Here is a 142,176-nt window from a genome sequence, read left to right as displayed (position 1 = left end):
CGACACTGCCCACGTGGAGAAGGAGGCCACGTGACTCATCTACTCGCCTAAGCTGTTCCACTTGGAATGTTCTGGCCATCACCAACTAGGCACCAGAGCGTAAAGGCCCTGGAAATGCCTCATCTACCTTATTATTTTAACCTACTTTTAATCAGTCAAAGACCACACCCAAAGACACAGTTCCTAGCATGAGAAGCTATAATGAGGCCAGCAGATGGAGCCTTGACAACTCGCACACAGCACAAGCGCTGAGTGATATATTGAGCCCGGAGGGGCTTGGCCAAGGGAGAAGGGAGTACGCAGACATACAAGTGGATTCTTTCTTAGATACGTTATGGCACAGACAGACAGGAATAGACTCCTCTTCCCAAAGTCATTGCCATGTACTGACTTCCCCAAAGTTGCCTAGAGAAGCAGCCCCATCCTGGGCAAGCCTGTGAGTGCTAGAGGCCGGGACTGAGGCTGTGCCCTCTGACTTCTAGCTCCTTGCACAGAATTAGCCCAAAGTGGCAACAAGGAATATTTTCTGGACAAAATTTTCGGGGTAAGGGATGACAAGCAACTTATCGGGCTAGCCTGTGCCCTCTACAACTAGAGCGGCAAGAGCACCATTAATACTGGCAATATTGGATGTGTCCTCCCAGCCTCAGTTTCCCCAGCAGCCCATCCTGCCTCCAGCTGTTCTGGACCCTCATGGGTGATAAGTGGCAAGAGTACCTGCAGACCTGGGCACAGCACAAGAGAAACCCCGTCTGTGCTTGGTGAAGAAGAAGAAAGGAGAGCAGTAAGTGGCTTGATTACAGCAAACCCCCAAAGGCACCCCACCAGAATCTAGTGGGAAGGGGGGCACCGCTAGTAGCCATCAGGTCTAGTAATCCAATCAGTCAGAAAGCCCAGGAAGGATGTGCACAGACATATAATCAGATAATGTTCCCCAAAATGAGAAGCAAGCATGACCGTCCATGTGGAAGCTCCTGGCCATCCCTGTGCAAGAAGGATCCTTCCCAAGTTCACAGTCCCTTTGCAACCATGGTTCTACGGGTGAAATTAATAGTAATGGTTACTGCAACTCCACCATATCTTCTCCCTCTCCCTGACCCAGGCCCCATCTGCAGCCAGCTTTCCCCTGAGGGCACAGCTTCCCCCTGGCCTGCTTGCAATGGAGGCTACTCCTTCTGCCCTGGCAAGTGACTCCAAGCTATCTTCACTCCCCAGAGCTGCTTCCAGCCTACCCTCCTCTGCCCGCACCCGAAGCTCCTGTCCATCTGAGGCTTTGCGGGCTGGTCCTCCTCTCCTTAAAGCGGTCACCTGCCATCCACGCCCTTCACCCCCCCTCACTCACGGCGAACCTGTGCGCGGGCCTGCTGTCCTCCTCCCAGGCCATCTGGGCTCACCTCAGCCTCTAGGGGTGCCATCAGTCCTGACTTCCTTCTCACTGGTGGCCCTCGCCCGTACCCCAGTCCAGGTACCCACACCCATACCCTGCACCCTGTCATTCCCCAGACTCGCTCCATCTTCCAGATCATCAACTCAGACACCCCACCTATTGACCACAGGCTCCAGGCCTCCAGCCCTCAGGGCACTTCACCTTCCTGGAAAGCCCTGACTCTGGAGCCGCCCCTGACCTAGACTCGGCCACAGAGCCCCACTGGTAAGCGGTCTCACATGAGGTGCCTGTGATCCCCCCACAGTCCTCTGCGCCAAAACTCCCCACGGCAGCTCTTCTCACTCTCTTCTCTCAGACCTCCTCACACCACCGCCCCCTTCCTTCCAGCTGCAGATTCATCCCCGCATCATGGAGAAGGTATCCTATTTTCCATTCAGCAGTTTCTGATTTAATACCCCAAATATGTGTGACTGACTGTCCTAGGCACTGGCGAGATAGCAGTGAACACAACAGATAAAAGTCCCTATCCTTGCAGCCGGCAGCCAACTGGGTGGAATCAAACAGTTAAAAAGACGAATAAAGCAAATAGTATGTGACAAGTGCTAAGGGAAAATGCTAAGAGTGAGGACAGAAACTCCTAGACAAGCACGCCCTTCATGCCTGCCACCAGGGAAGGCACCGCATGGTACCTTGGCCTCCTCAGGGCCTGCTGCCCCCAAATCTCTGTGGCTTTTCCCAGCCCAAGGCTAGTTCCACCCCTGGGCTCTGGGTCCCTCTCTCCTCACTGCTGGGGGCACGGGTCTCCATCCCACCTCTTGCCAGTCTCCCACTTCTCCCCCTTCCCTCTGCCTCCCTCCCCCAAACATGCTTGGGTCCTGCTCACTCATCCAGAAACCAAAGAAGACACAACTCTCCTTCCACCCATTTCTCCACCTTCCCCCAACCTGGTGCCCTCTCTCCTCCTACCAAAGTGAGGTTACCTCAGAGAGCTGCTTACAACCCTCGCTGCCATCTTGTGCTACCAACGCTGCAGTTTGGTCCTATCCCTGCAACTGCCCCGGAAGGGCTCTTGCCAAGGTCACTGTCAGCTCCCTGTGGCCACGTCAGCCTTCACCTTCTGACCTCCCAGCAGCATTTGCCCCTGACCATCCGGGTCCACGGCAGGAGCACCATCATAAGAAAGCGGTGTGTGCAGCACTAAGGAGTGCACACTCCAGAGCCAAGGCGTCCTGAGATGGCAGTCCTGCTTCTGTCACTCACTCACTAGCTGTCGCTTTGACATCTCCACGGCAGAAGCGGACGAACACCAGCACTGCCTCGCCGGGTTGCTGTTAGATAAAAGCCGGTATGGGGCATCCAGTGTTTCCTGGCACCGTAGTGACAGTGGCCATCGCTGTATCACAAGACCACCAAACTTTGCACACACACTAGGTACACAGACAATGAAGTCACTGAGAACAAAACTGGAAGGAAGACTTACTTGTCTGTGAGGTCTGCATGTCAGAGGAGCAGTTCCTTCATGAATAACAGGGAAACCAGGGGCACCTGGGTCACTCGGTCGGTTAAGCGGCCAACTCTTGATTTTGGCTCAGGCCATGATCTCAGCGTCGTGAGATTGAGCCCCGCATCGGGCTCTGCGCTGGGTGTGGAACCTGCTTGGGATTCTCTCTCTCCCTGTCCCTCTACCCCTCCCCCTGCTTGCACTCTCTCTCTCTCTCAAATAAATAAATCTTAAAAAAAAAAAAAAAAGAAAAAGTAATTCAGAGAAACTGGAACACTGCTGACGAGTCAGCCATTGAGAAAATGCCAGACCGGGAGGTAGAAGTGTTTGGAAGGGTGGGGCCACACTTGGTGCAGGCCACTGGCCAGCAGGAAGAACAGAGTGGGAGTCCCCCACCGAGAAGGACCAGCTCTGTGAAGGCCCTGCAAAGCCCCCTCCTCCACGTGTCTTCCCCACTCATCCACCTACAGTGGGCCTGTGGCACCTTGCCTTTGGGACTGACATTGCCCCTTTCCCTCTTATTGTCACTTGGACTTGTCCCCCCCCACTCCTGGGCTGCACATCCCCAGAGGACAGACTTTGACTTGACCTAGAGGTATACCACTGGCAGCCCTACCCGAGCCTGGCACCCAGAAGAATGGTGCCTGAGGCCATTGCTGAACTGCTCAAGGGACAACTAGAGAAGCCACCCAGATGGAGCAAAGGTCAAGGAAGAGGTTTCTTAACTGACAGACTGGCTGAGTCAGCAAGAGACTGGGGGAGTGGAGGACGGAGGATGAAGATGAGAAAGTTCTGGTTTCGCAACTAACGAACCCTCTTTCATGGTGGCAGAGCCAACATATTTGATGTTAAAGGGGCAGAGGAGCTCTGCAGAGGGGTAGGAATGGGGATGCACAGGAGATCAGGGATGATGTCACCAGGAGGCAACCTTGAGAGAGTCCTGAGGGGTGACCCAGAGATCCCAGGGGCAGAGGCAGGAAAGGCATTCCAGGCAGGGGGAACAAAGAGTACAGAAGCTTGTACAAGGGAGTACATGGTATGTTTGGGCAGCCAGGGGGGTGCTGGAAGGCTGAGCCAAGTGTGGCAGGGGCAGAGGAGGCCAGGAGGCCCTAAGATTAGATGCCCTGGGTCCAGGCCCTGAGCATGGCCCCCTGGAGGCCAAGGAGCCACTCAGGAGCTCAAAGCAGGCAAGAAGATGGAAAGATTTGTGTTTGAGAAAGCTGTGCAGGCTGTCAGGCAGACAATGGCCTGGGAGGCAAGCTTTAGAATACAGGAGGCCAGAGAGAAGGCAGTCAGCCACACTGTCCAGCTCAGAGACTGCAACGAAGATTTAACAAAGGACTGTGGCAATGGGTAAAAAGACAGATATGACATGTAGGTGCCTTATAAGGCTTGGTGGCTGGTTGGGGAGAGCAGGTTGGCAGTGAGAGAGAAGAGTTAAGTCAGAGTGGTCCAAGTTCCTGGCACAGACAATACGGTGGAGGACAACATGATGACACCATTAAATGAGATGCTGCATCGCAGAAAAACACTCTGCAAGGGAGGCCCCCAAAGAGGAAGGTGAATCTTAACACTGTTCATTAGGGGCCAAGCCAGGATACCTGAGAAGGCCGGAAAAATCATGATAATAATATCAAATATTTTGAGCACTTGCATTACTACTACTGAGCACTTTGTGCTGGATTCTGTGGATTCGTTGTCTCAACCCCCATTCCATTCTCTTTCTAACTGGAAGGTTGGAAAGCTAAACACATTTCCCAGACTCCTGCAGCTAGGGTCCAGGATGTAACCTAGGTTCCACCAGTCAGATACACTCACACCAGACTTGGAAAGCAGAAGTCCCATGTCCTTCAGCTGTTTCTAGCAGCAAGCGCGATCCTGGAGATGTGGGGTTTCTTGGAGGCACATTCCAGGGTTCCTCCCATAGCTTCCCAGTTATTAAGAGGTAAGTGTGTGGCACCAGCAGCAGTGATTTCTTCATTCCGGCTTCCTGGCACCTGGAGCCCAGCTGTAAGCCTGAGTCCTGAGCTCTGAATTCTGGTGTCAGAGGCAGCGCAGAGGTAAACAGCCCCACCCTGGAGGGTCCATTCTGAACTGCCCTGGGAATCCTTCTGGGGACTTGTCAGTGAGCTGCTCCTCCAGCCCTCCCAACAGAGTTGTAGGACCTCATTCCCTACCTTACATCTGCCCTTGCTCCAAGTCAGCCCCGACGTGTTGCACAGGGCACTGTGCTGGGCTTTTATATGCACTATCCCCTCAGGACAGACCTACTATTAGCTTTTTTTTTTTTTTTTCCAAAGAGGACTGAGTCATAGAGATGCTAAGCAATTCACAAGAGGTTACACAGTAAGTGACAGAGACAGATTTCAGCCCACTGCCAAGTGCACCCCCAACCCCTACAGTACACTGCACTGATAGGGAGCACACTGTTACGCTGTCTCCCAGAAGCTGCCCCGTGAGCACGTCTTTCCCAGCTTTCATTAGGCTGGGGGAGGGGCAGAACAGAAGGAGAGGGACGGGGAGCCCACTGGAGAGGCACTCTTTCAAAATCATGGTGGGTTATGGGAGGACCTTGTGGTGGGTCATTCTAATTAAAAGTGGGGCATAAAGCTCTGCTTGCTTAGCAGTTGACACCAATGAGGAAATTCCCTGTCCTTCTTAGAAAATGGGGCAGGTTGGCACATGGAGGTTATCAGCAAGAGGGCGCTGACAACCACTCCTCAGCAACTTCACAACTGAGCTTGTTGGGTCATTTCATTCCCCACATCTGTAAAGTCTGGCCTAATAGGGCCAAAAAAGACACCACTTGGATGGCGAAGTGAGAGAAAAAGAATCAAGATATTTGATTTTGAGAGCTATAGACGCTGACCCTTTAGACTGAAACTAAGTTTCCTCATATGCCCTCCCTCTAGATGGGGACAGAGGGACACAGCTTTGCAAAGGAACACTTGGTAATCCTTTTCCTCCCCCCAGAGATTTTTCCTTGGCTGCTTAACCCATAAGTGAAGTCATGTGTGTCTGTGCATAAGTTCAACAACTATAATTTGCAGGGAGTTAATTACCTTCATACTTTGATCTGGTGGAGTTTCATCTCTATGGTTACCAGCTGAGTATAAACAGTTATCACTTGTCTCTTTTACATAAAATATTCTTGGAAAATACCCCAGGGCTCCAATCATGGAAATCAAATATGCAGAATGTTCAGAGAATCTTTTAAGATTTTTTTACATAAAATGTCTCTACAAACAAAAATAGATAAAATTGGGTAACCATATGGCTATAAATAATAATTCGAGGATTGATGCAGTTTGCTTTTTCAGCTCTAATTTGTAAGGAGCACATAAGATCTCCTCAGTGAGGCTGGTCTGGTGAGGGTAAGGGCTTGGCTGAGTGACAGGTGGGGGTGCTCAGGAAACAGTGTCCAGCACTGATGATGTTCACTCTGGGAGTATCAGAGTTGGGGGTGACTGATGCTCAGAGGGATCACTCAGGTAAGTGATCATTTAGTCCTGGTGCTTATTGATTATGCCTGCCTAGGGCCTTATGCTGAAGCCTTACATGTAAATAGATGCAACGGTGTTGAATGAATGAATGAATGATGATGAAAGATAACATTTATGCAGAGTCTACTGTGTGCCAGTCATTGTCATGCACTTTACCAGTATTTCATGTAATCCTCACCATAGCACTAGGAGCTAGATATAACTGTCATTGTGCCAAATTTACAGAGGAGAAAACAGAGGCTCAGAGAGGTCACATAGCTAAAGAGGTAGAGCCAAGATTTATGCCCAAGTCCGGCTCAGTGTGAAGCTGCTCTCTCTACCCCCTTCTCTGATGCCATCATATGACAGGCCCACAAATATGGATGTCATGACTGCTGGACAAAACTGAAATTTTCCAGGTGAGGGGCTTGACAGCTTTCCTAATTTCCCAGGAAGGAGCTCCCTAGATGGGTGATCCTGATGGGAAGATGCTCCTGACCCACCAGAAGCATTCAACCATTGGAATCTCTGGTCAACAGTGTCTATCTATTAGTATCTCTATGTCCCTGATCAGTGGTATCTGCCCATTGGTAGCTCTATGTCCCTGGTCAATAGTGTCCATTCACTGGTAGCTCTATATCCCTGCTCTGTAGTGAAAATCCACTGGTAGCTCTATGTTTCTGGTCAACAGTGTCCATCCAGTGGGAGCTTTCCCATTCAGTGTAGAACTGCCAGCAGTTCTGATCTCCAGGAGTCCATGAGGTTGAGCAGGGTTACCATGTCATGGCATACAATGGGAATAATGTCCAGGAGATTTAGGCAACACCCAATCCTGCCCATCCAATCTTGTCTCCAAATGGAAAAGGTGACAGGGACTATACAGGGTGGACCTGGGTGAGACAATGAGAGGACCCACCAGAATGGCACTGCCTAAAGATGGAGGACTCCACTTGCCTTACCCGGGACTCTTTGGAAGTGAGGCCTGAGTCACTGTAGCTATGATTAGACTTCAAAGGCATGTGGATCACATCTCTAAGACTCAAAATCTGGGTACAGGGTCTGACCAATATATAAAACAGGGACAGAATATATGGAGTGTGGACTACCTATCAAAACCCTGGGTGTCATACTCCCACAGAACTGGGCCATTATGATGGCTTTAGCTCATCAGTCAGTCTCTTAAGATGCCGTCTTCCATCTGCCTCTTGGAAGAAACTCTTGGAATTTTGTCTATGGTGCCAGAAATTGCAGATGCTGCTTAATCAAGTGCAAATGCTTCCCTAGATCCATCAAAGCCCCTTTTCATTTTCTGTTGTGGATGAGATCTGGCAGAGATTGGAAATAATACATACGTACCTGTTGAGTGTTGACCTGAGGTTAGCACACATAGGTTGTGATGGAGGTTGACACTCAGTCACAGCAGAGAGCCGGCTGATGTTCCACTGCAGGAACAAAACAATCGGGCCCACTGTGTGCTTGACCCTGTGAATTCCAAGACAGAGAAGCCCTGGCTTCTGCCCCCAGAATGGAGGACACTGAGGACTACATCAGCCGTGACCAGAAAAGGAGGGAACTGGTAGATGAGAAAAGAGGAGGAGGAAGGAGAGACCAGCAGAGCTGGATGAAGTGGCTTTTCGTATACAGCAACCTTGAGAGCCTAGTCAGCGGCATTCTGAGCCCTGGAGTCTTGCTGGAGTCATCTGGAATCTTCCTGAGTTCAGGGTGGGGGGGTGTTCCCTTGGCCACTACTGGAGCTCCAGGACTTTGGGCAATGGACCAGGCGATGGGCATTCCTGTCAGCAGTAGGATGTTTACACCAGGTGTCTCCCTCCCACCTCGACCCCCCACTGTGCTCTCTCAGAGAGTTCTGCTACATGTACTGGTGAGAGTTTCTAGAAGCCCCAAACATCTGCCATCCACTCTCCCACTACTTGTGTGGGAACCAACTCCTCCCCCAAACTCCTAATGCCCTCATTCTACCTTCCTGCTTCCCAGGGCCATGGCTAGACCATTTTGGGGAATATGTGTGTTCTCTCTCTCACACTCACACACTCACAACACACCCAGACACCCACACATAGACCCTCACATTCATACACACTCACAACAACCGACGTACACTTGTCCACTCACTCTCACACTCACACACAAAGACCCTCACACTTGGACACACAACCCACATGCTCACACTAGTACATGCTCACACTCAAAGCACACCCATAAACACTCGCACATGCTCGCTCACATATGCTCACCCTCACACAAGCTCACTGACTCCGTCATTCCCAGCTGGCCTTCCTTTTCTTCTCACAGCACACCACACCCTGCAGCTTTCCTCTCCATGGCCCAGCCCTTTCCCATTTCTGTTTCCCATGTTCATGTCCATGTCCGTTTCCTCCCATGTCCCATTCCCTCTGGCCCTTCCGGCTGAGCCCCTAACACACCCTTGTCTAGGATGGTCTGCATTTAGCAGTGGACACCCATGACAGATCCATTCTGGAGCTGCCACGCCTCAGCATTTGATGAGCACTTAACTACATACCAAAGGTGCGAACAATGAACAGTGGGCTTCAGGGACAGTACACAAAGGTATTTCGGAGTGAAAGAGCATTGCTGGAGCCACAGACAATGTCTGTTCCTGGTCGCCTGGGCTTAGTTACATAGCCCTTCATGAGACCACACCACAGGTCTGAAGGGCTGAGCCTCAGTTTCCGCTGTAACACAAGCAGACCTGGGTGGTTTCCAGGCACTCTACATATTGTAATTCCCTGGTCCCAGAAGATTCCCATGGCCCTGAAAAGTGGGGCAGGGTTGGCAGTGGGGGTACTTAGTTTAGGTTTAACCCTCACAGAGCCTGACATGGGGACATAGGTGTGAGTGGCTTATTTAGAAGTAGTCCCAGGAAGCAAGAGTAAAGGAGCAGGAGTGAGTCTAGAGGAGAAAGGTCACTGTAAGGTGTGTTATCAAGATCACAGATCCAGGCGATGGGGGGCTCCGTTCTGCCAGGGTCTCTGAAAATGTGGACAGTGCCCCCCAGAACCATCCCCTTGAAAGGCAGAGCCGAGTATTGGTCCACCAGCTCCCACTCCCCATTGGCTGGGCTTTGCCTCCAGATGCATTAAATGGCCACTCACTCTTCCATGTTTCCAAGATGTCCTGGTATAAAGGCAACAGGAGCTCCTATAGGCTTGAGAAGGCTCTGGGGGAGAAAGCAACAGGAGGCGTGGAACACTTGAGGCAGGTTGAGGCACAGTGGGGGCAGATGAGTTGGAACTGCCCAACACAGCTGCCACTGAAATCAGAAGCAGGCTGAGGGAGGCAGCTACAACAGGCAAGTATGGGCCTTAGCCAGCCTCCATGCCGCAGAAGGACCATCCCAAGAATACTGACATGCCAGGTAGTGGGCTAGGCATCAGGTAAACATCTGAGAACAACCCTGCTCCTGAGCAGAAGCAGTTCTTTCTCTGCTCTGGGACTCAGTTCCTCTATCCCCCAAAGGGGGATCAAAATGCTTTCTCTACAGATGGTACAAAAATGGATGCAGGGCAGTGTACGACTCTCCAGTGCTTTGCGCTCACATCATTGCCAGACGATGCCATGTCTTTGCCCAGAAAGGTACAGTCTAACAGCAAAATCACAGGTACCTTATAGGCAGGGGACAACTTTGGAGACAAGGCAGTCCTCGTCCCCTGACAGCATGGAGGCTCCTGCTTGAGCATCAGGTGGTGGGGTGGGGGGAGGGGGCAGTATGAAGCTTGTGGCAGTACATGGGCCTTGGAATTGAGATGTGAGCTCATAGCCCAGGTCTGCCCAAAAGCTGGGTGACTTTAGAAAGGTCACTTATTATCTCTGCCAAGGGAGGAGAGAGGGCTGCACATTGGGCTTGGCTGATAGTTTGAAGAGGGTATCTGTGAAGAACCAGTACACAAGACCTAGCACAGAGCAGGCCTGCAGCAAATGCCCTCTGCTGGCCGTCCCCACCTGAGGGCCAGAGAATGTCTGCGGAGCTCCCCCAAAGCCAGGCTATCGTCTCTTCTGCAAAGCCTCCCACCCTCCTTCACTGGATGGAACAGTGTGGCAGAGGGTTAAGCGCAGGTGTTGGGGTGGGCGTGGGGTGGGCCGGCAGCAGCCCTGGAAGCGCTCAGGCTTTACAGTCCCCCAGCAGGGGCTGCGATCCCCTCCACTAGCTCAGACCCTGGGCCCTCTGAGAAGCCTTGAGCTTAAGGGAACAAGGTGCCTTCAGTAAAAAAAAAAAAAAAAAAAAAATCTACAAATAAAGGGTGAGTTTGCAAGGGGAGTGTGGTGCAATCTTGGGGGCTCCAAGCGGTTTTACAGACCCAGACACAGAGCAAAGGCATTCAGGAACCACAGAACAGTTCCTATACCCAATAGGCTGGTGGGGCCCAGGCCATAGGCAGGGATGGGGTGGGTAAGGCCCCTCCTCCAGCTCTTCACTGGTCTCCAAAGGCAGACTTCCAGGCTGGCCCTACTGCAGGTGGGTGGAAGGAAGGAGGGGGGAGAGGTCCAGCTCAATGAAAGTCAGTTCTTGCAGCTCTTCTTGTTAGGGGCCTTACATCCCAGGGATAGGCTTTCCTTAAAAGCAGATTTTCTTATTGTGGATATGGAATGGGTACATGCAAGCCCTGGGTGAGAACACCCCCTAATCCCTCCTCTCCACACACTCCCAGAAATGCAGTCCCTCTCAGGTCTCACTAAACAAATTTGGGCATATATAGAGTCAGGAAAATCAAGAGACTGGACTGAAAATCCATCTATAAAATCTTTTTACAACACACAAGACATCCAAAATTCAAAATACATGAAAGCGTGTCAAACCACCAAATACCAAAACACAACCACCAAATGAGCAGCTGTGGCAAGAACCAAATGCCCACGGGGTGCCTGGGTGGCTCAGTCGGTTAAGTGTCAGCCTTCAGCTCAGGTCATGATCTTGGGGTCCTGGGATGGAGCCCCATGTCGGGCTCTCTGTTCAGTAGGGAGTCTCCTTCTCCCTCTCTGCTCTCACTCTCTCTCAAATAAATAAATAAAATCTTAAAACACACACACACACACATCAAATGCCCATAAACATCACTAGTAGTGAACAGAAACCAAATTTTGATAAACTGTAATTTCAGTACCTTGGTCCTTCAGCATATTGAGTTTTATTCAGAGGATTGACCTGGGGCCCCTAAAAGACCAAGCCCAGTGCCTGGCAGATGCAAGAGGTCATCCCAGAGCACTGCCATAAATCCCTGTCCTGCTCCATGGCCTTTGTCACCCCAGTGGCCATCCAGGAACCTGGGCACCGTGATACAAGCTCTCCCTGGTATATAGGAGCACGTGGTTGAGTGAAATGGGGGAGCCAGCCCAAAGGGCTCTCAACCTTTGGCAAGTATGAACTAGAGAAACTTTTGGAGAACCCAAACTCAAACCACTAAGCTGGAAATTGTTCATATTTCAGAAATGCTGTATTGTACACCAGGGTCCTTTTATACCTCCCTAGGCTATTTAAAGTGGGCATCAAATGGAGCAAACAGGGGACTGATAAAATAATGTGTACCAAAGGAAGACAAGTGCAGATGGATCATACAGTGTGACTCTAATTCTGTGAAAGTCTGCACGGGACAGCAGGACTGGCTCTTGGCAGGGTGGAGGGTTCCATGTTACCCTTTCTTCTCTTCAGTACTCCTGTACTATTTTCAGGACAGGATAGCTGTATTGTTTGGTGGTGGGGAAGGGAGGCGGTTGCTTAAATTTTTTTTAAAGAAATGAGTGTTGCAGCGGCATCAAACAGACTAAGCACCAAATTCAATTTTCCAAAAAGTTGATTACAAGTTCCTGACACCAGCCTTCAAGGCTCTCCACAATGCCCCTGTTGCCCACAGCCCCCATCTACCTTTTCATGGAACCAGCTACTCCCTGACTCACCACACTCTGCCTCCAGGCTGTTCTGCTGTTCAGTCCCTACGGCTCTGCCTTCCCTTCCCCTTCTCTACCTGGGTATCTCTCTCATTCTGCAAGATCCACTTCAAGCCTACCTGCTCCATGAAAGCTCCCTTGGCTCCCTAGCTGAATGGGGCTGCCCCTAGCCACCCTCTGAAATCCCAGAACTCATGTCTGGAACCCATTTAAAGGAATCTTCCCAGACTGCTGGGCTTTGGTCCCCTCCACCACAGACACACCACGGAGCTGCCCGCATCTTGGCAGCCCCCGCTCCCTGGCAAAGATGCGGTGCTCAGCAAGGGTTCACCTTGATGTTTTCAAAGCACTGTGCACATCAGAATAAATCCTCCATCTCAAGCCAAGGAGGGCCACTTGGGCAAACATACTTTTCACCCCAATCCAAAGGGATTTCCACATGTGTTACTCTTTTCCTCTACAGGATAAACAAAGTTAGTCTTTCTGTGATATTTCAAGTATACTGTTAAAGAACTACTTCAAATGTTGTCTTCAAAGACAAAAATTCAGGAAAAGCTTATAAAATACTTTTGTTAGTCCAGCTGAAGAAGCAGCAACAAGAATGGTAAGCCTTCAGTCTCCGCCTCTTCCCTTTGAAGCTGGACCTCCCAGCCACCTCAAACAGGGGCAAACCTGCCCTCTTTCCATGGCCTGAACCTGGACTCCATCTCTGCCAGTGCTGCAGGAGGTACCTCCCCTCACATGGAGCCCTTTCCTACACTTCAGCCCACAGGGCATGCCCCCCTCCCTCTAACCCGCCCATCCATCCCCTCCCCCTGCCTGCCCCCCACTCCTGCCTGCCCCCACACCAGCACACCCTCCCTCTTGCCTGTCCCCTCCTGCCTGCACCCCCATCTGCACATCCTCCCTCCTGCCTACGCCCGCCTTCCCCCTGCTACCTGCCCCCCCACATGTAACCCTCCCCACCTGCCCCCTCCACCCGCACACACCCCCTCCTGCCTGCTCCCTCCCGCCTGCCCCTCTCCAGCATCCACATCTGGTTTCCCTTCCCTACAAGTTTCACAATGGACAGATTCTGCACTTCAAGGATTTATGGGTCCTGCTGCCCCTCCTTGCTTTTGATATGATTCCATTATGTGCTTAAAATCTGGGCTGTGCTCTTGGCTCCTGGGAGCTGTTTATGACAATTCTTTTACAGCTCTAAATCATTCACCGTTAGGAACCTGATTGTGTTCAGAAGCAATGACTAGTTGCTAAGACAGAAATTTGCAATGTATCTCGGACAGTTGGTTGAAAAGTTTTCTTCACACAAGATTAGTTAAGGCTAATGTTCACCTGGAAGGTAAATCCTCTGAGCAATGCCTTTGACACTGTCCCCTTACACATGGCTGAGACACTGATTTAGAGGCAAATTAGAAACATCCCCACCCCAAACCCAATCACTTCCTCCTTCTGTTGTGCTCCTTTCTCTGGATGCTAGAGACCCACGGATAGAAGGCTTGGTAGAAATAAAAGCATCAGCACTGCACACCTCCTTCTCCTTAACAGAGTGGACTGAACCATCTTTCATTTTCCAGCTCTGACTTATATTTTTCAGGAGAAGACAAAGAATTCTGGGAATAAGAAGACAAAGTGTTTGTTCCCTGTTCTTTGGTCTAGGACTTCCCTTGGCCAAGGTTTCTCTTGCCTCCCAACTCCCTCTCTGTCACGCCTCCTTCACTGACAGCCAGAGAGATCTTCCTAACAGGTAAAACCTAATCACCGGACTCTCCTGCTTATAGGGCTCGGGGGCTCCTTATCATCTAGGTGGTGAAGCCCAAGGCCCTGTGCAGTATGGCCCTCATTCACATATCCAGCTCTCCCCACTCCTGCACCAGATCCCTGCCCTACCCTCATAGCAGTCTACTGACTAGCTGCCTGTGACCTCCCGCTTCCCTGAGAACTTACTTAAGCTGCTGTTTCCACCTGGAATGTCCTTCTTGATGCCTGCCTTTTCAGACTGTCTCCTCCTCCCCCCCCCCCACTAGAGCCTGAATGCCCACTCTGCCCCACAAGAGTTCACAAGTGTGCCTACCCTCCCCCTCCCTAGCCCTGCCCAAGGCAGATCCGAGGGGGGCGCCACATCTGGGTGTCTGAGACCACCACTTGAAGGAGGCTGGCCCAAAACCACATTGCTGCCCCTGATGCTGAATGTAGGGTGGCCATTTAAAATACAGGAACTTTAGTTAACTTTGGGGGTTTGGTATTATTTGTTTTTTAACTTTATTCTTTTATTTAAATTCAGTTAATTAACATATAGTGTATTATTAGTTTCAGAGGTAGAGGTCAGTGATTCATCAGTCTTTTAACACCCAGTGCTCATTACATCATGTGCCCTCCTTAATGCCCATCACTCAGTTACCCCATCCCCCCACCCCCTGCCCCTCCAGCAACCCTCAGTTTGTTTCCTATTGTTAAGAGCCTCTTATGGTTTGTCTCCCTCTCTGATTTCATCTTGTTTTATTTTTCCCTCCCTTCCCCTATGCTCCTTTGATTCCTAAATTCCACATACCAATTTCACACAAGTAATGAGTAACTTTTTAGGATAAGTGTGTCCCCACATGTCGCATGGGCATCGTGTATTTGTGTTTGCCCAATCTAGCAACCCTAGCTAGATGGGAACTCTGGGACACCCTGCAGGGACAGGAGCTGAAGATCACATGCCTGCAGCACAGGGCAAGGGAAGCAGTGGGGAGGCCACGTTCCGCTGTTCTCTCCTCCCCAGAGGGCAGCATATGGCTGTTCTGAGCACAATCCTGTAGCCAGCCACACTGCTTGGAGGTGAAGATCAGCTCTGCCACCCGCCAGTTATGTTGGGCAAGTTACTTACCTTCTCTGTGTCTCTGTGCCATTTTACAGATGGGGGTCACCCACCCTAGGCATTTATGATGATTAAATAAATAGTTGTATAGCCCTCAGAACAATTCTCGATACAAAGTAAGGGTTATATAAGCCTTTCACAAATATAAAACAAAAGCAATTAGCCAAGCAAACCCACAGATAAGGGGGCAAGACGAGGAGATTTAATAATAATAGTAAAATAAAATAAGAACGGAGATCTGTGGAGCGCTGGCTATATGACAAGACACTGTGCCACATGCTTATCCTGTATTAGCTTATTTAATCCCCACCACAGTCCTACTGCTATTTTTCCTATCCTATTTTTACAGATGAGGAAGCAGAGGCACAGAGAGGCACACCGTGGTAGACTACGATTTTAAACCAAGAAATCTGACTCCAACTCACTAGACTGGGGTAAACTGTGATCCACATTAGTTCGTTCATCATTCATTCATTCATTCATTCACTCATTCACACATTGCTGTGTGCCAGGCCCTGGGTTCCTGCCAGAACACTGGAGTCAATAAGAAAGTTCTCTGAAGCTCCTGGACTGATCGGGAAGATCTTGAGGAGGCTTTGCGGGTATGAGGAGCAGTACTAAAGAGAAAATGGGTCACAGACCACGCAAGCCGACAGCAGTGACCTCTCCCAGACTGGGACAGGGGCAGGGAAGGGATGGGGCAGATGTGCATGGTCATGGAAGGCTTCCCTGTAAAATGACCTCTTTGCAGATTAAGAAGGTAAAGCAGCAACCAGCCTGGCCAAGGGGCAGGGGAGAAGGCTTCAGAGGAACAGGAAGCTGTCCAAGGAGCTTGAGTTGGAGTTCCCAGGGAACTGGAGAGCAGAGGGTGTGGCTGGAGGGGGTGGGGACACCCCTGCAGTACAGGCCAGTGAGGGACAGCTCCCGGGACCCATGTCAGGAGACAGGGCTCAGTGGACCTTCACAGAGGCCTGGGGGAGAGGCCAGGACCCTGCTGTGAGCATGAAGCAGGACTGGCAGTAGCAGGGGGAGGCAAAGCAGGACGAAGCAGGTGGGGCCTGCAGGGACAGGCCCGTGAGCTATGCTGCGGAAGGTGGGGACAGCTGTGACGACAGGGCCCAAGCCCTCATGGGGCTCACCTGCACCCCAAGAACTCTATGTGCTGCTACTGCAGCACCAGCTGCAGGAAGGGAGTGCCTACCACCCCGCACAGTGGTTAAGGTGGCCCAGAACACTGTCTCAACTGAATGCATGCTCTTGAGTTCTCAACTGTCTCAACTGAATGCTCATGAGTTCCTTTCAGAATAAGAACATTCAAATAAACTGGAAAGCAAGGGGAAAACCTTTTAAGAATGCCCGAAGTCCTGCCACTCAAAGAGCATGCTGTTTGTATCTCTCACTTTGCCATGCTGTATACAGTGGTTTCTGTCTTACATACTTGCAATCATGGTGTTTACACGACCTTGTGTTGTCTGTCCTCGCTGCATAAGCCTTTACTCCATGAAATTCCACAGATTCTGTAATCAGGAGTCTTCATACCAGTATAATATTTCATTCAGAACTCTCACTGTTTACTTAACCAACATCCCACTGCTGGGCATTCAGGTTAACTCCTTATTTGCATGTGACATTTCCCCCTTATCAACTGTTTAAATAGATCTGAGGTGTGTTAATGGGGTGAAATAGTTTATTTCAAACTGTCTGGGTACATACTATAAATATAACGTCCCAAAATCTTGTACCAATTTATAGTTCCACCAGTGATGCTTCCGCCCTTTACCATTGTCCGCTTTGGATGTTACTCTTTAAAATAAATATTCATTATCAGGTAGGACCCAAACCAAAATGGCACGATACTGCAGCATTAATGTGGTTTTCCTTGATTGCTAATGAGGATGCACATTCTTTCATGAGTTGGTTAATAATTGCCTTTCTTTCTGTGTTCCCCCTGAATTGCCCTTTGATGTCCTTTGCTCATTTATTTGTTAGGGTCCCCTTTGAAAATATCTTCGCTTGTGTTCTTGATATAGTAAAGATGCTTGTCTGCAGTGAGGTGGTGTTGAATAAACAAATGGCAAGATAAATGCTAACGGTGGGTGTGTCACATTTGCTGCAAGCATCCTGTCGCATGTTTGGTGCAACACACAGCATTCTCGTGAGTGGCACCTGAGTGGCAGAGCCCCTCTGCTCTACAAGGCTGCCTGAAGCCTAATTCAACACTGCCTACCTACCCCCTGCACCATTTCCTCTACGCTTAGTTTCTCAGGCTCTCTAAACATTCCAAGTATAAAGAACAAAACCAAGAGTTGTCCTCAGGAAACCTCAATCTGCATCCCTCTCTCCCTCAGAGCAAGGCCGTGGGGAGGGGGTCAGTATGCAGAGCTGTGCGAAAGGAAAGCCAGCAAAGAGGAGGCAACTGGCTGCCCAGGGCCCCACAGGTTGTGGGTGACACTGGGCGAAAGGTACACGGACCTCCACCATGGGGAAGTGTTGTCTCTCGGCTCCCTGGGCTCCCTGGGCAGGAAACCAGCCTTGATCAGTCAACATCCACCTGCTCGGGAGACCTATGGGGTGGCGCCCAGATACCTGCAGGGTTTCCTGGAAAAACCACACTCCTGCTCATTCACCTTCTCCTCCTCCTCCCAGCAAACACTTTTCTGAAGCAAATGTGCTGAGAAGAACTGGCGTTTCTGGGAACATGGTCTTGCCAATGGCCACCCTTATCCACCCCCTACGTGCACGCATGTACCCACACACACACTCTCTCCCCTCTCCCCTACCCGCTCCCTCTCTCACCTGACCATGTAGTCTACATAGCCTGGATTCAGCAATTCTCTATCACACCTCTGGGCTTTTGCCTGAAACACACTTTTATTTATTCAAAGATGTGGCCAAACACTGCAGTAGGTTGAGAATGAGTAAGGAAGACACAGACTCTAGCTTCACAGAACCAACAGACCAGAGGATGACCCACAATACACTCCCAAATAAACATGAACATGGTACCATGTGAGGTTGCTGCACATACAATGTAAGAAGTAAAATAGGTCAACAGCACAGAGAGTGACTGCAGGCACAGGGAGGAGGAGAGTGACAGTGTGACTGGGTCTCAAGAGTGACTATTTGGGAGAAGAGGGCCACCTGCCAACACCTGGAGAGCAGTGGTGTGGGCAGAGGGTCCCGCAAGGACAAAGATCCAGAGAGAGGGACAGGCTCAGCATGTCTGAAGGAGAGGACAAGGCACTCTGGTGGAGCATGGCCACAGGCAGAAAGGTGGATGCTGGTCACGAGGCGACTGGCTTTGACTCTGAGTGAGATCAGGAGCCAGCAAGGCATTGAGCAGGGGGTTAACCCCAGGAGATCACTGTGTGAGGAGCAGAGACTATAAGGGGGCAGGAGTGGTCTCCTCCCCATTGTCACCCGGTTAACACCTTCTCATCCTTCAGACTGCAGTCCAGTGGGCATTTCCTCTGGGAAGCCACCCCCACCCCCTAACCTGCTCAGATCCCCTGATGAGCCCCATAGTATTAGCTTCCCTTCATCACATCTAGCTCTGCAGTAATTTCATGTGCATTTCTGGTTGTCTGATTAATGTCTGTCTTCCCCACTAGACTCTGAACTCCTTGGGAACAGGTACACCCCTCCTCTGCTCACCTTATATCCCCAGCACCTTGCACGAGACTGGCACACTGTGGGTACTCAATCACTGTGAACAGAATAAATATGCAAATTCCTAGGATCTCAGCCAATTTTTCCACTCCCTCGAGGAATGATTTTCTGCTTATATTTCCTCCCACCTCTGTGCCCCCCATACCTTGCATGTACCCCTTCCACAGAGGCCAGCATAATCACCTACAAACACACACACACACACACACACACACACACACACACACACACCCGACTGTGCTCCAAAGGGCAGGATATATGTGTGGTCCTTCACTGCACTCCAGGGATCCCCTTCAATCAGGCAGTGTTGCTGTGCATAGAACTGCCTCCCCATATCCACCTCACCCTGCCTCATTCACCTGCTCAAAGACCCCCCATATGAGCTCAGTAGAGAGTCTGCACCCTAAAGGCAAGTCAAAGGTCAAAGTTGAGGCTCAGGTGAGCGGCATCACCCACAGACAGGTTGGCAGCAGAAGGCCCCCATCCTCTCCTGTACCAGTGACCTTGAAAGAACTCACACAAACGGGAGTGAGCTCTGCTTGCAGAAACACATGGCTGTATTTTGGGGCACCTGGGTGGCACAGTCGGTTAAGCATCCGACTCTTGGTTTTGGCTCAGGTCATGATCTCAGGGTCTTAAGAGCCAGCCCTACATTGGGGTCCACGCTCAGTGGAGAGTCTGCTTAAGACTCTCTCTCCCTCTCCCCGCCCCCGCGTGTGCTGTCTCTCTCTCTCTCTCTCTCTCGAATAAATAAATAAATAAATCGTAAAAAAAAAAAAGACACATGGCTGTATTTTGCAAACCAAAGATAAGCATATATAGACTAAGGAATACAACTAAGGACAAAACACTGGATTGTCTGACCTCTGGTCTCACCCTGGAAGTTGGGAAACTGGCCCGTATTTTTAGGGCCAACCACTTTCTCCTATAAAAGCTCAGTGCCCGTGATCCCGGATGCTGTTAGATCCTACTTAACTAATCAGCACTGTTAATAAAAAAAAATCTATTTCACATGTTCTGAGAAAGCTTAGTAGGTAAGAAATCCTTTTTGCAGAATAAAATGCATTATATTTTTTAAAGGGCAATTTGTATTAAAAGCCTTAAAATGGACATAACCCATGGCCCAGTGACTCTGAGATATGATCAATTTTTAAAGGGCCCCAAAATTGAGCTACAAGAATATCTGTCACACAGCACTGCTTCTGAGATAATATGGTGGAAAACAATCCACATGTCTAGCAGAGAGTAATTACTTAAAGTAATTATGACACATCTGTACAGTGGAATATGCTGCATCCAAAATACTAAAACAATACACAGCAGTTATTGAGCACTTACTCTGTGACAGGGACTGCATTAAAAGCTTTACAGACACCATCTCATTTAATTCTCCCTAAGCTGTAAGTACCATTATCATTACAACCTCGCAGATTAGAAAATCAATAATGAAGAGAGTTAAATCATTTGCCCCAGGTCACACAGCTAGTAGCAGGATTCACACCCAGGCAGTGTGACATGGAGACACCAAGTTCTCACGCACGATGCTCTATGACTTCATACGACGCTATTAAAAAGAGACTGGAGAAGCAAAACCAGTCACATGGGAGGATGTTGATGATAGAGTGATAGGTAAAACAAGCGGGTTATTGAATAGGACACACGCACTGATCACATTTGTGCAAATGAATGCAAGCAAAGACAAAGGGTTTGAAAAGATAACACTGTTGGCATCTTGGTGTAGACCTCTGAGTGGGTGGAAGTGTGTGTGTGTGTGTGTGTGTGTGTGTGTGTGTGTGTGTTTTATGTTTTCTTCTGCTTGTGTTTTCTGATTTTTCTGTAACAAATGTTTTGGTTTTGTACTAAGAAAAATTTTCAAGAGATTAGAAATTTTAAAAATTAATGCTAATGCCAAAAAAATCACTCCCTTGCACTCATATTCTGCATAAACCTAAATGTCCAGCTGTTGGCCTTGCTTTAAGTATAGATACAACTGCATGCATAGGACTTAGGAAATGGCCTGAAGCCAGCTCACGAGCTCTGGCAGGCTCTTCATGGCCAAGCATCCTCTCAAGGCAGCCAAGGTTTCAAACTGGGAAGAGACAGCACACATTTTCCTACTCTGCCCCCAGCCTCCTGCCCTCCCCATCCCCCCAGACCCCTCTCTGGGTATTTGTACCCCCAGAGAGTTAGTGAGCTGACAGCACAGAGCTGTGTGAGCTGGAAGAAACTGGCAGCTTCTGCCCTGGCTTCAGCTCTGGCCTGGGAGCCAAGCCCAGGGACCCTTGGAGCCTGAGACACTCCATCCCCTGTCGCTGAGTCTAAGAAGGAAGCACTTCCCCAAGTGCCTGAGGGAGGCAGGACAACCCAGAGACTAGAGCCCCAGAGCTGCAGCCACATATACCAGGGCCCCTCCTGGCCTAGCCACCTGCCTCCTGGCCACATGATCTTACCCAAGTTATTTCTTCTTCTGAGTCTGTTTCCATGCCCATCAAATAAGGAATTAAAATACCAACTTAGAAAAGGACTTATAAGAATCAAAAGAATACATATTAAAATACATCCTATAATGATACCAATGAGTAATATTTCCTGGGCACCAGCTATGGGACAGGTACTCTGTTGAACACTTTATAAGTCCGATCTTACACAGCTCTCACAGCCACCCGATGACAGGCAAAATGAAGACTTAAAGTAGTAAAGTCACTTGCACTTCTAAGTAATGGAGCAGGAATTCCTGTTGCCATGCCTTGGCCCACACCACTCCACCAGAGAGCTTGGCATATGTGGGGAACATGGACTTTGTGCAGATGGTTACCACTGCCATGTCTCCCTACTGGACAGAGGCTTTAGAGAATGGTATGACAATGAGGAATCCTGGCTTCTGGCCGCCCCCCCCCCCCCCCCCCCCGCCAGCCTGCACAGGCAGCTCACACAGCCACACACCACTTTAGGAAGCCTTCCTGTCAGAGTGACCAAATCTCCCTCACACACACCCTTGGAGGCAGCCCCAGCGGCCACAGGCAATGGCTTTGCTGCTGTACAACCTATGGCAACCTCCCTCCAGACCTGGCCTCGTGCTCTGGCCACCAAGGCTGCTGGCCCAGCAAAGACAACTCACGCCCTAGGAGTCAGGCCTGCTGGCACCCACACCTGGCACCTGCTCCAAAACCCTTTCAGTCTCAGAAGATCTGGGCCGCGGGCCTGGGGCTCTCAGCCGCCCGTCTGGCCAGAGGGAACCACACGAATCGGAAAAGCAGTACCCTTAAGCAGCCTCTCAAGCGTCCGGTACAGCCCGGGCACCGGCGGTGTGCGCGGGCTGGAGTCCGGGTGTGCAAGCGTTCGCGTAGAAGTGAGAGGGCAGCCGGTGTGAGTGTGCCTGTGCGCGCGTGGCTCCGAGTGAGCGCCGCTGTGATCACGGTCCCGGGGCGGGGAAGGTCTCCTCCCCCCACCTCGTTGAGAAATCTCAGTGAGTCACCGACTGGTTCTGCATATTAATGAGCTCGCTGCGGCGAGGGCAGGAGCGGATTTAAAAAGAGGCCCGGGCGGGAGGAGGGAGGCTGCGGAGAGAGCGCTGAGCGGAGCGCAGAAGCGCAGCGCGGCAGCCGAGGCACCCACCGACGGGCGCAGCGGGAGCGAGCGGAGCCGGGAGGCGCGCTCCGGGCAGAGAGAGCCGAGCCGGCCGGGCGCCCTCCCCAGTCCCTGCTCCCGCGCCCCGCGCCCCTCCGGCCAGCATGAGGCTCCTGTCGGCCGCGCTGCTCCTGCTGCTGCTGGCGCTGTGCGCCGCACGCGTGGACGGTGAGTGCCCGGGAGGTCCCTCGTCGCCGCCCGGTCCCGTCCTGGGGCACCCAGGCGCCAACTGCGGGGCTTCCTGGGACCCTGGAGGTTCTGGGTGGGCACCGAGGGAGGTCGGGGGCAGGAGACCCCGCACGCGGCTGAACGGCACCCCGCGCTCTCCCTTGCAGGGTCCAAATGCAAGTGCTCGCGAAAGGGGCCCAAGATTCGCTACAGCGACGTGAAGAAGCTGGAAATGAAGCCAAAGTACCCGCACTGCGAGGAGAAGATGGTTATGTGAGTTCTGGCTCCTCACCGTGAGCGTGTGCGCGCTGCTCTTAACCCGGTGCTGGGGCACAGCTTGGGGCTGGATCGGGCGGGCTAACAAACATTCCTCTGTGCCTCTGGCAAGGCCTTGGACCAGCCTTTGTAATTGCCCAGCGAGTCCTTGGGACGCTGGCGCGACAGTGTGAAAGAGAGTTTGGAAAGAGGGTCACTGTCCGGTGCTCTGGAAACAGCCCCTCTGGGAGTTCACCCTTGCTAAGATTCAAATGGGCAGCCTAGGTGCCTGCACTGCCCACCTTTCTGGGATGATCAAGGGTTAAGTGGCTCCCGTTGTGCCAACTTTAGAAAATCCGGATTGAAAGCACTCAAAACACACCCAGAACTATTGTACTTGCCCCCAAACTGGGAGGCATGCTGCCTTCCTGTTACTGGAGAGAGAATAAAAACAAATGTCTTTAAGTCCTCAGACCCTCCTTTCAGAGCCTTTTTCCGATCAGGGGACCACAGACGGTCAGTTTTTGGCTTCTAGCGATTTCATTTTGGGACTGATCCTTGATCTTCCCCCACCGGCTGGACTCTTGTGGGTCCCTGAGCCTGAGCAGTGCTGTGCAAAGTGTTCTGTTGGGGTTAACGTGCCATGCGGCTGGAGCCCTGCTTGGTGGGGATGCGAGGAATATTTTAAAAACTGGGGCAGAGTGAGAGAACACTGAGTTTCCTTGCTCCTCTGCCTTCCCAATTAACCACTTGAGTCCAGTACCACTGTTTCCCCATCAATACACACTTGGCCAGGAAGGAAGCCCTTGGCAAAGCAGCTACCAAATATCTGCCACGGACCATGGGCCCCTCTTCCCCTCCCCCAGCAACAGGACACAATTTATTCTCAGTCTGGGCAAGTGCCTTCTGTCTGCTGGACCTGCTGGCCCAAAGGCCTCCACCCCCCATTGCCACCTGGCTGCACAGTCAGGCTCAAGTTAGGGGAATTTGCAAAGCCATCAGGCTTGAGCTGAACCCCACTGCCTTTCCGCCCAGGCACTTAAATTAACCTCTTGTCCCTTGCCCCCTTGCCTTGCAAACCCAAGTCCCGAAAAACTGCCAGAAAATCCTTTTTGGTGAGGGCCAGGGTTCCCACAAGCTGAGAGAGGAGCTACAAGCCCCCCACCCCATGGTTCCCAGCTCGGGGGCTGGAGATGACAGGGACACTGAAAATTAAGTCTGCACTCCTCTAAGTGCTGAAAACCACCCCATGCCCCAAGGCAAGGTGTCAAGACCTTTCAGGGAAGGAGAAGCAGGGTATGGGGTGCAGAGCCATCTCAAAAAGACAGAACCCTCAATAAACAGGCTTACTCCTTTTCCTGGCAAAACTTCAGAATAGAGAAGAAACTGACAGCAGCGGGCAGATGCGGGAAGGCCTTACGCAGCCTTGTGAAAACTTGCAGTGGCCTCCAGAGGTCCGAACACAGTCAGCGTCTCCAAAACCTTCACTCACACCCAGGTGCCCCCCCATCCCTGAAGGGCTAAACATCCTCTCCCGTCTCAAGCTCCTAAGAGTCTCTAGATCAGACAAGGGGCCAGCACTTTTTGCCAAAGCAGGTTTTCAGGCACAAAAGCTGAACAAAAGCAAGTTTTGCAGCTCACCCTGAGTCACCCAGAAATCTCTGATGAGGCTGGGGGTGGGGTGGGGAGGGCAGTCAGCTTTGCAAGTGGGAGTTCTTGCACCAGGAGACTCCAGATTTTATATAGGGCAATTTGTGTCATATGTCCACTGAACTCTTGCCAAAACCCTCGGCACCCAGAACCACTGAGGAGAGAGGACGCAGGACCCGGAATTTCTGAGTAACTGCTGGGAACAGAAATCCTCGTGTCTCCACCCCACAACCAATTTTCACAGGCCCAGTATTGTGACAAGCATTTGAGGACTGTGCTGGGAGGGTCGAGTGTCCTCCCCTGCTGCCCCTCCCTTCAGGACTGGGCATCCTCAGCCTGGGTACAGTGACCTAACTGAGGAAGGGCTTTTCATCAGGTTTGGGCACATCCTTTCTTTCCGAGGGCAAAAGCAGTATTGTACACAGAGAGCAGTGGGCTAAATTCCCGCAGAGCAACCAGGTACCGCAAGGAGGAGAAGGAGCACACTCCCCCTGAAGCCTGGCCCTGTGCTGGCCACCTAGAAGGAGGAACAGGACCAGGGAAATGACTGGTCTCAGGGAAGGCCAGCGAAGGCAGAGCCCAGTCCACAGGCACTAGCAGAAGATCCACACCTACTCGAGGAAGCTGAGGCTGTGGTGGGGGCCTTGGAAACTCAGAGCACAGAGAAGGGAAGAGAACAAGTTGCCCAGAAATATTCTGCCCCCATACTGGTGGCAAGATTCGATTCTTTTCTCCCTGTCAACTGGGACAGTCGGTTCATGGTGGCCCTGGTCCCATCTAGAACTTGGCATGTGCCCTGACACTTTTATCTTTGGGAACCTGCGGGGCCCTAGCTGACCTCTCTCCTTCCCTTTTTGCTCTTCCCATTCCAGCCCCCAACTGCCCCTCTTTGGCCCCGCAGCTCATTCCCCAGCACCCAGTCCAGGAGCATCCCTTGCCTGTGCTGTGACCTCTCAGGGAACGGCCCCTCTCCCCTTCCACTTTTTCAGGTCCCCTACATGGTCCCTCATTCTGGAACACCATCCTTCCTCCCCCACCCAGAAGATTCCTCCTAAATCCTGCCGCCCTAGCTCAGCCCTGGCTGAGAGGGGCATAGAGGTACTGGGCAGTAGTCCTGCCTCCCCATCCAGGCTGGAGCTCACACACTAAGGCTTCTCCTTGCCCCTGGCCATCCCATCTTCCATGACAAATACTAATGACGGTAACTCTTCACCGTGCATCTACCAAGTGCTAGGCATTCTCCATAGATTATATCATCTCATCACCCAATAATCCTAAGAGGTATGTCCTATAATTAGACCCATTTTACAGATGGGCAAACTCATTCAGGGTTTACCCAAGGTCCACAGACAGACCTGGGATTCATACTCTGTACAATTCCGCCTGCTTCCCTCCCACATGGCTAGGGCCTCCACTGGCTTGGAACACTGGCTGATGGAGGCCTGAAGGGAGGTCTTACTTTCTTGCCAGAGGCTGAGACAACAGGGACTTCATGCTCGGGAATCAAAATGGGCTTCAAGGCCAGCAAGACTTAACTTCAAGATCTGTAATGCCTAGCCCGGGGACAATCTTCAGAGGATCAAGTGGAACTGGGGTTTGAAGGGTCAGAGAGAGACCACCACATGCACAGAGCATGGCTGAGTCCCACCGCGAGCTCCTCATTTCTAAGAAAGAGGTCTTAGCATGTGCACCTTGCTGGCCTTAGCTCTCTCCACCTCTCCATCCCAGGTTCAGAGCAGCTGGAAGAGTCCCCTGAGCTTTGTTCTCTAAGGGAGGCATAAGCCCTGTAAACAACAGCCTCATGGGGGTAGGGACGGGGTAAGGGGACTATCCCAGACTCTAAGGGCTCCAGGGGAAAAGTGAGAGCCTAAGGGGACACCTAGAAACTCCCAAAGAGCCAGCCAGGCAGTGAGCACATGGGCACGCTCCCATGAAAGGAGGGAGGAGGCCACAGTCTCTCAGTGTCCTGACTGGGACAGACCAGGGCCACCCACAGGCCACAATAAGGGGCTTCATTCAGGCTCCTCAATCCTCCACCCCATGCTGCTCCATTTCAGCATCACCACTAAGAGCGTGTCCAGGTACCGGGGTCAGGAGCACTGCCTGCACCCCAAGCTGCAGAGCACCAAGCGGTTCATCAAGTGGTACAACGCCTGGAACGAGAAGCGCAGGTATGGCCCACCTCCTCGCCCCTTCCTTCCCCCCCGCCCCAGCTCCAGATCCTAGACTCCAGCTAGCTCATCAAGCCCTATCTAATGGGGGAACACCCACCACCGTCGCCACGGCAAGCAGATAGCCAGCCCTGCTTATAGAACCCCACGCGGTAAGGAATTCACCACTTCCCAAAGCAGGCAATTCCTCTCCTGGACAACTGTAAGCATCGAAAATGTAACCTTTTGTGAACTAAAGTTTGCACCATGCTAACTTTTTAAGTTGCAGTCTTAATTCCTCTTCTTTTTAAAGTAACTTAAGGTCTCCGATCCTCAGTTTCCCTCTGTCAAATGAATGAGCAAGCACCTGGCGTGGCTCTCTGTGATTCTTGTGTGGTAAAACATGACCATTCAAGTAACTGGGGTTTATTAACTGTAACACTGGGTACAACACAAGATGATGAGGACAGTGCCTCGCCAGCAACATTCCCTCCCCTCAAGGTGCTGCATGCCCCCTCCCATACTCCTAATCTCAGAGGGTAGCAGTAGCCAGATGACCATAACCATGAACCAGACCCCTGTCCTCTCTGGGCTCTGTTTCTCCATAATCAGAAAATGACTTTCCATCTCTAATCTGGGGTCCTATGTTTGGCAAGTTCCTGGTTTCCTCATACCACATAGAAGAGAGCCTGTCCCAGAGCACACCTACTCCTCACACACTCAGGGCCTGTCTACACCTGTACCTACCCAGCATGTTCCGAGAAGCGCTTGCACGCACACACACAGAAGGGACTTCCTCAGGAGCTGGTGCCAGCACCTCATCCTGCAGAGCGGGAAACCGAGGCCAAGTGGAGGTGGGGAGTAACTTCCCTAGGAGCACAGGGCAGGAAGCCAGGCCTCCCAGGGTCACCTTCACCCTGCCTAGAGTGGGTGCCTGAGCCACCCCTCCCATTGTCCCACCCAGCCCTTCCACTGTAAGCTCAGCCCATGACCAGCTCTCCACCGGCTGACACTTGGGCCCAACCCCAATACCTGAGCCTTCTGTGCTGCCTCCAAAACTGCCTCGTCTGCAGCTGCTTGAAATAGAAACTGATGAGAGCGAGAGATTATTTTCTATAAATCTGATGGGAATGAAGCAGGTGGCTCACATGGCAGAAGCAGGACCTGCCCCTGTCCACTGTCACTCTCCAGGCCCTGCATCACCAAAGTGGAACGAGGCTCACCTCGGGGCCAGTCCATGGAAGGGGCTGAGAACATCTCCACCAGACTGCTGGCAGACACTGAGGCGGTTTGCACACTTTGTCCCTCAGCCCTCCACCTGGGCCCTAGCTCTGACGAAGAGGAGGCAGGCATGGGACAATGCAGCCCTGCTCTTTTGTCTCGGCAAATTCCAATGATGAGGGCATCTCCGTTACCAGGCCTCCCGTCACTTTATTACAAAATGAGCTCGTCCTCTTTCTGGGGAAGCTGAGGCATCCTGGGAGAGGAAGGGGGCAATTCCTTACCCTCCCTCTGTAAAAGGTTGAAAATGTCTCCATGAATGTACAATGGAGAGAAAGGAACTATCTCGAAGTCCTCTTTGCAGAGACAGTGAGAGAATGCTAAATGTAGGGCAGAGGAAGGAGAAGCCAGCCCGGCAGCCCAGGCCCATGGAGCCAGACTAGCAGATCTGCATCTCAGAGCTCCCAGCTTCCGGCTGCCAAGGGAAGCAGCGCATCAGGCAGAGCACAATTAGGGTGATCCTACTCAGGAATCAGGAAGAAGGCAGAAGAATCTGAGTATGAGGCATAGCCCTGGAACAGCCATGGGGCAGAAGAGAAGGGATTTAAGTACCTAAAGAGAGACAGTCTGGAAGGTGAGGGGAAAAGGCCAGCTTGGGAATGCACACAGGCCCACAACCACTAGAGGAAGTGATCTTGAGCCACAGGCCTCCCCGACAGCCCTAGCCCCAGCCCTACTACCACCCTTCAGTCTTCAGGCAGCAGCTTCTAGAACTAGCATTTTTCTGGAAGGCATGCATTCTCTGGGCAAAATACAAAGAAAGATGCAATCCTAAATTGAAGGAGGGGCTGCCTGTCCTCCCATGTTGCATCCCTGCTCATGCTGCAAACAGACCTCATTCCCACCACTGACATTCAGTGTTCACAGGGCAAATCTGAAGTCCCCTGTGCCTCAGTTTCCTCACATACAGAGACGGTTTGCTCCATAGGGCTTTGAGGATTGCAGAGGTAGAGGCTGTTGAGAATGCACAAAGCCAGATTTGGGTAAACTTTTGTGGTCCATGTGATGACTTCTTAAGGGTTCCCCACTCCCACCCCCACTTCTCCCAAGCTCCAGAATTCCTGGGAGGGGCGCTCCTAAAGACAAGGATGAAGCAGCTTAGCCACCAGCCTGTGGATCGCCTGTGTCATATTCTGAGCCACTGACATGGGTGTTTTCTCTTCCTAGGGTCTACGAAGAGTAGGGTGAAAAATCCCACATGGGAAAACTTCATACCAGCTGGGAGAGGAGCAAAGGATTCTGCAGATAAAAAACAAAAAAACAAAAAAACAAACCTTTTCTTTCTCACAGGCATAAGACACAAATTATATATTGTTACAAAGCACTTTTTACCAAGGGTCAGTTTTTACATTTTATAGCTGTGTGCGGAAGGCTTCCAGATGTGAGACCCTTCTCTCGTGCTCCAGACTTTATCACACACTGCTTTTTATCGAAGAGGGGGAAACTTATGCCTTTCCTTTGTAAAAAAAAAAAAAAAAAAAAAAAACTGCTTTTTTGTATTTGTCCAGACATCACTACATCTGAGCTTTATAAGCGCCTGGGAGGAACCCAGAGCTTGGTTTAAACATTTCATAGCAGCATTGCTCCGTTGCTAATGCAGGAAGCTTCCGCTCAGAGGTCCTCGCGCCTCCACACAGCTGCCATGGGCTCTCCTGGGCTCATGGTTGGTCACAGCCTCAGGGGGACTCCACGGTGGCCCCTGTCACCAGGCAAGAAGAAGCCGATCTCTCTGCATCTGTTCTTTAAGGAACTTAAGTTTGGCTGCCAGAGAAATGTGCTTCATCCCCCACCCCACCCCACCCCCACTTTATTTTTACATACTCTAGGAAACATTTCCAAGATTCTGGGATGGCAAAGCATAGGGTCCTTAAGGAAGGGGTTGGGTCTTCTCTCCTTCCTGTGAAAGGTTCACTGCTTCAGTACTGAATACTTGGGAAGCACGTGAAGTTCCCAACACTGTTAGCAAAACCTGACAAGAAAACTTAAAAATCTACCCGGACACGCACAATGCCCAGCTACAGACACACGTTCTATCAATGATGGAGAACCTTCAGAGCATGTTTCTTTCCCTCGTTGCAACTGAACAGGCAGGACAGAAGCATTCTGTGACTCCCCGTGTAATTCTTCAGTGTTAAACAGTGCAGTCCTCTTTTGAAAGCCGAAACAACCACATGCCCTTTTCTTTGTAAATATACTCTTTAAGAACGCCCCCTCCATACACTGCCCCTTCAGTATATGCCTCATTGTACTGCTGTGTCGTCATATGCTATGCACGTGTCAGAAACCATTAGCGTTGCATGCAGGTTTCATATTCTAAGACAAAAAGAAAAGTAATAAAATATATTTGAAATGTACCAAAATTCTAGACTACTGACTTTTTTTCTATTCAGTGAGGCCAGGATGACAATCAAATGTTTACTACATTGTGAATAAACAGGGACAAATGCATTGGGAAGGAAGGAAAACTGGCATTTCCCAAATACCTGTAAATACTGTCACCTTTGTGGAACGCCATTATGGTGCTAAAGCAGGAGGCAATTAACATAGCACTCAGGACACCAGGGCATGATGAACACTTGGTAAATGTCGCACCCTTGATAGTCACAAGAGCAGGCCACTCTGTACTTTGCACAAACCACCCACAGCCCCACATCCCTCTGTATCCAAATCAGCCAGGCCCTAAAATAGGCCTCTCTGTGCCCACCTGTGTCCCCCACGTGCCACAGGACTGCCTAAAGGGGCAGCCTCCACCTGTCTGCACTTTTTGTGCACTACCCTAGGAACCAGAAGCCAGACACCGATGTGCATGTCACTTCTGAGGATGGTTTCCTGACGTGCACAGCTGCCTCTGCCAACACTTACAGGGACACACGGCAAATACCCTGCCTTAGCAGAATGCTCAGGTAGAATGAGGCATTCTGCCTCAGCAGAATGCTATGGTAGACCCTTTCCATCATGGCCTCACCTCCTGGCAGTGCCACATGTATTCCTAAGGACCAGAGAGGTTAAGAAAGTTGCCCAAGGTCACTCATCACACTGTTCCAATAGCTGAGCCTGACAGTCTTTCTGCTGAAGAGAGCAGGAGAGAGGGGCCCAGGGCCACGTGAACGCGGGACTTGGTTCAACCTTTCCCTTCATTATGGAGAAAGAAGGCAGACTGGATAGGGAAGCCCAGACACCAACAGACAGAACAGAGCAGGAGGGCCCCCGGGGGAGGGCGCATACCAGGGCAGGGGAGAGCAGAGGCCAGGCCTCTCTCCCTGGGAGCCCTGAACCCTGCTTGGCCCCAGAGCAGCACGCCATGGGGGCTCATGAGGGAGGGCCACTGTAAGGAAGTTAGCTGAAGGAGCCCCCCACCTCCAGCCTGACAACATAAAGGCATGACAGGAGGGGGCCGTGAGGTGCAGGGTTCGCTGTGCCGCTCCCCGAGTCTCAGGCTTCACCTTCCCCTTGCTCTCTCTGTGCCGTCTGTGGTCCCAGGACCAGCACCTCTTCTCCAGCCCCGCGGGCCCCGGTGTCCTCTTGGTTCTCTGACCTCCCAAGGCACAGGATAGATTCTTAGCAACAGTAGCAATGTGCCCTTACAGTGTCAGGCACCGAGCTGGGGACTTGCCCTGCCAAGCCCCCGATCCCTTCCCTGCCCCACTCTTCCCAAAGGCCTGTCCTGAGCGGCCCGCAGCACTGCGCCAGGCTTGATGCCAGGATGGCCACATCCTCAGGGAGCTCTGGCCCAGCTCTGCTGCTCATCTACTCTGCCCAGCCAAACCCTCTATCACAGAGCTTTTCCTGGTCAGCTTGGATCCTGGGTCAGGACCAGCGACATAACTGCAAGGCCTGGGGCAAAATAAAGATGCAGGACCCTCTATTCAAAAACTAAGAACATCAAGATGGCCAGAGCAGAGCATCAGACCTTAGTAGAGGGGTCCGTGCAACTTAACTTGCAGCAAGCCCCATGGAGCCAGCCCTCTACCTGGGGTAGCAACCCTAACACCCATCTGGACGGCTCATCTTGGCCCTGAGTTATTATATGACTTGTACTACAATTTAATAGTTTTATTTTAACTTGAACATCTAACAAGATGTGCTCCTAGAAGCCAGGGACGATGTCTTACACTTGTTTGTAAAAACCTCTCAGAACCTATGACAGCACTGGTGAGGTACTCAAATGCTGTGAATTGATCTTAGTCTCAAGGAGCGCCCTGAGAACACACTCTCTGTACCCACTTACTGAGCCACCACTACGTGCAAAGACCTGCACCAGGCACCATGGGGGAAGCACAGGCGTGGTCACGTGCTGTCCCGTCCTCAAGGGCAAAGTCCACCATTCATCCACCCAGCCGCTGTCTCATGATGAAGCATTTGCTATGCAGAGCACACTGTGCTGGTTGCTGGGAATGACCTCTCCAGAAACTCCCAGTCTACAAGGGAGTCACAGACTCAGCTGAAATTGCCCACTGATCTAAGCACACCATGCTAGAGGGCTGCACAGCAGGCTCTGAGGCCACTCCAAAGGGGTACCTCACCCAGCCTTGGAGGAAGCAACCCCTGACCAACACCTCTATCAACCTGGAGAGGGCTCATGGCACACTGCAAGCTGTTCTCAGGCAACAATAGGAAGTGCTGATTCCATCCTGGCTCTGACGTGGCCTGTGGTTCCTGTGTCCACTGGTGATGAGACAGGCCAGCAAAGACAGGGAGCACCACAGCTGGAAAAGTCGGGAAGGCTTAGGGAATTCAGAGGGGCATCAGGAACGCCAGCCACGCCCCAGCTGAACGTCCGGGGAAACCAGCCACAGCTCCAAACTCTACCCGCCCTTTCATGCATGTCTCTTCCTCTCCCTTGTCTTTGCCGGGCCATCTGGCCTGCCAGTGAGCCGTGGCTGGGGCCAGCCTCCCCAACCTCATGGGCAAGGAAGCCGGCCACAGCTTTCCTGAGCAACCTCCCATACGTTGGAAGACATCATCCTGCTCTTAGGAACCTTAGGGTATTTTTCTGTCCTCGTCTTTTTGAAAAGTTGGAAAGATATTCTCAAAGGTCACCAAGAAAGCAATAAAACCCACATTTTCTTACTTGTACGGTAACCTCTCCAGGCTTCCTCTTCACCGGCCCGCTCTGATATGTGCCACCAGAGGGCAGCAGGGAGCGGGTGCACGGCCACCCAGGGCTCTCAAGATCCCTGAGGCCCTGTGAAAACAGTGACAGCAGTAAACCAGTGGTCAGTGTGGCCTATGAGCCAGACCCTGTGCTGAGGACCTTACCCATCTTACCCCAGTGAATCCTACTGACAAGCACAGCAGGGGATTCTGTCATTCGCTCCACTTTATGGATAAGAAAACTGAGGTCCGGTGAGGTGGATACACTGCCCACGTTCACAAAGCTACCAGGCGGTACACACACGGGATTTGAACCAGGCTTTTGCTCCCTGAAGTACACACTGTCTCACCGTTCCTGTTGACCACAGGCCAGCAGGACACTCTGCTGTGCCCTCACCCGGGGCTTACCTCCTGTTCACTGAAGAGAGATTAATCATCCAGTCAACATGGGCCACACAGAGAGCCAGCCTTAGCCAGCGTTGTCTCGAGTGTGCCTCACTCATCTTTTGGAGGCAGAAGACCGCACCCCCCCATGTGCTCCTCCCTTCTCCAGACGGACCCCACAGAGCAGGCCCGACCACGGTGCCATCGCTGCTCGGGCCCACATCTGGTAGATGCAAATTCTGCTTGAGAAGCAGCGGCCAGGAGACTTTACCTGCAACGACCAAATCACTTCAACAAGAAAGATGACTGTGCCAGCATCCAATTAGACTCAACATTTTAGCTAGAAACAAGGTGAAACCATTTTTGGTTTCAAAAATTAACTCAAAGCTGGATTTGAAAAGAATCAGCCCCGCTTCATAATGAGAGCTGACATTGTGGGATGAGTAGTAGGAACGTCTAATTGGATGCAAATGAGACTCTCATCTCATAGTCAGTTATTCCCCAGAGCAAAAGGGAAGGTGAAGCAACAGGCTCTTTCTTTCAACCCATTGTTTCATTAAAGGCAGCCCTCGAACAAGAATCATTTCTAAATTACAAAGGCTTTTGTCCCTTTGAAATAATGGTCTGCAAAGGCAGATTGGAGTTAAGTACATGCATTAGTACAGTCAAAAAATATTATAAACTGAGAAAATGACGAGAGAAAGAATAACCTTCAATTCCTTGATCGCTGCTAAGATACCAACCCTTCTGATTCCCTGCACTTTGAGGGGCAACAAAGTTTAATAAAAAGCTGTAACCACCGGGGCGCCTGGGTGGCTCAGTCGTTAAGCGACTGCCTTCAGCTCAGGTCATGATCCCGGGGTCCTGGGATGGAGCCCCGCATCGGGCTCCCTGCTCCACGGGAAGCCTGCTTCTCCCTCTCCCACTCCCCTTGCTGGTGTTCCCTCTCTCGCTGTGTCTCTGTCAAATAAATTAAAAAAAAAAAAAAAAAGCTGTAACCACCACCACAAACAGTATTTACTGAGTGCTTTCTCAACAAACACTTTTAGTAGTCCCATTTTACAGATGGGGAACTTAAGGCTTAGAAAAGCTGAGTAACTTGTCCAAGTGGTCTTCGGCAGTGTTAAATCTTTGGACACTTCCAGGTAGGGTGACCGTACGTCCTGGTTTGCCTGAGACAAGCCTGGTCTTTGATTGTCGTCCCAGTGTAATTGTGAAGTGTTTCCTTTTGCTCTCTTAAAAGAGTTCTAGTGTGATTGATAAAAATTGTGATTGCTCCACTTACAGGGCCTGGAAGGAATGTACAGAGGGTTTGGGATTATGTGGTATCTGAGAAATGTTTAGTCAGTTTCCTGCCTTGAACAACCTATTCCTAAGCTAGCCCAGAATCTTCCTGGGCAATCTCCTGGTTTCTCCTGTTCTGTCCTGGTCTGCCTCCTCCCCGCTAAGTAAAAATTGGAGCTGGCGCCCGTGGACTGATCTCTGGGGAGCAGGCACATGGTACTCTGGAGACCCATCTGCTCAATGAAGACCCAAATCAAAATCCCTATCCCCCTCTCTGTGTCTGTTCACATGAGATTCCCCAGACAATTGGGAGTATTAGATTCTGGTTTCAGGAGAACAAAATCAGCCGAGCAGCTGTACCTCCCAGAGGACTGAGGAAAATCATTCCTTGACGATGTGGTTGGCATGCACTGCGAGTGGGGGATTAGCTACTTCAGAGGAGTGGTGATGGGATATGGGCCTCTGACATCTTATTCTGATGCAGGGATCCTGGGGAGGGCTGAAGCATCTCAGGAAGATTGGGGAAACCCTGTAGACCTAAAGGTGCACTCCCTCTCTCCACATCAGTTCTGAGCACATCTCCCCTCCAACTGCCCGCTGCCGTTTTGGTTAAGTCCGGAGCCCTTTCCTACCACAAGGCTGCTGACTTGCTTCTTTCTCTGAGCCTGGAAGGAGCTGCGGTGAGAGAGAGGGCAGAGCCCCAAGACTCAGAGTATGCTGGAGCCTCACTTCGCTAAGCCACCTGGAGCTGTGGCAGTTCGGGGGTGCGGGGGGGGGTACACGTGAGTCCTTCAGGCTCACTGACTCAGCTCAGCTGTCCCCTCCATGTTTAGCCCTTGGGCTGGCATCCTGCTCCTGAGGCTGCAGGGTATGTCCAGCTGATGCTCTGCCTGACCTGCTCTGCCCCAGATCCGTAAGGGGTTCTCTGTACCTCTCCCCTCCCCCATCTATTCAAACAGCCCCTCATGGGATAGATCACAGAAGGGGCCTGGGCCCCAGCTCCATGTTCCAGCCCCAAGTGTCTGCAGAGCTGGGAATGCAGGCTTCGAGCCAGATGGGCCCATTCAAATCCTGGCTCCTCTCCTTAAAAGCTGAGTGACTATGGGCAAGTGACTTAATTTCTCCCAAGCCCAACTTTAGAGTTGAGCATTAAATGTCTCAACACAGAAAGTAAAAATTCAATACACAGTTACTTATTATTATTACCATCCTATCTTTAAAATTTCCAACATAACATGACATTTACCAGGCATAAAAAGGTCAGATGTGGGAGCACATATCTACCAAGAAAATAAATTGGAACCTCATGTGAACTTCCATACCTCAGTTCATCACTTATAAAATAGGAATAATAATAATGCTTAGTCTCAAAGAATTTTTTGAAAAACACTAAATGAGAAAATTAAGTAGAATATGTAAAACTTTGTGCAGCACATAATAGGCACACAGTAAATTGGCAGCTAATAACAATAAATTCACCTTAGTCACAAGAATATAATTAACAATTTAGCGAAGACTTACATCTGGGTGAAAAAAACACCTTAAAATCTAGTCTCACCTTGTACCCAGTAGCTAAATTTCTTTAAAGTTATATATTTTTAAACTGCTTTTGGATGCTGGGCACCCCCCCCCCCCCCACCGAAAAGCTGGTGAATGCAATGCTTCCCTCTCCCTGAAAAAAAAAAAATGCACAGACTATTTTACAAACAATTTCAGGAGATTCTGGGATCCCCCCAATGTCATCCTTATGAGTCCTTAGATTCTGTGTGAGTAATTCCTGCCTTAGACCATTCCAGATGGGGCATCCAGAGGCTGCTTGAATGCTTCCACTACCAGGAGTCCCCCAATTCATAAAGTAGCTCACTCTGTGGTTGGAAAAACTGCTAAAAAGTTGTACAATTCTTCCTTGAACCAGGATACTAAAAGATGCTTCCTGAGGTCTATCTTCGGAGCAACACAGAGGTAGCAGGATACCTTTTCCAGATGCCAACCCTTGGCATTTGTGGAAGGCAGGACCCAGGTCATGACACATCTGATCCTCTCCAGGCTAACCCTGTGCATCCTCTCAGCCATTCTAGGGGACGACTTCCAGGCCCTTTGCCATCCAGGTCACCCTGCCCAAACCACCCCCTGCATGCCTGTGGTTCCTTTCCTCTATTTAGGATATTGTGCTGTTATGAACGCCTCCTAAGTCCCAGCTCCTGTTCTTAGCCACCTTATCACATCCATTAGGGCAGGCATCTACCTGATCCCCAAGGCCTCATCATATAAGAGCAGAGTTTCATGCCACACACACTCCCCTCTCCAACCCTGTTTTGGGCCAACTGATCTTAGGAACCTAAGTGCACCACTGTACATCTGTCCCAATTAAATTTAGTCTCGCTGATTTCTTCCCTGACACTCTAAACCTTTCAGGAGTGTCTAGAATTCACATTCTATCACCCAGTGTATTAATTCTGTCTCTCAGCTTTGAGACGTTTGCAAATCGCATCCAAGATAAGGCAATCAGTAAGACTTACACATCTCCCTGCATTAAGCTTGGGGCAGAGTGCCTTACACATGTTATCCTTAAATTTTCACATCAACTCTGTGAATTAGGCATTGACATCTATACTATCATTCCTGTTTCATTAAACACAACCGAGTCTGATGGAGAGTCTATCACTCGTGTAAGGCCACCCAGGTACCCAAGAGCCAAGCCAGGATTTTGACCCAGGCCCGTCCAAGCCACACTATTTTCCACACCGAATGGCATTTTTTCCTAGATATGTCCGTCTCTCCACCAAGGCTGTGGGATCTCTGACAATAGCGAATAGGTTTTGTGTCCGAATTCCCAGCCCCTGGCGAGTGCCTGGCACAGAATAGTTGTTTTATGACTAAGAGGAAAGCAAGGAAAGGGGTCACGGGGCTGAGCCCTGAAGTTCAGGTTCTTCTTTTAAAGCATTTAGTCTACCCTGTGGAACATTAGGATACGTTGATGTCCACGCATGACCAGAAGGTTCCGTGTCCCCAGCCCCCAGGATCGCGCTGGACTGTGACAACCATTCACCCACGTCATTGGAAAGCTGACCCAGAACAGTGGCCTCGCATCCCTCCCACAGCCCCCTGCACCCGAGCCCAGCCGGGGGCTCTCCCAGCGCGCCCCCCACTCCTCCCGCCCCACAGCCGGCCTCCTCAGCACGGGGGGCTCCGTGGTGGCAGAGAGAAGGTTCAGGAAGCCTCCGGCTCGAGATTTCTCAAATGTTCCTGACGAACTCAAACACTCCTTTTCATGAAATGGACCCTGGAACGAACTCCCAAAACTTTCATTCCGAGGAATCAGGCCGAGGGAAAGAGGCTTAGGACAATGACCGAACAGCGCCCCACTGATGTCAAACCACGGTCTGTATGCCGAACCGGTTCCGTCCACACGGCACCACATTTCCACGCACATTCCTCTCATGGCATACAACCCCCACCATGGCCTGTTCCTTCTACTACGGGCTGCAAGGTCGTAATTCTTCTGAGAACCATCAAGCAGGAATCCCACTGAAGATACCCACATGGGTTAACAGACGGAAAGACAGACCCAGGGAAGACCCGGCGCTCACGTGAAGGAGAAAGAGCGGGGGCGCCATCTTGTGGTGACTTCACAACTTGCGAGCCTAACTTACCCCTTCCGCGGTAACACCATCCCGGCCTCTCCCTCTTCACTTGGGAAGCCCCTTCCCCAGCTTGCGAAGCCTGAGGGGGGCTGTGAACTACGATGTCCACGCCCAGCGGCAGAGACCACCCCTGACCCAGGATGGCCAGAGCCCAGGAGCGACCCCCCCCCCAGCACGCTGATTGGCTGAGACGAGGACACATGACCCAAGGAAGCCAATCAGGGACTTCACAAGATTTACTAAGAGAAGCTGGAGCAAGAGGCTTCTCTTCTCCATGATCACAAGCTATAAGGATATGGACTCAGGGCATCGCGCGTCGTGTTTGGGATCGTTTAAAGAAAACCTGCCCGAGCACTAAGCCACAACACTGAAGGAATCGGGGCAGAGGAATGGAGTGCCGGGACTACAACCACATGGGTTAGCCCCTAGATCAAACTCTGCCTGAACTCGTACCCACTCTCCTCAGGTATAGGAGCCAACTCGTTCTGGTTTTTCTTAAGCAAGAATCAAGTCTCTCTCACTTGTAATCAAGAGACATTACACATCTATAAAAGTAAAAGAAAAAAATTAAGCCCAGTTGCAGAAAATAAATAATGCATACATTAACTTTATAAGGCTTTTAAAAACAAATAACTATTAATATCAGCTCTACTAAATTCAAATGAAATAATTACATGAAACAATAAATCTTAAAGCCATGGATCTCGATCTAATAGATTAAAATATAAAGTTAGTAGGGAAGAAAGATCTCCACCAACAGGTCAATAAGAAGTGATTGCTGAGTGTAACAGAACCTTTTCTGAGTATTTTGTATTGTCAAATCTCTCTTTGTAGCATGTGTGGCAATATGGAAATATCCTCAGGAACTGTTGGATAAACTCTTTTCAGCCAATAAAACCGTTTTTAGGAGTCCATCCTGAGAACAGAATCCCAATCAAGGAAAATGATACTTGCATGGAGATGTTCACTGCAGCATTATTTACAACAGGTATAAATAAATAAATCGGCAAACTCAAAAGGTTAGGATACATGAATGTTATGTAACATCAATTTCATTACATATACATAACCAGGCAACCTATTCATACGCCAACTACAGAAATATTTATTCAGGGGCACCTGGGTAGTTCAGTCGGTTAGGCATTGGACTCTTGATTTTGGCTCACGTCATGATTTCAGGACCTTGAGATCGAGCCCTGCATCTGAGCGTGGAGCCAGCTTAGGATTCTCTCTCTCCCTCTCCCTCTGCCCCTCTCCCCAGTCACCTCGCTCTCTCTCTCTAAAAAAAAGAAAAGAAAAGAAGAAAAGAAAAAATATTTACTCAAACACTTGCTGAATACCAGCAATAATTTACTGAGTTCTTATTGTGGGCAATGTATTTTCCATCCTTCACGTCATTTCACCCTGCAACAATTTAAAAGTTATGGACTTCTTTATAAACCCTTCTATAAGTGCGTAATCTAAGGCTTGGAGAAGTTTATACCTTTCTGGTGACAGTGACAAAGGATTTGAATCCAGGAGTCCTAATACAGACTCCACACACATGCTACTTGCCATGAAGCAGGTGAGGCAATGAGGTCACCTGAGTTACATGTATAGGCAGCACATGACCTCTGTGGGAGGTACTCTGTATTTTTAGGCTTTCCAGCTCACGGTCCAGGTGGAGGCAAAGGAAAGAGCCTTTATCAGCATCTGCCAGGGCTCAGGCACTGAGCCAGGTTCTTTGTTTCCACTGTCTACATTAACCCTTGTAATGATCCCCGGGGCGAGGTGGGGTGGAGGGAGACCTCACAAAACTTTCATTTCTACAGAAGCCAAGAGAGATCCAGAGGTTTGTTCCTGGTCAGGGGCACGGCCTCTTATCCACATGCGTAACAAAAAGATGAATGGGAGAAATCATGGAGACCTGCTCAGTTACAGCAGAGGATAAGGAGCAGGGAAAGGTCTGGAGGGCTCTGAAAGCCAGGCAGAAGGATATCTGTGCCATAATGCCTGGAATGGGGAGAACAATACTGTATAAATGACTACCATTATAGGGCTCTTACTCCAAGCCAACACTATCCATGATTCCTCACCACACCATAAGAGCAGGCCTTCAAGCCAGGCATTATTATCCCATTTTACAGATTAGGACTTGCAGCAAGTAGTACAACCAGACTACAGATAAAGACCCAGTCTCTCGACACCACAGCACGTGGCCTTTCTGGAGCCCAGCAATCTCTACACCCGGAAGGTTGAGCCTGTGGCACATTTCCAAACACGAGACACAGAAAGGGGCTGGGTGGCATACCTCACATGGCTCCGGGAGGGGTTCCGAATGGCAGCAGCATAGCCGGTGGGAGACAGCAGCCCAGCTCCCCACTAATTGTCCCTCTTTGTGGTGTTCAGTGAAGGACTCAGAAGAAACCAATCTTTGTGTCTTTTCATGGTTAAAATTCTACATAGAACAGAAACCTCAAAGCAGCCACCAAGCCAGTCTTTGTTGGGTTTCTAGGCAGTAAGGACGCTGCATCTCAACACTTAGCGCTCAGAGAGAAAGGGGCTCGGTTATTCAAAGGGGAACTCAACAAGAGCCTTTTTCTCCCAAGTCCTTGCAATCTTGGACTCACTTTTAATCCCCGGAAGAAATGTTGGATCCCTTTTCTCCGCCACATCCCAACGTTGTTCTTGCAAGTTCACAAACTGTCAGTGGAAGATTTTCAGAAGTTGGGCAGTTCCCACTTTGTTCCGCATTCTGATAGAACCAGTTTGGTTTTCAGAACCTTGAAACCTTCCTTTTTGAAAAACATCAGTACATTCAGATATATATCTCAAGTTTCTAAATACAAAGAAATATATGCATTGTAGTTTCACAAACAAGCCTCAACTGCATTCCTTCAAAATAAGGTGCCAGGCAGGGGAAGCTGGCTGAATGTGCTTGTCCTAAAAAAGCATACATATCCTTTAAAAAAAAAAGCCAAAGGCAGGTTTAGGTGCCTGGGTTCTGCAAACACACCCTCCCCAGGTAGGAGAGGGGCTGTTTCCAGCTCCTTGAGGAATAAACAGCTTCTAAAGGCCAAGAAAGACCTCTTGCCTTCTCTGGGCCCCAAACTCCTCTATGAGCCAATTATCATCATCATCATCATCATCATCACCAAAACTATCACTTGCAAAGCAGCTAAAACGTGCAGGGCCCTCCCTGAGACACATGACAGACTTTATTCTATCGAATCCTCAAACTTTCTGGAGAAGAGGAATGCTTACCCCCATTTGTCAGACGTGGAACCCGAAACTCAAGGACTCTAAAGAACGACAGAGCCAGCAAGTGTCAAAGCTAGAGGGAAGCCAAAGCTGAAGGACTCCAGTCCAAGTTCTTCCTGCCTCAACCTCCCATGCCTCTGCCCCTCTCCAAACCCAGTACCCCGCTGATAAGAAGATGGACAGACCTGTAGCTTAGCCAGTGATGCCGAGGTGGGAGAATTTTCTCCTCCTCTTCGAGAGGCTTCCTCTTGACGCACCCACACAGGCTGTTCCCAAACAAATGCTCTCTGACCTCTCTCCCCAGACAAAGCAGTACTCTGGACTCTCTCTTCTTTATAACTCCAGTCAGCCAACCAACTGTATGCAAAAACCCTGCTCAAGGATCCTGGGATGGCAGGATCCAAGATGGCAATTGTTCAGCCATTCTGGAGAGTAGTTTGACAGAATATTATTATCAAAAATGTCCATTTCTGACACTCTACAAAATATCTGACCGGTACCCCTTAAATGGTTGCCACACTCAAACAGGGCAACTCAAGATGATTTAATAAAGGAAGGTCAGTGATGTGCTGGGGCCAGCGCTACCAGCCCATGAGAGCCAATTGGCGACATTTTCAGAATGTTTATGAGCCAGTTCCTACATTGTTGGTAAGCCTGGAACCAGCCATGGTGGGAGAGTTTACACTACAGAAAGCAGGAAATGTTACAAATCAGGGTCTGGTTTGGTTTGGTTTGGTTTTTCCGAGAGAGAGAGAGTCATTAAACATTTACCAGCACACCCTTGGAAGAACCTGTAAAAATGTGGGCAAAGTTAAGGGAACTCAAGTCGGATAACGCAGTCCTCTGAGGTTAGCAACAGTGGGGAGCTGTGAGCAGCCAAGCCCTGAAGGGGCAAGGAATGGTACCAAACCCAGACTGTAGCTGAAGGGGAGGGCAAGGGGACAGAACCTTTGGAGAGAGGCAATCCTGTAGGGCAGGCAATAAGGGAAAAAATACTCCAATCTCAGCCCCTTCCCACCAACCACCTCTGGCCTGCTGTTGATGGAGCCCACCTGAAAGAAGAGTGTGTGGGAGCCTCCCCCTCCCCGATGAAGCTCAGAATGATTAGCTTCCAGAGCACCATGCAGAGGAATGAAACGTAGAACGTGGATCTGGGGCACCCTGTATCCAGAACAAGATGCCACCAATTATTAAACACACACACACACACTCTCTTTCTCTCTCTGCACAAGGACATATGTGTATTTCCAGAAGAGCCCCCAAGTAACTGGTAACAGGGGAGGATGCTGGCAACTGGATCAGCAGAGGGAGACTTTCTTTTCATTAGACTCTCTTCCATACTGTTGAACTTTTATTTCTGTGCCTATAGTACCTTTTCAAAAAGCGAGGTTTTTCTTTTTAACAGCAGTGCTTTTCTTTCTCTCTTTACACATTTGGGGTGCCTAGCAAGTGCAGAGCTCATTTGGTGGGACAGTAACTAGCCGCCACAGGGCATGATTGCAGGGAGCACCATTTGCTGAGGAGAGACGGACACCTCCTGGAAAAAGGCCATACAGCAACCTATGGGGAAAGCACGGACGGCCCTGTGATACAAGGTAGGAGGATCCGCGCCTGGGAAAACGTGGACTTGGGAGCTGGGCTCTGCCCCAGATCGGCTCTGGGAACTGGGCAACCCCTCTGAGCTTCCGTTCCCTGGCCCGTGGTGGAAGGAAACGGCCCCTAAGGTGGCGGGGCAGGAGGGGCTGGTGTGGGTGCCAAGGAGAGGGGATTTCCTTCAAGGCAGAGATTTTGTGATCCCCGTCAAGGGACTGGAGTGGGGGTGGGGGCTGCTTCTGAATACTTTTTCTCTTTCCAAGTCCTTTGTACACACCTCGAAGGCCTGGAGTCTGGAAAAGGCTTCCCGGAGCGAGCAGATGCCTCTAGGAGGCGGGAGCCGGGCTCCCCCTTGTGGCTGCTCACGCAGCTCCCTGGAAGTGGCGCAGGGGTCCCCGGGGGAGCGCAATGGCTGGGAAACGCTCCAAAGAAAGACTTCGCCCGCAAGTTCACGGACACCTTTGCCTCCTCCTCCCTCTCACCCTTTCAAAACGGTGCCTTCGGAGGAAAAGTCGCCCCTGTGGAGGCTAGCCCAGGTCCCACCCGGAACGAGGGCTGCGTGTCAGCTCCTAAAAGCCCCTCCGACGGGCTTCTCGCACTCTCCACCGAGACCTTCGACAGGACAAAGTGCCAAAACAGAATGCTGTGGCATCTCTCTTCTACATTTAATAAGTGAATGCTTTGAACCTCTGGTAAACACGACATGAAATTCTGTCACAGGACCCCTAAGATTGTGGCACACTTTTAAAACTATGAATGTGGAGGCACCTGGGTGGCTCAGTCCTGAAGCGTCTGCCTTCAGCTCAGGTCCCGGAATCGAGGCCCACATCAGGCTCCCTGCTCAGCTGGGAGCCTGTTTCTCCCTCTCCCCATACCCATCCACCCTGCTCGTGCAATACTGCAGTGAGTACCTTCTGCAAAAAAAGCACCCCAAATGTGTAAAGAGAGAAAGAAAAGCATTGCTGTTAAAACAAACAAACAAAAAAAACCTCGCTTTTTGAAAAGGTACTATATGCACAGAAATAAAAGTCCAACAGTATGGAAGAGAGTCTAATGAAAAGAGCTGTGAATTCGTAGTATAATATGGTATGATCTGGAAACAGAGGCAAATTCAAAGTTGTAGGCTACCTATTTTCTCTCCAGCCTGTCATTTTTAATTATAAACTCACTGGAGATAATGTTCAAAGTGAAACGGCAGCCCCTCCCTGTGTGACAGGAGGGGCCAAATGACTCTCCTGCCCCTGCCCCCTCAGGCCCCTTGCCCCTGCAGGTGCCCCCTAGGTCCCCTTTAGGGAGCACTTGCTAAGTAAGAGCTTGCACACATACAGAGCTCCCATTCGTTCCCCTGAGATGTTCAGAAAGCACATCCGGGTAGCCAAGGGGAGGGCTGGCCTAAAGGACCCGGGCTCCACACCTGCCACTGAGGGACCAGGGATGCTTCTGGTAAAGTTGGAGCTGGAAAGGGCCTCATCCATCGGCTTCTTGGTGACCCAGGACAAGGGACTGAGGCCTGAAAGGGAAAAGGCCTCAACCTAGACCCAGATCTGTCCCCAACTTCCTCTCAAATGTTCTTTCAAGGAGCTCCACTGTCCCTGATTGAGGCTCAGAGAAAGATCATCATTACTGTGACAGAAAGGTGGAGGGAGGCCATGCCCACCTAAATACACTGGACCCCATTCCCTGGGAAATGTCATGAGCTTCCCCATGTGTTTAGCATCATGGTGCTAGGGGGTGAGTTCTAGAAGGCCTCGGCAGGTCCCCTTGTCCAACCCTCATATTTCACAAACAGGTAAACTGAGGTCACAAAGGGAACACAGCCTAGTTATGAGGCCTTGGCAGGGGAACAATACCCTAGTATCCTAGGAGGCTCCCCCACCCAACACTGCATAACAATAGGAGGCCGAGTCCCCAGTGACCAAGGCCCTGGCACTAGCCACAGGGCCGTGTGTCTTAGCTGCTGTGGTGAACAGAGCCAGGCCCAGGATGCAAGCAGGGGGCCACAGGGCAGGCCAGGAAGATCAGAGGCTTTGCCAGAGGCATTGTGACCTGTAAACTGGAAGCAACAACCACCTCTTTATGACCAGGGTAGAGAGAAAGTAGTTCTTACAATCATTTTAATGGAAACTAAGAAAAAGAAGCAGAAATCATGTGTTTCTATGTCAGAGGAACATTTGCTTACCACGCAAGCTTTGAGTCTCCATGTAAGCACTCCCTCCTCCCTGAAGCCTTCCCAGTTCTGTCAGGCAGGCTTGAGTGACTCCCTAACTGGGGGTCACCAAGAGCTCCCTGCTCTCCTCCTAGATGATGAGCCCCCCAAGGGTGGAACCGAAGGCCAAGGCTTCTCTGGGACACTCCCAGGAATAAGCGCAGTATTGAAACCTAGTAGGTGCTCAGTAAATATCTGACACCAACTAAACGAATAGCTACCTGGACTCATCCCTAATCACAATAAAGTACAAAAAGCTTATGAATGCAACTTGGTAAATCTTGATATCAAAGAATCAGAAAATATGGAAGAACAAAGCATAACAAGAATCCTTTGAGAAACAAGTTATCTTACACATACAAGGTTTACAGTGTTTCTAGTTCAGTGGGTAATCCTCCCATAAAAGTTCTCAGATTCTAGAACTCTGGAGCAGGCATGACTGACCAAGGTTTATCAGCTCTAGACCCAAGGCAGCAAAGGCCCAGGGAGGAGAAGCAGGGTCAGGCTGCAGTGAGATCAGAATTCCACTTGATTTTTTTGCTTATTTATAACTTTCCTTTTTCAAAACCACTAACTTGAATATGGAATAATATACTTAATTTGAAAACTAAAAAATAATCTAAAGATACATTGTAAGATAGAGGATCTCCCTGCCATTCTTGTCTCCACACACTCGCTCAAGCAATCACTGTGTTAACAGTTTTCCATGCATGCTTCAGAGGTTTCTTAGGCTTAGCCAAGCAAGATGAATATTTATTTTATATTCCCTCTTTATACACACACACACACTGGCAGAGTACATACACTGTTAGTCTCTGCTCTTGTTTTGTTCTCTTTTTTTAAAGATTTTATTTATTTGTTTGCACAAGCAGTGGGAGTGGCAGGCAGAGGGAGAAGCAGATTCCCCGCTGAGCAAGGAGCCCGATGCGGGACTTGATCCCAGGACCTTGGCATCATGACCTGAGCTAAAATCAAGAGTCAGAGGCTTAACCGACGGAGCCACTCAGGTGTCCCTATTTTTCTCTCTTAATAAACCTTGGATACTTTTCTACATGGGTAGAGGTCTTTTATTATTTTCTTACAGCTACACAGTATTCTTCTATATGGATGCAACATACTTTATTTACCACTCCTCCTCTCTCAGGGATCGCTTTCACCTTTTGTATTTCAAACAATACTGCAGTGAGTAGCTTCTGCAAAAATACGTGCTTGCTCAGGTTTGCCGCTTTGCCAGAGCCTCTCCATGTTCCTCAAGCCAACCCAGATCCTTCACTTTTGGCACATCCCAGGCCCGTTTATTTTCTGAGATCCACTGGTGCCCAGGAGGAGGGACCGAAGTAGGCAGCCTCAACCTCCCAACCTGGCCCTCTCCATGCCGGAGGCAGAGCTGGGCCTCCAGGTTCTCCTGCACACCCTTACCCACCCCACCCCGTCCAGGGCAGGCCTGCACCCAAGGGATGACTAACACTTCATGGGTGATGATGGAGCCATGGGTCCTCTCTAGTCGTACATCCGTCACCCTCTTCCACCAACAGGTGGCGCTGCTTTCCGCCTTTAGACAGTTAATCTGCTCCACAGGAAGCACGACTCCTGCAAGAGTAATAAACTCTTTGCTCTGGGAATAAATGATGGCTTTTCAGCCGTATGATTATCCATACACCTCTCTACATGATCCTCCAACAGCCTAAGGCCATGACTACAATTTTCTCTGGTTTCTCCCTTCTTGGTCCCTTTCCGTGTTGCAGGTACAGGCAGTTTGCCTCATTTCCCTGGACGCTGGGAGACAGAAGCACCCAGTAGTTATGAACTTGGGCTCCTGAATCAGACTTTTGTTCAAAATCCGATTCCACCACGTGCCTTGTTGTGTGGCCTCTGGCAACTGGCTTCACCTGTCCGAGCTTCCACCACCTCCTCTACAGGACTGGAGAACAGCACTACACACCTCACTGAGCGGGCAGGAGGATTAAATCAGGTGTCACGCCAGCAGCGTGCTAGGCATACGGCAGGTCTTACACTGATCTGCTCTGCCTGCCCAAATTTCGCACCTCACTTGGGAAGTCTTTCTCAACATACACTGGTCTTCCATCAGGTCGTCACACACTACAAGCTTGTTCCTGCCCCAAAGTCCGCACTTGCTAGGGCCTCTGCCTGCAGTGCTCTCCCCCTTGATCCCCCCATGGCTGGGTCCTTCTCATCCTTTAAGTCTCAGCTTCTGAGTCAGCTCAGGGATCGTCCTCGTCACCTCAGCTAGAGTGGGGATCTCCTGTTTTGCCTCCCCCAGTGGCACCCTGTTTATTTAGCACCTGTTACCACCTGCTATCTTAGGTGTATACTCAATTTTGTGACTGCACTCTCTTCTCCTGTTGGAATGCATTCCAGGAGGGCAGCTTCATTTTCCTCGGGTTTCCCAGCACTGCACACAGTGACCCCTGCACCTGGGAGGTATCCCATAACTGACTGGTGGATGACTGACTGAGTGGATGAAAGCACGTAGGCAGAGCTGTGTTTGAACTCTGTCCACTGGCTGCTTTGCACACCCGTGTTCTGATTTGCGGGCACACGACCAGCTCTTTGAGGGTAGGAATGGTGTCTCCTACCTGGTGCAGCCTTCAGTGGGCAGAGCCAGGACGTGGGGAGAGGGCAGCAACTGAGAGAGCTGCTGAGGGCTTGTTGGTGGGAGGGGCCCCATGGATTCAAGCAAGACAGAAAATCATCCTAGGGGAGGCAAGCCCAAGTAAGAAATGTGCTATGTCCAGCCAAGTCAGAAAATGTCCCCATGCCTACAGAGACACCCATCTTGGACATACTCCCCTCAGAAGCACCCAGCTGCACTCTCTGTAAAACTGAAATCACACATGTGATGCACTCTCTCTTCTGCCCAGATTTTCCTGGAGCTGGGGAGATGGAGACACAGTAGCAAAGCCCACATACTTCACCATTTAAAATAGATCCAAATCCAGGTCCACATTCAACCACACAACATACTGGGCACCTCTTAAGCAGCAAACACTGTTCTGGTCATGGGAGAGACAGCAGTTGCTGCCCCACATGGAACTTTCAGTTTAGTCAGAGGCACAGACAAGGCACAGCAAGCAAATAAGCATGCAGACTATCCACACACTTATGGGCTGGTGAGTCAATGCTGTGATGCAGAGTGACCGCTGGGGTTTGTGGAGGGTGGCTTTGGCCAGGCTCATCAGGAGGTCCTCCTCTGAAAAGGAGCCAGCATGCGGAGAGCGCTCCAGGAGAACAAGCTCAAAGCCCTGAAGAGCATTTAAAGGCACTAAATGGAGACCAGTGTTGCTGGAACCCGGAAGGCAGAGGGCAGAGGCACTGGCCCTCTCCATGAGGTTGAGATAACCCACAAGACACCCCCAAGTTGGCAGGTGGCAGAGAGCATCGAGCCTTGTTAACTAGACTTAAAAGATGGGGGTATTCTATACTGAGGGCCATGGGAAACCTCTGAAGGGTTTTAGGCAAGGAAGTTAAATGATCTTCTCTACTCAGGAGAAGTTGACAACATCCTGGCCATGAATGAATGAATTGAATGAACAACTACAGAATCAATGAACGTGAGTCATTTAGAGTCCTCTCAGTGCTCAGATCATGCTGAGTTCTTCAGGGACATGGGCACAAGAAGCCTAGGACAGCCCACAAACTCTAGAACCATGAACTCCACACCAAACACAGGCACAGACAGTATCCCTTGGTCACTCAAGAGGCTGCTGGCTTCAGCTCATCAGCACGGTTCAGCTCTCTGGCCCCTCTGAAGCTCTGCCCATCAAGCAGACAGGGAGGCCAGACAGGAGAGGGAAACATTTAATGTCACACAGCCAGGTGACTCCACAAGACCTCAGATGAGGGCAGCACTGGAGCCTGGAGGTTTCCCCCTGAACTGCAAGCCCCTGGGGACACCTAACACCCCTCCGTCTCCTACCACGTCATTCTTTTTTGAGATTCAGAGAGTGAGAGAAGAAGGGTTTTCTGGTAGCAGAGGGAACCTGGACCTCTCAATTCCCACCAAGAAAACAAGGACAGAAGCTGACTTCAAAGCCAATAATGCCTCCTGTATGCCATGGTCACAGCCCTTCTCCACAAGAGAAACCAACCAACAGACAAGAACAGACCTTCTCCCTCACCCGCGCCTGCAACAGCTGTCCTCTGCCACAAAGTAGGGCTGTGGTTTCCATCCCATGTCCCAGCCCCTGGGTGGAGCTGGCCCCGGAGTGAGTGTTCACATAAAGTGAGAAAGGGAGATGACGAGTGGCCAATGTCATGGGCACTGAAGCCAGATAGCCCTGGGCTCCAACTCTGGTTCTATGGCCTGCCAGCCATGACCTTGGTCATGTATCAAAACCTCCTTGGGCCTCAGTCTCCACATATTTGAAAGGCAGATTAAAATGCACAGGCTTGCAACTTTAATAAAATTATGCATATTGAGGGTGAAGCTCAATGTCCCTCTGAAAAAAATTGTTCAGAAACCGTATTTATATCAATGCGAAGTTGATGATGGTGGTGGAGTCAAGCAGTACAGAGGACTTTTACTGAGCATCTGGACCCTGGGCGTTCCTAGGTTTCATGCTAACCAGGGGTATCTGGAACATATTTGTTAAATCAGGAAAGAAGAGAGGGATGCTTTAGAAAGATTTCTGCAGACCCTGCCAGTGAGCAAAAAGTCTAATCCGGCTGGCTTCCCAGCACCCCACCCCCACCGCACCCCAGACTCCAGGAGAGCCACCTCCCAGCCCCCACTCTGGGATACACCCCTCGGTGGTAACAGGTGTCCAGGTGTTGCGGCGAGCAGCTTGTGGCCAGGGCCTTGAGAGCTGGTGGCGTCACCACAGTAGCTCCCCTCTCCTCTCTCCTTCAGTGTCCAGAGAGGAGGCTGGGGGCATCTGTGGGAGCAGAAAGAGTATCATGTGGCCTGGGCTTTGGCAGAGCTTGGCTACGACTTACCTGTGGCCACGGGTATGACTGGCGGTAAAGGCGTGACCAGGGTTTCGATTTGCCCTTGCCTGACCCCCACAGCCAGCAGGGGTAATTAGGGACCGCTCCTCAGATTATGGTCCTCCGTTTCCCACCCCATCCCATTCTAACTCCTAAAGTTACACCACCACGGAATGAGTGAACAGATTCCCACCCAGCAAGCCCTCTGGCAGCCAGGCACCGAGCACCCAGCAGAGCCTGGGGCTACGGTGCCAACTTGTGAGCCAACTCTCAGGTTACAGAGGTGGGGTGATCTCAGAGAAGAGATGCAACCCAACTAACTCCCTGCTCTACAGGTGAGGAAGGGCCAGGTATGGGCACACATGTGTACATGCATGTCAACCACACACAGGCAGACACACATGTATGAACACCCAGTGCCCACACACAAAACCCTTGTCTCCACAAATACCCTTTGAGCACAAGGTATGCAAGGCTGGGCACTTTGCCTGAGGGCACAAAGAGGGTATGGCAAAAAAGAAAGGCCTCACCTATGGGCAGATGTGACTACGTCATTTTTACTTCTCCTGCTCCCTTTCTAGGGCAGACTGCACCCCACAGACCCTTCTCTCCCCCCACCCCCACATTGTTATTGCTATTACTAGGGTCATATTGGGCCTAGTGGTGCTTCCCTATTGCATCCAGTAAATAAGGGCCATTAGATCAATGCATTCCATGGCAGTCTGCTTTACTTAGATTGATAATGAGTAATATATTTCTGTGCCCAGACTTTGTGGGCACCCACAGGGCCTGAGCTGCAGGTGCAAAGTGAAGCTGCCTCCCTTTCTGCGAAGAGCAATCACTACCTTCTCCTTCAGCATACACACACACACACAGTGGGAACTGATTTTCACACTTTTCCTGCTTACCTTTCTCACTCTGGTTTGTGTCTTCCCCACCTGCCCCAGGCTCGTGATGCCTATCGCCTGGTGCCTCCTTCTCTTAACTATTTCTGCTTCAGAAATACTGAAGCGTCCACCCTGGCTGCAATTAACATCAGCTGGGGCACTCAGCACAGCAAAATCTAGGCATTATTACGTGAGCATTTCATCCAGAATGGCCCCTTCCCTGTCCTCATCACACAGCACAGAAAAAAGGAATGAGAGACACAGTGACCGCCCTACTCGGAATACCCAGGTCCTCTGCATCTTTTTTCCAACACACACTGCCGATCTGTCATTAGACACTAGGGCACTGCACCCAATCATAAGCCCCCTGGGGTCAGGAGGCACTGGGCTCTTGGGGACCGAGTCCTCCTGGCTGTCAGAAGGCAGTCCTTCTGAGAAGTCGGAGTGGGCTGTGTCCTCCCTCCCACCGCCCCCACCCCCACTTCAGATGCAAAGTGCACATATGGCTCATCTCCATCTTTGGGGGAGGTTCCGTCTAAAGTCCTCCCAAAGATTCAGATTGTATGACAAATCACGTTCTAGACTATCGTGGCGAGAAAGGGACGGGGCATTTGCATCATTACCCCCAGACAACAGCTTCATTAGGCTGAAAGAGAGGTTTGCAGCCGCGTGAGCTCTGCCACTGACCTGGGCCTCTCACTTCCCCCATTGTCTGTGGGCTCCAAGGCTCTCACTCCAAACCATATGGTCCGTTTGGGCATCTCACACTGCCTTCCAGGAAAAGCAGGCATGTTGGGAAGCACTTGGAGCAAGCCAGAAGCCTGCCCGAAAGATCACAGGTGCAATCCTGCCCCAAAGTGAGATCAGTCTGTGCCAGGACAGAGAAACTGCTAGAGATCAGAGGGGGCTAAACTCTGAAAAGCAGGGTGTGGGCCTGAGAGGGAAGGAGAAAAGCACCTTAGCAAGAAGGCAAAGGAGAGAAGAACCACTTGACATTTGTCCCTCACATAGAAGGCAGCCTGCTGTCCCAGACCTATGAGAGCATGTCTGGCAGAATCTTGGTGTGGGAAGCAACGGGGTAGCAGTGCTCATGCTGGGTCTACCCTTTCTTCACCACGGCCCCTACTCAGTCCCCCAAGTATATGGAGACCCCACAAGGGTCCCAGACTCCAGGCATTTCTCCCACAAATATGATAAGCAGACCCACAATCTGGCAGGCCACTCCCCTTCTCCAGTCCCCAGGAACCTAAAAACCTGAAAACCAGCCATCCATTTGAAGAAGACACCCTGGGTTCTGGCTTAAAGAAGGCTGGGAGACAGGGCTGGGTGGATGAGCTGTCCCATCCCTATTTCTTCAAAATCCCATCTTTTTGAAAATCCTCTTTGCTCCAAGCCTTTGCAAGATTCCAAACAGATGGAATGAACCCCGGGAGCCAGCACAGCCACATGGGCCTGGTTCCCAGAGGGAAGGGGAAGCCCAGCACCCCTGCCCAGAGAAGGGGGGCGCTGTCACCTTGGACAAAACGGCGTGCCCTCCCTGTCATCAAGAAATGGGCCAGCATGGGCCTCACCTGATGATCCTTTAAGAGTAGAGAAAGAAAACAAACTCTGTGGCACAGCACTCCACTCCGCCAACAGGGCGGATTAGGGTCAGGATTAACATTTTAAACTCAAGCCGACTTTCTGACTCAAAGATCTTCCATCGCTAATCGTATTACTATCTCTGGGATTATTGCTTTACTGGCTGCAGAAGAGATTCTAAAAATCAAATTGCTTAAAGTTGCCTCCTGTTTTCTCTTGGCTCTTTGGGAGGTAGGGGGGCGGTGTGGGCTGTAGCTTGTTAAGGAGACCACTTCTCAAGTCGAATCTCACTTAATATTTCTCTCCTGCCCCGCGCCAGGCGGCGGTAAAGAAGACGGGCGACACGGTTCCTTTATTCCCGCCCACGCCTGCTCCTAATTCCTGGTAATTTATCCCATATTAAAACTTCTTTAAGTAAGAATGGACAAGCATCAGCACCTGCTATGCAAATGCGGCCAAATCCAGCCCGGGCCGCGGGGCGTGCGCGCCCGCCCGACCGCGAGCGGCCATTCAGCGCTCCCAAGGCGCCCGGCGCGCCCTTCATATGGAAACGGGCGGAGGGCCTGACAGATTGCGCCGGCCGCTCGCCCGGGCGGCGGGGGCGGGAGCCGGCGAGGCGGGGGCCGCGGGGCAGGGCGCGCGCCGGCCTCGGACACGCCCCCCAGGGGGTGGGGGGGGCAGCGGGCCAGCTCCCGTGGGTGTTCCGCCCCCGAACTTCTTCTTCTCTGGGAAGCGCCCCCACGCGCGCGGCCACCCGGTGCCCGAGCTCCCCCGACGGCGCCCTGGCCTGCGGGGCTCCGGGGTCCGGGTCCCGCCATCCCGCAGGCTGGCCCCGGGCTGCCCCACCGGGCGCGGGCGGGGGAGCCAGCCCCGCGAGCAGCAGGCCCGGGCTCCGGCGCGGCGGGCCCGCCGGATAACAAGGATTAGCTGGGGGGGGGGCACCTTTGAAGCCCCGTCCCTCCTCACGTGGCTGGAGGCCGCGGCGCAGTCTCCTCTCGTGCGGCCCTAATCCCCGCACGCGGCCCGCCCCGCCGCGCCCTGGCCCTGGCCCTCTCGCTCTCCTCGGCCGCGCGGCTCGGGCAAGACCCCCTTTCCCCGGCCCAGGAGCCTGTATTGGTGGCTCGGTGAAAGGAGCGGCGGCGGCGAGGGAGGGGGCGCGCGGGCGCGGCCGGCGGCCCAAAGACGTGCAAAGTGATAAATACATTGTTTCGCGGCCGCCCGCTCGCTCGGTCCCGGGGGAGGGAGGGGGGTATAGAAAATGAGGCATTTTCTTCCCCCTTTAACGCAAGGGGAGTACCAATAATTCATGTATGTTATAATTCTTCATTGCCCCTAGGTAGTCTGGGAAAACTGGAAGAAAAGAAAATGCCAGAAAGTTACGGTAAAACTTAAGATGCGGCCGAAGTCGCTTTCTTTGCCCCTGCTGCGAGTGTTTGAATAAGAAGAATGCTCCCGGACTGTAACAAGCAAAAAGAATGAAGAAGACAAAAGATTTCCAGAAAAAGGTTTAGCTAGAAGACAAGGCAAGTGAAACTGAAAGGAGAAAAAAAAAAAAAAAGCTTTTACAATGGAACAATAAGTGTACTAATCGCTTTGATATATTATACAAGCCCAAAGACCCAAAACATTGTGTAATTATTTATAAATGACTTCTCCACTCCTGTGTATAATGCAGAGGAAAGAATAAAACTGCAGGCTACTCTCTCTAAACTATTTCTAAATAGACCTGGTTCAAAAGAAGGCAGAAGTGTTTGAAATAAAATAATTAATGGTGGATTTTATGGTTGTCTCATTAAAACATTTTAATTACTACAAACAAAATGCATTTGTGTTCCAACCCAACATGAATTTATGTAGCTGCAGCGTTAAGGAAGAGAAAAGCAAAAGAAAAGCACTTCAGCTATTTCTCTTTTCTTTCAGAATTCTCTCCATAAAACGATAGTTAAATTCCATTAGGATAAATTTCACTGCGACTTCTTTTGTACACACAGGAGAAAACACCCTCGCACAGTTTTCCCACACTTGACCCACAAGCATCTTGGAGGGAAGGGGGCTGTTTTTAATCTCCACTGATGATGTTCTTAAAGACTCAAACACATGAAACAGACAAAAATGAACTCTGGCTTTAGCAATATCCCATGGCAGGTGCGGCCTGGATTTGGGGAGATGAATCTAGTGACAGCAACAGCAGGGGCCTCTGTTTTGTTTTGTTTCTAAATCTGAGCCCAGAAGATTTGAAGAAATCTACGAAGCCAAAACTCAGAGGCTTTGAAGGAGGTTCTGGATTGATTCTAGCCTCAAGCAGCTGATGTGAATATGATTCCAGGCCTCACTGCTGAGGGGGGTGAGGGGTGAGCACCTTCTGCCTGTTCCCTCTTCATTTCAGGGTCTGCACCCCGTGAGCCCTCCCTGCACAAGTGTGCACACCCCCACTGTACTTTGGGCACAAAAAGGACATTGTTTCACCCAAGACTGGCCCAGACCACAAACGCACTTCAAACCTTGGGTGAGCCCAAGCACACATTGTCCCCGCCACTAGGCTGGAGAACTCAAATCAAATCTGAAATTTTCTTATGGAAAGAATTTATTTGGCTGCAGAATTGACCAATGTGTTTTTGGAAGACATTTCTTACACAGCGCTAGAATAAAGTTGATTTGCACCAGGACTTCCCCTGGAGGCCAACATTCATCCCACAAGTAGGCAGATTGTACACAAACAAACACATCAGTATACAATGCCACAGAATATTCAAGCAGACCTCTCTGAGGTGGGAAGTGCATACAGCCGGCACTGTACTTAGCAGGGCAGGGGCCGAGGGGGCCTCCGCGGATTTCTGGAAACCATGGATAATTTGCCATTTTCCTTGCTCTGTCACTGAAAGACCCCTCTGTTTCCCCTCTCCTGCCTGGTCTCCCCCCTCCCTTTTACCCCCCCTTCCACAACTGTCATGGGTCATCAGTAAAGAAAACAGGGAATTGTTTCTCCTTTCCACTCCCCAACCCTACCCTGCTTCTCTTAGATGGAAACGCATATCTGCGGGTGTATTTAACAGACTGAAAGGAATACTGTGTGCCTCTTGGTCCAACATCCTCCTCCACCACTTCCTTTGGAGTAACTGCACCTTTTTCTTCCTTTTTTTCTAAAAAAAAAAAAAAAAAAAAAAAAGATTACAATGTTTTCTTTCTAAAATGCCACCCACCTAAACCAATGCCATCCCTCCCCACAGGTAGCTCCAGAAAGAAGGCGATGATGGTAGACAGAACAGTGTGGAAAGGGTGGCCCTCGTACAGCTTTGCTTTGTGCACAAAAACCTGCCTTAAAAACTTGGTGCACTGCACTGCCCTGTGCCCAAGACCTGGATGGATGAGTGGCTGGGTAAGGCGCCAAAACCCTTCACCTCCCTTAACCTAAATGGCATCTGAGAGTTCATGTATACTGTAAAAACAAAAGAACATTGCCTGTAGCAGAATCCAGATCTACATGTAGATGTCACAGCACTCTTGAAATTAATATTCTGTGTAAAAATTGGTGTGGATGGGGAATGTTAAATCTCAGCTAAAACAGTTTGGGAGAAAAGTATGAAATGTGATGATGTCCTTCCTCCCCACCCGCCCCGCCCCGGCCCACCCAACACATCCAGATTATCATGCCAGCACGTGGAATTGCAGGACCCTAACCCCCTCAGCCTCATTCCCACAGCAACATCTCTAAAAGCCAGTTTGTTCAACCTCAGGCTTATATGTTTCTGATCATCAAAAGGGAGGATGGCGAGGAAGCCATCTGGCTCAGCTTCATGTCCCCAAAAGGGCTCAAAGGCTATGGGTACTAACTCCAAATGAAGTCACACGCATGGTCCCTGAGTCACTGACAAGGCTAGAGGAAGAAGATATGCACCCACAAATTTAAATCTGCTTCCATCCCTGCATTTCCACGCCTATACACATGAGGATTTGATGGTCTTTTAGATGGTCTTTTAGAAATTGTCTGGGGTGCCTGGCTGGCTAAGTCACTGGAGCATGGAACTCTTGATCTCAGGGTTGTGAGTTCCAGCCCCATGGTGGGTGTAGAGATTTCTTTAAAAAAAATTAAAATGTTTTTAAAATTCTGAAATTGTCTTATGAGCAGCACAGACAGTTTTGCATTTGTATATGCCAACCACATTCATTTACTGCAGGTAAATATTTATAATTTGCCACTATTTTCTCCTATTTTGGCCTTTCTTCCCTTAAAAAAAAAAAAAAAACACAAGAATCTCAGAAGACCCTGGAAACATTAAACTCCTTGCTCAACCCTGAGAGCTTCTCCTCCCATCTCTCCAAAATGCCAGTTCCTTCACCAGGTGTTGACATTGCAAAGGTCCTCTCAGTATGGGACTGGAATCATCTCCCTGTTGGGTCCGCAGTGGTCTTGACTGAGTCAGACCTCCTGAGCCGCCTGGAAAAGGCATGCCTTTTTCAGCCCCTGCATCCCTTCCAGGGATCCTCCCCTCCCCTCCCCTCACGCTCCCCAGTTGTCACCCAGGCAAGCAACACCACAGAAGTCCCAGTCTTGGCATCACTTGGAGCACCTCTGAGTGGTCATAGAAGCATGTCTGATCTGCCTCACAGGCTTAGGTAAGCACAGGATAGGAGGGTGGATGCTAAAGCAAGGCATTTATTCCAATATGAGAACCAAACAGAGGCTCTAAGTATCAATCGCCACTACAGCATGTGGTCCATATTTCCAGATTCTGATGAGGGCACCTGGGCTAGGATCCCCCATCATCCCTACCGCCCCAGGTGACCACAGTGTGAGAAACTCTGGTTTCATCCAGTCCCTTGGAACATCTGCCCAACACACCTACCTCTGCCCCCAGCCGACTGACAGCTGGATGGCTCACACATCAGGCAGCCAGAAGACCTGGTGCAGCCCTTGCCACCTCAGCGTCTGCTGGGGCTGGATTGATTGAATCCTAGTGTGCTCTGGGAATGAGGGCTTCCACAGATGTGCTCTGTACTAGCCTCCAAGGGATTTGGGGGGGAGGGCAGGAGAAACTTCTCAGACTTCTTTGGAAGGGAGAGCTCTGAGCCTCAAAGGGAACACATGGGAGCCTAAGCTAACACCTTGTTCTCATTCTCCCAGGGCTCAGCTCCATCCTCAGTGGGTCACCTGCTGGAGACACAACCCCCGCCCCCCCACCTGCCAAGCCTCAGATGCACTTATGAAAAGCAAAGTGGGCAGACACTAATGTCCATCGAGGAGCTGCCCCACGCACTGCACAAGAGCCGGGGCAGGCTGGGCAAGGCTCAGATGCCTGCCCAGTAAGGTCACTAAGGCTCGGGCAGAGGAGTGGGGCTCACGCGGGAGAGAGTATAGAGCCACTGTTAGCTCATAAAGTGCCTTTGGGCACATTTGAAAACCACACCTCTCTGAGAAGATGCCATCCCACATCACAGCACATGGCTCGGCACGTGGTAGAGAGGTTAGAATTTAGCCCCCACTTGCACAGGATGCTCTTGTGTGGTGAACCACTGGAACCACTGTGATAGCCCTGCTCAGAGAAAGCAACAGGAAAAGGAGACAAAGAGGAAGAAGAAAGACTGCCATGGCTATTTGAGGCCCATCACAACTATCTCCTACCCTCTTCCCACTGGGACCCCATAGAAGCCCCATCCAGACTGGCCCCTACATTGTTGCCACAGTCATCCTCACCCTCCCCTTCTACCTAAATTGTCTGTTCAGGGCGCCTGGGTGGCTCAGTTGGTTAAGCGACTGCCTTCGGCTCAGGTCATGATCCTGGAGTCCCGGGATTAAGTCCCCCATCAGGCTCCCTGCTCAGCGGGGAGTCTGCTTCTCCCTCTGATCCTCCCCCCCCCATGCTCTCTCTCTCTCTCTTTCTCTCTCTCAAATAAATAAATAAAATCTTTAAAAAAAATAAAAATAAATTGTTCATATCCCATCCATCCTTCAATGCCTTCTCAAGATCCCCTCTGCCAGGAAGCCTTCCCTGACCAGCCCTCTTCCTTTGGAGAGGTACACAATGCTCTTCAGGTCTGTTCCCTAAGTGGGCCCTCAGTACTTCTTCATAGCCAGTGGCAGGCGGCCCTTCTGTGGCCAGGTCTCCCCTGTTGGCCACATCTCCCCTGGCCACGTCTCCCCTGCTCCATGACGATAGGTCTGCCTGACTCTATGCAGAGCATCTGGCACAGGGCAGCATGCAAGAAGCACTCACTGTGTACTTATGAACAGCGATGGAAAAACCTGGAATGGGGGCTGAAAGGACTCCCAAGTCTGGCCCTAGTTTGACCGCCAGCAATCCCTGGGGTAACCTGGAGAAAAGACCCCTCCATCTCCCACCTCAGTTTCCTAGATATGAGGTACAGTGCACAGATGAATAATCTCTAAGAGTTCTGCCAGCAGTGAACCCTAAGCTAATGAGGCTCAGGGCCCATGACCCCCATCAGCCAGGTTTTCATCCTGGCTGGCACAGTGCTTGGTCCAGAATAGGCAAGCAATATGGTATAGGGGTTGCCTCAGTCTCCACGCTTTGGCAACAGAGCATTTAACTTGGTGTTTTATTTAGCAAACCTCAGACATCAAACCTAGCCAACTCAAGCAAAAGAGCCCTACTAAGAAAAGTCCTATGGGGTTTCTTGCGCAGTCAATGAGAAGACAGAGAACCAGCCTTGGAATATAGGGGGCTTGGGGGATGGGCAGCAGAACCACAGCTGAAGGCAGGCCCACAAAAGAGCTAGGGCAGGATACCCACTGGCTCCTGGCCACGGCTTCCATCACTGGCCACTGGCCCATCCAGGTTGTTGCCACAACACTTGTATACTCTGATCTATCACCAGCTCAGAGCCTAAGTTCCAAGTGGGGCATGCAACTGACCCCATTTAAGCCACATGGCCATACCCCAATTGCCAGGAATGGAGAGGGAGGTGTTCATGCATTCAAATTCCTTCACAGGAAGGCCCTTCAGGTGCAAGGCAGCCAAGAAATGACAAATGGCCACTCCAGGGACCCTGTTCCCCTGAACAGACAGATTTTCTTTCAGGAATTTAGAAAAGATGCTGTAGTAGGTTGAATAGTGGCTCCCCAAAAGATATGTCCACCCAGAAACTCAGAATGTGAACTTACTTGGAATAAGGTTCTTTGCAGCTGGAATTAAGGGAAGGATTTCAAAACAAAATCATCCTGGACTAGGGTGGGCCCTAAATCCAATGACAAGGGTCCTTATAAGCAACGAAGACACAGAAACACAGAGAAGGCGGCAGAGACTGAAGTGGTGCAACTACAAGTCAAGGAAGGCCAAGGATTACCAGAAGCCACCAGAAGCTAGGAGAGGCACAGAACACACTCTCCCTCAGAGCCTCCAAAAAGTGCCAACGCTGCTGATGCCTTGATTTCAGACTTCCAGCCTCCTAAAGAACAAATATCTGCTGTTTGAAGGTCCTAATTCGTGGTGATTTAGTACCACAGTCTCAGGAATATAATACAGGGGTCCAGCAATGTCAAATCAAAGGCTGGTGGGAGTGCATCGGAGCCTCAGAGAAGCAGAGTGAGGATGCCTCAGCTCCAGCAGGCTCATACAAATGCCAGCACCTTTGTGTTCCTTGAAATGCCTAGTATCACCCAACAATTTCCCTTTCTGGCTTAACCAGATTAAATCCACTTTTGGTGACTTGTAACAAATCTAAACCTCTTCTATATGAGCATGTATAGCCTTCTCTCCAGGTTGGGAGTACATGAAAGGCACCGTAGAAGGAAAGGCTGGGCTGGGTAGAGTCCATGAAGCCGGAAAACCAGCACTGGACAGCCCGCCAAGGCAGGCTCTGCCTCCAGACAACAGCCCTGTAAAAAAGGGACAGTGTCCCAGGCAAGGACAGCTCTGAGGACAGCAGGGACCAAACTGAGGCCATCACCCAGATATCATGGGAAGCTGTTCATTTTGTTTTTAACCCCCCCACCCCCATAATCTGGTGCTGTTCCCTAATGACTAGGGACAAAGTTGGGGATGCCTGGGTTCTACTGCTCCAAAGTGAGCACTGGTGACCAGAGAAAAGTGACCGCTGACAGACATAGTGAAAACCTTCTGCTATACCAGGGGCGTTTATGCCGCTAAGGGAGAGAACGGAATGGTGGGGGGCAGGGGGGAGCGGCTCCGCTGAGTGCTTGCTACCCTCTCTCAAGAGAGGCATTGTAAAAGGGGGGCAGGGGGCTCTCTGAGGGGAGGGGAGTCTCATGCTTTTGTTACTTTAAAAGTTATTGGAAAGTGTTGGGGGTAGGAAAGCTGGGGGACTAGAGTGGTGTTAGGGGTGTTTGGCCAAAATTGCACTCAACTTGAAAAACCATCTGTTCCTTTACTTTCCAAACTGCTCTTCCACTCTCTCCCACCCCCGGCCCCTAGATGAGGGTCGGCAGAAATATTCCCCTATTTCTTCACCAACCTGGGAGAAGCAGGAGCACTTAACTTATCTCTGACCTCTGCTCTATGACCCTTACCCCGCCACTCTCCGTCTTTGAATAGGGTCTTCCCTCGGTTCTGAGGACGCTGCCTCTGCCAACCATTCATCCGGCGCTGCGTTACAAAAGCGCCCTTCCAAGTGTCCCTCGAACATCATTTCACATCATCCTCAACGGGAGAGACTTCTGCCCCATTTTACAGGTGGGGAAATTGAAGTCAAATCTCTTGGCCAAAGCCACGCGGCCAGTCAGCAGCGGGAGAACGGAAGCGAACCCAGGCTTCCAGCCGGCTGCAGGTTTCCGCAACTTGCTGCGCAGCTCACACTTGCCTGCCCGCGCCCCGCCTCCCCGTCCCAACCCAGCAAGGGGCGCCGGGCCCGCCCCCGGAGGAGCGTGCCTCGGCCGCTAATCGCCGGGCGCCCCCGCCTCCGCTTCACCGCCTGGAGACGCCCCCGCCGGCTTAGCCCGAAGACGGCTCCCGGGGCCGCGGGACGCCGCCGATTGGCCGGCGGTAATTACGGGCACGCTCCGGGAGGGGGGAGGGGCTGGGGCGGCCCCCCGCGAGCATAAATTATGCAAATACCCGGACGCCGCACGGGGCTGACCTGCCGCCTCGCTCCATTCACGGGGGCTGCCGCGGGGGCGGAGGTGGCAAGGGAGGGGGGCGCCCATTGTTGGGGCGGGTACTTAAGGGGTCCTGAGGCCGGTCGTGTGCCACACTCGGTACTCACACGAGCTCATCTGTTCGCCGGCGAGATCACTCGGGAGACCGGCCGGGAGCGTGGCCCCTGCAGACGAGGCGAGGAGGTGAAGCCAAACTCCAGGAGCGCCCCCGCGCCTTTCCAGGCCTTCGCGCCCGCAGCGGCCACAGGGTAGGCCCGGGCCGTTTGGAACGTAAGTGCGTCCCGGCGACCCTGCCCTCAGCGCGGGCTCCCGTCCTCCAGGAGCCCTCTTACCTGCCCTTCGGTCCTGCGCCACGCAACGATGCCAGCCCCTCTGGAGACCTGCCTCTCGGACCTGGACTGCGCCAGCAGCAGCAGCAGCAGCAGCAGCAGCAGCAGCGACCTATCCGGCTTCCTCACCGACGAGGAGGACTGTGCCAGGCTCCAACCACCAGCTTCTGCCTCTGGGACGCCCGTGCCAGTGCGCAGGGGCGCTCCTGGGGTTCCTGCAGCCTCCGATACTCCCCGGGCGCAGGACGACGAGCAGGAGCGGCGGCGGCGCAGGGGCCGGGCGCGTGTGCGCTCTGAGGCGCTGCTGCATTCGCTGCGCAGGAGTCGGCGTGTCAAGGCCAATGACCGCGAGCGCAACCGCATGCACAACTTGAACGCGGCGCTGGATGCGCTGCGCAGCGTGCTGCCCTCCTTCCCCGACGACACCAAGCTCACCAAGATCGAGACGCTGCGCTTCGCCTATAACTACATCTGGGCTCTGGCGGAGACTCTGCGTCTAGCCGACCAGGGACTGCCCGGGGGCGGTGCCCGGGAGCGCCTCCTGCCGCCGCAGTGCGCCCCCTGCCTGCCCGGGCCCCCGAGCCCCTCCAGCGATGCAGAGTCCTGGGGCTCCGGTGCCGCCGCCTCCCCCTGCGCCGCCGCCGCCTCGCCACTGTCTGACCCCAGTAGCCCCGCCGCCTCGGAAGACTTCGCCTATGGCCCCGGAGACCCCCTTTTCTCCTTCCCCGGCCTGCCCAAAGACTTGCTCCACACGACGCCCTGTTTCATCCCTTACCACTAGGCCCGTTGGGGACCCTGTTACCTTCCCACTCCCTCAGGCAACAGGCAGTAGATGGAGCCCCAGCTTCAGTCTCAGGACCCCCAGTGCGGGCGGAGGGAGGAAGCAGGAGCTTTAAAGGGGTGGGAGATACCTGAGCCGCTTGTTAGGTCGCTGCACCCTCACCGTGGCTGCCCCTTGGTCTGTTTCTCCAGCCCTCAGCCCCGGGCCCCTCCTGTCCGCCCTTAGACGGCCTTTCCTTTTGCACTTTCTGAACTCCACAAAACCTCTTTTGTGGCTGGCTCAGAGCTGACCCCAGCCACCACTTCAGTGTGATTTAGAAAAGGGACAGATCAGCCCCTGAAGACGAGGTGAAAAGTCAATTTTACAATTTGTAGAACTCTAATGAAGAAAAACGAGCATGAAAATTCGGTTTGAGCCGGCTGACAATACAATGAAAAGGCTTAAAAAGGAGAGACAAGGAGTGGGCTTCATGCATTATGGATCCCGACCCCCACCACTGCAGGCTTGCTCTAGGAAGAACACGAGACTTGCGTAGCTATTCAGGCACCGGGCTGGAAAGTACTTTAATTTATTCAAGATACTTCTTTCATATGAAAATGTATTTTTGTACATAAAGAGTTTATTATGAGCTATCAAAGTTTACATTTTTGTACTGCAGATGTTTCCTGTAAATAAAAACCAAGTAAAGAAAATAAGTCACCAAGTTTCTCGCCTAATGTTGGTGTCTCTCTGAGGCTTTCTCCCCTTCCCCTGGCGGTTCAACCACTAAAGTGAAACACTATCCTTACCCACTTCCAAACCTTCCAGTCCCTTTTTAAAAACAATTAAAAAAATAAAATGCACCTGATTTCCACCAAGAAACGGATAAAGACAGGCCAGGGCATTTGGGATCCATCATTTCCTTTCACCTTATAAACACAAGGGAGATCTTTCAGGCTCCCCATAAGCCAATTAAGACTTTTTAGTGGGGAATTAGCCCCGGATATGCAGCTACCTGTAGAGGTAGGGGCGGTGGGAGACTCTTTCTTTTGAGGAACTCCACATCAGCTGGCTCTGTGTTTCAAAGAGAGGGGATTAAAAAGATCAATACAGTGTGACCACTGGCTAGGAAGTCCCAGTGACAGGTGGGCCCAGGCCGGGCAAGCAGAAGGGTCCACTCTTATAACAGCCTATTTAGAGGGAGAAATTGATTTGTAAACAATGCCTCCAAATTGTTGTCCATTGAGGCTAGGATCTCCCTGGCTGTGAGGTGTGGGATGAATTATGCTGGTGTGGTATTCCTGGACGGGATGTGCACCTGCCTAAAATTGTGAGTTAGGGTGCCTGCACACACACACCCCCACATCTACCTCCCACACACATGCTGGGCCCACAGTGGGGGGGGGTGGCGAATAGGGAGACATTCGGTGGGCTCCTTCCCGGCTTGCTCAGCCAGTCTTCAAGGGCAACAGCCAAAGCTTTCATTTGCTGCCAGAGAAATCAGCCGCCCAAACTCAGTGGGGATTTTTCTGACTGCAGTGTGTTTGTTGTCTGACAAGTAGCTAACACCATTGGCCACTAGCAGCTTTTGTTTTAAATTTCAGAATGCGGATGATTACAAGAGCTACTTCCTAAAATGCACTTGCTGTCTGTTCCCACAGCTCACAAGTTACCACACATGAAGACCAATTTTCCCCCCCACTGGGTTGCCCCTTCCCATGAATTTAATTATTTAGAAGCAGGAGTTCAGGAGAATAGTATGCTCTCATGTAAAAGAAATCATATCTGTTTAGGAGGTACACAGAAACAGAGGGTCAAAAGTAAGCCACGAAAAGCATTTTCCCCTTCTGCAAGTGTTTTCCCTCTTCACATATGTCCTGACAAGTTGGATCCACAGACTCAGATGCTGGGTCTCCAGCAGGCATCGCTAGAGCCCAGCCACCAGCAAGGAGCCCTCTTTCCGATAAAAAGGCTCCTTTACAGAAGGTTCTGGAAGGTTGGGTGCCTTCTCTAACTGCCCTCAGAGCAGACAAAGAAGCCTCCAAGAAAAGCTTCAAAAGTTGTGAGGGCACAGAATGGAGTTGTTTCTGCTAAAAGCTCTAAGGAAGAAGTTGTGTCTCTTGAATGACCCTGCCTGGGGCCCCACTCTATTGTCTGTCTCAGAATTAATTCACTCTAGTAGCTTTGCATTTTCCTATAGCAAAAGACACAAATAGTCTGCATCAGATTTTCTGCTTTCCTGTGCTTAGGATGTTTGGAAGTGACTCCTTTCAGCCCCAGACTGCAAGAAGAGCAGGTCCCCTATGGAGACTCTGCTCAGCCAGGGGGTAGGTGCACATATCTGGGCCAGAGGAAGAGAATAGCTAATTATGTTTACCATTGTCCAAAATCCTTGGGAAAACCAGCAGTAAACAGACACCCCAAAATCCCCCAGGCATTCTGGAGCTCACAGCTGCAATAGGACCTTTGTCTCCTACAACGGGACGCAGCCAGCACCGAAAACGGGAAACATCACGACCCCCAGACTGTAGAAGGGCGAACCATGTGCCCAACTTTGTTGCCAAAATAAGCTCATAACTTAAGGTGCAGGGCCCAGAGCACCTTCCATCTAAAGAAACATCCTTCACAACATCAACTGCTGGGGGGTGTCTCCACCCCTCCCAGTTAATATGGTTCTTCCAAAGAAGAACGCATATATGTACAGCCCTTGGAGCTCTCAAGTAGGAGAAAAGGAAGGTGTTTTAAAATGCTTATCCCTAGCTCAGGGGCCTCTTTCTTCCTGCAGTAGACTCTCGTTCATCCCCTGGCATCTGTGAAGACAGGCTGGGGGTTACTAAAATATTCTAATCAATTATAGAGCAAAAACTTCCTGCTGACAGCCATGATTCACTTCTTCAACAGAACCTTCCACCGAGGAATCAGCAGGCGCCTAGGAAGGCTTATTTATGCTCTACCTTGATCTCTCTATTTGCTTCTGTCCTGGTGTAATGTATATTTGTACACACTGCTTCCAAGCCTCCGAGAAACCAGGCCAGGAAAGACTGGGATGCCCAGGAAATGCAGGATTTCCCTCTTATCTTTAATCACTCTTTGTCAAGCCCCTGCTGTGGGCTGAGCACCCTTCTATGCACCGTGGTGAGCAAGATACACCGATACACCGAAAGGAGCTCAGAGTTTCACAGGGAAAGACAAAATACATTCCCCAGAGACTGTGGTAAATGCTGAGGGACAGAACATAAAATCAAGTAAAATAAGGGGAATAGGGAATGCCAGGGCTCAAGAGAGTTTGCTCTTGCAGAAGAGATGATCAGGAGGCCACCTGGGTGTCTCGGTAGGTTAAGCGTCCAGCTCTTGATCTCGGCTCAGCCTTCGATTTCAGAGTCATGAGTTCAAGCTCCACATGGAGCCTACTTAAAAATAATAAAAAAAAAAAAAAAAATTAAAAGAGAAGATGGTCAGAGAAGGGCTTTAAATGAGATGACATCTGGGCGCCTGGGTGGCTCAGTTGGTTAAGCGACCGCCTTCAGCTCAGGTCATGATCCCGGAGTCCCGGGATCGAGTCCCGCATCGGGCTCCCTGCTCAGCAGGGAGTCTGCTTCTCCCTCTGACCCTCTTCCCTCTCGTGCTCTCTGTCTCTCATTCTCTCTCTCAAATACATAAATAAATAAAATCTTAAAAAAAAATAAATGAGATGACATCTGAGCAGAGGCTCAGATGAGAGAGGAAAGAAGCAAGCCATGGCATTATCCATTGGGAAGCACCCCAAGGAGAAGACACCACAAGGAGAAAACCCTGGCTGTGCATTGTGCAGAGAGGGTCAACAAGGAGGCTGATGTGACAGGCACAGAGGGCGTGGGGGTGGGGGGAGCAAGGATGGAGACAGATGGGGGGCCGTGGAAACTATGATTTTTTTTCCTCAAAGTAATTGAAAGGTTGAAAGCCGGGGAGTGATGTGCATTGACTGATAGTTTTTAAAGCCACACTGGTTGTTACAGGGACAGCAGTCTTCAGGGACCAGGACCGAAGCAGGGACTCAACTAAGCCTCTGCACATTTGTCCTGAAAAAGGGCTTACAGTGGTAGAAGGGGTGAAGAGTGGTCAGAAGCAGGACAGCTTCTGGAGAAGCCAACAATAGGATTTGTTTTGGGTTATGAAAGAAAGAGAGAAATAAAGGATTGCCTTTAAGGGCTGGGGTCAGGAGCAATGAACACACAGAACCCGTCCCTAAAAGCCCTTTATAAGAGGTTACGGGTGCTGAAACTGCTCATTTAGCACCCAAGCCAAGATGGAAACATGAGTTTCAGTGTCCCTAAGATTAAAGACAGATTGCTGCTCAAAAGAACCATAACTTCTGGGCTCAAGGCCTAAAAATAAGGCCTCAGAGAAAATTCACAGTGGGGTAAGGGAGAGGGGCTCCCAATGTCACGGACAAGATCCTCACCAACATCGTCACTGTAGACAACATCATCCTAGCCAACACTTAAACAGCACTTATTCAGTGTTCTAGGTACCTGCTAAACACACGACACATATTCATCTATTTAACTCCCACAACTCGTGAGGTCAAAAATATCATGGTCTCCATTTCACAGATGAGAGAACTCAAGGCACAGAGAAGGCAAATAATTTTCCTGAGGCCACACAGGAAGTCGTGAAGCTGGGGTCTGAACCTGGGCAATCTGGCTCCAGGGAGCCTGAGGCTTGTTAGATTATTTCTGAAGGAATGCAAATGAAAGCATCATGGGCCATAGGTTCAGCTTTCTGAGGCCCAGAATGATCCAGGGGCAAGCCAGGGCCTTTGGCTGAATGAGGAAAAGTGCCGTTCCTCCCACCCTACCCTGTGTACCAGGCCTGTGCAGGGTGCACAGCAGGGTACAGAGTTCCCCTTGCCCCCACTGTGGGCACAATCTGTAAAAGCGCATCTAGTAGCCCTGCCTAGAGGCAAGGATGGCCATCTGAATGCGCCTTGTCCATGACTGCAGTAGAGATAGCCTGCAGAATGTGTGGGGTGAGATTTCTGGCAAGAACCTCGGGTGTCACTGCTTCAGTTTGCAAAACCAGCAGAGCTCAGAACCTGGTGGCATCCTCTTGTGAAAACACAGTTTCTTCATCATTGATATCTGGCTAGAAAGTCCCCATACATCTTACCAAGGCCCGGACTTCCTTTAGAAAATATTTCTGGGATAGCTCCAACCTAGACCAAACAGGGAATCGAGGCTCTTTGCAAAGCTCTACATCAAAGAGCCCAATGGTGAAGACTGGGGCCTGGAAGGTACTCCTGCAGACTTCCACCAACTGCCTGGATAACCCAGAGGCCAAAGCCCAAGGTACGTGTAACTTTCGGAGTGGTCACTTCCTGGGGACAGCTCAGAACAAACACCTAGCTCCAGCACTGAGCTTACTTACGGCCCACTGGGCTGGTGTCCCGGACCCAGGCAACTCTGGAGGCAGGATGCAAAAACTGGATGTTGGTGTTTCACATGGCTGAGCTTATGCCTTCCTTTCTGGCAGCAATTAGATGCCGATCCTGACTGCCTGCTGAAGTCATCCCTTTGTCAGGCGAAGCCCACTGTGCTATTGACCAACATGTCTTTCTCCAGCCTTGAGAGTAAAGGACAATGTGCACCCAGCTTATGCCAAGGTGGTCTCAAGTCACTGAGATACAAGCAAAAGGACACCACTTCTTTGTCACCTCGGATTTGATCTTTGCTCTACCTAAAGAACTCCATTTAGCCCTTGATAATATTCTGTTTGGCTCTATTAGGATAAACTTCCTGGGTGCCTGGGTGGCTCAGTCGGTTGGGCTTCTGACTCTTGGTTTCTGCTCAGTTCATGATCTCGGGTGGTGAGATCAAGCGCCACTCAGGCTCTGTGCCCAGTGGGGAGGCTGCTTGAGATTCTCTCTCTCCTTCTCCCTCTGCCCTTTCCCCTGCTCTTTTGCTCTCTCAAATAAATAAATCTTTAAAAAAAAATACAGGTTACATATTATATGATTCCATTTATATGCATTAGGAAAAAGCAAAACAGTAGGAGTAGAAATTAGATTAGGATTTCCAGGGGCAAGTGGGGGAGAAGAGTAATTGGAAATAGAGCAAGAGAGATCTTTTGAGGGTGATGAAAATAGTCTCTATCATGATTCTGATGACAGTTGCACAGTTTGTCAAAACTCGTGCAACTGTACACCTTCAAAGGGGGAATTTTATTTTATGTAAATTATGTCTCAATAAGACTGACTTAAAATACAAAAATGATCACAGCGTGAGTGGAGCTCCTTCCCACGACTGTCACCTGGACATGATATAATGCAGTTTCAGCTATGAGGACAATGACAATACCCAGGCTAGCACCCCTTTAAGGGTTTTCCAGCACCAGTCCCTGGTGAGATATGTACAGAAATGGAAAAGAGTATATTTAGCAACATTTATACCAATTTAAGTCTGTTATATCTAATAACAAAATACTTTAGGCTTCTATTTTGTATGTCTTTGGGAGGTTTCCCCCCTTCATTGTTCCAGTAATTCCTTTTAAACTTCTGATCTGAAATGGATTGAAAATGTTTAGAAAGAAGAAAGAAAGAAAGAAAGAAAGAAAGAAAGAAAGAAAGAAAGAAAGAGAGAGAGAGAGAGAGAGAGAGAGAAAGAAAGAAAGAAAGAAAGAAAGAAAGAAAGAAAGAAAGAAAGAAAGAAAGAAAGAGAAAGGAAGGAAGAGAGAGAGAGAGAAAGAAAGAGAGAGAGAGAGAGAAAGAAAGAAAGAAAGAAAGAAAGAAAGAAAGAAAGAAAGAAAGAAAGAGAAAGGAAGGAAGAGAGAGAGAGAGAAAGAAAGAGAGAGAGAAAGAAAGAAAGAAAGAAAGAAAGAAAGAAAGAAAGAAAGAAAGAAAGAAAGGAAAGAAAAGAAAAAAAAGAAAACGGGGTCTTCACTGCTTACAGTTTGAGAAACCCTGCCCTAAGGAATGGTGAGGCAACTTGGAGGACCCTGTATCCCTGAATGAACTGCATGAGGCAAGACCACCTGGCCACCTAGAATGCTCCTCTTGGTGAATGAGAAATAAACTTTGGGGCACCTGGGTGGCTCAGATGGTTAAGCGTCTGCCTTCGGCTCAGGTCATGATCCCAGGGTCCTGGGATCGAGTCCCGCATCGGGCTCCCTGCTAGGCAGGGAGTCTGCTTCTCCCTCTCCCTCTCTCTCTCTCTCTCTCTCTGACTCTGATGAATAAATAAATAAATAAAAACATTTTAAAAAAAAGAGAGAGAGAAATAAACTTTGTTCTTTAAGCCACCATCTCATTGTGTGTCTCTGTTGTAGAAGCCAAAGGCTACCCTAGCTGTCTGGGATCACCACAAGGGCATACTACCTGCTGACTCTGAGCTAAGGCCTTCGTCCCACAAAGAGCTAGAAAGAAGCTCTCTCCAGGGAGAGCACAGGCTCAAAGTAGATGCGAAAGCAAACACGGTGAGCCTTAGTTTTCCCACCACAGAGAGTCCCCACAAAAGCAAGGAGCTGAAGTCCTCACATTTTTGGTAGGGGACAGGCAGGCTGGCGGCAAAGAATGTGGAACCGTTCTCCCTGCACGTGGCTTTCCCAGGCTGGTGGTGGCTTTCCCAGGCTGGTGGTGGCTTTCCCAGGCTGGTGGTGGGAGGGGCTGGATGCCCAAGGACAACAGGGACAGCTGAAGACAAACTGTAGCTGCCCCAGAGGGATGGCTCTCAGGCCTCCCCCTTAGGGGGCCAACGCACTGGGCACGGGTGCTTCTGACTATTATCAAGGGTGCTCGGGCAAGGTAACTCATCAGTCCAGTACTGCTGACTTCTAATTGTTCCCATCTTTTTGCCTCAGTCTTCTCATTTGTAAAATGGGGAATAAGGACATTATTACCTATCTCCATCGTAGAATTTTTCAAGGTTTCAATGAGAAGTCATTCACATAAAGAGCTAAAACGGTGCCTGGCTCATTAAAAGAGCTTGATAAATGTTAGCTATTGACTGATTGAGCTTCAAGCCAATTACCCTTTGTAATGAGATGATCTCTTTCTTTGGTCACCAGATGGTCCCTGTGGTGCTTGAAGGCTGTAGGCCTTAGATACAAACCTGACTAGTGTAACTTGATTCTAGTGCAGCAATTTGAGTTTAGGGGCCAATGCTATACTTCAAATGTAAAACTGTGATTAGAGTACTTAGGAGGGATATTAAATTATACCTAGTGATGGTCTGGTGGAAGCCAGACTCAAATCTCACAGCCTTTAAGACCTCTTCATATAGAGCATGAGTACATGAGTACAGTGCCTTCCAGTTTACAAAGCAATTTCACATCCATCATCTGATATTAGCCTCACGATGTCCAGTGAGGTAGAAGGGATTATTGTATCTATTGCACAGATGAGACAAGGGGCTCAGAGGTTAAGTGGTTCACCCAAGGTCACAGGGTTAATGAGAGGAGAAGGTGGGGCTCAGAGCCGCATCTGGTTCTAGGCCCATTCCTTTTTCCCAGATACTTTTCTGCTTCTCCAGGCTTGCTTCACCTGACCTGGGGCACACCTCCACTTCGCCGTCATTTCTACACCATGATTTGTAACCAAGCCAAAGATAAATAATAATGGTGAGATGATTAGGTTGGAACCACACAAAATTGCTGCTATCGGAACTATGGAAATGACAATTTTGTATGGTTCAGCCTAGTAACTAACACTTATTTGGATACTTACCACGAGTTAGGCACTAAGCCAAGCACTTTACAATTGCAGTGGGGCTTACCTAATCACAAAAGCTCTATGACCTCCATTTTAGAGATGAGGAATCTGAGACCAGGGCTGCAAAACTAACGAGTGATGGGGGGCAGGATTTAAATCCAGGCATCTGATCCCAGAGCACAAGCACTTAACCACTGTAGTGCCCTATCATTTCTTTCCCCAGCAAGAAGACACAAGCCACTAATGACAGAAACCATGTTTTCTTTGACCGTATAGTGCTGCATGCAACACTTGCTATTCATTCGTTCGTTCGTTCAATAAATTTGAGGACCTACTATGCTTCTTGTTGTGACACAATTTTCCATGAATCTCAAGCATTTCAATCCATTTCATGAGCAGAGGCACTGGCTACTCTTGTTTCCAGATTATTTTTTCAAAGATATTTGTATATCAAACAGCCTTGGAAGATAGAATTAGTGTCTCCCTCTGGGGCAAAGGGCAGAAGACTGTCCAGGATAAGAGAATCAGGTTCCCAAAGCTCAGGGTTCCTCTCCTATAATTCGTGTGTGCAAGTTATCAGTTGGCCCTCTTTCTGTCACCCTTTAGAAATCAGGACTTGGGAAACCATCACAAAGATGCTAATATTCTGACTATTGCTATTGCTGTGAGTAAGAAACTATCCTTTGCCTCTGACCCAAGAGCCTCATATCTTCTACTAGCATGAAACTGAGGCAGGCTAACTTGTTAATTTACATAGGATGCAATCAAACTCAGAGTTCTTGACAGTACCATGCAAGTGCTGGCCAAATGGATGAATGCATGCAACGAGCCCTCCTTGGGTACAGGCCACTGTGTCTTAGATATTCTAATACCATTTGTTGGGAGCCATGGCTGGCTGCCGTTGCCAGAGAGAGAACGCTTCAAGAAAATAGCCAGGAGTGTGGGTCTCTTCTCCTGGGGCTGACCACTGGTCTGCAAAATAATCAACACCAGCATTCACTAAGAACCAACTGCAACTGTGCATCTGGCTCCAATTTCCTAAAAGCCACAGTGTCTCCCTAGAAACTCTTTGTAAGTGCTTGAGGAGCAAAGGTTCCACTCAGCTCTTCAATAAATCCTTATTGAGTTCCTACTAGGTGCCTGGCTCTCTTCTAGGATTTGGGACAATGAGACAGACAGGATTCCTGCTTTTATGAGGTTTACTCACTGGTGGGAGAGACAGTCAACATACAAAGCCCCAGACCATGACAAAAAGCTCAGCAAAAACCTAAGAGGAAAATGCGCTAACAAGTGAACAGAAACCACTTTAGAAGTGGTGGTCTGCGTAGACAGCTTGGAAGGGGGAACCTCTCAGCTGACACCTGAGTGATGAGAATCAACTCTGCTCAGATCAGGGGGATGAGCACTTCAGGCAGGGGCAATAAGATTGGTGTGCTCAAAGGACAGCTACAGCACCAATATGGAAGGAGCTCCACCAAGCAGGGAAGTGGTAGAGGCTACAACAGAAAGAGAGACCAGGTCCTGTGGGTCCTAATAAAGCTCCAAGGATGTTTCCTGTCAAAATGCCACCGGGCACAACTGAGCGCAATCAGAATCCATCAGCCACAAGGGCAAGGATTGCCACACTGAAGAAGGTGCTCAATCCTGCACCATGAAGTACTTTTGCCTCAGCAACTCTGTCATCTATAAGGTGACCACTTGCTGGGGAAAAAAAAAAAAAAAACCCAAATAACTTAGGTAGCACAAATCTACAGAGAATGGGTATTTAACAAATTAAGCATCCCATGGGAATTTTTTTTTTCTTTTTCAAGAGTAGAGCTTCTGTGACACCAGCTGAGCTCAGTGGACCTGGGTTCATACAGAAACCCCTTCCTGGAGATTGCTTGAAGAACAAAAGTAGTCTCCCCCTGATTATGGGTTGGTTACACAAGGCCATCAACATGTGGGGGGGCGCTGCCAGACATCAGAAGAAGGGCCAAGGAAGACCTTGCAGGTACATGTGGAACCTGGAGTTTTTAAAGGAAGGGTAAGGGTCGGGGGAGAAGCCCGGGGACCTTTGCAAATGTCCAAGCACCTCCCAGAGCCACCTTTTCTAATGCAGTTGAAGGAAATATTTTTTAAAAGGAAACACTCAATGGCACAAGGTGCAAATAATCCACTGATAGCAACAACCACCCTAACAAACTTCTAAATACTCAAACCCAGGGCAACAACTCGATAAACAGAGTAGGATCATGTCATGGAAAAAGTACTATCTGCTAGGAATGGCTGTGAAGACTATGTAGGCACATAAAGCTTAAATAATATGCTCAGGGGAAATAGATGACAAACTTCACATACACATTGATCAAAATAGTGCAAAACCTAGCCATAGGTTAAAAAATCAAGATTGGAGGAGTTAGAACTGTCAACAGAAGCTCAAAAAAGATGAGAAGGTAAAGTTACACATTTTATAAGGTTAAAAATTTAAAATGCAAAAATCTCAATTAAAAATTATAAATGAAAACTGTTTTCCAAACTGGAATACGAGTTTTGAGGAAAACAGGTTTTCCAGAACCATCAAGACCTAAAATAACTTCTAGAAACCCATTACTTTAGCCAAGTGATTCACTTGCAGAGATACTACAAGATTTAACAGTAATAAAAATGCACACCAGTAGCTTTTAAATGTCCTTAGGCATTTACAGCTTTCTCTCAGCTACAGGCAGCAGTTTTAATAAGTCGCCCTGTCCAGATTTCCCTAATGATATGCTTTCGACATAAAAAAGGGCTTGTGAAACCTAATTCCTCTGACAGAAGCGAGCTCGGGGCTCTGAAGCAGCGAAGATTTCAGATTTCCGCTGGGTCTCCTTGCACCTGCCCTTGCGAGGCACGAGGTTTTGTGTGCAGAAGCCTCCAGGGGTTGAAATTTAGCCCTGTCCATGTAGCAGGAAGGTCAGCTGAAGTCACTGGGTCCCAAGACACTGGACTTCAATCTCCGACCAAAAACAAAACATCAAAACACTTCTATTCACCAGGACGTGCTTAGCAGCGCGCTTGCATTCACAAATGTAACGCAGCACCGTGCAGCTTGGAGAAGGGGGCTCTGCTTAGAAATTCGATTGTTCTTCGGAGATCTGACAACCTCTATCAGATCTGTGTCAGCCCGGCTCCAGCAAACACTCCAGAGAAAGCCAGCCTCCTCCAGGCTGGGCCTTGGTTGCCACCTGATACCTGAATGAAGAGCAGAGCCAGCAAAATCCAAAGTCCTTTCAGGACATCTGCTTCTGTGGGAAATGGTTTTGATTTTCTCAAAAAAACATTAATGTGGAAGAAAATTAATTTTTGATGGGCTTTTAAAGACGAATGTTACTCACCACTAATCAAAACAGAAGTCTTTGACCAGGAAGAAAACCCTTGCTCCATCTGCCTGGGTATTTCTTAGTACCTTCCCATCTGGGCAGTGCTCTTATGTTATCTTGTTATTATTTGTTATAAAGACAATAATTAAAATAGCAGCCAGCGCTAACTGAGCATTTACTGTGTGCCAAGCATTGCACTACTTAGACCTCACAACAAACAGGGAAACGGCATTGCCCCCACTTTGCAGAAGGGACACTGAGGTTCAAGGGGTTTGCCAAAGGAGGTTACCCAGCTGGCAACTGGCTAGACTTGAAGTCAAGTTCTCAGCTGCTCTGGGTTCTGCTTCAGTTTCCTCCCCTTTGCAGTGAGTGCATACAGCTCTGCACTTGCCCCAGGAACTTCCCTGCAGTCTCACAAATCCCACTTTAATTTGGCCAACCAGGTATGGGGCTCTGGGCTAGCACAACCCTCCCACCACTGGGCATCCACAGGGCAAGGAAGCGAGTACACACACACACGAACACTAGCCCAGGACAGAATGCAAATGACTTGGCAGTGGCACCAACAGGGTCAACGGGGATTGAGAAGAGGGGACAATTAATTCTGACAGAGGCATTGGGTAAGCCTCCCAAAGGGAAGAGGGTCTGAACTGAAGCTTCAAAGATGGAGAGCACGTTTTCAGAGTGACAGTGTATTTCTGAAAAGGAAAGTGATGAGATTATTACTATAGAAAATTTAGAAACACAGAGAAATGTTAAAAATAAAGTAAAAAATATCTTTACTGCCATCACCTCAAAATAACCACATTTCTCTTCTCACCAAAATAAGGCAATGCAATCATGTGTACAGTGTGTTGAGTACTGACACGTGAATAAACCTGTTTAACCACCATCTCGGTGAAGATACAGAACATTTCTATCATCTCAGAAAATTCCCTCATGTCCCCTTCCGTTCAATTCCTTTCCTTTTCTGACCCCAGACAATCACCGATTTGATTTCTGACACTTTAGGTTAAGTTTTGCCAGTTCTAGAATTCCATATAAATGGAATCATATAACATGAACAGTTTTATGTTTCTGAGATTTAGTCATATCATTATGTACATCGGTGATTCAAACTATTCTATTTGCTGAGTGATAATCCATTGCATGTGTGTTTATATATTCACCTGTTGATGGACATTTGGGTTGTTTCTGGGTTTGACCTATGGCAAAATGACTGCTATAAACATTCATGCACATCTTTGAGGGGACATGTATTTTCATTTCTCTTGGGAAACTACTAAGAGTGGAGTAGCTGAGCCATATAACAAGAGTATATTTAACTTTATAAGAAAGTGCCAAGCCACTTTCCAAAGTCGTTGTACCATTTCTCACTCCTGTCAGCAACTGAACCCACATCTTGACCTAACGTCTTCCCCTGGCCTGTCCCGTTTTCCTTCATCCCTGTGCACACTGGGAACACTCATTCGATAAATCACTTGTTTGAGAATCCCTGATACAGACTCTGCTTTCAGGGAAGTCAACCTAGTGCAATTAACGAGGCTTTCAGGAAAAGACGCAGCTACCCCCAAGGCCTACATCGAAAGTAGGAGCTGGTTATGTCTCTTCCCTGGACTTCAGTCCCCTGAGTCAGGGAATTGATTAGGATCCTTTGCTATGCTCATATTCTGTCACCCCTAGGGAGGACTCTGTGATCTAACTGAGAGAAATGATGCTTTGTCTCCCTTCCTCTGCAGAAAAGGATCCCCAGAACACACAGTCACCCACGAGCTCTCATAGCTCAGCAGCATACTTTCCCCTCTGCCAGTTTTAATATATACTAAACTAGATATACATTAGCTAAACTATATATGAATTAAACTATGCTAAATTACTCAGTGATATAGTAATTAAATTAATACATGTTAAACTAGGCATCCTACTTCACTCACCTTGGAGTACGTGGTGCCTTGAGCTAAAGGTGAGCATCTCCTTTTATTCATGACCCAGAATATCATATGCAAACTTTCTGAGAGGCATCATTCCACAGTAGACTTGATTCGGGCGTCTAGAAAACACAGCCTGCAATTGCAAACCCGTGAAACGCTACACCATAATTACAGTCTCCAGGCACCTCTAATGACCCATTAAGGTGGATTTGTAGAGCGGGCAGACTCTGCAGCCAACAGCAGGTGAGACTGCAGGGTCTGGCGCTTTCTCTCTGAGGGCAGAGACCCACCAGAAGCCATCTTTTGAGGAGGAAAATCATGGGGGAAGATGGGATTTTATTATCTAATTTTATCACCACAGAGAAGAGAAATCCTGAGATTTTCTACATTTCCTACACTAAAAAATCACTTTGAGAATGGAGAACCTCATGTACCTGGCTTATGAGAATACAAACTGGTATATTCACTTTGGAAAACAACTGACATTATTTTGTCAAATGCTATCCATCCATCCGCTGGAGCCCAGCAATTCAGCTCCTAGTCACATATTCTAGGGGAACTTTTGCACTTAGGTACCAGGGGATGAGTAAAGAAGCATTGTTTAATTGCCCCAAAGTGGAAACGACAATCTGAATATCTATTTTCAGGAGAACGGATAAATATCCCATGGTACCAGCACACAATAGAGTAATAAGCATAAATGAATTACAGCTACATACACGAACATGAGTGGGTCTTAGAAATGGAATAGTGAATGAAAAAAGCAAGGTCACAAAGATAATACAAAAAATGTAATACCCTTTTTATAAAGCAACGGAAAATACTAACTTCAGGATGGTGGTCAAGGGCAGGGCAGAGGAATAAGACACTAGAGGGGCACACGGGTAGATGTGCTGATAATGGTGATGCCATGTGTTGAACAGTGTCCCTCCCCTTCCAAAATATGTCCAAGTCCTAATCCCTAGTCCCTGTGAATATGAGCCTATTTGGAAATAGGGTCTTTGCAGATGGGATTAAGTTAAGGATTTTGGGCTGAGATCACTCCAGGCTGAGGTTGGGCCTTAAATCCAAGGACTTGAGTCTTTCTTAGAGAAACAAGAGGCAGATTGGAGGCACAGACATGGGGAATAAGGCCATGGGAAGACAGAGGGGGAAATTGGAGTTATGCTAGCAAAAGTCAAGGGATACCAGGAGCCACCAGAAGCTGGAAGAGGCAAGGACGGAGGCCCCCCTAGAGCCTTCAGAAGGGGCGTGGCCCCGAGCACGCCTTGCATTTGAACTTCTAGCCTCCAAAACTATGTGAGAATAAATTTCTGTTGTTTTAAGCTACCTAGCTGGTGCTAATTTGTTGCAGCAGGCCTAGGAAACTAATACAGAGATGCTCTAGACCTTAAGTTGAGTGATAAGTTTCTGGATACTCTTTTTTAAATTTTGTGCCATAACTTATATATACCTTACATATGTTCTCTTGCATGAAGCAAATATTGCAAAACACGGTCAGAAAAAAAAAAAACCATAAAAAAGCATGTATAAGGGCACCTGGGTGGCTCAGTTGGTTAAGCGACTGCCTTCGGCTCAGGTCATGATCCTGGAGTCCCGGGATGGAGTCCCGCATCGGGCTCCCTGCTCAGCAGGGAGTCTGCTTCTCCCTCTGACCCTCCCCCCTCTCATGCTCTCTCTCTCTCTCTCTCTCAAATAAATAAATAAAATCTTTAAAAAAAAAAGCATGTATAAGCAAAGCAAACACGCCCCAAGCCTATTTAAGGTCCCTGAGAGATTTGAGGGATTTCACGGTATTGAATACCTACTATGTGCCAGGGATCACGCTAAGCACTTTTAGACAATGTAACATATGGCCCTCAAAGCCACACTATGACAAATAAGTTACATTCTGTGGACAAAAACAGGCTGGGGGGCACCTGGCTGGCTTAGTCAGTTAAGCGTCTGACTTCAGCTTAAGTCAGGATCTCAGGGTCCTGGGGTTGGGATCAAGCCCCAAGTCGGGCTCCCTGCTCAGCGGGGAATCTGCTTGTCCTTCTGCCTTTCCCCCCACTTGTGCTTGTGTGCTCTCTCTCTCTCTCAAGTAAATAAAATAAAATAAAATAAAATAAAATAAAATAAAATAAAATAAACCCCTAAGGCTGGGAACAATCAAATGCTTGACTGAGGTAACAGAGCACAAAAGCAGCAGAGCAAGGACCCAGGTGAGGATCAATGTGCAAAGTCTCTGCCCTTCCCACCCTAACACCTCAGGTCACCTCTGCTTACCTTTGACTCCTAAATACCTGCTTACCACTTATAGCTCTAGACGAAAAAGGTAAACATGTACCTACTTTATCTCCTGTTCTAGATTCCTCTTCAGACGAAGCTAGATGAACGCTGTTTGATTTCACCATCTTCACATGAATTATGCATTTCATGTTATCTTCCAACTCTCTCACCATGACCTATGTGGATACCCTTAAATTAATTGGAGAGTGACTCATTCACTCCTCGACCAGTTTACACCAGCGCCGGTGCTGGCAATGCAGAAAAGCCTATGATAAAATCGAGTTTCCTCTCTCTCCTCCTCCTGTAGTCACGGGGGATGGATTCAAGAGGAATACGCTCTCAGGAGACACATACCCTGGTTTGCCTGGGACCTTCCCTGTGTGAACACTGTAAGTCCCACACCCTGGGAAGCTCCTCAGTCTGGGACAGACCAGGACAGCTGATCACTCTTCCTGTGGGGGAAATCTTTTCTTCTGGGGTCTGAAGTATTTACAAAGGGGCAGGAAAGAGAAGCCTGGGTCATCTGATTCAACCATGCCCTTCCTTCTGGGGCCCAGCTTCAGGCCATGCCTCCTCCCTACTTCTTCCTATGAGGAAAGGCATTTTTCAGAGCCTGAGGCCAAGCCAGGAGGCTAGGGTTGTGGGGTGCGGGGGGCACACTCACTCCACTGGAGCAGGTACTGCCTTCACTCCTTCCCTTCCCCACCCCCTTCGGCAGTCAGTGGGTTTTAATTAACTGGTAACCACAGGTCAGCTTTCCACGCTGCATCCCAGCTCCCCTGCCATGAAAGCTAGAAAGGAAAAGCTGCCATGACACCTTGGACCAAAGTCCCCAAGCTGCAGAGTGCCCCACCCTCATCTAATGCCAGCTCTTTGCGTCCTCCCTTCATCAGCACGGAAAAATGGTAGGACCACTTCACTCTACCTTTTATGGAACTTTTCGCATACAGTGGCTCACTGGGTCCTCAGGTAAACAGCAGCGTGCATCTGTTTGTCTCCATTCCACGGATGGGAACAGACTAAAGGCAAGGGTCAAGCAAGGGGCAGAGCCAGACCTGATGGTGGGAATGAAGCCAAGCCTCCCAGGGCTCTGAGAAGAGCAGGGGAGAAGTCAAGAAGAAATCACCCTTTCCTCCCCCGCCCTCTCAAAAAATGTATCATAATCCTGGAAAACACACTCAGCAGATGGTTGATTCAGGAATAAATTTAGGGCTGCCAGACTTTCTCCGCCACAAAAACCTGACACTTCTCCTCCCCCGCTGCCTCACAACTGGGGTGAGAAGTAAGGATCACAAAGGTGCGAGCCCAGTGCCAGGCATGGGGCCACGTGGGGGTCAAGGGTGAAGGGAAGAAGTGCAGGAGACCACAAGGACCCTCCACGGTTGGTCAGAGGGTTCCCTACCACCCTCTATTGGAGAGAGCTGGTTCAAGACCCTTGCAGGCTGCCCCCAGAGGCCTGCCTCAAAGTCCCTGGGCTGGGCATGACAGATGTGGCTCCCTTTAATCGAGATCCCAGTCATTTAGCTCAAAAGAAAAAGCACACGGCTCATCTTTCACGTCCCTGGCTGTGAACCTGGGGTGGGGAGGGAATGGGGTCCAGACGGATCTGATAAATCCCATTCTGGGAGATGGCTCCGTGAGGTGGGGGCATGCACACGTGAGTACGTGTGTGCACGCGTGCACTTACATGCACAAAAACGGACTCTGCAAAAAGGGCTGTAAGACAATGTTTGAATCCGTTTGCCCACATCATCTATCGTTTGGGACCCCACTAACAGGGCTAGACCCTGCCCTACAAGTTGTTGAGGAAGCAAAGATGGTGGGCAGGCTCTGGTCTTCAGAGGAAATAAAACCAGACGACCACTGTCTTTATCCCAGGTGTACACTGAGCCAGGCACAGCGGAAGTGCTGGGACAGCACAGAGGGTCACCGAAAGGCTTGCGTTTCATTGCCGATGGGTAAAAAGGGGAAAGAGAGGTGGTGGAGCGCTTTAGAAACAAGTCCCCTCTCTTCCAGCAGAAGAAAGCAGGTACGGAGTAAAAAGGGTAGCCGGGCCCCTTGTTCTCTGCTGTCATGCGGTGGTGGTGTTCCCCAAAGCCTCCCTGTTACTAAGCAGTAACTGGGCAGACCCCAGGGAACGGACCTCAGGGTCTCCTTCCAGCTCAGACTGAAGGCCCCTAGGCCATCCCCGTACAGTCCTACAAGCTGTGATTCCTACCCTTGGCTGCAGGGTCCCCAGTGTCCTCTCCCATCTCCCGGCCTCAGGCCTCATCCATTCTCTCCTCCAGAAGACCACCGGCGGGTTTCATAACACAGTTCTGAGGGGCGCCTGGATGGCGCAGTTGGTGAAGCTTCCACCTCTTGGTTTCGGCTCAGGTTGGGATCTCAGGGTCATGAGATGGAACCCCAAGTCAGGCTCCACGCTGAGCATGGAGTCTACTGGAGGCTCTCTCTCCCTCTCCCTCTGCCCCTCCCCACCCTCTCAAAATAAATAAATGAATCTTAAGAAAGAAAAAAAAAAACACACAGGTCTGACAACCTCATTCTTTAAGTCTTTCTAGGGCCACAAAATAAAAATCCTACAAGATAAAATTCTAGACTGTTCACCTCTTCTGCCTCTCCAGCCCCATCTCCCATTATGCCTCCACACGGCCCCCCCATATTGTGCTTTCTGTGACTTCAGGCTTTTGTCTGTTTCCTCTGCTGGGACATTCTCTTCCCCCACTCATGTCCTTCACACCCCCAACTCCCACTCAGCCCCCAAAGCTCTGGGTCTATCCTCTCCTCTATAAGGCTGTCTCTAAGCCCCTGTGTCTCCCCAGCCGTTAGGACACCACACTGCCCACACTGTACCAGGATTATTAGCCCACCTACCTGCCCCTCCCCCCAGACTGTGAGTCCCCTGAGGCTAAGGACTGACTGTACCATCTATCTCTACAAGCCCAGGGCCAGCCCCTATCACGCTAGAACTGAAGGCGCTCTTGAAGTAGCAAATGGACCCCACTACTTCCTCACTTTACCCAGGAACATCCCTGGGAGGTGTCTGGATTGCTCACAGGCAGGAACCTCAGCACGGGTGTCCAAGATACTTCTAGGAAGGACACCCACCTGAAGCACTACCCAGGTGGCTAGCGGGTCAAGCACCCGAGGGGATTTCTGCACCTCTCTCGCACACAGTCTTAGGATTCAACCACCTCCGAAGTGCAAATGATGGTAACATGTATTTTGAGAGCTTACTGCTTAAGATGTGCTTTACATCCACTATCTCATTTAATCCTTAAAAATACCCAGCAATATCCCATTTTTCATATGAAGAAACACTACGGCATGGGGAGATTAAGAAGCTTCCTTTTATTCTGGTTCCTGTGGAGTGCAAGAACAAAGTCATGTTCCTGTAACTCTCACTAGCTACCCTGAAATACAGGTAGGCCTTACTTAAAAAAAAAAGCACCCCCAGAGCCAATATTCAGCTTATCTAACAAGTGAGAGTGAGCGGCAGTGGATTTTTTGTTTTACAAACATAAGTCAGAGGCACTGACTACCACCTCCCTCACCCCAGTCAGGCCCTGGGAAAATAATTCAATTCAAATTAACCACAATTTAATAAATATCTATTGAGTGCCTTCTATGTGGCAGGCACGTGGATATGTGCACACACGGGAAATCGAAAGGACAAAGAGCCCTGCTCTCAAAGAGCTCATGGAGAAAGAAAGACAATGAGCACTGCATGTGATAAACAAGAAGGTATATACTATATTAGAAGGTGTGAGGGGCGCCTGGGTGGCTCAGTCGGTTAAGGCTCTGCCTTCGGCTCAGGTCATGATCCCAGGGTCCTGGGATGGAGTCCCGCTTCAGGCTCCGGGCTAAGCGGGGAGCCTGCTTCTCCCTCTCCCTCTGCCATTCTCCCCATTTATGCTCTCTGGCTCTCTCTATCTCTCTGTCAAATAAATAAATAAAATCTTAAAAAAAAAAAAAAAAGAAGGCGTGAAAGCCAGTGTCCAAGAAGACCGCCACTCACCCTCACCTTCTGTCACTCATGCCCTGTGTAGTGGTCCCCTCCAACTGATGTTGTGGAAATGGTGGTGTATGACTTCTGAGGTGAGGGTGGCAGAAAAGACACTTCCTCGGTGTCTCTTGAAACACTTGCTTTGGGAGAAGCCAGCTGCCGTGTCTTGAGGACACCCAAGCAGCCCAATGAAGAGGTCCACACAGAGAGGACCTGAGGCCCTTGCCAACAGTCTGTCCTGACCTGCCAACCTCGTGAGTGAGCCATCCTGAAAGCGCACCCTCCAATTCCAGTCATCCCTTCAAACAACATCCAGTTGCATCTTTGTCATAGTCAGCGCCAGCTGCTGTAACAAAATCCTACTGTTGGTTGGAAACCTCTGGACTTCTCCAGGGTGAAAGCTGAAACGGGCCCAAGTACGGAGAGCAAGGAGAACCTGCAGAAAGAGGCAGGTGGCTAGAGATTGGCAGATAGAGATTTGAATAAGCAAGGGAATGTACACAGGAGGCTTGTCGTGGGTGGTCGCAAGAACAGTAAATCTCGGTACCCTCCTGCCAGAATCTTAACAGTTGATGTACAGGCCTTAAGGGGGTTCAGTCCACACTGGTCTCAATACTACATTACCCTCTCAAGCCTGTGTCCTTGAAGTGGCTCCTACTACAGTAGGTGGGGGGAATGTACATTCCAAGGACAGGGTAGGAGACAAGGAGCCTCTGATTGCTTGGGTCCAGCTCAAGGGTCAGCTGGCGGTCACATCCTCTTGATGACCCCCTCCAACAACCATTAACTGGGTGGCTTTTAAGCAACAGATAGTTCGTCCTCACAGCTCTGGAGGCTGGAAGTCTGAGACTTGGGTGCCAGCACAGTCTGGCTCGGGTGAGGGCCATTGTCCTGAGTTGCAACTTTTCCCTGTGTCCTCACATGGCAGAGGGATTGAGGGAGCTCTCTGAGGTCTCTTTTATAAGGGCACAAATCCCATTCATGAGGGCTCCACCCTTATGGCCTAATTACCTCCCAGAGGCCACTCAGATAAGGACCCTCACACCCCTTACCCAGTTTTGAGGGATCTAGGATAACTGCAAGGCTCCGGTTTACAACAATCTGATTTGTGCACAGTTTTCCATAAAATGTCTTCTATAGATACAAAAAGCTACAAACTACCCGGGACTATGTCAGAGCCCCAGGGAATAAAACTCTGTGAAGGGGGCGCCTGGGTGGCTCAGTTGGTTAAGCGACTGCCTTCAGTTCAGGTCATGATCCTGGAGTCCCAGGATCGAGTCCCCCATCGGGCTCCCCGCTCAGCGGGGAGTCTGCTTCTCCCTCTGACCTTCCCCCCTCTCGTGCTCTCTAACTCATTCTCTCTCTCAAATAAATAAATAAAATCTTAAAAAAAAAAAAAAAACAAAACCTCTGTGAAGGGTCTCTCTCTTCTCTGATTCCTCACTCCCATAGCTGCTCCATGATTCTGCTGGTTATTTCTCAGCACCTGCTGTGGTGTCAGGCTTAGCCTAAGTTCTGAGGATCCTGAAAGAAAAGCCAGGCCCAACACCTATCATGTACTCTAAGATACTTAGAGAACTTTCACCTCAATCTTCAACGACCCCTTGACCACATAAGAAAAAAATAAATAAATAAGGCTTCACCACTGGGGACACCCCCCAAGCTCTCCCAGCCACCAGCCTGCCCAGGCCCTCTGCAGGGAGACCTCCCCAGTATCTCAGGTCAACCAATGAAAACGGGCCTGCTGCTTCCGCAGGCCTCCATCCCCAAGTCTGGGGCAGGCCTCTGGGGTCTTTGTGTGGGACGGAGGGGCTGCTCCAGCCCTGTGTCCTGGAATGGTGAGGCACAGAGGCCTGAACCACTGGCCATGTCAAGCACACTGGGGTGGGGGAGGGGCTTGTGCCTGTGTGGCCCCACGCCAAGGCCATCTGAATGATGCATCAGAGCAACAGGGTAAGTAGTTAGAAAAGAGAAGACCCTTGTGTCTTTGTTCCGACTGGAAGGACTTGGTCAGATAAAGGGTCTGTTGCAATGGGGGCGGGGTGGGGGGAGCGCAGGGAGTAGTAGCCGTCAGACCAGTGCTGTGGCCTAGGTGATGGGGGTGACCCAGAGGGGCGGGGAGAGCTGAACGAGCAGCCAGAATGAGGGAGCCTCTGCCCGTATTCCCCAGGACACCTGCAAGGAGCCTCTGCACCTGGCACCTTAAGTCCTGCCTTCAGCTCTCCATAGGTCTAGGCATGGTGCCCAGGACAATTTCCATGCATCTTTCTCTAAAAGCAAATATTCTCAAGGCTCCAGAGGGCAGAGAGTCCTTCCACTCCTCAGTCCTTCCCCAATCCCCTCTTTCCAGCCACTCAGCCCCTCTCCTCTCTTCAGCTAAGCCGCGCACAGAGTCTGTTTTCCAAACAGAACTCCAAGCCTCTCCCTTGGCAGCTGGTCAGCAACTCAGGATGGTTAAATTCCTCCCATTCCTGACTCTTCACCTCAAGATGTTCGTGACCTGGCCTTAGAGGGAAAACCTTTTAAGCCTCCTCATGGTAAGAGGCCGTTAGGGTCTCTTCAGGGACACAAGGATTTGTTTCAGAGAGAACGGACTAAGTTCCACCTGTCCCAGGTAATTGGGACGACAAGGCCCTCCCTCTGCCTGTCTTGTCCTCTGTCATGGTGGATGCCAACTTTTAATGGCGACTGTTCACAGAGGCCACTCGAACTCACAAAAGGAAAACAGAATCTCCATTCGGAAGCCTGAATCAGCCACAACTAGTCATGTCTCAACTTGACTCAATGACAAGAAAGACAGTGCAGGCGAGGCCTTCCCTGCTCTTCAGATCTCCCAGCAGAGCTCCTGGCGACGGAGAACCAGGTCTGAGTCTCAGGTGGCAAGGCGAACTTGCCTCTCTACTGAGAGGCAAACAGTAGAAATGCACTCGTAGTCTTGAGCCATCTCATCCCTCAGTGTATGAGCCCTGGTTTTCTGTTCCTGGTGACCCTGCATGGAAGTTGTGGTTTCTGATTCAGTAAATGTTCAGAAGAGCCATGGTCTGCTTCCATAGGATCAGCACAAAGAGCAAGGAAAGGAACATGACAGCATTTGAGGATCACTCCCACCCCACATGCCATTAGAGAGCAGTTCCAGCGCAGGGCTAAAAGGGCAACCAAGTTTGCTAACAACAGTCATATCTCGACTTCCGGGCACTCTAGAACAATCTGTTGGTCCTCCAGCTCAGAAAGTCGGTGCCCCCGTTCAGCCAGGGGAGGTGAATATTTGTCCCATGTGGAGCCACCCAGTATCCATTTGCCGATCACAACAACACTTCAATTTATTTTGGAGTTATTGCCACTAGCCAGCTCAATGTAGTCTGGTTGAAATGATACATCCAGGCACCTGTATGTCATCACTGAAGATACAGGGCCACCCACAAAGCTAGTAAGACCAAGTGACACTCTCTCTGTAGACTTGCAGATCTTAGCAAGTGGCCTAGGTAGAGCATGCACTGCCCACGCTAAGTGTCCTATCTCTTGTCGCTCAAGACCCAGACAGCTGTGGGGTGCCTGGGTGGCTCAGTCGTTAAGCGTCTGCCTTCAGCTCAGGTCATGATCCCAGGGTCCTGGGATCGAGTCCTGCATCAGGCTCCCTGCTCCGCAGGAAGCCTGCTTCTCCCTCTCCCACTCCCCCTGCTTCTGTTCCCTTTCTCACTGTGTCTCTCTCTATCAAATAAATAAAATCTTAAAAAAAAAAAAAAGACCCAGACGGCTGCTGTAAGGGATGGGGATGGGCTGTGACAGACATGCCAATCTGTCCCTAACATCAGGAGCACAGAGGGTACCCAGTAATCCCTTTCTAAAGGGGGTTGGAAAGTAAAAATGGTTGCTCAGTGGTGGGTGAAGTGAGGGAATTGGAATGAAAACTTTAGAGGGACCAATCATATCTATTAGGCAGCCACTGGGACAGGGGATTTTAAGCCAATATATGCTGACACTCGTGTTATAAGCCAGGGTGCCTCAGCACTGACCCATGCCCTGCCCTCATCAGCCACACAACCACAGCATGAGGACGGACATAAGTATAAACTGCAAAGACAAAAGACCAGGGGAGGTGACCTGAATGGTCACCTGAATGGGTGGGGGTATGGCCAGGAGAGGTAGTTCAACAGTCAAATCTTAGTTTCCCTGACCTTTGCAGCCTCCTGAAGTGACCCCACTTGGAAGTACCTGTGGCCTCATAGCTCCCTCTCCCCAAAGGGGGCCCCCCCCTCTTCACCCCAGGCAATCTTGGGAGCAGAGGGCACTCTGAGGGTCTTCCCTCCGTTCCCTGACGCCGCCTACCTGACAGGTTAGGGAACGGACTCATTAGGATTTCATCCATCTATTCACTTCCCGCCGCCCCCTCAACCCCATCAGCGGTCCCCATCAACATCGCTAGCTAAATCAACTTTGTCTCTCTGGCTCAGCTAAGTGGTCCTTATCGAGGGAGAGGCCTAGCCGGCGCCCTGACAGACCAGGGAACCAGAGGCACATGGCTGCTGGCACGCTCACCTGCAGCGCTTTCGCGGATCAGAGTGAGCGGTGGGCCGCGGAGCGGCCGGCACCCACACCCTGCACGCGCGGGAGGCCCGGCTCCCGACCTGTCAATCACGGCGGGGTTCGCAGCTGCGCGCTCCACGGCCCCAGCGCCCTGCTCCTCCGAGGGAGATAAACATCGAGAAATCCAATCCAGCGCGGCTTCAGAGATAAACAGATGTGCAGGCCTCCGTCCGTCAGAAGATAACGCCCCCGCCCCGCCCTACGCGCCCGCCTTGGCCCTGCACCTGCCCAGGGCGACCGGGACGCGCCTCTTGGGAGACAGGCTGCGTCCCCCCAGCCCGGGGACATGGTCTCTAGTACCGCGGGCGGGGGTGGAGTTAAAGAAGAAAGAAGCTTGGTTTGTAACCAACTCGGAACAGACCCTGGGCTTTGGAACGAAATGCCAAGGTTAGGATCCTGACTGCCACTGTTTGACAAGGGACAGCAACTCTGAGCCTGGATGTTCTCCTCTGTACCGTGGGGACAAACACCGGTACGACCTCAGTGGGTTAGCTCTGTTGACATTTGCACAAAGAAAGCTTCAGTAAATAATGATGGCCAACATTAGCCAGCCTATGATGTAGGTAAGCAGACGCTGCCACCACGCTTTTTGGGCATTAAAGGCGGCCCAAGGCGTTTGAGGTGGTGGAAGGAGAGTGCTTGTAGGCCACATAAAAACGTCTTAGGAGAGAAGTGATTGGATCACGTCTGGAGCTGGGATCTACCTGCTTCCAGAAAATGACAGCTCGGAGCTGACATAACCAATGGCAAAAGTGAAAGTGACACCGGGGCAGGGGGAAAGGAGCCTGGGGGCAGAGAAGGCTAGTGTGTGAGAGCGTTCGGGGTGGGGTGGGGGGCAATCAAGGGAAGGCTTCAACTTCCTTGGCACTCAAGGCTCCATAGTCTCTCCCCATCGGGCGACTGGGAAACTTCTCCGTCCAGAACACCTCCCCGCAACTCATTCATTTGTTCCACACACACCCGGTGAACATCCTCAAGGTCCACATCCTTGCCCCCAAGGTAAAGGCTAGAGACTGAGCAGGACCAGAGACAACTGCAGACTTAGACCCCACCCCCTCCACCCCCCCTCACCGCTTCAAGCCCCAAATTTCCTGTCCGCTGGTGGGGCGATCATTTCTTCCTACCCGCAGCAGTTGGAATTAAACCGACTCCCATTGAGGTAGGAAGGGTTGGTGGCTCTCTGGAGCTACACCTAATGTATAATTTGATTTTTGTCCCTGAGACCACCAGGCCGGAAGTTCTGTTGACAGTAGGACCACAATTCCCCCAAACCCACCCCCATCCCCTGGCCTCAACAGATAGGGATGGGATGTTAGGTCGCACAGCGCAGGGAAGAGGGTGAAGAAGACTGGGCCATTCCTGGCGTGTGCCTGCTGGGGCTCAGCCGCCCAGCGCACCCCCATCCCGGGCACATTTCGCCAGCGGGGCACGAGAGGGAAGGCCTTGGACTTGAGGCGGTGGCCGTTTGGCCACATGCTGGGGACCAGCAGCTGAGTCCGAACCCACGCTGGCCTCTTTTGCTGGAGCTACCTCCTCCTCTGGTCTAGGATCTCAAAGTCTCCACAGGGTCTTCCGAGGGGTGCAGAAGTGCCCAAGCCTCTAGGGTCGCGAGGCCCACGGGCGCGCGCAGTTACGCGGTGGTCTGGAGTGAGCTAAGAACGGCACTCCCGCAGGCCCCCGGAGCCTCTGCTCGAGAAATGAGAAGCAAATGCCTGGTCCTACGCGGCACCGGCTGCCCCTGGATCCCGGAGGGACGTGGAAGGACAGTCTCCGTACCCCCAGGGACCGGGAGGGTACACACCCGGTCTCGCCGCGGTGCGGCACGCACAAAGGGCGCGGCGATGCCGTCGTGCCTACTAGTTAAAAGCTTATTAGTCCCCTCGGAGCAGTGTGATCCCACTTTGTTCCTGAACGGCCTGAGCGCGCGCTTTCATGCTATTGTGCGCGCCGCGATTTAGCGCGGCCTTTGTGGGCCTGAAAGGACCGGCGGCCTCTCCGGGCGCGCATTCCCGCGGCACCAGCTTCGGTGGCATCGCGGTCCCCGTCCGGCCCAAGGCGCTGCGTCCCCAGACCCACGGCACCCTTCAGCTCGTCTTCTGTGCGCCGCAACTGGGGTAGATGGCACAAACCGTTGCACCGGGGGAGCCCTCAGCCCCCGCTCCCGCAGGCCCTCGTCTCTCAGGCCCCCCTTCCAGCCAAAGTGAAAAAATGCGTGCGGACCCTTTACCTCTATTTAGGGGCAATTGGACTGGGTTTAAAGGGCTATTGAGGCCTGGAGCGGCCGCCTCTCTCTTTATAGCTTTGTGCAATGTTTGCAGAGACATTTGCATCTGTTTGCACTGGGGGAAAAGGTCCTGAAGGCTCGGTAGCAAGAAAGCCCGAGGATTGTTCTGGTCGCCCTCCCCCTCCCCGCTCGGATCCTCGCTGGCCGATTCGTGCGCCCAGCAGAGGCATGCAAAAACCCGTCCGGTTCAAAGATTGGGCGCCCAGGCTCTCGGTCCACTTTTAAACAATTGCTGTTAACAATGCAATTTTAAGCAGAAAATCGTCTAACTAGATTAAATCCACATGACATAAAAACCAGAGGGGAAAAAGTCCACATAGGCATAGGGGTGCGGACGCCTAACAGGATAGAAAGTGTGAAATGCATGCAGAGGTGGAGCGACCGACCGGCAGGTGCCCTGGCCTCCCCTCCGGCCGGACAAGGGCTGAACTGCTTGCCTCTCTCCAACCCCAATGCCCCTGGAAGGGAAGGGGCTCCCGGGGGGCGCAGGCGGGCGAGGCCAGCCTCCCACCTTTGGCGACCAGGGGAAGGGTGCTGTGTGCCCAAAATCAAGTCCTCGGCTCCTCCCCACCCCCTCGGGTCCAGCGATCCAGCCCCGTCTGCGCCCTCCCCTCCCCGAGGGCGAGGGGCTCAGGGCAAGACTGGGGAACCCGGAACGCCCTCTCCACTCGCGAGACTGAGCAGACAGGCTTTTTAATGGAATCGAATGAAAGTCAGGCCTTAGAAAACCCCATTGCTATGGCAGCAGAGTACCCTGAAAGCGACAAAGCCCAGAGCCCCTCCCTCCCTTCCTGGCCCTGCCCTCGGCTCCCCTCCCCCCTGCGCTGCCTGCAGCCACGCTCGGGGCGCGCTTGGACGGGTTAATCACTGTAAAAACAAAGAGATGAAAGGCTCTCCAATTGGAGAGCTCTCGGCGGCCTCCTCCCCGGCCTGGGGGAGGGGAGGGGGCCAGTCGGGCCGAGCTTCCCCGCGAGCCAGTAAGACTCTCCTGCCCTCAGCTGGGTGGGAGCCACATCCCACCATCCCCAGGCGACGCCGCCCACACAATCTGGCGCCTCCCGAAGGGCCTGCGGAGGCTGGCGGAGGGGACAGGCCGTCTCCCCCCCCCCATCCCCCTGCAGCCACAACCCCACAAAACAGAAACACAAAGCCTCGGGCTTTATCACGGGCCCTAAATGTTTGAAACTTGAAAAACATGACTAGCTCTCAAAACCAAAACAAAACTCCAGCAAAATTGAAATTAATAAACATTTAATTAAATGTCTGTAATATAGCATCCTTAATTAGTCATGTGTAAGTCAACTCAACTTACGGAGTTACTGAAAAATTTAACACGGGATCTGGAGGTATTTTTATATCTTGGTATGATATGGGGTGGGGCTCAGGAAGTTTTTATTTTTATGGATTTTTTAAAGATTTTATTTATTCATTTGAGAGAGAGAGACACAGCGAGAGAGGAAACACAAGCAGGGGGAGTGGGAAAGGGAGAAGCAGGCTTTCCGCCGAGCAGGGAGCCCGATGGTGGGGCTCGATCCCAGGACCCTGGGATCATGCCGGAGCTGAGCGGAAGGCTTATGCTCAATGACTGAGCCACCCAGGAGCCCCTAGGAAGTTTTTAAAGGTTTAAAATTTCCCTTGTAAACTTCACCTGAGACATGGAATCCAAGGCTGGCAGGTAGGTCCCTAGTTATTCTGTGACTGGTTCATTGGGGTCCCTGGCCCTACCCTGCACCCACCTCACCCCTACCCCCACCCTCTCAGGCAAACTGACAGGCCCCCCCCCCCCCTTTACTGAGCTGGAGACCTTGAGGTGGGAAGCAAAACAAGGATTTTCTGGTCACTCAGCCTGTCCAAGACCACGCAGTGATGGGCCTGGGGTTTCTGTCTGGTAGTCTGTCTGTCTTTCCCAGTTCTGAGTTTCTGGCACCTGAGAGGAAGGGCAGCATGGGGGATGGGAGGGGCACAGAGGGGCTTGTCTGCGGGGGTACCAGGAAGAGGTGGTCTTCCCAGAGACAGTCTCTGAAGTATGAAGAGAAGACCACTGGGCTCCTAGAGGGGTGGCCGAGACTGGTGCCGGCCTTGGAGCACTCTTTCCGGACAGCTTTCCAGAACTCGCTAGTGCCAGTGGGAGATTTTTTTTTCTGCTCCAGGTCTAGGACTACCCCAGTGCCCAGCCTCACCTAAGCCAAGTGTCGTCCAGTCTCCTGTCCATGTTATCAAATCCTCCAAGGGAAAAAGAGCACCTCCCCCCACCCCCTAACACACGCGCGCGCACACACTCACACACACGCATGCGCGCACACACACACACACACACACACACACACACACACACGACCCTTCCTGATCCACCTCCTTGAAGTTCCTGATTTAGGGTCTACAGCCCTTAGATATTTCCATGGTCAGAAATAACAGTAAGAAAAATCTCTTCCCTTTTCTGGGCCTCAGCATCCCCATGGTAATAGTAAGAGATTTCTGAAGAGTTCTGTGGGCAGTGAATGGGCAGAGAAGTGGACAAGAAAGGCCCAGCCCTGGTCTGAGGGAGGTCCTTTGGATGTCCCTGGGCCTGAGGATGCCTGGCAGTGGCATCAGCTTCATTTTAGGAACCTGGACAGAGGGCTTATCTGAGGTTAGCCAGGGTGAGGCAGCTCTGCTCACCATTTTTCCTGTCTGTCCTGGCTGAGCCACATTAACTGGAGCCCCCGGGCTGTTCTAGAGGATCGCTGGGGCAGGGTCCCCAATGATAGAAATGCCAGAGAGGGAACTGTCTGTGGGTGAGGTTTGCTCGAGGCCTAACCCTCCTCCTTCAATAAAGCAGAGGTTTCTCTCTTCCCATTTGCCTCTCTGGGGACTGCCATCTGTCCCTCACTGGCGTATCAATCACTGCTGGGGAGGAGGTTGATGAGCCCCACTGGGAGAGGGAACACTGTGGGGCCTGCCCCCACCCACTCATTCTCAAAACCCCATCAGGGAAGCTGCTCAGTCCAGCCGTTCGATCCACTGTCCCTGGTCTGTGTCTGAGCCTTGCCAAGTTGCTGAGTCTTAGGGACCCTCTCTGGGTCCTGGCCGAACGCAACCAGAAACCAGGCCATCAGAGCAACAACTCCTTTGACTTTAAAATCTATTTTCACAGGGTGCCTCCGTTGGTTTAGCTTTGGACTCTCAGGTTTTGGCTCAGGGTCTTGGGATCAAGCTGGGGCTCTACGTGGAGTCTGCTTGTCCCTCTCCCCTTCCCCTGCTTGCACCCTCTCACTAAAATAAATAGATAGATAGATAGATAGATGATAGATAGATAGATAGATAGATAGATAGATAGATAGATAGATAAAATCTTTAAAATATCTTCTGTTTTCACATCTCCTTTTTTCTATCCTGAGAATACAGGCCTTCCTCCCCCCGCTCCTACCGTTCTTCACAGGAGAACATGATGGGGGGGTGGGCACAGCCTTCTGACTCGTGTGAAGCATCATGCCCAGGGCCAAGGCCAGGGCTTGCAGAGCCTAGCGCCCCTTCCAGGCCCCTGCCCCAGGCCCAGGATCAGAGAAGCCTCAGTGCCCCTTCCTGGGGGAAGGCAGAGTAGGCTCCCCTCTGTGGACTCTCCCCTGCACAGGACTAGGGCGATGCTGGGACTTCTGTTTCCCTCTTCTCTGCCCAACCCGAAATCACTTTCTGAAACAGCTCAAGATTGTAGGGGGGCCCAGCTCACGGTCATGGGAGCTTTTGTTTTAAAGCTCAGGCTCTGAACCCAAAATCTGGCTTAAACCCCGCCCACCTCATTGCCTTATTGGGCTCATTTGTAAAATGGGGATCAGCACTCCTCCACGGGGCTGTTGATAGGAATAAATACCCTGAAAAGTAGAGACAGTTGGCACCTGCACCAGCGGAACCACTCCACAGACGTCAGCAAGTCTTATCGTCCACCAGAAGCACTCTCCCCGCCTCCACCCTGGGCTGGAAAGAGACTTCCCCAAGAACTTTGAACATCAAGCACAATATCCGATCCTTGCTTCTTCTTGTTATTTTCACTGCTCAGGTCATTTACTGGGCACTCCTCGTGGCGCAAACACTATCTCAGTGCTTTCACAGGCTTACCTCGTTGACATGCCGAATTACCCCGGTGTACAGGTGGAGAGCCCATCCAGAAGCACAGAGAGGTTGATGGCCTGCCCAAATTTCACAGTAACGGAGCCGGGATTGCTCCTCCTTCAGCCACTCTCTGAAGCCCCCGTAGGCCCCTGGGCCGTCCTGTGTCCACATCTGGTGCCCTTTCCTCAGACCAGCTGCCTCCCTCTTACCCAACAAGATGGGAAATTCCACTGCGGTCCTGGAGGTGCCTGTGGCCTTGACCCAAGCTCCCAGCAGAGGAGGTTCAAGCACCCCCCTGCATAAGAACAGAAAGCCCAGGGAAGGACAAGCTAAGAACTATCTCCTCTCCTTTTCTTTCTCCACCTTGTCTTGCTTCTATGATGCTCATCAAAGGGGCAGCCTCGGAGGTGCTTCCCACAGCCACTCACAACACTCAGTGCGCTCCTTCCACATGAGAGCTGAGCCTCTGGGCTAAACAGGTGGCAGGGCTGTTACACACTGGCACTGTACCTAGCTGGTCAGGGGCAAGCAGGTGGAAGAATTACCCCACTACCCCTACCGGAGGGACCCTACTGTGTTGTCGGGTTTGATCTCACCCCACTGGTGGGACCTGCTGGACTCCAGGCCCTCTGAATGAGAGCCAGCCAGATGGGCAGGTGGGAGTGGCTGGCGCACAGCTTGGGGCTCATCCCACTCACTGCTCCCTCACAGACTGGCAAGGGTCTGCCTCGATCCCCAACATTCTCAGAAAAACACCTTGCAGCCCCATGCAGGGACATCTGCCAACCACCTTCCGTGTTAACCACCTTGTCCAGCCTAACATCCTCTCACTGCCCAAGAGCAGAAATATGTTTAAGGGAATGGACCCAGACAATGAGCCATCTGCCATTGACTGTTAACCAATCGAGTCCAAGCGCCTTACTGGAAAGGTGGGGAAACAGACACCCAGAGAGGCAGTGACTTGCCCCAAATCAAAGCCAGTTTAGTAACAAGCAACTGAAGTGAAGGAGTGTCCAAGCCAGGAAGATGGTGTTTCCTTAGTGAATGAATGGACATTCCCTGCAAGCCTACCTCTGCTCTAGGATTTAGGAAAATACCTGTGGGGTACTTGTCTGGGGCTGATGGGTGACCTTCTGGAGTGAAAGCTTAACCCCTCTTAACCTTTGATCTCTGGCCATCAGTCCCCTCTCGGCCCCAACTCCATCTCCCAGGCTAAGTGAGTACAAATCCAGCATCAGCCTGTGCAGAGGCCACCTGGGCGGACAGAGAGGCCAAAGGGCCTGGCAAGGACAGAGCCCCTTTAAGCCGATCAGCCTTGGCGCAGTGAAGGGACCCCCGAGGGGGTGAGGTTGATGCCTGGCAGGAAATTACAGCAGGAGGGAAGAGTTGGGTAGGCCTGGCTCCTGGCTCCCACCAGGGCCCCTCCGTCCACATTCCCAGGACCAAAGCCCACGCCGGGGATGCACAAATGCTCCCAGGACTGGGCGGCGGGGCGGGGGGAGGCAGCATCTGGGGTTGAAAAGCCCACAGCCCTATCTAGAGCAGGCTCCTGCAGGAAAGCTGGAGGCTGGAGGGGACTTGAGCGTGCTTGAAAGAACAAACAGCTTTCAAGTACTCTCTGGAGTACCTATTTCATGGCAAACTCTTGTTATGCTAATGAAGGATCCTTCTTCTCTGCTTATTAGAGCACATCTCCAAAAGACTTCCTTGTAGATACTGTGCGTCTGTGTGCCTTTGTGTGTGAGTGTCTAGGAGTTAAACAGGGGCTCCAGAAAAGGGCTGGGGTTTCCGTGTACACCCTGCCAGTGTGTGTTGAGACGGGAAAGGACATGCCACCAACATCTCACCTATTTAGAAATCACTCCAAAGAAACCTGCCCCTTCCCGGAGAACCACTGAGCATCGGGCAGCCAGCCAGGGGAAAAAATGTCCAAGCTGCACCGGGGATGTCACTTAGCTATGCCAGGGACCTCAGTGGATCCCGGTGTCAGCCCCTGATTCCTGCCTTGGCTCTGCACTCCAAGGCAGGGTACCTAACTGCGCTCTGAGACCAAGAGTGTCTGTCAAAGGTGAGGATTCTCGTCGAGGTGCTTGGAAAGGTGTTTTGGAAAGCAGGTGCTTTGGAAAGCATGTGGCACGGGGCCTGCACACGGCAAGGAAGCTATCCCTCAAGGAGGAATTTCCACTGTGGTGAGCCTTGCTCTGGTCCCCGGCTCCACGCTCAGCACTGAGTAAGAACCCAGGATAGGCAGGTTTGGATGAAGGCTTTGGGAATGAGGGCCCTGGGTATGTACCAGACATGTGGCTCGTACTCGGTAACCAATTTGGATAAGAGCTCAGGCATGATCCATAGATTTCCTTCTCAGAAAAGCGACACTGGGATTTTTCATCCCAACAGAAGGCTCAATAGGGTCAGCTTCCCAGAAAATTTGAGGGTGCAGGATAGACTCCTCACTCCCTCAGAATCAGTCAGGCCTCCACGACTCCACTACTTGGTTCTATGGACTGAATGACCCTCCCCTTCGTATATTGAAGCTCTCCCCTCCAAGGTGACTGGATTTGGAGATAGGGCTTTTCGGAGGTAATTAAAGTTAAATGAGGTCTTAAGGGTGGGATGCTAATCCAACAGGATTGGTGGCCTTATAAAAAAAGAACAGAAAGGGATCTCTCTCTCCCTCTCCCTCTCCCTCTCTCCCTCTCTCCCTCTCTCCCTCTCTCCCTCCTGCAGGAGGACACAGCAAGAAGGTGGCCACCTGCAAGCCAGGAAAAGAGAGCTCTCACCAGAATCCTGACCATGGCAGCGCCCCGATCCGAGGCCTCCAGCTTCCCGAACTGTGAGAACATTCACTTCTGTTGTTTAAGCTCTCCAGTGCATGGTATTTTGTTAACGGCAGCCTGAGTTGAGAATATATTTGGCCTCTCCATGCCTTAGTCTCCTTATCTGTAAAATGGGAGGTAATAACGGAGTCATTAGACCCATTAATGGAGCTTAGCCCAGCGCCAGGCGTCATAGTGAAGGCTCAGTAAGTGTCCTCTATCAGCATCATGATCATCCTTCCACGATGATATGCATCTCACCTGCTATAATGCTGGTAGGAGGTGACCACCCAGATGCAGGCCCCGAATGATGCAGCAAGACCTCTAGGTAAGCAACACCCTTCAGGCATCTTTTGGACTGAAAAATGGCTTCCTGGAAGAGGAGAACATTGAAAAACATTTTCCTAGTGGCTTAGTTGGCCCACCCCCTCCCTTGCTCTTAGGGGCAGGGAAGGATCAGATCGGAATAAGGGATAAGTAGTGAGCAGGAGGGAACAGCTGTAATGGGGGTCTCACCTGTGCCCTGTGCCCCCACCCCCACCCCAGGCCCTTACTTCAGCCCATTCTGGGGCCACGCAGGGGCAGGATGATCACAGAGTGAGGAGAGGGCTGTTGCCTTGGGGAAGAGAAAGCCCTCAAGAGCAGGCCACTGATCTCAAAGGGAAATAATGGGATTTTCTGGGATTCACATTGATCCCCAAAGGAGAAAAGCTTCTGTTTGCCTTTTTTAAGCCGCCAAACAAGGAACTAAAGCCTCTTTCAGCCCTGACTCAGGGCTGTCCTTTCTGAAGTCCTTATTATCCCTGGGGCACTGGGAGAACAGGCCCCGGCACTGGGCCCTCCACACAGGGAGCTTTCCGCCGGGCAGAGTCCTGCCTGGTTTCCTAGCGACCCAAACCCCACCCGACTGCAGGCGCTGGTACCTTGACCCACAGTTCTTGACTGTGGCCTGGCCAGGGCCAGGCTCCTCTCCCTGATTTGCGGGGGGATGTGTTTCCACATCCAGGAGCAAACACATGAAGCAATATCTCTTCACACCCCCAGACACCACACACACATTCCTCACCCCCACTGACCAACAAGGACATCAAGGATGACAATAGTCACATTAAGAGAGCCACTAGTTCTTGAGCAATGTTTTGCTCCGGGCTCCATCTTCTTCTCCCCTGGGCCTTACCTCTGAAGATCTCAGTGCCTGGTGGGACAACCAGCCCTTACCCCATAGGGCTACTCGCAGCTCCAGGCCCACCAGTGACCCTCAGCTCTTGCCGTGTGAGCTGTTCCTCTCATAGCCACACTCTAGATGGGGTCATCCTTCACCACGGCTCCTTCCACCTCTGAAACCTCACATATACATTCACACACACACACACACACACACACACACACACACACACACACACACCACTACAACCCGCCCCCCTCAACTCAGCATCCAGCCTTCTCTCTGTCCAGCTCTTGAAGATTTCTGTTTAGAAACTGAACTACATCTTGGCGCAGTTTAGACGACACACCACACTTGGAGATAAAGCCAAATTCCTTTGTCGGGTACACAGGGCACACGACTTGAGGCTTGCCCGTCTTTCCAGCATCAGCTCTTGACGCTGCCGCCTGCCAACACGGGTGCGTGTATGTTTGCACACAGGCACGCCTGTGCACACGCACAGCATTTGCCATATTTCAACCCTGTGCTCTGCTCACATGGTGTCCCCTCTGTCTGGATCGTCCTTCCCCTCCTCTGTGAATCGCCTACCCCAGTTCATCTTTTAAGACACCTTAGGTGCCGCCTCCTCCAAGAAACCTCCCCTCGTTCCTGCTGCCATTGCCACCTCCTTGGGTTCTATGCCTGTGACACAGAGATGGCTGCCTTCTCTTCTCCCATGGTAATAGAATTTTTTGCTGGGTAAATGGTCAAGAGGAAAACTACATTTCCCAGCCTCCATTGCAGCTCCATGGGGTCATGTGTCTAGGTTCTGGCCAATGGAATGTAAGCAAAAGTGGCACGTGGCAGCCTTCAGGGACCTTTTCCAAGAGAGAGATGAGATGTGCCCTTTGCCTCTTCTTCATCTCTTCCTCCATCTTGCCACCTGGAACAGCGGGTGCCACCATCTTGGATGATGAGATGAAGGCCACAGGCCAGGAATGGAAGGAACCTGATTCTTGAGGCTTTCATGGAACAGAGCTGTCAACGTTAGCCATGGACAGAAAATCCAGGGAGAAAAAGCAACTTTTAACTTGTTTAGGTAACTTTTGCTTTGGGTTTTGTGTCACTCCAAATTGCATCTTTCCATGGTGCCCTCTTTTTAAACTGCAGGTATATTGAGAACATCATAATGTGATACAGTCACTTTTCATGGGTCTGCCCCTAGACTGAGGCCAGGAGGTGTGTCTAACTCAACACTGTATCTCTCCAGCCAGGAGCATTGTAGGCACTCCATAGTGAATGGATAAACAAATGGTTGCTTGTTGAGTAGATAGGAAGATTTGGAATGAAAGACTTACCTGGGGAAGGTAAGTGTTAAAAACAGTGCGCTTACTCAGATCTGCACACTGGCCTTCCTTTCTAGCCTGTGTTGTTACGATGGCTGTTTCTGGTCCCTCCTGTCACTGACAGCATGACTGGATCTTATCATCTGCCAAGGGACCTCCCACACAGGCACACCAACCAGCTCATCTCCCCAGGCCTGTGAGGCGGAAGATGATATAGGTGGGTGGGCATGTGGGGGCGCACTGCAGATGCCCACACTGCTGTCTTGGGACTTGGTGTCTTCCTTTCTAGAGGGCCAGGTGGCACAGTCTAGAAATACAGGAGAATTGACTCTGCACAGGTGAACTTTGACCAATGAGAGACGGAAGCCAGAGGACAAATTCTTCTCTCTGCCTCCTCTGGACTGGTGGGGGCCAGTCGCCTCATACAGCGCTCTGAGGACGTCTCCCAAGACAGCAGCAGCCAACTCATGATGCCCTCCCTTAGTATTTGTTTCCCTTCTTGCTTCTCTCACTCCCTTTTCCCCTTACTCCTGCTCTCCCGAGATTGAATTCCCAATAAAATGTTAGCACCTGAGTTTTGCGCTCTATTTTTTGAGAGGACCCATGGGTATCAAGTTCAGGGGACAGTGAGGGATCTGGTATGGTTGGAAAGCAAGGGAGCGATATGATGTGAGGCTGGTAAAGTCAGCTGGTTCTGGGTGAAGCACCCAGGAGTGATTGATGGCCAGGCCAGGAGTCTGCTTCTTCTTGCAGCCACTTGGGCGCCATGAGGAACCTGAGAGCCATCACTGGATAGTTGCCTGTGTTGTCCCTGCCACAAGCTGGCCAGAAGTTTCCCTTACCTCCTCACCTGCCATGAAGTCAAGGGTTTCTGTGGTGTCCAGGTATTGGCAGAGAAGATTCAGTATGTTGCAAGTGAGCCTTCCCTTTGGCCCATCATTGCACTCCTAATAGAATATGTTCTAGGTCTACTGTCACGTGCATACAAAGTTGAAGGTATAAGTGACCCAAGCCGGGCCAATTAGACTCCATTCCAGGACCTTTGCTGGAATAAACAAGAAATTAACACCCTCCTTTTAGCTTAACTCATAGGTTTAGCTGGTAGGACGTGACCCTGGAATAGATCTTGCCTTCCATGGGGAGAGCCTCTCTGAGAACGAAGCCAGACAGAGTGGTGCAAAGCCAAGAAATAAGGAAGACAGAGTGGAAGAGAGAGAGAGAGAAAGAGAGAGGGAGAGTTGAAACCATCATAGGAGCACCAGGACTGTGCTGACCTTGTAGTTGAAGCCAGACTCGTGCCATGTGAACTGATAAATTCTCCTTTTCAATGAAGCCAGTTTGCACTAGGTTTCTGTCATTTGCAAATGAAAATGCACCCAGCACTATGATAAACAAGGAGGTTTATGGCAACGTTTTTTTTTTTTTTTAAGATTTTATTTATTTATTTATTTGAGAGAGAGAGTGAGAGAGAGAGAGAGGGCACATGAGGGGGGGAGGGTCAGAGGAAGAAGCAGACTCCCCGCTGAGCAGGGAGCCCGATGCGGGACTCGATCCCGGGACTCCAGGATCATGACCCGAGCTGAAGGCAGGCGCCCAACCAACTGAGCCACCCAGGCGCCCGGCAACGTTGTTTTAATAGCAAAAACGTGGCACTATCTAAATACCCGTGGCAGTACCTCCTTACATAAATGGAAGTATTTGTACATAATGGAACTCTGCAGCCATCACAAAGGACCTTATCTTTGCCCACATGGAAAGACACCCATGCTATGTTATTGTGTGAAAAAGGTAAGGTGTAGAATAGTGTACGTGATATTTCCCAATAAGTGTGTGAATTTTCAGGATGGACACACACACTTGCTTGGATTTACATGAAAGTTTCTGGAAGCCACATGCACAAGAGTGAGACAGGGGCTCCCAAGATCAGTTTGTGTTTTTAAAAGACCATTCCGGCTTCGCACAATGTAGACATGCAGCCTGACCAAGTCACACACCCTGAGCCTCGGGTTTCTGCTCTGTTACATGGTAATGGTGCCCTGGCCACGAGCTGTGCAAAGCACTTAGCACAGTGCAGGGCTCCCAATAACTGTCCGATCCATGAAAGCTGCTTTCACTGGGGACCGAGGCTGTCCTGGGGCATTGGGGTGGGCGGGTGGCAAGGCTGAGAAGTGGGGCTTATTCACAGGCTTTCTGATTCCTCATTGTATTGAGTGGGGCAGAGGGTGGCTAGGGCCCCCTATGTAGGATGCAGCTCCCTCAGGGCTCCAGTTCTGGGGCAGCTAGGCCTGGGCTGTTGCTATTTTGCAAACGAGGAAACAGGCCAGGAAGGTGAAGTCACTTACTCAGAGTCACTTAGCTGGTGAGTAGCCAAGGCAGGCTTTGAGCCCAAACTACTTACTTCCAGAGCCAACAACCACTGAGCCAGACTCACACCAGCAGCAAGAGGCAGATGTCCAGGGATAGGCAGAGAGGCCAAGAGGGAAAGGAGTAAGGGACAGAAGAACCGGGCCCACCCCAGAGCTGCCATCCTTTCCTTCCCAAGGCTTGATGATCTAGCATCCCTGTGTGCCTGGGCAAAGGGTATCCCTTCAGTTGCTTCTCTCCCCAGCCCTTTCGATTCTGCAGTAAGTCCTGCTCCTGACAACTTGACAGAACGGAAGGCTTCCCCGAGGAGGTATCGGGCGGTGATGCTGAGCTTTGAGGGATGGGCGAGAATTGGCAAGGGCATTCCAGGTGGAGGCACCTCAGATCAAAGGGCTAGAGACTGGAACAGAAGTCCACAGCCAGAGTGGGGCTTGAGGGAAGCCTGGCTCAGCGAGGATGAAGGGAGAGGGGGACACTGGGAGATGCTCTTGGGGCCAGTTTCTGGGAGGGCTTGAGCATCAAGCTAAAGAGCAGGTTATTTATCCCGTAGACAATGGCGTGTGACTCACAGGATAAAGGTGCCTCTTCATCATCGAGATGGACTTGGGGAGTGGCGGGGAGGGGGGGGGCAGGAACTGGGTCAGTGCCTTGGAGGCCCATTGGGCAGGTGTTTGCCTGGCGGCTGGTGGGCAGGATGAGGCAGGTGCAGAAGGTTTTGGCCCTGGCCTGCCCCCCTCTCCGCAAAGGCAGATCCAAGGCCTGATTCTAGCCCAGCTAGCTCCCCCGCCGATGGCTTGTGCCCCTCTCTCCCCCCAGCACAGCTAATCAGCTTAGGATGGCAGCAAATGAAGGCTCCAGAACCGCAGGGCCCTCACTCTGCAGCTACAAATTAACACTTCAATTAAAAGCCAGCCAAGCCAGACCTGACATCCACATTCTCACTGGGTGAGGATTTAATTAAGACATGGTGGGGAGGTGATGACCTCAGAAGGCCTCACCTTGAGCTGCCCATCCTGGCAACCTATTGTTTCCAGCTCAGACCATGGCATTGAGACCACAGAACACACTAGAAGGGGCAGAGTTTGTCAATAGAATTCCCTTTCATGAGGAGGGAGCTTTGACAAAAATATCGATTCCTGGGCCCCACCCCAGTGCCCCTAAACCATCTCTCAGGGATGAGCCCAGGGGCCTGTATTTTCATACAGTCTGGGGGCTGCAGGGGGTTCTAGCGTTGTGAGGGTTTGAGAACTCCTGTTCTGGTAGGTGCTAAAAGCAATGTGGTACATCAAAATGATCGGCATTTTAAACCATGGAATGGAATATTAGAATAGGAAATATCAGAGCGCATCGCATAGACGAGGGAAATATTATTTTGTGAAACTTTTGCTTTAGGTATATATCTGTATGTATATTGGATTGTTATGAAAAAGTATGTATATTATATATATATATGTATGTATTTTACTATGGGTTTCAGTTAAAAAAAAAAAGTTTGGGAACTACACAGCCACTCCTCAGCAACAAAGAGATGTGCGTGCCCTCTCCAAACTCGAGGCACACAGTTCACAGATGGGCCCAGCAGTGAAACCTCACTGTAGCTGCTTCCTCAGGTCTATTGATCCCAAAACATCAGGCCCGCTGGCAGCCTGCCTTCTCCCAGAAGTCGTCAGCAGACCGTTGGGAGGGTGCAGAGGCCCGCTGCCCCTCAGGATAATGGCCCCATTTCTGGCCCAGGACAAGCAGGTATTAGAAAGGGGACCCCCAAAAGAGATCAGAGCTGGGGCTTTTCCTGCCGTCCAGCACAGAGTCCCCAGGCCAGCCTCCCAGCCAGCCTCGAAGGCTCGGGCAGCATGAAGGGGTGAGCAGTCCCATCCACACCTTCCAGAGCTCACTGCCCGCTTGGGAGAAGGAGACGCAGGGGCAGGAAGGAGCCCGAGTCCGTCCTAAGGAGGCAGCCTGGGCTGTGCAGGAGGGTGGGGCTGGCGGGGGGCTGCCTCCCCCAGTGCCACATTCCCCAGCCCTTGCGAGGCCACGCCGGCCCTGCCCTCTCTGCCTTGGAAATCCCTTTGAGCTCAAGAGGGCAGATGGGGGTCAGAGAGTGATGAGAGCCCTGGCCCCAGCCCCGTTTGAAATCGAAGCATCCTGGGCCAGGGGCGAGGCCTGTGAGGTGGGGTCGCCACCCCCAGGGCCGCAGCATCCTCCCGCCTGGGCCAACCCGTTGCTAGGGCCCCTCTTTCGAGGCATCAGGTTATAGGGCCGCGTGGAGCAGCCCATCTGCCGGCTAACTTCTCACTTTCCCCCCTAAGGCTGCCTGTGACCCGGCTCCCCAGGCTCTGGCCCGTGTGTAAAGTGGCGGGGGGCCTTTATTCCCACCGAGCCCCTTCTCAGCAGCTCGGCAGCCAAACTGCTCTTGGATTACATTTTGATGAGTTTTCAATTTAGGCCCAGCAGACAAGGGAAGGGAGGGGATGGGGGTGAAGGGGTGGGGGCGGGCGGGGGCGGGCAGGGGAGCCCGGGGAATAAATGCAACAGATGGGTCCAATTGTGCTGCCTAGGCAAATGAAGGAAGACATCTGTAGCTCCCGAATACTGGTGGTCTGAAACGCAATTAGCCCTCTGTGAATGGGGCCCCTCGCAGCCCCCTCGGCCAATCCCCTCCGAGGCACTGCTCACGTTACAATGGCCTTGACCACAATCCATTGAGCAGAAAAAGGAAAAAAGAAAAGAAAGAAAGAAAGAAAGATTAATCCAGGAGTTGCTGCGCGGTGGGGCTGCAAGGAGAGCTGGTATGCAGGAAAGGTTACTTACGTCTCTGCTTCTCCCTTTTTTTCTTCTGTCTTCACGGAAGGCTGGAAGGTTCCTATTAAAGAGAAGGGGCCAGGGGAGTGTCTTAGTTTGGGGCTTGGTGAGGTGATGTGGACTCACATCTTGACTGGTTGCTAATCTGCAAACCTTAATTTTCTACTCACTTGTTGGGAAAATAATGAAGGGAGACACAGTCCCTGTGCTTGTAAGAGCTCCCCCCCCCCCCCCCCGCCAACCCCGGGGTGAGCAAGTTGTTATGTGATAAGACCCCTTCTGCACGTGGTAATTATAATGGCTGTGGGGAGGTTCAGGGAGTTACCTTTCGCAGCTGGAAACGTGCGTTCTGCTTGACTCCTCAGAGGACCTGCCTCTTCCCCACGATCATCGAGCCCAGCTGGAGACCTGGGACGGGACTGGAGTCTCCCTTATCTATGCATATTTATGATCCGTGGTACCTGGCAGGAAAGGGGGGAGAGCCCAGTACAACAGTGCACGCTGCCCCTGGGAGGGTGGAAGGGGGTCAGGGCACCTTTAAGTTACCCTCCTGACTTTTGTTCCCCTCAGCTCTTTGGTGTCTGATCTGGGAGGTGGCAGCTCCCCGCAAGGTGGTGAAAGAAAGCCAATAAATTCTGGAGAAACCTGTTCTTGGGTTTCTGCTGCCTGTGTCTGATCAGAGCCATCGAACAGCCCAGAAAGCTTCTGAGCCTGGGTCATAGGGACCCGTCTAGGACGTGCACTCAGAAGCTCAGTCCCACCTTTACCAAGAACCTATACAGACTGAGAGCCGAGGGGACATGCTCCTGTTGTTCGTTTTATTGTGGTAAAATACACATAACATACAATTTACCATTTTTAAGCATACAGTAGTGTTAAGTACATTCACAGTGTTGTGCCGCCATCACCACCATCCAAAACGTTCTCATCATCCCCAAATGAAGCTCTGTTCACATTAAACAATAATTCCCAATGTCCCCTGCCCCCAGCCCCTGGCAACCAACCATTCTACTTTCTGTCTCTCTGAATTTGCCTTTCCCGGGTACCGCATATAAATGAAATCCTAAGTGTATGTCCTTTTTGACTGGCTTATTTCATTTAACATAATGTCTTCAAGGTTCATCCCTATTGTAGTATGTGTGAGAACTTCCTTCCTTTTTTAAGGCTGGATAATATTTCATCGTCTGTACAGACCACATTTTGTTTATCCATTCATCCATCAACGGACACTTAGGTTGCTTCCACTGTAGGCAACTATGAATAATGCTGCTATGCACGGGGGTACAAATATCTGCTTGAGTCCCTGCCTTCAATTTTTTTGGAAGTGGAAATCTGGATCATATGGTAATTCTGTGCTTAATTTTGTTTTATTTTTATTTTGTTTGTTTGTTTTGTCCTTTTTACTCCAAGTCTGGAAGCTTCAGTTCCCAGGAAGATGCAGTTTAAAGACCATATTGATGATGATTTCTAACAGCTTCAGGCAACTGATGCTTGGATTCATGCTGAATTCAGGCTGCAGGTGCTTTCATTTGTCCTGAGTTAGAATTGTGTGCGATACAAGCCTGGGGGTGAGCTGGCTGTTGGAGCTGGTCTGGGGCTCCCGTTGCATTTGGCTTGGGTCTCCATCAAGGCCTGCTCCCCCAGGCCCCCCATCAAGGTCTCCTACCCCTCTCTTGCCAGGTCAGCCTGAAGGTGTGATAGTGATCCTGCTGTTGGGAGGTTTTTGCTGTGCTTATAATTATTCTCATGTGTGTGCAGACAAAGTAGTGGATGCTGGCACTTAATTTTTACAAGCTTCACTAACCAAGGGCGCTAAGATTCAGGGATTTCCTAGTCAGCCATCACCTGATGCTATCTGGTTAATCGAGGAAGCCGGAACTGAAAGGCATTATCTGTGCTGATGTGACTATCTTCCTGAGAGCTCCCAATATTTCTCCCATGGGCATACATGTGTTCCCCTTTCCCAAATCCCTGTAGTGGGCATAGGAATGGTTTGAAAAAGTGGGTGACCACTCATCCCTTTTGCATTGTCCAGAAATCCCAGTGTTTCACTGTCCAGACTCTCTCTCCTGTCTTAGAAATGGGCAAAATCACCCATCTATGCATCTCTTCCTAACAGAGGTCTGACTACGTATTTACAAGCCCCTGTCTGAGGGTCCACCATCTAATCAGCCTGCACCCATGGGCAGACTGTGGTTCTCCCCTTTGGGACACTTATTGGTCTTGGCACACCCTCAACTACTGGGATCCCCTAAGAACAAAGTAGGCTGCTTGCATAATTACAAAGAGTCCATATAGTCAAAACAAAAGAAAAAGGAGAACAAAGCTGGAGGCATCAATGTTCTGATGTCAAACTACATTACAAATCTATAGTGATCAAAACAGTATGGTACTGGCATAAAAACAAACACATAGATGAATAGAACCAAAAATAAAGCCCAGAAATCAACCCATGCATATGTGGTCAATTAATTTTCGACAAAGGAACCAAGAATATACAATGGGGAAAGGTTAGTCTCTTCAATAAGCGGTATTGGGAAAACCGGACAGCCACATACAAAAGAATTAAACTTGACTGCTGTCCTACACCATATACAAAACCTCAAAATGGATGAAACATTTTGGTCTTGAATAAATGACCTTGAACATGAGACCTGAAACCATAAAACTCCTAGAAGAAAATGTAGGGAGCAAGCTCCTTGATATCAGTCCTATGATTTTTTTTGGATTTGACACCAAGACAAAGACAAAGACAAAGACAACAAAAGCAAAAATAAAACAAGTGGGACTATATCCAACTAAAAAGCTTCTGCACAGCAAAGAGAAGTCATCAGCAAATGAAAAGGCAACCTGTGGAATGAGAGAAAATATTTGCAAACCACCAATCTGATAAGGGGTTAATATCCAAAACATACAAGGTACTCATATGACTCAATAGCAAAAAGCCAACAGGCAAAGGACCCAAATAGATATTTTTCCAAAGAAGACATACACATGGCCAACAGGTACATGAGAAGATTGTCAATGTCGCTAATCAGGGAAATGCAAATCAAAACCACAATGAGATGTCACTTCGTATCTGTTAGGATGTGTAGTATCAAAAAGACAAGTGATAAAATGCTGGAAAGAATGTGGAGAAAGAGGAACCCTTGTGCACTGTTGATAGGGATGTCCATTGGTGCAGCCACTGTGAAAAATAGTGTGGAGGTTCCTCAAGAAACTAAAAATAGAACGACCCTATGATCCCGCAATCCCACTTCCACGTATATAGGCAAAGGAGAATAAGTCACTTTCTCGAAGAGATATCTATACCCCCATGTTCACTGTAACATTATTTGCAATAGCCAAGGTAAGAAAATAAGTGTCCTTCAACAAATGAATGAATAAAGAAAATGTGATACACACACACACACACAGGAATATTATTCAGCCTCAAAAAAGAAGGGAATCTTGCCATTTATGACAACATGGATGAACCCAGAGGGCATTATGCCAAGTGAAATAAGCTGGTTGGAGAAAGACAAATACTGCATGGTATCACTTACCTGTGAAATCTAAAAAAAAAAAAAGAAAAGAAAAGAAAAAAGAAAGTTGAACTCACAGAAACAGAGTAGAATGGTGCCCGCCAAGGGCTGAGGGGTGGGAGAAATAAAAGAAGCTGTTAACAGGGTGTAAGTCTTCAGTCATAAGGTGAATAATGTCTAGGGACCTAAATATACCATTTTACACTAGAGTTGATAAAACCATATTATGTAATTGAAATTTACCAAGAGAGTAGAACTTAATCGTTCTTACCAAAAAGAATACAAAGGGGGAAAAAAAGTAAATATGTGAAGGGACGACTGTATTAATAAATTTGGTGGTGGGAAGTCTTTCACAATGTATATGTATATCTAATCATCACTTTGTACACTTCAAATATGTTATAATTTGATTTGTCAATTATACCTCAATAAAGCTGAAACTTTAAATAAATGAATGAAATCATAATCTCATTTCATGTTAACAGGCATATCTGTTATGCCATTTTAATGAGAAAGAGCTTTTGTTTCTGAAACAATAGTGAGAAGGGTCACATGCTTTATGAGTGTGCAAATCTCTTTAATATCTGGCCTAATAGAAGAAACTAGCTTCACATATCTGCTTCTGCATTCAAGTTGGTCTGATATGTTTTTGAACTATGTGAAAATGCAATCTCACATAAATATATAGCTTGAAAACAAAGACTTTGTGGACTCCATGTGAGGCTCTCAGGGACACTCACCCCACCCCCCCCAGGGTTCTTTGAATATACTTTGGGAACCACTGGGCTAGAGATGCCCTTTACCATAACTACTCCAGTGTGTGTTTCCTAAGAAAAGAACATTTAAAAACATAATCCCATGGCTCAGTTGGTTGAGTGCCTGCCTTTGGCTCAGTCATGATCCCAGGGTCCGGGGATCAGGCCCCACGTTGGGCTCCCTGCTCAGCAGGGAGCCTGCTTCTCCCTCTCACTCCCCCTGCTCGTGCTCAATCTCTCTCTCTCTGTCAAATAAATGGATAAAATCTTTAAAAAAAAATTCTTCTGGCAGATTCTTCTCATTAAAAAAAAAATCTCAGGGTAATTATCAAAACTGGGAAATTTAATATTGACATATGCTAATACCTAACGTCCAATCTGTATTCAGATTCCTCAAACTGTCCCAATAATGTCCTATTATTCCTGCCCCCGATCTAGAATCTTTTGGTTGTCATGTCTCCTTAATCTCTCTTAATCCAGGTGGGGTTTTCAGCCTTTATTTTTCATGACCTTGATATTTTGGAGGAGTATAGGCCAATTATTTTGTATAATGTCCCTCATTTAGACGTTTCTGATGTTTCCTCACCATCAGATTCAGGTTTTACATTTTGACAGGAATACCACAGAAGTGATGTGTGAGACTTCTCAATGCATCAGGTAAGGAGGCACTGGATACTGAGTTGTCCCAACGGTGGTGATGTTAACTTTAAGCGTTTGGTTAAGGTGATATCTTCCAGGACTCTCCACTGTATAGTTACTATTTTTATAATTAGTAAGTAATTTGTGGGAAGATTCCTTGAGACTCTAAATATTCTTATTTGCATCAAACTTTTGCAGGCAGTTTTAGCATCCATTATTGATTTTTGCCTGTATCAATTATTACTTAATGTTTTCTTTTTTTTTAAGGTTTTATTTATTTATTGAAGACAGAGAGCACAAGCAGGGGGAGCCATGGAGGAGGGGAGAAGCAGAATCCCCGTGGAGCAGGGAGCCCAATGTGGGGCTCGATCCCAGGACCCTGAGATCATGACCTGAGCCGAAGGCAGACGCTTAACTGACTGAGCCACCCAGGTGCCCCTACTTAATGTTTTCTAACTCCACCATTCCTTCTCTATTCATTAATTGGCATTGTACTGTAAGGAAATGTTTCTCTTTCCCCCCATTTATTCATTCACTTATTGATTCATTCATTCATGCATCCATTTATACCATTTTGGACTCATGGATTCTTATTTTATTCAATCATTATTTTACTATCATTATTTGTTTTGATGTTCAAATTGTTCCAGGTAGGACTTGTGGGGGCCTCTTCCAGCTGGTTTCTGGACATTTTGTCTCTATCGTTCTTTCTGGCATAAACAGATGTCTCATGCTCATCTTGTACCTTTCCTGACCCAGCCATCCCCCAGCGAGATTCTTTTTTCACTAAGGAATTGTATTTAGCAACCAAGATCTAGATATTAAGTGTGCCCGTTATAACTGAGGTTCAGCTTTTGCTTCTAGATGTTTTCATAGTACAAAGCTAGAAGATGTATGTATGTGTGTATATACGTATATTTGTTCATCTATGCATATATTACATATATTGATGAACCGATCCCTCCAATCGTACAGTTCTAATCCAACTCACGGAATTCTTTCGAGCCTTCCTACTATGCCATCTTTTTTATTCCCTTCTCCAACAATGAATCTGACTCTCAACATTATTGATATATTTGCTCATTTGCTTATTCCCGCAATACAGAGAAAATTGCTATACTCATAGAACCGTGAAAAACACATCCTAAGTAGATTTTAATGTTTGCACTTCTTTTTTGCCTTAAACTGAGGGTAAATAGTCAAAGTACCATGGATTTTGGTTACGTGGATTAGTTTTCTTTTTCTTCCTGCAGTATGGTCATGATATATTGGAAATACCAATTAGGTTCATTTGGTTCTACTTTTAGGATTTGCTCCATCATTGTTGATTTCATGAAGCCTGGACCCTTAACTACTAACTCTTGTTGCAACTCTTATTCAGGCATGGGCCCAGGTAGTGTGGGACTTTTGGACATAGTTGTATAGTTTTTCTTAATCCCATAATAATACATATTTTCATCCTGATTTACATTTCTGGGACACTCCCCAACTATCTTTTACAAACTTAGCTGTTGCAAATGCTCTTCCCTCCTTCCAAACTTGTCCTGTTCTGGTCTTTGTGACGCTGTTCCTCCACGCAGACACCCCCTCTCTGCTCTCTCAGGCGTCAGGCCATGTAAGGCCTGGGTGCAGCCCACTCCTCCAAGCTATCAGGATGGCAGGCTGGGCCCACAGGGGCCATCTCCAGATGCCAAGCGTCACCCAGAATGGCTCCTGTTGGAGTGGTTGATTTCTCCTCCTGCCTCAGCTTCCTTGAGGGGAGACCTGGAGTGAGTTTCAGTGTACACCGAACCAAGTCTTCTGGCTCAACGGAGCCTGAGGGGAGCAGGACCCTGGAAGAGCCCTGGGATCATGATCTGGAGCCAAGCACCTCAGTTTCTCTGTGAGGAGGGCACAGGCACAGGGCTTTGGGATGTGAGGAATGAGGGCTTACATCTGGAGCAGACCCCTTCTTCTTCTTCTTCTTTTTTTTTTTTTTAAAGATTTTATTTATTTATTTATTTTAAAGATTTTATTTATTTGACACACAGAGAGAGATAGCGAGAGAGAGAGAGAGAGGGAGAGAGCACAAGCAGGGGGAGTGGCAGGCAGAGGGAGAAGCAGGCTTCCTGCATGAGCAGGGAACCCGATGTGGGGCTTGATCCCAGGACCCTGGGATCATGACCTGAGCTGAAGGCAGCGGTTTAACCAACTGAGCCACCCAGGCGCCCCAAAGATTTTGTCTATTTATTTGAGAGAGAGAGAATGAGAGCCAGAGAGCACGAGAAGGAAGCGGGTCAGAGGGAGAAGCAGACTCTCCGCTGAGCAGGGAGCCCGACGTGGGACTCGATCCCGGGACTCCAGGATCATGACCTGAGCTGAAGGCAGTTGCTTAACCAACTGAGCCACCCAGGCGCCCTTCTTTTTTTTAAATTATGCTATGTTAGTCACCATACATTACATCATTAGTTTTTGATGTAGTGTTCCATGATTCATTATTTGCATATAACACTCAACGCTCATTACAACACGTGCCCTCCTTAATACCCCATCCCCCCCAACTACCTCCCTTCTGAAACCCTCAGATTATTTCCCAGAGTCCATAATCTCTCACGAGAACCCCTTCTTCTAGAAGGCTAGATACTTCTGCTATCACCAGCCCTGGGCAGCCCCCTCACCCCACCCAGGGACTCCCTCCCCTTGCTTCTCTCCGCTGGGCCCTACGTGGTGAATTTAATCCAGAAGAGGGAAATTTAAAATTGGATATCAAATATCATTATCTCATGGCTCAACAGAACAGCTGCATCACCAGGGTCCCGTAAAGGCTTCTTGTTTCTTAGCCGCCACCCTCAGCTCTAGGACTTTAGTCAAGGATTCAAGGATTCACACCCTTCCTTTGCCTGGGCAATGAGGCCTGCAGACCCCCAAGCTGCCAGTTGCCACCTGGGGCCCCTGAGGTTTGGTGAGTCCAGTTTGGGTGTTGGATGTCTTGGCCCTGAGAGAGATCCTGCCCGGTCAACTCGCAGCTCTCCCCCGTTCCTGCGAACACGTGCTCTCCTTGGGTCTCTAGCCCACGGGGTGGAACGTCTGACCTCCCCGTCAGGTTGTCCCCAGCCTGACATGGGTGCAGAGAGTGGCAGATGCTGCCGAGTCCCAGCGTTCCGGGCAGTCTGTTTCCACTTGGGGACAGTGAGTGCAAATTTAGCTCTTGTGACCAGGACACACCTCGCTCTGTGTGCACTTCTAATGAGGCAGCACACACACAAGCTGTTAGACTGTGGACACGCTGCAGCTTTCCAATGAGAGAGGATTTCAAGGGTGTACTTTTATAAGGGAGAAATGACATAAGCATCCCTCTTTGTTATTTAAATTTCATGAAAATCAACTATAGATGGTGTGTAATTGAGCACAAAATAGGTCCCAGAATATATTCTGAAATAACAGGAGCCCTTTTATCGGGTTATATATGAAGGGAAAAAAAAGTCAAAGAAAAGCAAAATCTCCATGCAAAATAATGAACTATTTGAAGGGAGGAAAAAAAAAAAAAAAAAGCGAGAGACTGGGAATCAAGCACGTCTGGGAGAGTATTCAAGGGGCTGGTTCTGAGAAGTCGCTCCGGAGTGAGGGTTAGAGACAGTGTGGGTTGTGGTCATTATTGGTTGCCTCGGGCACAGAGGCAGGGCTGTAAACAGAACTGCGACCAGGAGCCAGATCCAGGCAAGTGAAAGCCTGGGGGCCCCTCAAGGTGGGCCAGGTGACGCAGGTCCTGGATGAGGACAGAAGGGGCTGCAGGTGCCAAGAGGACACGTGCCCCCCCACCTACCCTCTGTGCTCTGTACCTGGTGGCCCCCAGAGGCGGCGGCCAGGCACCCGGGGCATAAACAGAGCTGGCCTGGTCATGTGGTCAGGAGTCGGCCTGACTCGGGAGGAGCTCTGCACGGATATGCTCTCTAACAAGCCCCCTCTCCATCACTGGCCCTAGTGGCCCCCAAGTACCCCATCCCCGTGGCGGCAGCACAGCTTCTCACCCTGCGTGCTCCTAGACCCGAAGACGGTCCTTCCCGGAACCTCTGGGGTCCCATCTGCCTAACGGAAAAGAGAATGTCTCCCGAAAGGCTTGTGATGAGGATAATATAGGATACAGGGCCTAGTGTAGTGCCGGCCACAGGAGAAGAGTCCAATGTAGGATACTATTTCCTCTTTCTGTCAACCCGAACCCCCTTCCACTCACTCCCTTTGCCCAGCTCTCCTGCAGCTCAATCTCTGGTCAAGGCCAGGGGCAGCTCTGAGCCCTAGGGTGGCAGCAGCTTCAGAGATGGTGCCCAGAATGCCATAAAGGAGCCAGAAAGTGCCCAGGAAACGAGCGCACTGCTGTTATTAGCGCTGATGGTGCTGCTGGCGCCACGCAGCCTCCAGAATGCCCTCCGGGGATCTCCTTCATTTCTTAAGCGCCAACTGTATGCCTGGTGATGCCTGGTCCCGAATATTCCCTCAGGCACAGCTTATGAGAACACTAACTCCAGCCTTCTCCCTAGACGGTGCGGGGCCACCTAGCCCAGGAGTTCAGTGTTCCCCTAACTCCCAAGTTCCTGCTCAGGACCCTACTGTCCTGGTCGTGGTCACACTGAATTGCAATGGCCTTATCTATCCTCATCATTGGACCATGAACACTGAACACTGGGCACACAGCATGGGCCCTGATACTCAGTAGGTGTCACATAAGTGTCTGTTAGAAGAACAGTGAAGAGGCAGCTCATCCTCTGAAGGCTGGCAACCCTGGATGACTCTGGGACCCCTCGGAGGCGGACCTCGGGATCTGGAGCCTGGAGGGCGGCATTGCTGAGCCCAGAGCAGGGAGCGGGGTCCGAGCGCCATCTACAGGCAGCTTCTCACACTGGCAGGGAAGAGCTGACTGAACCGGGAAGGCGAGCGGGGGCGGAATTAGGGCATGGTACTTTCTCTGTGCCTCTGCGTCCTCACCTGAAAAACAAGCTCCATGATCATAGGGTTACGGTGAAGATGAAATCATATCTGCAACCTAGATGCCCAGACATACACTGTTTCCAAGGGTCAGGCTTCTCTTTCATGCCCAAATAGCGCAAGAGACCTAGCCTTCGCTTTACTCAGTCATAGTATGGCCAGCTTTTATCAGGTTCCCCTCCCCAGTGTTTCTGGGAGTCTGCAGGTTGAATTTGCCCTTCCCTCAAATTCTGGCTGCTGCTGGTCCTTTGTGCCACCTCCTGACTCACGCCCCCCCCCCCCTTTCCTCTGGTGCCACCTCATAACAAACTTTCCCAGGTCCTGCTGATTCCCAGACCTCCTCACTTCAAGAGTGGCCAGGGATGCTCCCCCAATACCCCAAAACCCAATAGGACCAGACTTGCCTGAAAGAATAATGAGGACCACAGAGCATGCTGGAAAACCCCCAACCAGCTCCTAGAAATGATCAGGCTCAAAGTCCTAAAGCCAGCCTGGCCCCAGGTTCCTCTTCACCCACTCTCTCTGGGGCCCCTGGCTAGCACCTCCTCCACAAGGGAGAGCTTGGTCATGTTGTGCTCCCCCAGTTTCAGAAACACCCAGGTTTCTGAGTCCCTGACAGGAACATTGCTTCCTTTATATTTCTGTAAGCAAACCGGCCAGAGACACGGTTCCACCCTGAATGAAGACCACCTTTCACATGATTGTAAAAAACAAAACTCTCAAATATTTTTATTTTGTTGCCTGGAAGCTCCCCCTCCCAAAACAGCATCTGGCTTTTTTCTATATAAAATCAAATGTCCTGTTTGTTATTTTTTCCCCTTTTCAGAAAACAAAGTAATAGCTTGCTCTCAAATTGTCTCCTGCAGAAACTAAAAATCAAATAAGAACAGTTAACATAGTATTTAATATTTCCTAGTCTGAGATCCTGCTGTAAGCCCTTTGCCTATTTTAGCTCTTTAAATCTTCGTAAGAGTGCTGGAAGGCAATCACCATTCTGCCTCCATTTTGTAGAGGAGGAAAAGGAGGGAATATGGCTCTGCTGATACTTCCAGGCCAGTAATACTGATTTCAGACTTCTGGCTTCCAGAACAGTATGGGCGTAGAGTCTGTGGTAGTTTCTTGCAATAGCCTTGTCCCAACCCACCAGTTCACGACTGAATCCTCAGGGCCAAACCCAGCGCCAAACATACAGCAGGTGCTCGATAAGCATGTGCTCAATTACTGAATGAAAGAAGCTACACCTAAAGCAAAAGATCAGAAAAATTAATGGGATGGAAAATGAAGCAGGCAAACATTAATCAAAAGAAATACGATACAACTACATTATGAGCAGAGTAGATAGTAAAACAGAGGAACACCATTGGGGATTGTGTAGACACCCAATAGCACGATCTCAAAATAGACAAAGCAAAATTTCACTAAATTAAAAGGATCAATAGGGGAAAGAAATGAGAACATAATCATAGTAGGAGATTGTACTGTTCCTCTCAAAAATGGATGGGTCAAATGGCAGATGAATAAGATGGTGGATTTGAAAGTCACAATTAGAAGCTGGGTCTAATAAATGGATGAATGGAGATGAAAGGCTGAAGTCAGGCCAAGGTTCAGAGACGACCGGAGAGGCTGCAGGGCCGCTTGGGAGCTGGGGATGAAGCTGGGCCAGAAATCAGAACAAAGGAGGGGAAACGGAATGCGAGAGGCAAGGGGCAAGCTTTGGAGAGAGAAGTGGTGGGGGTTTGAGCATCTCAGTCAATGACTGTGTTCATAGCCTGCTCTATCGCTGATGAACTCTCTGGCTTTAGGCAAGTGAGGGAACCTCTCCAAACCTCAGTTTCCTCCGCCATAAAAAAAGGGTGACAGATGGACATAATAGAGTCATCAAGAGGGTTAAATGAGACAATGAATGTAGTAAGTGACAGCCCTTCATAGCATTTGAGACTGGGATGAAGTAGATAGGCAGGCGGAAAGGTGGGTTTGCCTGCTCTGAGGGCAAAGCAGGGAGTGGGGAGGGGGTCTTCCCCCCAGCCACCGGCCAGTTTCCCTCCAACGTTTTCCCTGAGAGACATCTGATCTGAGTCCTGATGAGCATCCCCCCATTTCCTTCCTGGACTCTTGGGGAGACGCTATATAGCTCCCCTCCACTCCCAAGGGCCAGATGCGACTTGCCCATCCAGCCCTCAGAGCACCTTTATCAGGAGTTAAGGTCACAGACTTTAAAGACATTATATGGATCATTGGTGTGACTTTGGATGAGTGACTTAACTCCTCTGTTCCTGAGTTTTCCCCATCCGTAAAATGAGGCTAATAATGACCCCTGTTCTGTTCTATAGGCCTATTGAAGAAATCAAATTAATCGATGTGTGTGGAGTGCTCACAGCAGTTTTGCCATACAGTATCACAGGCGCCTGAGAGTGGGGACAGCCTCCCCTGGGCTCCACGGGGGATCTCCATCCCCCACCCCCAGGTAAATCACCATAACCAGCTCGAATGCCGATGCAGCTGTGTGTTTGCAACACTTAAATAAGAGTCCTCACAGTCTTTCCAGTGATGAAAGAAAGTACCAGAAATGAATGAAACATTGTGTTCTTGATTTTTTTTTAAGTGTTGGCATTGGGGATGGGGGAATTCAGTTCATACCAAAACATCCTACAGGCCCTTGAACTTGTGGAGTACAGAATGAAAGGGCGCTGGGGGTTGGCAAGATGCAGTTCTGTTCCCTCACATCTCCCAGGCACCTCTCCAACTGCATGAAGACAGACAGGGTCGATGCCACTGAGAGAGAGAGGAAGTGAGGCAGGGGGACTTCTGGCCCCGACGGAGGAGGGACTCTGCTAGGGTCCCAGCGAGCTGACTGAGTGTGGGACAGCCTGCCCCACTCAGCAACCTGTCCTGCAAATATACAGGCAGGAATCCAGCAATTGTGCTTCTTGCTATTTACCGAAATGTGTTGAAAACTTAGGTCCACACAAAAACCTGCTCATGGAGGTCCCTAGCAGCTTTCTTCATAATTGCCAAAAATTGGAAGCAACCAAGATGCTCTTGAGCAGGTAAATGGATAAATAAGCTGTGGTACATTCAGACAATGGAATGTTACTCAGCACCGATAGGAACTGAGCCATCAAGCCATGAAAAAAACGTAGAGAAGCCATAAATGCATATTACTAAGTGAAAGAAGCCGACCGGAAAAGCAATGTATTGTGTGATTCCAAATATGTGCCATTCTGGAAAAGGCAAAACTACAGAGACAGTAAAAAGATCTGTGGTCACCAGGGTTTACAGGGGAGAGAGGCACAAAATTGGCAGAGCACAGAGAATTTTTAGGGCAGTAAAACTGTTCTATATGATACTACAACGGTGATACCTGTCGTTACACATTTGTCCAAACCCATAGGATGTACAGCACCAAGCATGAACCACATGTAACCTGTGGGCGGTGAGTGATACTGACGTGTCCATGCACGTTCATAGATTATAATTCATGTACCACTCTGGTGCAGGATGTTGATAGGGGAGGAGGCTGTGTGTCAGGGCAGGTCAGGGCGTATGTGGGAACTCTCTGTACTTTCTGCTTAATTTTGCTGTGAACCTAAAACCTCTCTAAAAATTTAAGTCCATTAAAAATACATATACAGGCGGGGGGGCGCCTGGGTGGCTCAGTCGTTGGGCGTCTGTCTTCGGCTCGGGTCCTGCATTGGGCTCCCTGCTCTGCGGGAAGCCTGCTTCTCCCTCTCCCACTCCCCCTGCTTGTGTTCCCTCTCTCGCTGTGTTTCTATCTGTCAAATAAATATATAAAATCTTAAAAACAAACAAACAAAAAATACATATACAGGCAAAAACTTTTGGAGCACACAAAAGTTGCCCAACAGTGCCCCCTAGCATCCGCAAACTATAAACTTGCTTAGAGTAGGGCTTGGAAGTTAAGTATCAGAGAACAAAAGACTGGGGGAAGTTTTGCTTTTGTGAACTATGCTTATCCATAACTTGTGCATATGGGGGTTAGAGGGACAGGTAAGGGAGGGAAGGAAAGGTAGGTTGAGGCTGGCATTTGCCAAGCCCTGGTCCTGGGTTGGTAGCCAGGTTCCCAGGTTTCGGGACAGGCCAGATCTTGGCTTGTACTAAACGTTCACAAAGGCCTGCCAAGGAGGAAGGGACAGCCCCTGGGTTTTATTTACAGTGTCGGAGGCATCCCATGGTCCGCAGCAAGCCTGTCAGCAGTGGGGTTTGCCTCTGAATGGCCAAGGGAGTTCCAACAAGGTCCAAGACCAGCTGAGGGTGCAAGGAGGGCTTCCTCAAGCAGATGATGCCAGGGGCGGGTCTTGAAGAGCGAGCAGGTGTTGACTAAGTTAATAAGGAGCAGCGGGTGCCCCAAGACTGGAGGGGAGGAGTGAGGAGGAGCCGCGAGAACCACAGTGGTCCTGGGCCTCAAGTGGGAACCTAGGTCTTTGCACAGATGGGTCCGGAGGGGAGTAGGTGCCCATCCCAGGGACAGGTGGGCTGGCAGCAGGCAGAGAGGCGGACAGAGGACCATGCTTATGAAGCAGCAGGGATGCTCTGAGTCAGTGGCCACCAGACAGAAATAGCCACACACTAGGGCACTGGGTCACAACTTCGCCAGGCCTCATTCATGATTTACGCTTCATGAGGAGACACGGTCCCAGGGAGCCTCTGGAAAACCAGTTGGAGAGAGAACTCTGTTGGCAGGATTTCTCATTTTCTCATCACTTTTCCATTTTCATGATAGAGTGCCCCCCGGGGGCCAAGGGAAAGGGAAAATGCTTTTTATATTATATTAGTGGCCATGTGGAAAAGACATATTTCCCATGACCTTTGGTTCAGAATGAAGACGCACATTTGTAAAGCATATGTGCAAAAGGTCGTGCATGAAGGGTATGAAATATTTGTTGTCGTGGCTGGGGCTAGTTTTGTGAAATATCATAGGACAGGGAGAACAGTTTTAAGAGTGAGCAACCCCTGGGGAGAATGTGAGCTGCTGGTCTTAAGGACACCTTTGCAAAGCAAGGCACCAGACGGTGTTTGCGAACGAGGAGGGTAGGGCTAGGCTGTATATTCATGTTTGCTTGCGCTTGCATAAAGAATATCTGGAAGGATGCTCAGGACCCTTGTTGTAGCAGTTATTACCTGATGGGAGGGGTGAGAGAGACTTTCAACTCTGCTTCTTTTTTATCTTTTCAGAAATTGTGAACTATGTGAATCCATTACTTTTTCAAAACATTACATAAAAACAAGACAAACAAAAAGCCTTTCACACCGTGAGCCGGCATCTCAGAACAGAACTAGAACATTCTGAGAAATATTGCATATTTTGTCTGGAAAATAAATCCCCAAAACTCAACTTCCTCCCTCTAGCCGCGAACCCAGGCAAGTCTTCTGGGTTTGGAACCATCCAGACGTCACAGCTGGATGCTGCAGCCCCTTTCTCTGACGGTCCCGGGGGCAGTGACTGCTTGTGCTTTATGAGGGGCTGTGGTTGCACCCTAATAAATAGGACATTCAACAGGACAGCAGAGACAGGAAAACAAGCTGAGTGATGAAGGCCAACCTGTCGCATCAACCAGCCTTTGGGGCTTTGACAGGGTCAAGGGTGAGATTGGAGGGGAAGAGCCAGGAGGGGCTGTGAGCAATGATGAGAGCAGAACCCGGGGAGGTTATGCAGAGGCTGAGGAGGTTAACAGCCTGCTCCTTCTCCAGTGGTTCTCCTGACATCCGGCTCTCTGAAACTTCTGAGTGAGCCTTTGCTTGTGCACGGCCCCCTCTTGGGCACCTGCTCCTCCTTATTAACTTAGCCAACACCTGCTGTTTCTTCAAGACCCACTGTTGGTCTCATCTGCTTGAGGAAGCCTTCCTTATATACCCGGGCTGGTTCTTGGACCTTGTTGGAACTCCCTTGGTCTGATGCTTCTGGGCCTGCCTGGTTGGGACTTGTCTGAGCGCCTGTCTCTTACACTAGCCTGGATCTCTATGGGGGTTGTCTCCTGTGTTTGGCTAGTGCAGAACCCACCCAGGGTTGGGCGCAGAGGAGGCCAGTTGCCCCTGGGCTCAGCCTCTTCCTTTGGAAGAGGGGCCCCGCTTGGAAACACAAACAAGCTGGAACTTGGCTCTGGAGCCATGCTGGGGTCGGGTCCTGAAGTGGGCAAGTCTGCTAAGCTTCTGTTCTGTTCTGTGTGTGGAAACAGCTATTAGTCCCTATGGATTCAGAGTGCATGTACACATCGGGGTGGTCCAGGAGCTCCAAAGCCTAGGGATCCTACTGCCGAGACCCCCACTCCCTGGAAGTTTCCATGGTCTCATTTTTTTGGTCCCAGACTGAAATGCAATTCATGTGGGATCTGTCACCTACTCCCAGAGTGGGCTTTCTGAATGTCACTGGTTTTGAAATTCCAATAGGTATTAAACTGGTAAAGGAGAATTAAAAGCAGACAACTTAATTTTGCAGAACAAATCCACAGAAATTGCTGGAGGGCCTTTCCTTTGTTTTGGCAAAATCCAGCCAGATTGCACTAGCCATGGTGATGGCAGCTTCTGGAGGTGGCATCTGAGGCTCACAGCCTCAGAACTGGGCCGGGTGATTTTCCCTGGCACCAGAAGCCTCCATGATGTAGCATTCTTCCCAGGAAATATGGGTCCTCCTCCAGCTCGTGATGACAATTCCAAATGCGGGAGGTGACTTGAGGTGTTAGGGATGGTAGGAGTGAGTGGGCACCCCGTGTGGGCAGCACAGGCCCCTCAGATTCCCCCTCCCAGTGGCACTCTACACAGCGGTGATCAGTTTTCCTTGTGAGTATGAGCCAACAGTTAAAGTTAAAGAATCAAACTTCTAGGAAGAGTGTTAAATTATGACCAGATGCAAAAGTTTTGAAATGCTTTGAACCTCTGGGTTTCTTTGTCTACTGTACTGAGGGCTCAGAATTTGGCTCATGGGTTCTGATTCTGGGGCCCAAACCCATGAAAACGGGTACCCAGTGGAGGCTGTCTGGCTATAGCTTTGTTTAGAAGCCCATGGTAACAAACACAGAGCACTGACGTTAACCCTTGCCCTTAAAATCTGTGACACCAGGAACATCCGGAAAGAACCGAGAGCCAGGGCATAGCATCCTGTTTACGGGCAGGAAATGATGGACTCAGGCGCCTGGCAACTCACAGCCCGGATGAGTCATCGATCTTCCCACTAAGACCTCCGTGAGATTCATATTGTTAGAAAGAAACCCATACTGCTGACAGGGTGCTGTGTTATTTCAAACGAAGAGTATTTCTATGCAACAGTATAAAGATGGGAACACAGAAGTAACAAAAACTACAAGGTGAATTTGAGTGCTTTTGTTTTGTGTTATTATCAAGGTATGCAAAATATTTTATTCAACCTGATATGGTCAAATATGGTACATTATCACCATTAATCATAAATCTTATCTTTAAGGAACTCTTTGTAGGAAAACTGCATGTCCACATGAATTTGAACCCTGACCTTAGATGGTATACAAAAATGATCACAAAATGGGTTAAAGGCCTAAATGTAAGACCTAAAACTCCACAACTCTTAGGGGAAAAGCATTCTGATACTGGATTTTGCAATGAGGACTTAGATATGACACTAAAAACACAGGCAAAAAGTAAAAATAGGGACATTGGATTATATCAAAATTTAAAACTCTGCATCAAAGGATCAATCAACAGAGAGAAATGGCAACATATGGAATGGGAGAGAGTATTTGTAAATCCTATACTTGAGAAGAGGTTAATATTCAGAATATATAAAGAATGCCTACAACTTACTAACAGGAAAACATCTCAATTTAAAAATGGACAAAAGGGCGCCTGGGTGGCTCAGTTGGTTAAGCGACTGCCTTCGGCTCAGGTCATGATCCTGGAGTCCCGGGATCGAGTCCCACGTCGGGCTCCCTGCTCAGCAGGGAGTCTGCTTCTCCCTCTGACCCTCTTCCCTCTCGTGCTCTCTCTCATTCTCTCTCTCTCAAATAAATAAAATCTTTAAAAAAAAATAAAAATGGACAAAAGACTTAAGTACCCATTTCTTTAAAGAAATATACAAATGGTCAACAGCACATGAAAAGATACTCAATATCACTCACCATCCGGGAAATGCCAATCAAAACCACAATTAAATATCACCTCACATTCATTAGGATGGCTACTGTTAAAAAAAGAAAACAGGAAGTAACAGATGTTGGCAACGATATGGAGACATGGGAAATTTGTGTGTTGTTGGGGCGGGGGGAGAATGTAAAATGGTGCAGCCACTGGCGCCTGAGGCTCACAGCCTCAGAACCGGGCCGGCAGATTTTCCCCGGCACCGGAAGCCTCCATGATGTAGCATTCTTCCCAGGAAATGTGGGTCCTCCTCCAGCTCATGATGACAATTCCAAATGCGGGAGGTGACCTGAGGTGTTAGGGATGGTAGAGGTGAGTGGGCACCCCGTGCGGGCGGCACAGGCCCCTCAGATTCCCACGGGGGCAACCATGGTGGTTGCTCAAAATAGTAAACATAAAATTACCATGTGACCCAGTAATTCCACTTCTGAGTACATAAGCAAAGGAACTGAAAGTGAGGAATCAAACAGATATTTCTACAGCATATCCACAGTAGCATCAGTCACAAGAGCCAAAAGGTGGAAGGAAGAAACCCAAGTGTCCGTTGACAGCTGAATGGATAAACAAAATGTGGTACATACAATGAAGTAACTCAATGGAGTACTGTTCAGCCTTAAAAAGGAATGAAATTCTGACACATACTGTAACATGCATGAACCTTAAAGAGATTGTGTTAAGGGAAATAAACCAGTGACCAGAGGACAAATACTGTAAGATTCCACTTACGAGGTACCTAGAGTAGTCATAGAAACAAGGAGAATGATGGCTGCCAGGGGCTGGAAAGAGGGGGAAAGGGGGAGTTTTTAATTGGTTTAGAGTTTCAGTTCTGCAAGATGAAAAGTTTCTGAGATGAGTTGCACAACAATGTGATTATACTTAACACGATGAACTGTACGTTTAAAATGGTTAAAATGGTAAATTTTATATATTGTACGTTTTACCACAGTTTAAAGACCGATAACTATTTGCAGAAGGAGAGCTGTTTTTTTTTTTTTTCTCCCTCCTGTTGCAATCAGATCTGTACAGAGTATTTCTAGGCACCAGGAACCACCTGAATTCCCACACAGGTTTTTTTTTTTCATGGTATGTTAAAAGTCTGCCTTTGAAGACATGCTAATTTCAAAATACACTTTATTCCTAAACTTTAGTTAAAAGTATTTCTGCTAGGCTTTTACCTCACTTAATTAAAAACAAAAAGCCCATGTTTGATGTGTGTTATGCTGTGTTTGAGGCCATCTTTCCTAGCCAGATGCATCCGCTAAATAAGAGCAAGCTGTGTTTCTTCCATACGGGTGCTTGACTGAAACAGAAAGCAGCCCCGGGCAGATCCTTCTGACCAGGTGAAAGCTGCCCCCTCTTAAAGTGTTAAATGAAGATGATGGCGATAGGGCACGCATGAGAATTCCCATTCTCCAGATGAAGGACACCAAGGAGGCCGGAAAGGAAAGGAAAAAAGTGACTTGCCCCAAAGTCTGTCTACAACAGAGGCAAGGTTGGCCCCGGGTGAGGGCTCCCTCCCTGCCCTTTGATCCTCAGCGGCTCTGGATGCTGTGGGTGAAGGTGGAGGGAGGGCACGCTGGCCAAGACCAGAGGCCGCCTCCTCCTTCCCCAAGCCCTTTCTCCCCTGGCAACCCAAGGGATGGCCCTTTAGCTCAGTGAGGAAAAAGGAGATCAGAGGCATAATGTAACTTCTGGCCTTACTGGCTTAACTACTCCTTACAGACTCTGTGTGGCCTGACCACCCCACAGGATGGTAAGAGCCAAGAAGGCCTCAGAATTCCAGGCACCCGTCCCCAGGCCTGCCTCAGGCACTGGTCAGGGCTCCGGGACTTAGCCCTTAAGTAAATGCTCGTTAGCGGGATTTAGCAATAAGTAAAATTGACATATATTAAGCACTGAGCACAATCATGAAATTAGGCTTAGCAGCGACCCCTGGAACAGGGGAGGGAGCGTGGGCCTGAATGGCAGAAGCTTCTGAGCACCTTCTTCTCACCATTTCTGGTTCCTGTGCAGGTGGGGGCCACCACAGTCACGCTGGCCAGCCCAGCCTCCACGTGGAGGCCCAGCCAGCATTCTGGGAGAAAACACAGAGGGAACAAGCAGTTGGGGCCCCCTGATAGCCACTTGCTTCCCACCAGGGCTCAGGCCAAGAGACTGGCAGAGCTGGTCACACACAGAGATCCCCCTGAGAGGACTCAGTAAAGGGTAACTTTTCAGACCCACCGTTACTTTGCAGTTATCATTCTTATTAGCCAAGAGCATGGGCCTGGGGGAGGCAGAGTCATTTCCAGAAACTGGGTACTGACTCCCACCTTCCTCCGCCAGGCTTCGTCCCACATCGCACCCTGCAGAGTCAGCCCAAGTGTCCCCTCCTCCAGGAGGCCTTCCCCGGTGTCCCTCACGCCCGGTAGGTTAGACTCCCCTCCTGGGGTTCATGGTTCTGTGCGCCCCACCCCCCCATAGCATCTATCTCTATGAGTTACAGGTGTTCTTTTTCTTACCTGAGAGCTCAGTGGGGCCAGGGAGCGATCAGTCACCATCAAAGTAACAATATATGTATATACTATGTATATAGTACATACAGAGTAACAATTGCAACAAACATAGTAACTCTATCCACATTCCTCTTACCACGCATGTGGCCCTGGCCTAGCTGTGTGCTTCGCATGCACTGTCTCTCTGGGGGCCCCCTCCCCGGAGGGCCCCAGGGTTACTCCACTTCACAGATAGGGAAGCCTGGCTTCTCACCCTTGCAGTGCGGCGCACCCGGGCTGTGTTCTCGGGCGGGCGACTTACCCCTTCAGAGCCTGTCGTCCTGGCCTCTGTGCTTGCAAGCACTGCTCCACAAGGCTCCTGCTCTGGCTTCCTGCTTTATCCCCGCGCTCCATGGGTTGGTGTTCTCTGGTGACGTTTGCTGTGGAGTCACCTGGGGCCATTTCAGACCATTTTGAGTCAGAGAAGCAAGGACTCTGTCCCCTTGCCACCCCAAGCCCTGGGCCTCCCCCATGCTCTCCGCCCCAGCTCCCCGGCGGTCCTAGCCATGACACCTCCATCCTTTCATCACCCTCCCCTTTCCCTTGAAGCGCAAGCCACTAGGTTTACGGGTGCTGCCACCTGGTGGTCACAGGCCACGAGGACATAGTGGGGTGGCTGCCGCAGGCTTGGCTGGCTGCATCCTGGCCCCTCTCCCTGCGCAGTGCTCGGCCAGCCGGCCAGGTGGAGCACGTTTGCAGTAGGCAGGATAGCTGGACTGCAGAGAATGCCACCTAGAAGGCACGGCAGCTTCATGATTAGGCCCAAGAGCGCTGCAGAACGGGTCCGAGTCTTAGTTCTGCTGCTTCTCCGATATGAGACCTTGGGCTAGTCGACTGATCCCTGGGAGCCTCAGCTTCTTCACCTGCCAAAGAGGTAACCTTGTCCTCCCGTGTTGGGGCCACATGCCCCAGCCATCACCTGGAGATTCTTCCCAGAGCACCCCTTTAACTTCATTACATTTAAAATGGAATTTATGTTAAATTCATGCAAATGAGGTATTCGACTCCAAATTATGTTCATTGTAAGCAAAACCTGGGGCCTTCTGAGAATTTGGGGTTTGTGCAAGCTGCCAGGCTGCTCGGCCAGCCCCTCTCCCCAGATGCGCCTACACGCTCTTCTGCTGTTAAGGGTTCAACCACAGGCAGCTCTCATGCACCAGCTTAAGCCCGTTCTTGGCACTTGGCGTGTATCTCAGTTGGCCAGCACACAACAACAAATTATCCTGATTTCACAGAGTAGAGATCAGCTGAGGGAGGCCGAGGAACTTGTTTGCATTCATGTACTTGCTAGAAGAAGGAACCAAGCCTCATGCCAGAGTCTGTCTGACATGAGAATCCTCGCCCGCCCACCATTATAGAAAGCTCTGGAAGCTGTTCTGTCCTGAGCTCCCCAAGCAGCACATGACAGGGACGTTTGCTCACTGATGTACATTCCTCAGTGTCCCAACACCAACCAAAGAAGGGCCTCCTGGCCCAGGGGGCCAAGAAGTGTGCAACCAGCACTTCCACTCCCCCTGCTCTCCCTCTCCCCTCGGGGGACTGCCAGCCAGTGACCTGCAGGACTTGGGCAGGACTTCCAGCTCGCCTTCGGAAAATGCAGCCCGAGCAGGACTTCCTCATAGCGGCTCAATTCCCTGGCTGTTTCAGTTCTCTCTTCCTGGGAACTGCTCTGAACCAATTTACTGAGGGCGCAGGGGTCATGAACACTTCTCTTCTACCCACGCCAGGGCTGGGAGCGTGGACCTAGTAGACCATGGTCGCCGGGTGTTGTGGGGACACCGTGTCCCATCCCTACGGGAGGAAAACTTAGGTCCAGAGAGGGGTTAGGGGTCACACACCAAGGGGCAGCAAAGCCCCTGCCTGGCTCTTACCCATTGCCCACTGCCCTGGGTTCCCCCGGGGAAGGCTGACATCCTGTGTGGACCCCGGTGGGGACAGGCCTCCCCCACACACCTGGCCCAGCTCTGTGCATGCTGGAGCTTAGAGACATAGTGAACATGGACTACGGGGAGGCAGCCTGTAGTTGATGCTTGCTTTCCTCCAGGGGCAGATACACTTCCCAGCTCTGGGGAGCCCAGTGGTGGTCTCACGCTGGCTGGGATACACAGCGATAGATGACTGTTTCCCAGATCTTCCTATTGTCCTTCTCAGTTACTAAGCAACCGACTAGAGTCTAAATGCTCAGAAGAGAGAAAGCAGACTAGGCCCTGAGTCGTGCCCAAAGGAACTCAGCCCCCATGGTGTGGCCGGCCGAGATCTCCGGGGCTATAAGGGTCACCCCTGAGGAGCGGATAAGCAGCAGGTCTGGGGACAGTGAGGCAGAGCGGGGGTACCTGCGCACTGCACCACCCACCTACATGCCCTCCAAGAGTCCCCAGGATAGCCTGGGTTTGACGGGAAAAGGGGAAAGGATTATAAGCTGATTTTGTTCCGGGGCCTCGGGCCAGGGACTGCCCCTCTTAGGGCCTCAAGTGTCGCCTGTATAAGATGGGCACATGTCTCCTGCCGGCTTGGTGGGTACAGTGAAGGCTGTATGAATACACTGGTGGACTGTGAAGATGTGGGCCACGTGCAGGGTTAGCACCGTGGTGACACTGGGTCACTTTCAGGATGGCCAGGGTCCACAGTGCTGGACCAGCATCCATCGTGGTCTCTTCCAGGTTGCCTCAGAAGGCCAGCAGAGCCCAGGAGGGGGTGGGCAAAAAAGATGGCTTTTCTGCTCTCCTCCAAAACAGACTGCCCACCGTGAGCAGCCGTTACCCCCCGCCCCCTGAGGCCCTGCCCTTCCACGACACTCCGTGCATGGCTCTGTTGCCCACAGCTCCCTTGGTCACTCCCAGTCCAGCCATAATGCTCTCTTCACAGTCACCCACGTAGGGGGGGGTTCCCCTCATTGACCCTCTATTCAAAAAGCCTCTCCTCTCTAAGAGGCCTGGGATGCCTTCGCCCTCACCCAACTGGCAGCAGAGAAGAGGAACTCTACCAGCTACCAGGACTGGATACAGCTCTCCAGGTCCCTGAGGACAGGCCACGGACACAGGCAGTGCTGAAACCCCGTGGGAAACCGCACCTCTCAGGGGCCTCTGCTAGCAAGGATCCCAGGCTGGGGTTTCTCAACCTCTCCGCACTGGGGTTGCACTTCTGCAGTGGGAAATTACATTTCCATTTTCTTTTCTGAAGGCAAAAAGGAAGAAAGCAGCGACACAGATGAATGACGTGGCGCGTCACACCCCTGGACTGCAGCTGTAACTGCCAACCCCAGGCCCACACTGCTCACACCCACATGCTCCTGAGAGCTCACAGCTGCAATGTCACACGCAGATGGGCCCCTGGCAGAAAGGTAGGTGAAGGTCAGGGGGACTGGAGCCACACAGCCAGGGGAGAGGGCCTGGTGGGGCAGGGAGCAGGGCCCCCGCTGGCTCCTCGCCAGGCGCCTCTCTGAGTGTCTTCCTACAGTCCCACCCCAGAGACGGCACCGGGAGGGCTGCTTTCTGCTTCCCCAGAAAACCTGGGCAGTCCTGGAGACAGCGTGAGGGCCTCGTCAGGGGCTCTGCCCTGGCCGGGGATTTCTGTCAGCTCTGGAGTGCTAAGCGGAGCGGAGGAGTAACGTCTCCCGAGCAGTGGTGAGCCCTAATTTCTGCGGGATTCTCTCAGGATCCTTGCGCCGTGGGATCGAGTCCCAGAAGTGAACTCCGAATTTCTGGCCAGGCCCGAGGACTTGGACACCCAGCTTGGCAGTCCTGGGCCCAGCTTACCTTTCGTACTTCAGGAGGAGGTTTCCTGCAGGCTGGGGCCTGGGATGTGGACGGAGACACGTGTATGTCCGCGCTTTAGGGAGAGGGAGGGTCCTGAGGGGCCCGGCCCTCAGTATCCGAGTGGAAGGTCCTCACCATTTGCCGACTTCAGCCAGAAGGTAGAAGGGGCCGAGGGTCTGGGACTCAGACTACCTGTGACAGGCTTCCAGTCCCACAGCCCATAAGGACCAGGCTCTCATTTGCAGTATACCAAAACCTGATCTCACAGGATTTTCATGTGTGTGTGAGCATCTCCTCATTTAGCCATTTGGCAAATGTGCCCCCAGACAGATGTTGTGGCCGGGCCCGGTGAGCACGGGGCAATGGGACACAGAGCAGCCGCTCAGACCCCAGCCTGCCCCCGGGGGCCCTCAGAGACAGCAGGAGGAGCAGAGCTCAGGGAAGACGGGACAAGGACTCAGGTGACTCTGGTGTGTTATGAGAAGCTGTGCTGAATGGGGGTGTCCAGAGAGGGGCAGAGAGAGGAAAAGAGCTTCATAGGAGAGGCCACATTTGAAATGGGTCTTTAAAGATGAGCGGTATTTGGGCAGAGTTTGGGACGGAAGATGCCTTCTCAGCAGAGAAAATACTGTAAGCCAAAGCCTGGTGCCGGGAATGTATAGGATCAGTCACTCAAACCCACTCATCCCTTGGTTCCCGCTGAAGGCGGTGGCAGGTTCCTCACCATATGGGGTTGGTGGATGTGCCAGAGAGTTTATATTCCTCCAATCCACGCGGGAGCAAAGCCGACTGTTGTAAGCAGCCTTACTGCATGTGCCAGTAAGATTCTAAAGGACAAATTACCAGAGGTGGAGTGGCTGGGACAAAGGACGTGTGCCTTTCTCACCGTGGCAGCCTTGTTACTTGGCCTCTGCAGAGCCCCTGTTGCTTCTTGAGTGAGATCTCCCAGCACCCTCCACCTTCTTCCTCAGGATCTGCCTTCTGCCCATATAGTGAGACATTCATGCCCAAAGTGCACTTGGCGTGGTGCCAGGCCCACTTGGAACATGCTAGCTGTTTTTATTCTTTCTCTGGGTCTCCAGGCAGCCTTTCTGGGCCCCCAGGAGCCAGCTGGGCTTCCTGATTCTGTGTCTGTCCACAATTCCTGCTGCTAGAAGCCTCTGTCTCCTCCACCAGCTGGGCGTTCTGGAGGTCAGCAGCTTCTTCTCCTGTTGCCTCTGCTCATTCCCAGCAGCTGATCAGTGCCTGGCTCAGGCAAGGGCTCAGCAAGGGTTTTTTGTGTGACTATTGGATACAAGGAAGGTGTATCCTATCTGCCTGTCCTTCCCTTCCCGGGAAACAGGGCCAGATTGTCTCCAAATGACAGTAGGCCACCAAAACCACAACATGCAAGCTGGTAGGCCTTATACCTTGCAAAGACAAGGACAGGCATTCTTATATTACAGAAAAGAAAGCTAAAGCTCAGAGTGGATGAGTGGTTAAGTCCTACTCACAGAGCGTGCTAGAGATGAAGCTGAGGCTAGACCCAGCGGGGCTGACCTTCCACAAGGCTGGAGCCTTGGCACCATCCTGACTTGGACAGAATGACCATACCCACACTCGGTGCTCTGCTCTGTTTGGCTGGAGGTGGTTCAGCATCCCTGAGCTGGGCAAGCATGTCTAGGCTCCAAACCCATTTTTCTGTCTGTGCTCCATCTTTCCCAGGCTCCTGTCCACTGAGAGGGCCCTCACGGTCCTGCATGTGAGCCTGCATCACCCCGCACAGGACCCGGACATCTTTGCCAATGTCCCAGCACGGTGGCAGCATGACACCAGCCCGCTTCTGGTGGGGCGCAGCCTAGATGCCCACCTCCGGCTACAGCTCCCCTGCCTCTCCCGCAGACACCTGTCGCTGGAGCCCTACCGGGAGAAGGGCAGCGCTCTGCTGACCTTCTGCCTGAAGGCCCTGAGCCGCAAGGGCTGTGTGTGGGTCAACGGACTGACTCTGAGGTTCCTGGAGCAGGTTCCCCTGAGCATGGTCAACAGGGTCGCCTTCTCCGGCATCCAGATGGTGGTCCGCATAGAGGGAGGCACCTCCCTGGAGGCTTTTGTCTGCTGCTTCCATCTCAGCCCCTCGCCCCTGATTCACAGGCCCCAGGCTGAGGAGACTGACGAATGGGAGAGTACCTCCCAGGAGCAGCCTCCCCCAAGTTCAGGGCACTGGGCTCCAGGTCACCTGGGGCTTCTCCATGGCCCTTCCCTGCCAAGCCCTGGAGGAGGAGCAGAAACACAGCTCTAGAAGACCTCAGACAGTGCTAGCCCCACCGGCTGCCCAGAGCAAGCCTCACCCATAAGAGGACTTGAACTCTTGGAGCGACCCCACGCGAGGTTGACAAGCAAGACCTGCTTGGTAATAATGAACTGATCCTGCAAACACGAACAGCCTGGGGTGGGGGTGCGCCCTCCACGGTTACAGCTATGCAAGGTAATGGGAACTTCATATACTTTTAGAGGCCCTGAGAGGTTCTGAGAGCCTCTCTCCAGCCTTTCCCCACATTTCCCTCCTCTTGTCTGCCTAGGAGTTACTTTATGTTGCTAATTTCGCGTGCTGCTTAAGAGCTGGAATTTGGGGTTTGCACCAGGAATGCGTGGACACATGTAACAATTACGTTTGTGGTAGCTCGGGGTTACCCTGGCCTTTCAAATACCCACAGGCACTCCGGGCTTAGGGAAGCCTGTATTTAATAAACTGCAAGTATTTCATTAAGCTGGCATACCCAATAGGATTCCCCGATCCCCAGACGGGCTGCATGCGTACCACGTTGTCACACAGAGGCGGGGGTGGGGAAATAGAGAAGAGGTGTAAGAGGAAATTGGAAAGGTGGGGGCTCACATTTCTGGAAAGGATGTGGGCAGAGCTCAGGGTTTCCTGGGGCTGGGGAGCTGGGGGCTGGGCCTGCCTGGAAATCCATTGACCCGGTCATCCTTGAGTTCCCTCACTATCATTTCTGGATCAAAGCCTTGGCTGATCAGAGGGCCAGGTCTTCAGGGAAAGGTAGCTGCCCAGAGCAATGGGCTCTTTCAGGACTAATTCTATGAGAGGGTGGGGAGGGAGGTTGTGGTAGAATTTAGCTCAGCCGTTATTTTACTCAAAGTGGGTCATAGACCAATGGGGGTGGGGTAGTCCTCCAAAACTAAGGGACAACTAGTGAGTCATGTGGGCCAAGGATGGGACAGCTTTCTCAGTGAACAGGGGAGCTGAGCACAGCCCCCACTCTCCATGTCATCCTAGTGGCAGTGGGGGTTGGAAGTGTCGTTTAGAAACAGCGTTCACCTGTGTAAAGAAGGGAGGGGCCTACAAACTCAGGTGGTCGTCATCATCCTAGAGCCTGCTCCAGGATATGAGGCCATGGTGTTGCCAACCAGCCGGCTCACAGCCTCAGGCCTCTTACCACGTCCAACAAGGCTTTCGACACTCTCTACTTCCCACCCGAGAAGAAAAACCCTTTTGCACCCCAGGCAGGCTACAACGAGATTCAGCTGCACTGCCAATTCTTCCCGGGGAAGATAGTGCGCAGAACCCAGGCCTGTTCTGGCTGGGGAAACTTCCCTTCTAATAGGGAATAAGGCAAGGACACTGAGATTATAGCCACAAGGCACAGGAGGGCAAGGGCTGCAAAGAGAGGGGGCTGTCCAATACAATGAATGGCCCCTCGGGGCCCCCAAGCAGTCCTTCACTCAGTCATTCAACAAACTTTCACCAGATGTGAGGCAAAGCCCCAGGAACCCACAGTGAACTAGGCAGGCAAAGTCCCTGCCCTCAGAGAACTTATGTGGGCTCATGAAAGACACCTGTGGAGGAGTCAATCACTTCATTATTTGATCACCACTGTTACTGGTGCCGTAAATGTGTTTTCTGTCTTCCAGCTGGGGTTAGCATTCGCTGTACCATTAAGTGGCCATGTCTGCTGAGTGCATACTGTGTGCGCAGTGCTTTGCCAGGTGCCGTGTGCCTTGCTCAGCTGAATCCTCAAAACACCCGGATAGATCATGGTATTAGCACATTGTATCGACGAGGAAATCAAGACTTAGAAAGGGTATCTTGCCCAAAATCATGTCACTCACTAGCTGTGTGATCTTGGGCAAGTGACTTAGCCTTCTCTTGTCTCCATTTGTCCCGCTGAAAAGTGGGTAAGATGATAGTACCCATCCACCAGGGATGTTATACGGTCTTAGGAGGGGGCACGTGTAAATCTTGTAGGGAAACATCTGTCACACAGTAGGCACTCAGTACGTGTTAGATACCTACCATGGTGAGACCTAAGAGAGGGAACATAATAGGTCTCTATCCAAGGGCTCACCTGGGATGCATATATAGAGCTAGAGGAGGTTGGAAGCCTGGCAGACCGGCTGCAGAGCCCAAGAGCGCACCTGCATTCTGCGATCACCTGATAAAGGGTTTTGTCTTTGCCAGAGACCCGGTGGGCAGTCAGGAGGGGGCTTTCACCTCTTGCTTACACCAGAAGGCCCAGTATTCAGAGTTTGTAGGATGGGAGACACCCTGTGTGTCCCACTGCTTTGGAACCGCCTTTATATTTCACACACAGATCCTCAGTGTAGCGATGATCCCTCCAGAGACCAAGATGTTCCCCCAACTCGGCTAGGGAGCAGCAGTACACCTACAGAACTGGGAACCCACAGCCTGGACACTGCACCCGATCTTCGAAGGCAGAAGAGAGGAAGCTGGCTGGGGCCATGCACCCTGGAGTCCCAGGGGGCAACTCCCCCACTGCCATTGAGAGGAGTCCTCTCCCCTCCAGGAAGCAGCAGCAACCCCTCCCAGCTGGGGGTCTCTGAGAAGAGACAGGCTGCCTCCCAATAAGGAGTCTAAGATTCAGAGTCAGGCGTCCCGGCATCCCTCCGGGACCACAGGATGAAGTGCAGGGCAGGCTGAAGGACGTGAGCCAGAGACAGGGTGGGAGGGAGCCAAGACACATCCCGCTTGTTTCAGACTCTGTTGATTCACAAACTCTCCTTGCAAACCTCCCTGCTTGCCTCGCACCAGCAGCAAAGCTCTGCTCCAGGCTAGATTCCATTTTTCTTGAAGTAGAGAACCGCTCAAATCACCAGGTCCCTGTACCCACTCCCATTTTCACACCTGATACCCCTTTCCTTGGCCTGCAGAGACAGCTTGAGCAGGTCGCAGAGACCCTGCCAGCAGTGAAAGCTTTCTCTAGCTCCCACGCGTGCGGGGCAGTGCACGCTGGTGAGGGGGTGCGTGTGCACGCCCGCACTGACACAAGCCATCCGCGCCTGCTGGGGTGCCTCCCGGCCGGGGCCTGGGTTGAAATTCCTGCTCTACCGTGCACTAGTTCTGTGATCTTGAAAGAGGGACTGAATTTCCCTGCTCCTCAGTTTCTTCTGGAAACCAGGGAAGGTAAGGGCTGGCCGTGGTGGTAAAATGAAGCACCGTATATAAAGCACCTAGGGCAGCGCCTGGCACATAGTAAGTGCTCGATTGTCGAGTTAGCTTTCATTGTCCAGTTCAAAGGACTGAATCGAATGCAGGCAGGCCCAGAGTCTCAGCTCACACACACATACACATCCGCTACAAAGAGCTACGTCAATTACACTCAGGCATCCCCCAGAGCACTACAATTCTCTGAGACCACGTCTGGAAACCTAGAAAATCATCCCCTGTGCCCTTTCAGGCATTTTAACCCTCCCGATCCTCTGCTTTTCCAAAACGGGAGTCTTCCCAACCTGTCTGTGAGACACTGCAGCCCCTTGAGCCCCGTTTTGAGGGAGACCAGAGGACGCCCCGTAAATATGCAGGGCTCTGAGGCACGAGCAAGCACCGTGAGGCTGTGATGGCAGACACATTAGACAGCACAGTCCTGGCTGTGGCCTAGAGCAAGGGAGGCCACAGCTGGGCACCGGCAGTTCCACGTGGACATCAGAATGCTGTAGCCATCGTTTTTGTCGACGAGCCCTGTGGGACTCCGGGCTCCACAGAGATGAGGACCACGGGTTGTCTGCCGTTGTGTTCCTGGTGGCCCTCAGGGAGCTGGCCAGAGAACGACTGGACAGACGGATGGGCAAGGAAGCGGTCATGAGCCAGGCAGGCGAGGGCATGGCCGAGGCTTAATAGTGATGGGACAAGAGATGGGCCGGCCGGCTGGGGCAGCAAGGCCCCGAAGCCGTGGGCAGAGAGTAAGTCTCTGCCTGCTCTAAGCCCCGGTGGGGAGAGCCCCGAACCTCTAGCTGGGGCAGAACGCAGCTGGTGCTTCTCCCCGTTGCTTGACCCTCTGCAGCCCAAACCAACCAGAACTGTGGGTTTTGGGAATTCTGTGCGACAGCTGCGGGAGGTTGACAGATCTGACAGGTCCCCAAGTCACTGAGGATAGCTCTCAGGCAGCACTTCCTGCCCTAAGCAGAAGCACAGAGACGCCCCCCAGGAGGCCCTGGGAGGGGCTCCAAGCTCGAGCAGTCACGAGTTGGGCTGGCAGGAGTGAGTCGGGGCGAGTTGGGCTGGCAGGAGTGAGTCGGGGCCCCTGACGCTCACCACATTTCCATGGGATGTGGTTTGACCCCTCTGCTCCACCCCCGTACAGTGGAGGCCAACCTCCACAGAGCCCCCCCCCCCCCGCCGCCCCACGCTAGGAACACACTGTCTCCCTAAGCCAACACCCCACCTGCACAGACCAGAGCTCTCCCATCAAGAGATTCCCTGTGGTACAGAAAGCTAAGAGGTCACACTACGGGAGGCATCCGCATTTTCAAAGAAAGGACTGGAGAGGGTGATGTCTACTCTGAAGGAGTAGGTTTTGTTGTAGAGAGAGTGGCATTAAAGGTTTCACAGGAGACCAATAAAGGAAACATTTCCCTTTCCCCTCAAACGGACAGTCACTTCATCAGTGTATAAAGCAAGACGTAGTGAGGGCCTGGCTCAAGGTCTGCCTGTGACTAAGTAGAGCTGAGACAGGGTTCTAACAGAGCGGGGAACGGACTCTGCCTAACAGCCCACCGAGCGGCCAGGCTGCTGTCAGCAAAGACATGGGCAGAAGCAAGTAAACCCCATGCAGTGTGGACGGTTCCTCGCCACCCCCACCCTGGGCTGTGCAGGGGAGACCTGCCTCCCCCTGTACCTACTGTGAGAGCTCCGTTCTCCCCGCTCAGCTTCCAGCCCCTGACAGCTGGTGGTGCTGATGTTGCTGTCAGGTCAGCTGGTCCCCATACCGGACCCTCTAGCTCTCTGTCGCTGGGGCAGCCCTGCCCACATCCTTGTGCTCAGGTCGTTGGCCAGCACGCGAGGCCCGGACCCGGGCAACGCTTCGGGAGGGCAGCAAACAGACCCAGCTGCTCTGCCTCTAAGAGGAGATGCCAAGTTAATGAACTCTATTCACGTTGCAGGGCTGTGATCCCTTTTACCTTGAACATGAACTCACGGGCGGATTAAAGTGAACTAAAACCTACCATTTGAGTTACATTCTCAGCTGATTGGAAACATGCATTACCTCCCCATGACCGGGCCGCGAGAAGGGAAGTTATTATTTTTCTTTTAGAGTTTGTAAACTCTTTATGACTGAGGCAGCTTTAATCCTGCTGGGGGAAAAAATGATCCGGGAATAAATTGCTCTCATTTACCTTTGTTTTCCAATCACATGCTCCAGTGGGAACAAAACATCCTAAGTGAAGGGATGTGGGAAGCCAGGTGATCCCCGACAGAAGAGTTTAATTATTTTCCTCTTGAAGCACGTGAGCTGAAAAGGCTTCTAAGTGCCGTTTGGCATGGGGTTTGTTCCACAAAAATGTGCACTCCTCCAATGATGCCTGTTCTCCCCGAGCTCCTACTATTTTCTGCCTCTTCTTTCCAGGGACAGGTAGCCTCCATCTCACCACCGTGCCCGGCTCCAGACCTTTGGGAACCAGGAAGGAGCCCGAGAAAGGGCAGATTTGAATAAAGATCAAATCACAGTCCTGGAAGGAGGGAAAGACTCACGGGGCCTGGAATTCTGAAGGGGGCTTTCTGTCCTCCTCTGTTGTTTCTCTGATCCTCTGTGTTACCTAACACAGAAATTACACAGAGCAGGTACCGAGCAAAACCATCATGACGCCCAGGCTCTAAGCCAAGCATTCTAACTGCTGGAAGGAGCCCCAGCTGAGACATCTGCCTCGCTTGCCTTTAAAGATGCAGAGGCAGGGGGCAGGGGGGTGGGGAATCATCACAATAAAGCAGAGACAAGGGCCTTCCAAGGGAGAGCTTGGTCAGGCAGCCAGCCATGGGGTTTCCATAATTGCTTCTCTGAGGGATCAGGACGCCATGATATTATTCTTCCGTTCATCCACAGCTTGTTGCACATGGGTTAAGAAGATGGATCCTATTAGGTCACCTTGCTTGGGGGAAGGAGGGTGGGGGTAGAAGAGGGTGCGTTTCAGGATCCAGTCAAGAAAACAAAAACCACTCTATGTATTTTAAAAATGTAACTCAGGGAATGAAGTACACAGGCGATGTATCTCAGAAATCAGCCAAAGCCAGGAGTTGCTACCACGGCTCACTCCCACTCTGGGGGCTCCAGAGGCAACCGAGAGCAATCCAGAGCAGACGCTGCCCGGCATAGAGCTAGAACAACTGTGAATTTTCTCTGCAGAAGCTGGGACCTCAGAGGCAGAGGGCATCCGGAGGGGGCTGGAGCCAAAGAGGAGATACACCTGCTGCTAGAGACTGCCCCCCTCCCCCCAAGGCGAGATGCTGAGAGAGAGGGTGAAATATCCTGGCTTCTCCCCTTGCCCACCCCCCGTGGGCTGAATGCAGCAGAAGGAAGCTGACGAGCAAGCCTGGGGAATGCACCCCGAGGGGTGGACCCCCTGCAGTACAAAGCAGGGGAGAGAAGAGAGAGAGACGGGCCTGAGGGCCAACAGTCAAGGCCAGCTCAAGGGACTATGCCCACTGCAATGTGCCTGAGCCCCCGCCTCAGCCCTGGGCCACCAGAAAGGGAGACAAAAGGGGGCCCAGCATGGAGGGCTCCGCTCCACTGCCTGGGGGCCTCCTGGAGGCAAAAGGGAAACACAGATCACCCTCCCATAGGTCACCCCAACCACATAACCTTTGGCGTCAGTAAGAAAGGAAAGAGGGGACGCGAGAGGACAGGAACCGTCCAGTGAGGTCCAGAGAAGAGCTGGGTGCAGCCGTCCTGGCCTAGCCCAGACGATCCTCCAGGGGTGCCTGCTTTGAAACCCCCCTCTCTTCCCATCCCAGAGGCAGGGCAGCAGAGGAGGGGCCAAATCCCCACTGCCCTCCAGGTACTGACTCTAAAACTCACATCATCCCCCAAGCCACTGATCCTCAGGTACGAAATGGGAACGCTCTCCGCGCCTCCCTCCCCTCCGTGGAGACTGGAGCACACATATGTGGAGAATGGAGCTCAGCATGCACACCTTGGGAATGCTCAATGAATGCCAGCTATTAATGTTGACTGCCACCTCTCCCCAAATATTTCTTCCTCCGGAAAGCTCTCCAGCCTCTTCTTCTTCTTCTTTTTTTTAATTTTTTAAATTTATTTTTGTGAAAGAAAGAGAGAGTAAGCACGAGTTGGGGGGGTAGGGGACAAGGGAGAAGCAGACTCCCCGCTGAGCAGGGAGCCCAATGCGGGACTCAATCCCAGGACCCTGGGATCATGACCTGAGCCGAAGGCAGACTCTTAACCAACTGAGCCACCCAGGCGCCCTCTCCTGCTTCTTTCCACAAAGGAATCACCTCCCTCCTAGCTCCAAGCCTGTCTGGGGACACTCAGAGGGGTTTTCGGGCAGTGATCCCTGGTATCAACCACGAGAGGTGTTTCCTCAGCTGGGAATACGTGTTCTTGCTGTGCACGCTGCGCCATGCCAGGGCCTCCCCGCCAACACAGCCCCGAGTGAGGCACAAGCGTGCAGACCCGTCTGTGGATGGAACAGCCCCCTGGTGCACAGTACGTCCTCAGTAAGAGTCTGTTGCCTGAACGACAAGAAAATAAGCTGGGAGAAGGAATTCGGGTGGGGTAAAAGACCTTTAAGGAATGAGGCTTTGAGAAGAACCTCAAATCACAACAAACTGGCCGGTTGAACAGGGTAAAATGCACCTTAAACAACTAATTACTCAGGAGGGGAAGAGGCCAGAGTGAGTGGTTTGCTCAGTGAATGGAGTCACTGTATCTATTGGACCCTGAGCCCAGGAAGCAAGGACAAATCCCCGCAAGGCCATGCAGGGCCCACACCCCTGATTCTTCTGCTCTCTGCCAATAGGTTTTCCTGTTTCCAGATGAGTCCGATCTCCCTGGCTCACCACAGGTGCCCAGCCCACCACCATCCAGAAACACACGCGTGAGGTGCAGTGCTCCCAAGACTTGGACCTCTGCCCCGGGGAGCACTGGGAGCAAGCAGGCTGGATGCTTAATGTCAGAGGTTTCCAGAATCAGCCTTGGGCCTCATTACTGAGGAACACATGGTCCCCTGTGGACACTCGTTGGAGGCCAATGAGGGAAGTGAATAATCAGGGGGCTCCATCTTTCACTTTTGTGTTCCGCTTCCCCTGGGCCTGCGGTTGCCGTGCAGATTTCAAGTTGAAACGTCAGGAAACCTCCTATGGTTTGACTTCTCCTTCCCTGTTCCACCCCCGCCACACACACACAGACTCACACACATGCCTGCCTCTGGTCTCTGTCAAGCACCCTGGGGAAAGCGTTGGTTAGAAACCCACAGAACAATTAGGAGCTGTGAGTTTGACTCCCTCAGTTAAAGAAATAGACAATACCTCCACTGGAGATTCTCAGCAGGCTTTACAAAACCAGGGCGAATGTTCTGGCTCAGCTCAGGGGAAACACAGAAGCTGAGGAGAGATCTCATTATAAGAATGGTAAGGGGTATTTGGAGGAGGCCAGAATGTTCTGAATGAAGAAATGCCATATACCCTAGACACAGGGTCCTGGGGATGCTGGAAGAGCTAAGTCTGATGGAGAATGCAGGGGGTTGAAATCTTCCATTGGGCATGGCCGAAAGACTTGGAGAAAGCCACCAAAGGCTCTGCAGCCCTCACTGTGCCAATCTCTAATGTCAGGCATGTGCTGGGAAATGGTTAACCCCCAGCTCTCTGGGGGGTGGGGGAGCTCTGATTGTAAAGCTTGACAATTTCTGGTTTCTGTGATGGAAATTCTCACACCAGGGTCAGTTTCAAGGTATCAGGATGACATCACTGCACCTGGAGCTGGAAAGAGATGCACAGTGAGCACACCGTCTTGTAGCATTTCCGCACTCAGATACAATATCTGTCAATACCTCCGGAGCACAGATACAGCAAGATACGGTACAATGTTTAGGAAACAGTGAATTTTTTATTATTTATTTAACTATATTTTTAATATAATTTATTTGACTGTAAGTTCATGCAATTTAATTTTTAATAATGACTGGTTTTTTTAATTTAAATTCAATGAATTAACACATAGTGTATTATTAGCTTCAGAGGTAGAGGTCAGTGATTCATCAGTTGCATGTAACACCCAGTGCTCATTCCATCATGTGCCCTCCTTAATGCCCATCACCCAGTTACCCCATCCCCCACCCTCCTCCCCTCCAGCAACCCTGTTTGTTTCCTAGAGTTAGGAGTCTCTTACGGTTTGTCTCCCTCTCTGATTTCGTCTTGTTTTATTTTTCCTTCCCTTTCCCTATGTTCCTCTGTTTTGTTTCTTTTTTCTTTTTTAAAGATTTTATTTATTTATTTATTTGAGAGAGAGAGAGAGAGAGAGAGAAACAGCATGAGAGGGGAGAGAGTCAGAGGGAGAAGCAGGCTCCCTGCTGAGCCGGGACCCCGATGTGGGACTCGATCCCAGGACCCTGGGATCATGACCTGAGCCGAAGGCAGACACTTAACGACTGAGCCACCCAGGCACCCCCTCTGTTTTGTTTCTTAAATTATACATATGAGTGAAATCATGTGGTATCTGTCTTTCTCTGGCTGACTTATTTTGCTTAGCGTAATACCCTCTAGTTCCATCCACGTCACTGCAAATGTTAAGATTTCATTCTTTTTGATGGCTGAGTAGGATTCCGTTGTATATTTATACCACCTCTTCTTTATCCATGCATCTGTCGATGGACATCTGGGCTCTTTCCATAGTTTGGCTATTGTGGACATTGCTGCTATGAACATTGGGGTGCAGGTGCCCCTTCCGATCACTGTGTTTGTATCCTTTGGATAAATACCTAGTAGTGCAATTGCTGGCTCTATTTTTAACTTTTTGAGGAACCTCCATACTGTTGTCCAGAGTAGCTGTTTAATAATCAGCTCTTTCAAGACAGTCAGAGGCAGCTCCAGCACAGCCAAATGAAGAAAGTTGCAGCCCCTGAGAACACTGGGCCCGAGGAACAAAAAACCAGTGTGAAAATGCCTTGAGATGATTATGGTGCCTACGGAGAAGGGCTGGGGAGGTCAGGGTGAGCCTTCTAAGAAAACCGTACAATGTTTGGCCATTTAAAAGTGAATGCGTTTATAATTATAACGTTAAACATTTAAAATAATCTTGAGAGGATCTTAAAGATCCCTTGCTACGGATGAGGAAACTGAGATGCACGGAGGGGAAGAGTGCCCAAATCCACCGAGCTGGGAAGTGTGGGGCTCCTGCTCTTGTCCTCACCCCCTCCATCGGTGCGTGCCTGGTGCGGGGTAGCCCACGAGCTCTGGCAGAGCCTCACTGTCAATGCCCACCTAGCCGATGTGACCAGACACGGTTCACGATGGCACTGCTGTGCCGGGATCCTGGAATTAGTCCCCTGGCTTCAAAAGGGGCCAGAGGGTATGAGCCAAGAGGTCATGCTCACTTCTTTCCTGGGATCTCTCTCTCAGAGCTCACGGCAGTACAGGTCGCCTGGCATTTTGAGGTCACCTTCTTTCCTCAGAAGGAAGGAAAAACATCTCTCTGGGCCCCACATCATCCCTCTGCCCTCTTAGACACCAGATGTTGGAGTCTCTGGTAAACTGATCAGCTGGGAGCTGGAGACTTCCAGCTCAATCTCTGGGCTGTAGCCAAATCCCGGGGCCTCCAGGACCCCGAGAGCAGGGCAGTATCTGGTCAGCCACCCAGGCTGCGTTTGAGCATTACCCAGCATCCCTTTGGGGGGCTCAGACAGGCCACCACCCCCACCCCACGACAACCCAGAGCAACGGGCATTGGATTCCCAATGAGATCAGGACCCTTGGTGGAGGCTTGGATCCCAGAGCCAAAGTCACATGTGGCTGGAAACCAGTCC

The 142,176-nt window shown here is 50.7% G+C and overlaps 3 protein-coding genes and 1 long non-coding RNA gene across 6 annotated transcripts; 3 read left to right on the top strand and 1 right to left on the bottom strand.

Moving 5' to 3' along the window:
• The first annotated feature begins 22,552 nt into the window (after nt 1-22,552).
• CXCL14 (C-X-C motif chemokine ligand 14) lies at nt 22,553-29,282 on the top strand. The gene is made up of 4 exons (XM_028103678.2): nt 22,553-22,616; nt 22,784-22,889; nt 26,579-26,692; nt 29,120-29,282. Exons 1-4 carry the CDS (start codon nt 22,553-22,555, stop codon nt 29,133-29,135), a joined length of 300 nt encoding a protein of 99 aa, XP_027959479.1. The 3' UTR covers nt 29,136-29,282.
• A 26,479-nt stretch (nt 29,283-55,761) lies between these two features.
• On the bottom strand, nt 55,762-125,680 carry LOC114209594 (uncharacterized). Of its 2 annotated transcripts, XR_003609366.2 has the most exons (6): nt 125,424-125,680; nt 104,952-105,087; nt 104,636-104,687; nt 97,235-97,346; nt 96,938-97,097; nt 55,762-55,952 (listed from the first exon to the last, which is right to left on the bottom strand). It is a non-coding gene; the product is annotated as an uncharacterized LOC114209594 (long non-coding RNA). The 2 variants fall into 2 exon arrangements; XR_015768160.1 differs by lacking the exons at nt 55,762-55,952; nt 96,938-97,097; nt 97,235-97,346; nt 104,636-104,687; nt 104,952-105,087 and adding exons at nt 121,659-122,505; nt 122,609-122,670.
• On the top strand, nt 62,243-62,992 carry NEUROG1 (neurogenin 1). Its single transcript, XM_028103686.1, has one exon. The coding sequence runs from the start codon at nt 62,243-62,245 to the stop codon at nt 62,990-62,992; it is 750 nt and encodes a 249-aa protein (XP_027959487.1).
• Nucleotides 125,681-125,940: 260 nt separating the features above from the next.
• On the top strand, nt 125,941-131,662 carry TIFAB (TIFA inhibitor). 2 transcript variants are annotated; one of them, XM_028103525.2, is made up of 4 exons: nt 125,941-126,035; nt 128,342-128,501; nt 128,618-128,784; nt 130,621-131,662. In XM_028103525.2, exons 2-4 carry the CDS (start codon nt 128,373-128,375, stop codon nt 131,192-131,194), a joined length of 870 nt encoding a protein of 289 aa, XP_027959326.1. In that variant the 5' UTR covers nt 125,941-126,035; nt 128,342-128,372; the 3' UTR covers nt 131,195-131,662. The 2 variants fall into 2 exon arrangements, with proteins under 2 accessions (XP_027959326.1, XP_087879390.1); XM_088023264.1 differs by lacking the exons at nt 125,941-126,035; nt 128,618-128,784 and having other exon boundaries at nt 128,388-128,501.
• The last annotated feature ends 10,514 nt before the right edge of the window (nt 131,663-142,176 follow it).

The sequence above is a fragment of the Eumetopias jubatus genome, unplaced genomic scaffold (assembly GCF_037043125.1).
Source record: "Eumetopias jubatus isolate StellerSeaLion01/CBP00866 unplaced genomic scaffold, mEumJub1_p1.0 scaffold_5, whole genome shotgun sequence".
NCBI lineage: Eukaryota > Metazoa > Chordata > Mammalia > Carnivora > Otariidae > Eumetopias > Eumetopias jubatus.
This window is presented reverse-complemented; position numbering and strand designations above follow the sequence as displayed.

Excerpts from the sequence above, each read along its gene's own strand:
- CXCL14 (XM_028103678.2), top strand. The coding sequence starts at position 22,553 with ATGAGGCTCCTGTCGGCCGCGCTGCTCCTGCTGCTGCTGGCGCTGTGC. Across the intron at positions 22,617-22,783 it reads GTGCGCCGCACGCGTGGACG|GGTCCAAATGCAAGTGCTCG; the intron begins GTGAGTGCCCGG and ends TCTCCCTTGCAG. Across the intron at positions 22,890-26,578 it reads TGCGAGGAGAAGATGGTTAT|CATCACCACTAAGAGCGTGT; the intron begins GTGAGTTCTGGC and ends GCTCCATTTCAG.
- NEUROG1 (XM_028103686.1), top strand. The coding sequence starts at position 62,243 with ATGCCAGCCCCTCTGGAGACCTGCCTCTCGGACCTGGACTGCGCCAGC.
- TIFAB (XM_028103525.2), top strand. The coding sequence starts at position 128,373 with ATGACGTGGCGCGTCACACCCCTGGACTGCAGCTGTAACTGCCAACCC. Across the intron at positions 128,502-128,617 it reads GATGGGCCCCTGGCAGAAAG|TCCCACCCCAGAGACGGCAC; the intron begins GTAGGTGAAGGT and ends GTCTTCCTACAG. Across the intron at positions 128,785-130,620 it reads GTAACGTCTCCCGAGCAGTG|GCTCCTGTCCACTGAGAGGG; the intron begins GTGAGCCCTAAT and ends CATCTTTCCCAG.